We start from the raw sequence: 144,179 nt of genomic DNA, 5'->3' as shown, positions 1-144,179 counted from the left end.
TCTCTCTCTCTCTCTCTCTCTCTCTTTAACGTTTAGTTCCTTATTTTGTTGTTGTTTGATCATTTTTGTTGCATTAATGAATAGCTCTTTAGGTTTACGGGTCAGTTCAGGGCGGTCTTTTATTATCGTCGGTGTCTTGTAAATTTACCATGTAGAAAGTGTCCGACTAAAGTTTGTTTAACAAAATTATTTTTGAGTGTTTTAATATCTGTTACATATATACTTAAACAACCACAACAACAACAACAACAACAACACTGCGACTAAATTACCTAAGCTTTCTTATGTTCAAGGTCATTTTGACATCTATACTTACATATTTACAAGACTGCATACTTGTGTACAGATGATTAGTAGGTCACCCACAACAAAGCGTCATTTGAACTTTTTCTTCTTCTCAGGTCCCACCCCTTTCAATGCTGGAAGTAGTGCAAGACCAGTGGGAACGAGTGGTAGTCTCAGTGTCTGAGAGTAGTGAGGTCACAGTATACCACAACAACACACGCGCGGTTACCTTTGACCTTCCTCGTGCCCTGACGTCAGTGGCTGGTGACGTGGAATCGCTCATTTTGAGAGGAAAAGGTAGCGTAAGGGCCTTATTACATCAAATAATAAATATCGACCTAATCTGTGTTTACTTTCGATTTTTCAGGGATACAGATTGGTAGAATGTTAATATTGCTTCAAGTGACTTGCTCTTCATTGGTTTGCATTTTTTTAATAATTTGATTTGTAGCCGGGGTGCGTGCGTCCTTTAAAAGTTGCATTCGGCCATATGTAAACTATGGAACCATTTACATAACGTTCAATACTGTCATTCAACTCACACTGTAGTTATTTTCACATTGAATTATTTTTATCGAAAAATAGAACGACTCTAAAGTGCGATGGGATTTAACCATGTTAACATGTAGCACACATACTACCGTAGAGGTGCTCGTGAACGTTTTAAATGTAAAAAGAACAAGAAAAGACTTCGATATTCAGTTATGTTGTTTTAGTGGTGTGTGTGTTTGTGGCTAACATGTCCGTGTTTACTTATATATTGATTTATATCTCAATCACACAGGAGCCATTTCTGGCGTTCGCGCTGAAGCAAGGGCAATGAGTCAAGGGGAGGTAACTACGTCATTTTCGTCTTGCACGGGAAATGACTCCAGCAACATCCTGACTGTGAGACCACGCCCAAGCTCTGTGCATCTTCCCAGCATTTGTGATGGTAAGGGGGGGGGGGGGGTTGTAGGGAACCAGCGGTGTTTCTTTTTATGCGAGGCGAATCACACAGTATGATTATGCAGTTATACTTTCTGCACTTTTTAAAGCGATGAAAATCTTTCGCGGATTGGTCACTGCTGCAATTCAATCTAAATTTCATTTTCCAGCCGTTGTGAGGGTATAGGGCAGGGGCGGATCCAGGGGGGATTTCCGGGGTTTCCGCCCCCCTAGCCTAAAAAAAAAAAAATTGAAAAAAGAAAAACAAAATTAAACGTGAAAATGAAGAGAAACTGATAGCTCAGATTGCACCAGATTGCTCCATTTTCCTTGATTTGTATCGAAGGCGGAGCCGGTTTTTGTCTTCTAAGTAACGGTTTTGGAAAGTAGTTGGGTAAATTGTTGGCTCAGGTTGCTCCAGATCGGTCAATTGTCCATGTTTAGATCCAAATGTGTCTTCTTAAACCTACTTTTTGGAAGGTGTATTAGGGAAAGTTTCTTGCATCTGATTGCACCAGATTGCTCCATTTTCCTTGTTTTTATTAACATTTTCCCGGATCCCACTTGAAAGTTCAAACGCTTCGCGCCCTCAACCAACGTTTCGCGTCGTCGAATTGTACTTTAAAAAAAATTGAAACCCCCTTAGAAATTATGTGATCCGCGCCTGAATGGGGATGATTTGTAGTCAGTGAAACATGGGTGCTACATTGTATGCGAGGAAAACCAAACAGTCACACCATATGCAGTGACGCTTTCTGGCTCAAAAGGCAAGAAACGTTTCGTAATAAGCATGCAGTTACACAGTCACTGAAAAAGTCGATTCTTCGACATTATCTCCTCAGCTGTCGACGACTGCCAGTCTTCACCATGCAGCAGTCACGGGGTGTGCGAGAACCAGGTGGATGGCTTCAGGTGTCAGTGTGAAGACGGGTGGACGGGTACCACGTGTGAAGTGCCACCCGACGTCTGCTACCAGAACCAGTGCCAGAATAGTGCCACGTGCGTACCATCGGGGGACAATTATACTTGTAGCTGTGGCGAGCAACACTCCGGGGATCGCTGTCAGTTTGAAAAAGGTTGGCTTCTTTATTCGCAGGTGTTTTTTTGTCCTTCAAAATGTTTTATTCTGGTGAAGTTTTTGCCTGTTTGCCTCTGTTTCTCTGTGTGACCACGTGACAATCACTGAGGCCCGGGGAATGTGAGGATTCACGTTAAACAAAAGTACAACCTCGTTTTCTCAGACGTTTACTTCACAGTGTCACTGAATTTACCTCCCCCTTACGACTCCCTCTCTTTTAAGACCAACGAGTACATTAACTACAGGGGAATATCGGTACCTCTCAGTCTCTTTAAATCTTCATTTTAAAACTGAGGATGAGAATTCACAATGAATTATACAGACATTATTAAGATGTCGGGTATTTCGATGACAGTGCACGGTGAGTGGGGAGACTGGGCGTCGTGGTCCCAGTGTTCAGCGACGTGTGGCGGTGTGCATGAACGCCAGCGACTCTGCAACAACCCATCCCCTCTCCATGGCGGTACGGAATGCACGGGGCAAGGAAACCAAACGCAAAGCTGTGGAGAATCCGTCTGCAAAGGTTTGTGATCAAGTGACCTGGGGAAATAAAGGACTGTGTCGATCTGTCTCAATTCAAAAGCCATTGCCAAATAGCTAAATATTTCTTTCTGTTTATAAAGAGATTATCCTCACTTACAAAGAGATTATCCTTACTTACAAAGAGATTATCCTTACTTACAAAGAGATTATCCTTACTTACTATTCTTATTGAAAATATTAGCTGACATGATGCAAACTTTTAACTTCCGTTGAACTAAAAAGTTTACTTTGTCAAACACAAATTAAACCATGACGACCTTGAGCCACCCTATGCTTTATGTCTCAAATCCTTTTTTTTTTTTTTACAGCACAATTTGGCGGACATGATGCTGACTTTTGCCGTTTGAAGGGAATTTTGACTTTGTCATTCAAAATTATGACGGCTTCCGATCCAGCCTATATGTTATGCCTGTAAGCCTTTTTGAAAATATTGAATAATGTGTTGCAAATATTACTGCAGTCGATGGCGGATGGGGAAACTGGACGGACTGGACAGGCTGCAGCGGCACCTGTGGAGGAGGGAAGACAACTCGTACCCGCCAATGCAACAATCCCACACCACAAAATGGCGGCGCTCTATGTGAAGGGGAGGACACGGACGAGGAATCGTGCGGCACAGTTGTCTGCCCAGGTAGCTGAAATAAAACCAACAAGTGTGTGTGCTTTTAATACAAGCACGCCTGTTAACTGACTGTGTCAAAAGGACATGATGGTTTATAGTGGGAGACATTGAGATTATTCATTTGCTGCGTAATGACAGAATCCTTTCACCACAAAATGTTAGCTGTTATGGTCGGACGTATTTTGTTGTTGGTTTTATTATGTTTTGGTTTTCCCCCTCCATTGAACAAACTGACAAGGAAGGCTCTGTGTTTTGAAATATCCAGTTCCATATTTGGTGTCTGCATGGATGTTTTGAAATATCCAGTTCCACATTGATTTCCGTGTATGGATGTTTTGAAATATCCAGGTCCACATTGATTTCTGTATGGATGTTAGTGATGCCTTTGACATACCTGTGTTTATGTCTGTTGATGTACGTATCAGTAAGTGTCGAAATTGTACGTTCATCAGTTGCGTTATTGTCCACCTTCTCAGTTCACGGAGGTTTCGGCAACTGGTCACAATGGACTTCGTGTTCTACGACCTGCGGCGATGGGATACAGTCACGTGAGCGGTTATGTGACAATCCTGTTCCAGCCAACGGTGGAGATCCTTGCAGCGGTCAAACCAATCAAACGCTCAGATGTAACCTCGCAACTTGTCCAGGTAATACGCATATGCACATTTAATATATTTCGGTTGAACATGATAGATTTCCCTTATTTGAGCCAGGTGAACGTCGAAGCCAAACAAAAACTTTCTACGAAGGCAGATGACCTTGACGAGCGTTCAATTGTAACAAAAATAAATAATAAATAGAAATACAAAATTTAAAACATCAACAGAATTGGAACGACTGATGTATAAAATTATTCCGAGCCATGAATCTTGAGTATTGAACATGCTGACAAGCCAACTTATTGTAGTGTACCCTTTTTCGAAATGCAGAAATGGATACAGAGACCAGGTGAGGCATTCTAAAAACATGTCTTAATACACGTTTTGTCGCGAGCTTGCACCAGCATGAATGTGCGCATATATTATTAATTTTGTCTTCAGAGTGTACATTGCTCCCGAGATCGGAAGGAACCGACTTCAACTGTACGCTTTCCACGGACCCAGACCGCTGGAGCTGCAAGCTGGTTTGCGCGCTTGGTTATTCCAGCCCTTTACGACACGCCGAGTACACGTGTGGCCAGGAAACAGAGTACATGTGGAACTTTGAAAGAAACGGCACCTTGACCACCAAATACGACATTCCCATCTGCACCAGTGAGTTACTGGGATTGAGACCATCGTTTCTTATATGTTATTTAAAGACCGATTGGTCTTTCCTTGTGTCAGTGGAACCCGAGGCCCTTTTAAATGTGTAAAAGTTTTCGTTTCGTGGCATCGTGGTTACAGAATATAATGCACGATAAAACTTCAGCTTTAACACGAACCAAATGTCAACAGCAAAAAAAAAAAAAAAAAAAAAAAGCCTAGCTTCTTTCTGTGTTTATAGGATGGGACATTTTTGTTGACTCAGGCTACGCTAATTTCGTTACTGTAATCTGTGTCCACACGCACACTCAACACGCGCAATTAATTTAGAAAAACAAACCTTCCCACTCTGCGCAGAACGCAGTCAGACTGATGATTTGTGTATGTGTTCAAGTGGAAGGATGCTGCCAGTCGTATAAATATCGTTTTAGTTAGTTGACATGACCGTTCAAGGGGAAAGAAAGTTTGTTTAAGAAATGTTTCACTCTGACAGGAATGAAGACGGCGACATCAGTAACGTCCACCACGACAGTCCCGTACAGCAACACAGACTGCAGCCAGAGGAACGAGGTAGCCAATGCAGTGCAACAAAATCTACAGCAGCTTCCCTGTCTACAGGACAACATCTGCGTCGTTGACGTCAAGGGCGAGTGCGTCACTGGTGACGACAGCAATGGGTCCGGTCGAAGGAAGAGAAGCGGAGGCTCAACGGCGGTGGTTGTCAAAATGGATGCTGACTTTGGCAACAGTGTCAGGTGGGATCCAAGTGAGTGATTCGCCATTGTGTATGGCGTATTATTTTGGCCGTGTGTTCTTTTGTATGGTGATCTGTGTAAAAGACTCCCCCACCCCCTCTCCCCCACCCCACTCCTTTTTTTAAGACAATGACAAATATGAAGAAAAATCAGATCTCAAAATGAGATCATTTAGTTACGTTTTCGTTTTTCAGGCAAACATATTTTATATCGCTTCACGCGACTTGTTTTGCTAACTTTTATCAATCTTGGCAATCGACTCAGTTGAGCACAGTTAGTGCGTTTTATCGAGCACTCGCTCACCATTGAATAATAGACCACGACATTTGTTATTATTATGTTCCTACAACTATTTGCTCTTCGATTTTGACATCAACTGTCACAAAATTGGAAGTTTTTTTCCTTTCTTCGTTCATGGGCTTAGACTCCCACGTTCACTCATGTTTTTAGCACGAGTGGATTTTTACGTGTATGACCGTTTTTACCCCGCCATTTAGGCAGCATACGCCGATTTCGGGGGAATCAAAATTGGAAGTAATAAATTATATTATTTTGTGTCTTGTTTTGTTTTGTTTTGATTCGTTCAGACGACAACTCATCTATAATAGACTATGCAAGAAAGTTTGCATCAGTGGACCAGTCAGCCGCTCAGGTGGCCATCAACGACACGGAGACTCTCTTCACCGTCACTTCGAATAACGCCGTCATCAGCCCTGACGTCACAGAAGCGTCATACTCCGCTTTCGTCGCCTGTCCTCCTGGATCGTCGGCAGTTGATGGTGGCTGCGGTAAATATAAAAACGTGAATCATCGTTTTAGAAAAGGAATGATGTGTCAAGGCCTCGACTGCCCGTGGAGTGACTGTTGCATATTTGATCAATCCATACATACAAAGAAAAACAAAATATCTCACATAAAAGCCTTGCCAGATTTGAGACTCACCGAACTAGTGCAACTGTTTTACAAAGAGTGTGAACAACTGATGATTTTTGTTTCCACTATCTTGTGTGTTTTATTTCGTTTGTTTGTCGTTCTGGTCTGTTCTGATTTTCTGTTTTTGTTTTAAATCATAAGAACATTTCTATTGTTGTTCTGTGGTGTTCTTATGACTGTTTTTTCAAAAATTAATAAGAACAAAGTACAGTCAATTTTATCTTATGACGACCTACCACGCGCCAACCAAAGGTAGTCGTTACAGATATATAGGTGGTCGCTCTGTTAAGGCGAATCGTATAAGGAAAATCTCACCAGGGATCCATCGGGTTGGGCGTTGTGGGTAGTTGGTCGTTATCAAGAGGTGTTCGTCACGACAGGTTCGACTAATATGATATCTTAATTGCTTTTTCTCCGTCGGCAGTGGACTGCCCGCCAGGGTTCTACGAGGAGAGCGGTCAGTGTGTGCTGTGTCCGCTGGGTCAGTACCAGGACCAGCCTACATCCACCACCTGTAAACCCTGTCCTGATGACCTCAGCTGGGACGTCATGGGCGCTAATGACGTCACACAGTGTCGATGTGAGTTGTCATTGTCAGTGTCTATAATTGTTAGCAGCGAGAAAGAGAGGGAGCGATCCTAAAGCAACTGAGTTGTGTGTGTGTGTTTGTCTGTCTGTCTGCCTTTCTGTCTGTCTGTCTGTCTCACTCTGTATCTCTGTCTGTCTCTCTCTCTGTTTCTCTATATTCTCTCTCTCTCTCTCTCTCTCTCTCTAAAGATTTTAGTCAAGCAGTATGTAAGAAATGTTTAGTCCTTTGTACTGGAAACTTGCATTCTCCCAGTAAGGTCATATATTGTACTACGTTGCAAGCCCCTGGAGCAATTTTTTGATTAGTGCTTTTGTGAACAAGAAACACTTAACAAGTGGCTCTATCCCATCTCCCCCCTTTCCCCTATCCCATCTCCCCCTTTCCCTCGTCGCGATATAACCTTCGTGGTTGAAAACGACGTTAAACACCAAATAAAGAAAGAACAAGTCGCGTAAGGCGAAAATACAATATTTAGTCAAGTAGCTGTCGAACTCACAGAATGAAACTGAACGCAATGCAACGCAGCAAGACCGTATACTCGTAGTCCACCGCTCACGGCATAGGCAGTGAAATTGACAAGAAGAGCGGGGTAGTAGTTGCGCTAAGAAGGATAGCACGCTTTTCTGTACCTCTCTTTGTTTTAACTTTCTGAGCGTGTTTTTAATCCAAACATATCATATCTATATGTTTTTGGAATCAGGAACCGACAAGGAATAGATGAAAGTGTTTTTAAATTGATTTCGACAATTTAATTTTGATAATAATTTTTATATATTTAATTTTCAGAGCTTGTTTTTAATCCAAATATAACATATTTATATGTTTTTGGAATCAGAAAATAATGGAGAATAAGATGAACGTAAATTTGGATCGTTTTATAAATTTTTATTTTTTTTTTACAATTTTCAGATTTTTAATGACCAAAGTCATTAATTAATTTTTAAGCCACCAAGCTGAAATGCAATACCGAAGTCCGGGCTTCGTCGAAGATTGCTTGACCAAAATTTCAATCAATTTGGTTGAAAAATGAGGGCGTGACAGTGCCGCCTCAACTTTCACGAAAAGCCGGATATGACGTCATCAAAGACATTTATCAAAAAAATGAAAAAAACGTATGGGGATTTCATACCCAGGAACTCTCATGTCAAATTTCATAAAGATCGATCCAGTAGTTTAGTCTGAATCGCTCTACACACACACACACACACACACACGCACAGACAGACAGACACACATACACCACGACCCTCGTCTCGATTCCCCCCTCGATGTTAAAATATTTAGTCAAAACTTGACTAAATATAACAAGTCGCGTAAGGCGAAAATACAATATTTAGTCAAGTAGCTGTCGAACTCACAGAATGAAACTGAACGCAACGCAACGCAGCAAGACCGTATACTCGTAGCATCGTCACTCCACCGCCCGTGGCAAAGGCAGTGCCCGTGGAATTATTATTATTATTATTATGAACATTTGTGCGCCTAATCTAAATATAGCCCTAGGCGCTTACAAAATATAAAATACATAGTGAACATTATACGAAACACAAATCGACAAGGACTCATACACTCGCAGACAGGCGCACAGCGAGAACGCGACGCACTCACTCATACCAACTACAGGCACATGCATTCTAGACGGAAAAACAGTCGTAATTGACAAGAAGAGCGGGGTATTCGTTGCGCTAAGAAGAATAGCACGCTTTTCTGTACCTCTCTTCGTTTTAACTTTCTGAGCGTGTTTTTAATCCAAACATATCATATCTATATATTTTTGGAATCAGGAACCGACAAGGAATAAGATGAAAGTGTTTTTGAATTGATTTCGAAAAAAAAAATTTGATAATAATTTTTATATATTTAATTTTCAGAGCTTGTTTTTAATCCGAATATAACATATTTATATGTTTTTGGAATCAGCAAATGATGGAGAATAAGATAAACGTAAATTTGGATCGTTTTATAAATTTTTATTTTTTTTTACAATTTTCAGATTTTTAATGACCAAAGTCATTAATTAATTTTTAAGCCACCAAGCTGAAATGCAATACCGAACCCCGGGCTTCGTCGAAGATTACTTGACCAAAATTTCAACCAATTTGGTTGAAAAATGAGGGCGTGACAGTGCCGCCTCAACTTTCACGAAAAGCCGGATATGACGTCATCAAAGACATTTATCAAAAAAATGAAAAAAAAGTTCGGGGATTTCATACCCAGGAACTCTCATGTCAAATTTCATAAAGATCGGTCCAGTAGTTTAGTCTGAATCGCTCTACACACACACACACACACACACACACACGCACAGACAGACAGACAGACAGACACACATACACCATACCCTCGTTTCGATTCCCCCTCGATGTTAAAATATTTAGTCAAAACTTGACTAAATATAAAAAGATCTCTCTCTCTCTCTCTCTCTCTCTCTCTCTCTCTCTCTCTCTCTCTCTCTCTCTCTCTCTCTCTCTCTCTCTCTCTCTCTCTTCGTGTTACAGCATGAGAGAGAGAGAGAGAGCCTGTGTTTGCGAAGGATGTTATTAATCGTGCATAAACATACCCTTTCGTTTCAAAACACATGATTGCCCTGTAGTCGAGAGAACGAGTACCAGTCACACAAATAAACTCTCATTCTTTCAGACCCGAGACGAGACATTGAGAGCACAGACAATGGGCCAAATTCTGACGGAACAACTCCAAACTCCATTGCCCCTGTCCCCGCCTCAAACAATAAAGGACTTCTTATTGGGGGAATCGTTGGCGGTTTCATCGTCATTGCTGCAGTGATTGGCGTTGTCACCTTTTTCGTGATGAAAAGCAAAAAAGCTTCGAGGATCAGGTAAGTCTTCTTCTTCTTCTTCTTCTTCTTCTTCTTACGTGTATGACCGTTTTTACCCCGCCATTCAGGCAGCCATATACCACTTTCGGGGAATCAGGTAAGTGTGAGATGTTTATATTTTTGTTGTAGTTAAACTTAATTGTGTTTTTTTTCTTCTCCAGGGCTCCCCCAAACCGTGCTATGCGTACTAGAAGGCGAAAATAACAGGTTCCATTCTGGACTTACATGTTCGCTGGTTTTGTGGAAGTTTCGTTGCCTTTGTTGGCTTAAGAAATGTCCACGTATTACATGTTTTCTCCCATTTATGTGCCGTGGTGTTTTTTTTAAATTTTATTATCTCTGTACGTATCTGGGAGATGTCTGTGTTTGTGTGGGTAAAACGCAGTTTACCAGTTTTGTTAGTGGTGGGTTTTTTTTTGAGGGGGGGAGTTAGATACTAATTAACATATTTCCTTTGCTTTGCCGTTGTTTTTGCATTCATTATCTGTTCTTATTGTCAGTATTCTTGTTTGTCCGTCCACTCAAAAGACGACTGGGTCGACGTACAAGTGAATGCTTCGTTTTATATATGATTCAATGGTTCCTATATTGAACCTTTCTTGGATTGTTTTTTTTTTCATTCATGTTTCTCAATTTGTTGTTGTTATCTTTAGTGACATCTACTCAACACAACGACCAGCTAGTTCCTATGACAACGACGCGTATGAAGGAACAAATTTGCCACCCAGTTCAACACACCTTGGACAACGAGCATAGTAAATGCGATATGTTCTGTACAGCCTTCACCTGTTTTGAAATGAGAACTGCCCTTTTCTGCAACCAGTTTTTGTTTTGTTATTGTTTGATTGTTTGACTAATTTCGCAGGATTTGTTGCCCGTTTGTTTTGTACACAAAGCTAAACTCGTGCCAAAAAGTTGAGCAACTCTGATATAAAATCTGAAGCGCAATGTTTAAAGATTCATCACAATTTATTGAACTGCTACAATGACTTTATTTATGTTTTAACTAATCAGGCATTGTCCCATGTTAGTAACCTAACTTTGTTTTAGAACACGATCTTAGAACAAAGTGTTATCTTATGAAAACCGGTCCCAAATGAGGACATTAAGGTTTAAGAAAAAAGTTTCAAAATAAAGCGACACAGAACCCAAACGGCAAGGCGCAACTAATCGGTTTTTGGAAAGCATAAAGAATATTCATGTCTTTTGTTTTGATGAGCAGTGTGTCTCCCCAGGTGCTCCGCTTACTGTTAGCAGTGGGTGTTATCTCCCCTTGATGTAATTGTCTCACTGTATTTCTTGTGAAGGCTGCGCTGTAGCCGTTCGATGTGTTTTCTCCAAAATCGGTTCCATTGTTTTCGGTCAGCCATAGAGAGTGTGACTGCATGGTCTGTTTGGATCTGGTTGTCTCACATCGTATAATAATAATAATAATAATAATAATAATAATAATAATAATAATAATAATAATGGACATTTGATATAGCGCATAATCATATATATATGCTCAATGCGCTTTACATATTAATTTACGTATGTCCTCTGAGGCATACACCCGGTGAGCTTGATAACAGATTTGACCTACTCGCTCGTCCATGACGAGGTCTAGTTTTAGGACAAAACGATTCCTGCATGATCTTTTTGGACGTCATTGACCTCAAGTGTAAAGTCCCAGGCAGAGCAGCCTTCGTCGAAAGGCATAATGACCTCGCGCGGAACTCTATCCCTACACTTGCTGACTTTAAAGTTAGGCCTTAAACAATCAATGAGGTGGGTTTTTGGGCGTAAACTAAACCTTCTCACACACTGAATAATTTGTCAACTATCGACGTCACTATTTTCAGATTTGTTTCTTTAGATTTTTGAAAATCCGTACTAACCAAGCAGCCGAATAACGGTACAGTTATTTATGAAGATACACCTTTTTGTAACTGCCTTAAAATCGGCCACCTCAATGAATCAGTTTTTGCCATACCGTGCCATTTCTAACTTGTAGAGGAAGTGACAAAAATTAATCAACAAAACGTGTATTTGGCCGTAGTGACCACCTGACCCCCTGTTCACGTCACGTTTTACACGTGGAGATCGTGAATATGTTCTCACAGGGAAGACAGATAGACACGCTTTGAATGCATGCTATTTATACAGCTTATTCGTTAAACAAAGTTAATAAATGTTAAACAAATAAAAGTTGATTGACATTAGAGCTTGAGTTCATTTACTGTTGATATTGTTTGCAGTAACTGTATTGGCTGTCCTGGGAGCATTTCTACGTCGTATCTAGAGTTTCTTTGGGGTGGTGTATTTTTGGTATGAATGTAAGCCTAGTTTTCTGTGCTTTAGTCTTATTATTTATGCCTTCTTCTTCACATCAATTTTTGAAGATCTCTCTAACTTTCTATGAAAAATTTGTTTTTGATGTTAGGAAATAATTTGTTAAAGTGGACTTTAATTGTACATTGCATAGACCTATAGACAGTGTCGTGTTTGTATGTGCCTCTGTGAGTCTCCTGAAGTTTGGAGTGCATCTGCCATTATATAGGAGTTGTGAAGTTTATACTCGTATTCTCTTCTTGTGAAATTATAATGTTGTCTTTGTTTATACAGTTATAACCATGTTGGCACGTCATCTGAACGCGATTCTGCTCGTCTGTATGCGCGTTCGACTTTCTTACACTTTATAATGTAAGACATAAGATTTTATCATAACCACGTGGAGTACACAGGAATGTTGCTTGGCTCGAGTACATTCAATACATAATACATTCAAACATAACAACAAAACAGAGTACTCAACGATATGTGTGTGTGTGTGTGTGTGTGTGTGTGTGTGTGTGTGTGTGTGTGTGTGTGTGTGTGTGAGTGTGTGTGTGTGTGTGTGTGCGTGTGTGTATGTGTGTGTGTGTGTTTGTGTGTGTATAGCATGCATAACTCGATATGTCTGTTTATCGATAAATTATATTCAAAGATTAAAGTTAACGCTTGCATGCAGTGGGTCTAGGGGGTTGAATTCATAACAAAGTATGTAACATGCATTATTTGTCAAGCACCATTTCCTTCTCACACCTTGGCTTTCAGCTCTTAAAATCAAAGAAAACATTTGTGATTTAATATCAACATTTAAAACTATGGCAGCATTTTCATTTGTCGTTCCTTGTTTGCAGTAACATAGTTATACTCGCATTTTTCCCCCTTTGCCTTATAGCCAAGATCGCATGTACGGTGTCAAAGCACCACAAAATAAAAATAAAAATAGTTCAATACTTCACTGTGTTGCTGGCGTTATCGATTTGTGTTTTCTGTGGAAATGCGAGATAACTCAAACTATTCACAAAACCGGCAAGATTAGTAATGTGTCTTGCGTCTCCTTTGGGGTGAGATGGACTATAATGTTTGACTGGCTTTAGGTGCCTCTAGTGTTTACTATGTAGGTTAATCTTAGGGATTTCAATTTCAAACTCTATCACCAGCAGTGTTTCTGAAGAGTAATCACAGACCTTACCTTCAACGAAGCGCTGATGATCTAATGAAATGAAATTAGATGAAAACACACAAAGAGAGAAAGAAACACAACAAGCTTTCGTCAAACACACACACGCGCGCGAGCATGCGCGCACACAACACACACACACACACACACACACACACACGCACACACACACAATTGAACATCTGTGATTGATACGATCCCAAGAGGGGGAACCTGTACAAAAATAACTAGACTTAGGTACACGTGGTTATGTGTGTGTGCGCTTTTTTGCCTGACTACGTGCGTGAGGGAGAGAACATCCTAGCTTGTGTGTGTGTGTGTCCCTGTGTGTGTGTGTGTGTGTGTGTGTGTGTTTGTCTGTGTCTGTGTGATTGCCGCTGTGCGTACATGCTAGCGTGTATGTTGTGGAAATGTTACGCTTGTATATCTTGAAATTGATATTTTGGATCACTCTCGCTTCATGTTGTGCCTGTCTGTCCCCAGGGTAGTTTCAATGTCACTTTTACCGTGTTCCACAGTCTTACACACACATATCCGCCTCCCCCCCCCCCCCCCATCAAGTCCCTCGAGACCACATTCCTCTGTCATACCCTGACCGTTAACTGTTTTCTCGTGGGACGTGAAATTCATACCTATTGTACACCTGAATGAGTGAAGTTATTGTTCTCTTTCTACGAAGCTTCAGACTTGGCTTCCTTTAAATATATTTTGTTCAGTAAATACACTGGTATTTACTTACAGCAGTCTCATAGGACCACGTATCAATCTATGCTTTTATATTAATTGCCGTCTTGAACAGGAATATATGAAATCGAACGGAGAAGAAGAAGAAAGGAATATATATATATATAACTTAATAGCCAGGCCTCTTTCGCCCTTGGGACTTGTACAGAAGGCGTGGTACTTTCATCCACACACACACACCCACACACACACACACACACACACACACACACACACACACACACACACACACACACACACACACACACACACACACACACACAAACACGCGCGCACACAAACATGCAAGGAATCTCTCTCCATCACGCACGTACAGATATGCAGACACGCGCGCGTGTGTGTGTGTGTGTGTGTGTGTGTGTGTGTGTGTGTGTGTGTGTGTGTGTGTGTGTGTGTTGGTGGTATATGTGTGTGCTAACTTGTATGCGTTTGTATATAAGCCTCTACCACGCTCTTGATTACCGGCTTCTGGCTATGTATTGTGAAGATTATGCCTGCATTTACGTTTGATATATAGTATTGTCAGTTTGGTTTCTAAGCCCTTGTGGTCAACATCTGAACAAAATATATAAATATAATTAAATCAGATTTGAATAAAATAAAACAAGATAAACTAAAATTAACTTAACTAAACGAAACGAAACGAAACGAAACGAAACTATAAACTAAACTAAACTAAATTAAACTATAAACTAAACTAAACTAAACTAAACTAAACTAAACTAAACTTAAACTAAACAAAACTCAAGAAGGTTTACTTATTGGAACCTTTAAAGGCACAGTAAGCCTCCAGTAAACCATCACAGATACTGTCAGGCTTTTACACACAGTACAAACACCCTTTCATTTAAACACTCACCGCTTGAGAACATCCTAGGTGCCCTCCGTAAAGAGCGAACCATTTTCAAAGAATTTATTTTTGCGTAGTTTATCTTACCCCTGAGCCATCGTGAACCCGTGTGATCCAGTTTCCCTTTTTCACAATGTAGTCGTCAGTTAGTAATTTGAATGCGACTCGATGTGAGCTTATCTGCAATAGCACGTTAATATGTACCTCTCACTATGCACGAAACAAACGGCTGTGGTTCACAAGAACTCTAGTGATGGCTTTTGACTGTTGAGAGGAACTGGCGATATGCATAAACCGTCGTCTGCTACGATAACCACTACCTTGCGTGACCCTGCTTCCGGGCTTTTCTTTTTTCAAACTTTCAAAACTTCGAATTGTACTGATCTTGTCTTGATGAAAAAAGAATTATTTTATGATTTAAGAATGTTTGTGTAACAAGCTGTCAATTTATTATTTAGATTTTAAAAGTTAGGTCTAGCGCCAAAACGCACCACGGTCCAAAAACGTGTCAGAGACAATCCGCAAAATAAATTCTTTAAAAATTGCTCGCTCTTTACGTAGGGCACCTAGGATGTTCCCGTTTGGTGAGCGTTCAAATGGAAGGGTGTTTGTACTGTGTGTAATAGCCTGACAGTATCTGTGATGGTTTACGGGAGGCTTACTGTGCCTTTAATCACAGACAAAACGAAATATTCACTAGTATGTGGGGGACGGACAATAAAGATTATAATAAGACAATCGACAGAAACAACGATAGTTTAGCTAAGATAACCACTTTGTCTTCGATCTCAAACTATCTTGGTTTTTGTTTTGTTTGTTTTTGTTTGTTGTTGTTGTCCTTTGTGTTTTTTTGTTTGTTTTGTTTATTTTGATATGTCGATGTTACCATTCTAATCTATTATTCCAGAAACTCGCCCCGTGTAGCCAGGGTTCACAGCATAAAACAGGGAGGGCCAAATCTCAAAATGTTAACTCGCAAGCCGGGCGAGTAACTTCAGGAAAGTCACTTGCCCGCCAGAAATGTCGCTGCCCCGGTACATACGACACAACAAATTATGAGTGTTACTGTTAGATTTCTTGACACAATTAAAACAGCGGTGACATGCACAGGATCCTTGTTTTTGTTTCACTAGAACATGGCGATGATTTTGCAGAGGACAGAAGTTCCTGCATCTGCAGTGTTTATATGATAATATGGCTTTAAAACTCGATAGTACACCCAGCAATTTTGAATTTGACCAGAATTTTCACTGGCCAGCCGGGCGAGCTGCCAGGCGGTTTCTACTAGCCCGGCGGATTTCTTACTCGCCCCTGGCGATCGGGCGGACGATTTGGCCATCCCCGTAAAGCCAAGTATAGAGTGCCGATCCTTTCTCTCGAGTTGATTACCGGTCGTGCTGCGTTCTGTGCAGAGCGGGAATTGGTATCATGAACGGGCGGGGATGTAGCTCAGTCAGGGCGGGGATGTAGCTCAGTCGGTAGCGCGCTGGATTTGTATCCAGTTGGCCGCTGTCAGCGTGAGTTCGTCCCCACGTTCGACGAGAGATTTATTTCTCAGAGTCAACTTTGTGTGCAGAGGCTCTCCTCGGTGTCCGAACACCCCCCCCCCCCCCCCCCCCCCGTGTGTACACGCAAGCACAAGACCAAGTGCGCACGAAAAAGATCCTGTAATCCATGTCAGAGTTCGGTGGGTTATAGAAACACGAAAATACCCAGCATGCTTCCTCCGAAAACGGCGTATGGCTGCCTAAATGGCGGGGTAAAAAAACGGTCATACACGTAAAATTCCACTCGTGCAAAAAACACGAGTGTACGTGGGAGTTTCAGCCCACGAACGCAGAAGAAGAAGAAGAAGGTATCATGAATTGATTTTTTGAATGACACCTATGTCAATCTGTGAAATGAATTCAACAAAATATTCCGGCTCTACAGAGGGATCAGCCAGGCTGACGATTTCTGATGTGAATCGACGCTCTCATCCCGTATAAAATCCCGGACAGAGCTGTGCAGGTTCAGATTGTCAGGTGTACACGGTACTTCGCACGAGAAGGAATGTATCTTTAATACTCGGTAAAACTCAGGTCTCATTTTGTGTCAGGTGTTTCGTCTCTGATTTTAATCAATGCGAACAGAGCTGCAAGGGAGAGAACACGCGCCGAATAATACAGTCGAACCTGCCCTGGCGACCACCTCTCGATAACGACTACCTGCCTACAACGACCACCCCAAACGATCTCCAACGAGTGTGTTCTATTCACCTTTTGCATAGTGACCACCAGTCTATCACGAACTCTTTTGATAAGTCCCCGAGGTGGTCGTTAAAGACAGGTTTGACTGTATTCGTATATGAGGCCCCATAGGAAGTATTATTCAAAACATGCTGTATCATGTTCTGCAGATTTTTGATAGTTGGTGAGATTCTCCAGCACTTCGAACAAGAACACTATGAGTGAAGTAGCAATAGAAGAACAAGATGAGTGAAGGACTAGTCCTCGTTTTAATCTTCTGGGTCTTCCAGCTTACTGCTCTGTTGGCCAGGGGTCAGTTTACATCTCAAACTGTCCATGTCTCCAAAAGCACTCTATCCGAACGTCCACCCACACTCTTCGGTGAGACCCCGAGCGCGTCAGACCAGCAAGCGCCGGTCACTCTGCAGGACCGTGTGGGCCACTTGAAGACTTCTCTGGCACACAGAAATTCCAACAGTTCTCTTCGTAAGTCCGAGTTTGAGAGTCTGCTGAAAACCGACGGTGGTGTTGTCGAGACAAACACCAACGTCACCAACACTCTTGCATGTCGTCATCCCCTTTGCCGGCTTACATCATCTCAGGCATACGAAACATCTGAACACTTCACGAAAACAACTTTGTCTGGTTATGATAACACAGCCCGACAAGCCGACACTGCGACTGTGGCTGCTAATACCAAGGACAAACCTGTCGTTGCACCGGACTCTCCACGTGTGGTCCCGTTTAATCCAAACTTTGTCAAGGACTATCTTCTGTTCAACAAAACCTGCAACGTCAGAGTCTGGCCAGTAAACGTCACGCTTGCCAGTGACGCCAGCTGTAGGTGCTGCCCCTTAGTTTGCACACTGCGGTTTCAGTTCATACCACTGCCGCCGGATAACTACTGTCTGACTGTGACGAGGTATGACGTCTTCGCGGACGACGTCACTCCTTGGCAGAATTGTTGGGATGGAAAATACGGGCGCATGATGCGGGGAGCTGAGGAAGTGATGGAGGTGGTCATAACGGCAACACGCATGGATGGCATCCGTTTTACGGCACAGTGGCTCAACCCCTATCAACGGCGACTGCAAGTCACATACATGTCACATCGTATGGGTATGGTTTCAAAGGCAAAATCCTTCCCATGAAGGCGGTCCTTTAATTGAGCCCGAAGTCGACTTCTCGAAGACTTCGCGAAGTCTTTTTTTTAAAAATTTGTTACCTTAGACTCAGTGCTAGAGCTCCGTGTGGCCATATTCGCAAAACATAGGCCTACTTCTCGTAGTCGACTTCGCCCAATTAATGACTGGCTTGAAAACAGTTCTGCCCACCGTCTCAGATCTGATCAGGCTTTTACACGGGATGAGGTCGTCCCTTCTCTTGGACACATATATATGTCGTGCCGAATTCCCGTAATTGCCGATTCCGCGTAATGGGCAACGTTTTTGCCCATTTCGCGTAATCGGCAAAACGCTGCCCAATAGGGGCCTACGTGAAATCGGCAGCGTTTTGCCGAAATCGCGTAAAGGCTTCTAAAATTTGCCCATTTTGCGAAATCGGCAGCCACTTTTTGGCTCACGTAAGTGTAGCCTATGCGATGCTAACTTTTGTCTGTCTGTGCGTGCGTGCGTGCGTGCGTGCGTGCGTATGTATGTATGTATGTATGTATGTATGTATGTATGTATGTATGTATGTATGTATGTATGTATGTATGTATGTATGTATGTCTGTGGTAGAAACTTTAACATTTGACTGAACACCGAAATACTAATTTTCCCTGGTTATTATTTAAGCAACAGCTTCAAAGTATTGAAGCAATGATCAATATTTCGTCAGCACGTATGTAGTTAAAGTGTGTATCCAAAGAAAACGGGTGGTGGGTTTTTTTTTTTTTTTGGGGGGGGGGGGTAAAAACAGGTGACTGGTTTGTGTCGTGTGTGGTATGTAGACCAGGTCAGGGGTCAAGGTTAGGTCAGATCGCGTGAAGGATTGTGGTATAGATACAGTTATCACCGAGCTGCAGTTCGCCGATTCGGAGAAGACGATTTTACATTGTTCGGTTTCGTAGCTCCAGAAAAATAGATAAAGAAGATACCAAAGGAGATTTCCTACAGGTTAATCTGCACAGCGTGTTTCCAGTGTCTGCGCGAGGAAGCGCAGCGCTGTCGAAAGCGCAGTGTCGATCTGGCCATCTCAGGCAGGTGTCCCCGTAAGTAGGCTACAGACAGACAGATCTAGATCTAGTGTCTCGCACTCTTGCACCGGTTACATCACGAAGCGTCCCGGTACCGAAGCGTCCCGGTACCGAAGCGTCCCGGTGCCGAAGCGTCCCGGTACCGTAGCGTCCCACTATAACGCGTCACAGGGGTACCGGGACGCTTTGGTACCGGGACGCTTCGGGTTGCTCCCGCGCAGTGGGGCACGTAGCGTCCCGGTACCGAAGCGTCCCGGTGCTGAAGCGTCCCGGTACCAGTCACCACGCACATCCTCGGCTCGCATGCCAATGTATTATATAGCAAAGGGAATGCCTGTAATTCACACAGAGCAATCACTTGGTCTTAAACGTGCACAAGACAAAAACTTTCATACTGGGGGAGCGAGCCAGTCTGAAGAGTACTCGGGTCCAGCGCGAGCGTTCTTTATTACCCAAATGAACCCAAACAAACCCAAATTAACCCAAATGATACAATTTAAAAGTCGGAGGCAGAACTGAAAAGACTTTTTCCGACGCTCACGCTTAGTGAAGCCAGAAAGCGTGTGTGATAACAGACATATCCCTCTTGTGAACGGAAGCCTACGGACTTTTCCCCCGAACTTGTCCACACGGGTACAGTATTTCCAAATTGGTGTGTTGTGAGTACAGATCTAAAGTAAAGTTGGGGAAAAGTTGGACAAAAAGTTTGTTTTTTTTTACCGAAAGCAAATCAAGGTCTGTGCAAAATTAAAAAAATCAGTGAAGTCAAGGTCAAATCAAGGTCAATATTAAATTTAAAAAAAAAATATGGTTAGTCAAGTCAAGGTCAAATCAAGGTCACTCAAGGTTTAAAAAAAAAAAGCCTAAGTCCTGTGACGCGTTATAGTGGGACGCTTCGGTACCGGGACGCTTTGGTACCGGGACGCTTCGGTACCGGGACGCTTTGGTACCGGGACGCTTCGGGGTGTCCCCCTTGCACCGTGTCACCTATGCTTACTGTGTGTGTGTATGTGTGACGGAGTGATTGAGTTTGTGTTACTGTTTGTTGATTTCTTACGTGAGCCTTGAAGGCTTCGCCTCTTGTTGGTTTTAAAGTTCTCAAATGCCTGGGATATCATCACACTTAGACGACTATATACTCCAATGGATAGATATCGCAATAATCGATAAGTTATGGCAAGTTATTGCAGGAAGTGTAGTTTTCGTGCATTTCCGGAGTTATGCTCGACACAGACCAAAATAGACCATACAAAACATAGTAGGGAGGTAAAGCAATGTTAATGCAATGTTCTGGGGTGTTATGTATGAGTGACGTCGAAAGTACACGCCGACTTCAGCGAAGTCATGACTTGAAAGTCGCCGTCTACCGCAGGCGCTCAGTCGGTATGCACGGGTGACGACTTGACCGCCGACTTTCAAGTTGCCGTGTAAAGCAAGGTCACCAGTCAATCTATTTTTATAACGAGGAATTCCTTCCTTTGCGCATGCGCTAGGGTCATTCGATAACATCCTCCCGCTTCCTCGCACGGGGAGTTAGACTATTCAGGGACGGAGAGCGTGGAGAAATGGAGGCGCAAAAGATGAAACGAGCAAGAGGGTGCCTGTCGCGTAAAAGCTGAGAGTCAAAAACGGCACCAGTGAAATATGGGTCAGTGCTACTTTGCTCTGAAACGAATCAAAGATGTCTTCGCTAATCTTATCGGTGTTGGTTCTAAAATAATATGACAAGGGAAGTGAATCTCGCAACAAACAAAAATTTTTTTAGTCCAGCACTTCCAACTATTGGGTTCTGTCTAAAAACGATTACGGCGAAAAAATTCGTCGACTTTGATGACAGAAAACCATGAAAATGGCCATTCTGTTCACTGAAGTCGGCGTGTAAACCATTTAGACGACCTCCGGAGCACGTCTAAATTTAGTCGCCAGTTTCGATGGTACAAGCGTGTAGTCGCCACCCGTGCATACCGTGTACCTCGCGGTTGGCGGCACTCGCTGTTTGCACGCCGCCTAAACGTTTAGACGTCACTCATGCATAACTCCCCTGGTGACACAAAAAGTAACAGACTGGCTGTCGCTTTTGCAGAATGGGCAAATTTTAGAAACCTTTCCGCATTTTCGGCAAAACGCTGCCAATTTCACGAAATAGGCAGCGTTTTGCCGATTACGCGAAATGGTTATTATTTTTTTTGGCTCACGTAACTTTGTCTGTCTGTGCGTTTGTGCGTGTGTGTTTGTGCGTGTGTATGTCTGTGGTAGAAACTTTAACATTTCGTCATTTGAAGACGTCACATTATGGCGTAAGACGGTTAGACGTCAGGCGTCTCGGTCATTGTTATTTTGAGCGGGCCGAGACTGGTTGGCAGTCGTGTCCCTGTAAGTACATGCAGACAGACAGATCTAGATCTAGTGCAGGGCCGGACCAAATGAGTTGTAAGGGGGGGGTTCCTCCTTTTTTGGGGGGGCAAATCAGTGAAGTGGCGAAGCCACAAGCGCGCGCTTGCAAAGCAGGCGCGCGAACTAGGGGGGTCCGGGGGCATGCTCCCCCGGACAATTTTTGAACAACGGTTAAAATCTGTGCAATCTGGTGCATGCATTCTGGGCCTTGTTTTGAGGGTTAAGAGCAGCATTGTTTTGGTGGGGGGGGGGGGGGGGGTACCTTTTTCTCATCGGATTTCACATTGAATAAAATTTGTTAGAGACACACAAAATTTATTTAAAAAAAACAAAAAAACAAACAAACACCCAAAGCAAGGTACATGCTTTTTCCAGGGGTGGGGTTCCGGAACCCCTGGAACCCCCCCCCCCCTGGGTCCGGCCCTGTAGTGTGTCGCTTTCTTGCACAGTTTCACCTATGCTTACTCTGTGTGTGTGTGTGTGTGTGTGTGTGTGTGTGTGTGAGTGTGTGTGTGTATGTGTGTGTGTATGTGTGTGTGTATGTGTGTGTGTGTGTATGACGGGGTGATTGAGTTTGTGTTACTGTTTGTCGATTTCTTACGTGAGCCTTGAAGGCTTCGCCTCTTGTTTAAATTGACAAGCGTCAATCTGCGAAATTATTTCATAAACAAATGTCCCTCTGCACAGGAAAGAGGTAGGCTGACACTTTGGTGTATGTATCCATGTGGATTGATGGTCTTATCTCGTGGAAAAGCCTGGGTAGATATGAGTTAGTGATAGTGATGCTGTGTGTGTGTGTGTGTGTGTGTGTGTGTGTGTGTGTGTGTGTGTGAGAGAGTGTGTGTGTCTATGAGTGTGTTTGTGTGTGAGTGTGTGTGTGTATGTGCGCATGCGTGCGTGTATGTGTGTGTGTTTGTGTGTGCGTGTGTGGGTGTGTGTGGGGGGGTATGTGCGTGCGCGCGTGCATGCGTGCATGTGTGAAATCGGTGGGAATTCGGGCTAATGGGGCCGTGTGCACGAGCTAGTCCCAAACTTGTAACTCCAGCACTAGGTTAAAATTATTGACATCTCTGGTGTGGATAGCATAGGGCGAGTGTTAGGGCTTGGAACAAATTGATGGAACAACCTGATTGTCAGCCATTTAGATACAGCAGGGAACACTGTTAGAGTTCTTTTTATGGATTTTTCATCAGCTTTCAACACGATTCAGCCCCATATACTTATCCAGAGATTAGTCCAGTTAGACGTGAACAATAATTTGATTTTCTGGATCAGGGAGTTCCTATGCGATCGGTCACAACGCGTCAGCCTCAGCACTCGTTTGTTTGGTCATTCTGTGCTATCAGACAAAATTGTTTTAAACACCGGGGCCCCTCAAGGTTGTGTTCTCTCTCCTGTACTTGTTTTTATTTACACAAACAACATGTTTCTAAATGATCCAGTTCTAGCCCTTATTAAATATGCAGACGACATGGCCCTCGTTGGGCGTCTGAAGAACGAAGAAACACTGTCAAAGTATTTTACCCAAGTTGATTTTCTGAATGAATGGTTCAAGTCCAGTTTCTTGCAGTTGAATGTAGGCAAAACCAAAGAAATGATTTTTGGAGGAAAGAGTGATGGTTGTTGTCCAAAAAAAAGTGAGAATATGCGACAAGGAAGTTAAACTTGTGGAAACCTTCAAATATCTTGGGGTTTCAATTGACAATAAGCTGACTTTTGGTGATCATGTTCATGCTGTCTATAAGAAAGCTCAGCAGCGACTTTTTCTTCTCAGGAAGCTTAAATAGTTTAATGTCGATCAAAGTGTTATGGAACTTGTGTACCGCAGTTTGATTGAAAGCATTCTTAATTTTAACATTGTGACATGGTATGGTAGCATAAATGTAAAAAAACAAAAACAAGGCTAAACTGCACCGCATTGTTGCGACGGCCAGCAAACTTGTATGGCAACCTCAACGTCAGCTGACCAGTCTCTACCAAGCTGCCATTAAGCGGAAAGCTATCAAAATTGTCCGTGATCTGATCCATCCTCTCAACCCTTGTTTTGACATTCTTCCTTCAGGTAAACGTTATAAGGTCCCTTTGGCACGCAAAAACCAGTATAAAAAGTCCTTCCTTCCTTCCGCAGTCACCATTTTAAAATTCTTCTCGCATCACGTAGAGGCTGGTCAGCAGGGGGGAAAATGTGTGAAGGTGTGTGTGTGTGTGTGTGTGTGTGTGTGTGTGTGTGTGTGTGTGTGTGTGTGTGTGTGTGTGTGTGTGTGTGTGTGTGTGTGTGTGTGTGTGTGTGTGATTGCGTCTATGAGCAGTGTACATTATTGCTCGAGTGAGGTTTTTTTGCAGTTTACAAATCCTAATCTGTGATATTCGTGATGTGATTGCTATGCTGTGAAACCCAACTCCTGTGATATGAGAGGGTAAATTTACATAGTGCAATATTATATTTGATTGTGACATTTATTGAATTTAAAGATGACACGGACAGCACTTTAGGTCAGTGTTAAAGGAAATATGATAGGCGTGCTTGTTATTACATACGTGAACCTATGTTTTATGTTTCCTATACAATTGTTGTTATAATCGTTTACATGCAGGCAGGGTGTGCCGAACAAAATTTTCCATTTTTATGTTATATTTTAATGGACAATAAAGTGCTGTTATTGTTATTCGGTTATTGTTATTATATAACCTCGCAAGGGTCTGAGTGTAGTGTATTTCTTCCCTTCTGAAGGGTATGCCCAGAACGCAGAATGGCCCAGCTACTTTCCACTTCCCGAGAAAGAAGAAGCCTACGACTCGTTCATCATCTACGTTCCACCGCAGCACGTGATAATGGTGACCTTCTCGGAAGCCTTGCACCAGACACAGTGCGTGTTAGGCGGCGGCACTTTTGACTTGCCGTGGATAGTAGAGGGAAGCTCGACCTTCTGCTCGGCCCCCTTGCATCAGGTTTACCCGCAGTCTTCGCTGCTCATCAGAGTTCGCCAAATTGCCATAGGGTATTCAACGCGCGCTCGCTTCAAATTTCTGTTCACTTTTCATCGCAAAAATAAGAAACCCCAGAAAGCAGAGGGCCGAGACAAGTGGAACTGTTCCGTCGACAATTACCAGGTAATTGAGAATACCACTATGACGAGGGGGGGGGGGGTCGAGGTTGGGGGGGGGGTCGAGGTTGGGAGGGGGAGAGTTAAGACAGAAGCGGTATGAATATAACAAACACAAGAGAGAGAGAGAAAGAGAGAGAGAGAGAGAGAGAGAGAGAGAGAGAGAGAGAGAGAGAGAGAGACTGGTCTATTTCATGTTTGCCTAAAAGTAGAAGAAGGTGAAAGAAAAACAAAAGAAAACAATGTTTAAGGTTCGTGGGCAATTAGAAACTCTACGATCTTAAATCAACCAAACATGTTAATGCTGGTCTGATTTCCCTGAAAGGAGGTGCATGTACCATAATTCTTCCAGAAGACTGTTCTGGAACAATATCAATGTTCGTGCCTTTACTTTTTCTTTCTGTCTCTGTCAGAGACACCATGCACACACACACACACACACACACACACACACACACACACACACACACACACACGCACACACACTGACATACACACGCACGCACACAGGCCCATCTTGTTTCCTTGTCTTTAGGACTTCTCCCATCATTTTTCGTGCGACCACCACCCGGACTGCCTGCATGGTCAAGATGAAAAGGACTGTCCCCTGACCTCCCTTGACCTTTGCGATCAAGGTCGTTTCTATGCCGACGGCCGTTGCTACAGCGTTGTTGCTCAGCAATGGCAGGGGAGTTTTGACTCGGCCAAGACGCTGTGCGCAGAGCACCAGGGTACACTGCCGATGCCGAAAACTATGACCAACTGGACCAAGCTGATGATCCCATTCATGGAACCAATCCTGTATTTTGGCGCTTACCTCGGCTTGATCACACCCCTTCTCCCTGAAATGTAGGTGGATGTAAATGTGGAACGCGACGGGGAAGGGGCGGGAAGGGGCGTCTGAGTGTGTGTGTGTGTGTCCTCGAGACATGCTCTCTCTCCCCCCCCCCCCCCCCATCTCTCTCTCTCTTTATTATGTAGCCGTTGTAGATAAGTCCCTCTTTAAGCGAGGGCCAGATGTAAAAAAAGCAAATTCAAGAAGACAAGCAGCTCGTAAAATGTTATATTTTCAACTATTTTATCTTGAGATTCCAAAGGGTGAAAGCTTTTTTCCCGCGAGCGATGTTAAACCCCAGTGACACATAAACGCCGCTTCTTTTACAGTGGAAAAATGTCCGAGAGTGTGGCCAATCGTGGGCCAAACGTGGGAGGATCTCCATGAGCGTGGTTTGGTCGGGGTGGGATCTGCTAGGTCGGGAAGCTTGCACGCTCTCCCCACGCTTATTTTGAAATGCACAAAACAAGCGTAGCCGGGTCGTGGCGCAGTACAGTCGTGATGTAGTTGCTTTTTTGTATTTGCCATGTGCTGGATTTTGACGGCGATATGCCCCAATTCGATAACTTTTTTCAAATCGGAGTGATCGGCATGGTCGTCGTAAGGACGTAGAGCTGTGTGCCTTAGCAGTCAAAGTGAAAATGAAACGATTCAACATGCTGAAAATGTGTGGAACTGTAACTCTTTCCAAAACCCGAGAGAGGCAGCGCCCTGAAGTGCATTTGCTCACTTTGATTTCATTATAATTACCATACTTTAACTTATGTTGCGTTTTCGATCAACTCTTGTCACGTGCGTCTAGATAAAGGTACAGTGGATTCCCCACATTCTCTACTTTCGTCAAATTCGCCAAAAACTCCCAAACGGTGACATCAATAATATCCCTTAAAAATGGGTCTTTCGAGGGGAATCACATAACAAAAGATTCTTTGTTTCAGTTCTGTTGTCAGGTAAGGCTGATGACCGTATCGACTTGACAAGGTTCGCTGAAAACGTGGAGAGAAAGCATGAAACGTGCAATTCCCGCAAACACTGTCTTAACTACGAACTTCGGGTCTGCTTGCCAACACTTCTCGTTTTCTATTCTTTTCACACAAGCGGAGATTAGACGTTCTGGCACGCAAATTCACCATTATCGCCACAGGTTCAACCTACATAAGTAAGGCCCAAGGCCGCGGACCTGTACAGTGTCAGCGGCACAGACGACACACTGCAGATTAGTGTGGTTATGATGCATGCGTGCTACGTGTACCTGAGTTCGCACACACAGCGTCAATGCCGCAGGTGTCATTGCTATTGTAGCGAGAAAAAACAGAGGAGGGAGTCCTGATTTGGCCTATATGGTCCGCTGGACCCAAAAAGCAACAACAACTAACTATCTAAACAGAGGAGCTTAATTTCGAGTAGACATTGAAATGTGCAAGTTCTCTCCCTTATATAGTGCGCTATACGAAAAAATATAATTTATTTTTTATTTTTAATGAAGTTAAATTGAGCATTACCACCAAGCATTTTGAAATAAATCGGATTTTTGTTCTATAAAAAAAGTGATTGCAATTCACAGCCAGCAACACGTTGCGTGAAAAAAACCAGGCCAAGTACTCGTCATAATCCCCATCGCAGCATGTAATGTAGCATCGACTGCGCAGGTATAACTTGGCCTAAAGCAGCGCCCTCTGTCCGCCTCTGCCAGATGGTTGTCTGCTCAAACTATATCCCCTGAAAGCGACGTATTGCTGCCTGAATGGCGGGGTAAAAATGGTCATACTCGTAAAAACCCACGAATGCGAAAACATGAGTTGACGTGGGAGTTTCAGCCCATGAACAAAGAAGAAGAAGAAGAAGAAGAAGAAGCTCAAACTCTAGGCTAACCCATTGGCGGCACACGATTGACATTTGAACCAAAGTTTGCCGTAATTGAGCTATACCTTAGCCGCTTGGAGACCTGTATGAGGCCATTTGTTTCTTCCGGTATTGGGCGTATTTAAGCTCTGTGTGTGTGTGTGTGTGTGTGTGTTTGTGTGTGTGTGTGTGTGTGTGTGTGAGAGAGAAAGAGAAAGAGAAAGAGAGAGAGAGATACAGAGAGAGATAGAGTGTGTGAGAGAGAGATACAGAGAGAGACAGAGAGAAACTCCCTTGTATTTCAACGCAATACATGTGTTGTATATAATTTCTGCTGTGTTATGCTTTAGCATGTTGGGGGCTACGAGTACTAGTGCTTACCCCGGGTCTTCCCTGATAGAGAGAATCTCAGGTAGCTGACAAGCATTCCTTTAGTACAAAAAATAAAGTAATAAACATTAACTTCTTTGTGTGTTCGCTGCTTTGCGTGACAGGTACCTCCTCTCGTGGCAATGGATTGACGGTACAATTGCCCACCTGTACAACGTGGATAAGCCCCCAAGCTTCCTTACACAATTGAAACAAGGACAGTCCTGCATGACTCTCTACCTTGAACCTTTACCCCAAGAATGTGATAACCCTATGCATCCTGCACCTGTTGTCTGCGAATTTCCTGCCAAGTCCCCCAAAACGCCGACAAGGCCGAAACGTGTGCAAACCGCATACAACTGGAAGGGGAGGAAAGCCAAAGTCAAAGTCCGAAAATGCCCCTCAGATCATGTGACGCACGACTTCCTGTCATGTGACATGCGTAGCGATTGTTGGCAGTTCGACGTCACTTCCACTCCTTCCTGCAAAACTCCTTTGGCTGCCGGTGTCCCTGAACCCCCGATGTTCCCCTGCGAGGACGGCCTGAGCTGGGTGCCTTACACCCTGGTGTGTGACCATCGCCACGACTGTGCTGACTCAAGCGACGAGTCCTTCTGCCACTTTCCCGAATGTCAAGGTGTTGACAGGTTCTCCTGCGGGCACGGACAGGTCAGTATTGGGTATGTGGGTGGGTGGGAAGTTGGGGGATGCTCCTAGGCAAAAACTCTTCTCCGTGCTGTTCTGTTCGCCGCCGTCGACGGGAGGTCAGGAAAGCTCAACCTTTTGATCTTGTCGCACCAGCACTAATTCGTTGTCGCCTGCGTGTGCGTCCACCTCTAACGGTGCCGTGTTGGGTAAAGGGGGGTAATTCGGGCACCCTAAGAACAAGACGCAGTGGTTGGTCCATAGAAGTCGGCAAGCAAAGGCTGTGGGGTTATGTCTCAAGATTGGGGTGATACCTACACTTTCTTTCTTTTCTTTTCTTTATTTGGTGTTTAACGTCGTTTTCAACCACGAAGGTTATATCGCGACGGGGAAAGGGGGGAGATGGGATAGAGCCACTTGTCAATTGTTTCTTGTTCACAAAAGCACTAATCAAAAGTTTTCTCCAGGGGCTTGCAACGTAGCACAATATATTACTTTACTGGGAGAATGCAAGTTTCCAGTACAAAGGACTTAACATTTCTTACATACTGCTTGACTAAAATCTTTACAAACATTGACTATATTCTATACAAGAAACACTTAACAAGGGTAAAAGGAGAAACAGAATCCGTTAGTCGCCTCTTACGACATGCTGGGGAGCATCGGGTAAATTCTCCCCCCTAACCCGTGGGGGGGGGGGATCTTTCTGAAGTAAGTGACAACTATAAGGCGCACTTATATTCACAATTAGGACAAAACAGACATGGGTGCGTCTCAGAAACTGAACCTTTTGTGTGTGCCATAATCAAATTAGCCCACAATTGAAACATACTGAATTTTAAATCATGATATTGGTATTTTTGAGAAGTAAAATGAATAAAGAAATAGTACAAACAAAACTGAGTATTTTGCATGATTATTATGAAGGTTGTTTTGCGAAAGAAATGATTGGATGCGTGAAAAACGGAGGTCTGATCTGTGACATGAACCATCAACTAGTTTTGCACCTCACTACAAGAATCGTTTAGAATGTCCAAGGACTGCTATTCTTGTTATGTGTGTTTGGTTTAAGTGTACTTGACAGTTGAAATGTTATTTTGTCCACAGAATTGTTTTTTTAAACGAAATTAATCTCTTGAAAGTTTACCATCACTGTCGTAACATAGGTTTCCACACGCGTGCAACAGCAACAAGTCCTAAATTTGAACTTTAGAATTTGCATATTCATCTTCAACACGATCTTGACATGAAAGGGCATAGAAAATCGCTAAGCTAAATGTTATTTAAGTATTATTTTCTCAAAATTGCATCTGCAAACTAAGTTGAAAGTTGCGCAATATGACATGCTTCTTCAAAATTCAGTTACGATGGTGAACGGTTTTGCAAATAACGTTCAGAGTTTTGAAGAAAGATTAGAACTATTTTGCGCGTAGTGACTTAGAGGTGCGGGTGACTACGCATGCGCAGTTACAGAGAGAAATAGTTCAGCTTCCAGCAGCGAAGAAAGATTTCGAGAATGTTTCCGAAGTCTGTGATTTTGTTACGACATGACAGTGATCAACACCCAAGGTTCTTGAGAAAAGGTGAGTTTTTGCTGCTATGATATTCTATGAAGTGAAAAATTAGGCTAAACATTTGTTAATAATAGTTTTTCTTTCGATTTCACCTAGTCAAAACCTGACTAAATGTTTTAACATAGAGGGGGAATCGAAACGAGGGTCGTGGTGTATGTGTGTGTGTGTGTCTGTCTGTCTGTGCGTGTGTGTGTGTAGAGCGATTCAGACTAAACTACTTGACCGATTTTTATGAAATTTGACATGAGAGTTCCTGGGTATGATATCCCCGGACGTTTTGTTTTCTTTTTTTCGACAAATACTTTTGATGACGTCATATCCGGCTTTTTGTAAAAGTTGAGGCGGCACTGTCACACCCTCATTTTTCAATTAAATTGATTGAAATTTTGGCAAAGCAATCTTCGACGAAGGCCGGACTTCGGTATTGCATTTCAGCTTGGTGTCTTAAAAATTAATTAATGACTTTGGCCATTAAAAATCTGAAAATTGTAATAATTTTTTTTTTTTTATATAAAACGATCCACATTTACGTTCATCTTATTTTACATCATTTCCTGATTCCAAAAACATATAAATATGTTATATTTGGATTAAAAACAAGCTCTGAAAATTAAAAATATAAAAAATTATGATCAAAATTAAATTTCCGAAATCCATTTAAAGGAACGGTAAGTGTCAATGTTTTCTTTAATTGTAAAAGTTGTATGTTCAATGGAATGATAAGTCTGAACAAAATAATTACTTTATTTTGTTTTTAGCCAGTGAATGTGGATGCATCAAAATCTTGATAGACATTAAACAAATTCATGTTAGTGAAACTAGTACACATACTGTGTGAATGCCCCTGCTAAGGAGCCTTCTGTGTATTTAGATTCTTTTTGTTTTGCTTGTGTTTTTTAGTCATGCTTCTAGCTTGACTCGCATGCGACTTTCCGTGGTGGTGGCTTCCCCTCTCTTTTCTTTCACTTTTCTTTCCTTATCTCACTTTTGTCCCTATTTGTTCCCATTTTGCAGCCACCTCTGTAGGTTCGCGTGCGGGTCTAGCTCGCTCTTTATCTTTTATTTTTCTTTATTAAGTATGAGCGTCCTGGTACGAACTTTGTTTTGTTTTAATGACGTTAAATATTGTAACGAACTAATTTATAAACAAGGTAGTGTGGCCGGCGTTTTTCTGATATTGTTTTCATGTGCCTGTATGGCTCACGCTGGACAGCCTATGGAGTTTTTCCCCGGAGAGCACGGGACGCATGTTTTGCAACAGTAATATTGTAGTAACGCGCAGTATTTTTAGTTCACCTCTGTGGTGGATAGCCTGTATTCGTCGTCACTTACTGGGAAGCCGTTCACGGAACAAGATGTTTTAGGATAGATAGATTTTTTTGCTCTGTTCCGGGGCCCAGTGTTTTCTGCCAGCCTCCAGTTTTGTTTTTAAGTTATTTTGTAGTTCAGGTTCAGTTGCTCGCCTTGAGTCTGTTTTTAGATTATTGATGCTGTCAAAGGCGAGTATCCATTTCTGACTATGTTTCTTTTATTTACCGAATTCGTGTAATTTTCGTTTTGAATCTTTGTCTTCTGTCCGTTTCTGTGTCTTCTGTCCGTTTCTTTGTCTTCTGTCCGTTTCTGTGTCTTCTGTCCGTTTCTGTGTCTTCTGTCCGTTTCTTTGTCTTCTGTCCGTTTCTGTGTCTTCTTTCCGTCTCTGTGTCTTCTGTCCGTTTCTTTGTCTTCTTTCCGTCTCTGTGTCTTCTGTCCGTTTCTTTGTCTTCTTTCCGTTTCTGTGTCCTACGTTTATTCTATGTAGGGTTTTTCTAACATATTTTTGTCTTGGTGATTTTTTATTGATTTGCCGCCATCTTGTTTCGGCCGCCATTTTGTCGTCCATCTTTGATGTTTATGTTTTTAGGACACCTTTGATGTTTATGTTTTTAGGACACCTTTGATGTTTAGTTTGATGTTTCGAATTCTAAGTTTAGTTTTTTCTTTTCTATCAGTTTCCACCGCTCCGCGCTTCTCGCTCCGCGCTTCTCGCTCACCGCTCCGCGCTTCTCGCTCCATGCTCCACGCTTCACACTCTACTGTTCTGCACTCTCACTCAAACTAGTCCTTTCTACTTCACATTTTAGCTTTAATTCACTTTCTAAACTTAGATTAGTTTTTCCGCCACGCTCCGATATAGGTTACTTAGCCTCTCCATAGATTTATGTTTAGCCTTTTATATATTGATATTATGAGCTGATTCCGAATTACTATGACATCGACAAGTATGACCATATTCACAATAAACTTTAATTAATTTTCCAATTCTAGTGTTCGTTTTGTTTTGTGAGCGCGTCGGTTCTTTATAGCACCAAAATTACATCCTCCAGAATTTATATAAGCCATCACAGAATCTTACAGCTACTCAAGGGCAAGCACATATTGCATCAATCTCTAGTTGAAATCGCAGGTACTTGCATGTTTCAGGTGCAAGAGATTTGACCTGATGAACTGATGGTAACGTTCCTTCGAAGGAAACCGGAGGGGAACTACTATTGCTTTCCAGGGATTGATGATATTTCCTTAGTCCCCACATCTGATGCAACCATGAGTCGTGACCCCACCTTCAATGCCAGGAGGCATTATTTCTTTTAAAATAAATTAATTAACTGCAAGTGGCAACTGTTCTATATGTAACCGATGCCTTTGGTTTATTGTCTTAACAATTGAATGAACCACTTTTGAACATTTGCATTCTTCATGTCAAACCTTATAATACATGTCTGGTTGTTCGTTTCCGAGTTACGTCGGTGATGAACTTTTCATTAATGTTTCTCTTTTTTGGGGCAAAATTTGCTTGATTGTGTGCAGCTTTTTATATTTAGTCAAGTTTTGACTAAATATTTTAACATCGAGGGGGAATCGAAACGAGGGTCGAGGTGTATGTGCGTGTGTGTGTGTGTGCGTGCGTGTGTGCGTGTGTGTGTGTGTGTGTAGAGCGATTCAGACTAAACTACTGGACCGATCTTTATGAAATTTGACATGAGAGTTCCTGGGTATGAAATCCCCGAACGTTTTTTTCATTTTTTTGATAAAAGTCTTTGATGACGTCATATCCGGCTTTTCGTGAAAGTTGAGGCGGCACTGTCACGCCCTCATTTCTCAACCAAATTGGTTGAAATTTTGGTCAAGTAATCTTCGACGAAGCCCGGGGTTCGGTATTGCATTTCAGCTTGGTGGCTTAAAAATTAATTTATGACTTTGGTCATTAAAAATCTGAAAATTGTAAAAAAAAAATAAGAATTTATAAAACGATCCAAATTTACGTTTATCTTATTCTCCATCATTTGCTGATTCCAAAAACATATACATATGTTATATTCGGATTAAAAACAAGCTCTGAAAGTTAAATATATAAACATTATTATCAAATTTTTTTTTCGAAATCAATTTAAAAACACTTTCATCTTATTCCTTGTCGGTTCCTGATTCCAAAAATATATAGATATGATGATATGTTTGGATTAAAAACACGCTCAGAAAGTTAAAACGAAGAGAGGTACAGAAAAGCGTGCTATCCTTCTCAGCGCAACGAATACCCCGCTCTTCTTGTCAATTCCACGGGCACTGCCTTTGCCACGGGCGGTGGAGTGACGATGCTACGAGTATAGTCTTGCTGCGTTGCGTTGCGTTCAGTTTCATTCTGTGAGTTCGACAGCTACTTGACTAAATATTGTATTTTCGCCTTACGCGACTTGTTTTCTTTCTGTTCCTGTTTTAATGTTTGGCATTTTACCTAAGAAGAATCTGGTTGCAAAATCAGCTTCATTTAGTAAAGTTTGTGGGAAAAAGCATAACCGTTTCTTTGTTACAAAAGTGATGTTTCCATGTACATCGGTGACCATTTTGCATTCTTTTGGGATAACTTTCTAACATTTTGTCTTAGAGCAACAAATCTTTGTATATATGCTATTGTGAAGGTTAAATGTCAATAAGACTGAATGAATGCCATGTATCAACATGTTCTGATCAGGATATCATTAATTAATTTTCATTTTTGTATTGAAATTTTGACGAATGCATGGAACTTTGAAAAAAACATTATTTTGTTGTTTGCGTGTAGTCATTTCATATTGAACTCTATAATGGCTTGTGATTCAACAATAATAACTGAATAAAAGTCGTTTTCAGCCTTATAAATGCAGTTTTTTTGTCTTTTATTCTTTCCATGTTACACGGGTGATTTTGCACACATGGTCCAAATAAGTAGAGGTTACATGCCGAGTCTCACTGATTATTAAAAATAATGGTCGAAGTTAGCGGATCATGAAAAATGCGAGCTTCAGCGAGCTTTTTCATGACCGCGAACTGAGACCATTATTTTTAATAATCACTGAGACGAGGTGTGTAACCTCTTTATTCCTCCTTTCTTCAGTTATTCAAAGAAAACAGGAGTTTTTGTGCGAAAGTTTGATCGAATCCGAATCACTCAACCAGTCAACCTGCGCAGGCGATCGACTAATGCGCGGTTGTATAGTTCCGTGCAAATCATTCCATTCTGTTTACACTTCTTGTCAGTTTCCCTGTTTTGGACTAAAATCAAGTACACAGATATGCTGTTATTCTGCTGTGGCAGTAAAGGCAGATATTGTGTGTTCTTTTTATGTTTTAGTATCGCTTAAGATAATGTTCTTTCGTCAAATGGGACTAGCAGACGAACATTTGCACCCGTGTTCCAACGTTAATTACTGTATGAAGTTAAGTTTTCTGGGGAAAATAGTGTATGAAACCGCTTTATTTTGTTTAAATTGATGAGATGTGTGCATTTGGTTGCGTGTGATCTGTTTATAAAATGAAATATTGTTAAAAACTGACCGTCGGATTGCAGTCAGTACTAGAGACATCCAGATTTGCCTTCGTCAAAAGTTCGTGAGTTCCGATGTTCGCGCGTTTGTTGAAGTGGTGACGTCACATCCCGTCACGGTCACCACCTTCTAATTTCGGTCCAGATCTACGCGAAGTTCTTCGTGCGTTCGTCTGTTTTTCGAAACAGTGATGACGAGTTGTGTTATATATGACGAGTCTTTTTTATCGAAATATTCCAGACATCTGAATATGCTGGGTACACAAGCAACACTGAATTTTTTTTCGATTTTAAGATTCATTCCTGTAAAATCTCCCAACTCTAAAACAAATAGGTCTAGTGGAAACAAGTGTCTTGTGCAAGAGAGATCAAGGGAGATAATTGGCAGGATATGTCGCCCGTCGACTCAAGTTCTGAGTTTTGTGTGGGTATCCGTGTTCATGCACTACGCCTCCAAAATGAACAGTTTACAGATGCACAGTCCACAGAAGCGTCGTAAAGATATTAAACTTTAACACTGCGCACATAAAACATATTTTTAACATTATGAAAAGGACTAAAAGTACTCACGAAGATTGCTGATTGAGGTTCGTCAAACATGCCTTTTTCACCACGCAGATCCCGATCTTCGGCAAGCAGTGGTGAGCGCCAAAAACCAAGCGCATGCGCATTGAGGCACAAAGTTAAAAATAGAGAGGAAATCCCCACCACCGACGAATGTTCGTCTGACCGGATATCTATGGTCTGAAGGTTGAATCTGGATGTCCCTAGTGTTGTCGAAGAAACTGCGTTAAAAGAAGGGGAACTACTCTTGTCGCTAGAGTATGAGTTACTTGCCTTGGGAATTTGCTTGTGATGAACGGTTTGTGCACGGCAGATCTAGATTCAGAAAACAACCGAACTCATGGATTTTATATGGAGATTCATGTGTTCAGGCCTGTAGTTGTTAATTTAAATGCGGTATGTTTGTATCGTTTGCTCCAGAAATGTATACTTCGTACATTAGAGCGTTCGGAACTTTTCAGTCGCAAAAGTAGTACCGAAACAGAACAGCTTCTCAACCCATTGCACTATCGAGGATTCAGGCTGTTGCTGGCTCGTTATTTGTTTGGTTGCTGGGTCATTATCGAAAAATAACTAGCTCTACAAGTTTACAGAGGTAAAGAAGCAGAGGGGGGAATAATGCTCAATATATGGCAAACCAAAGGCAATGTTATATTTTTTCTTGTTTAAACTGAAAAGGTACACCCTGAGAAGTGTGTAAATAGTATTATCAAAGTTTTCTGGGAAGATTTTACTTTTGGTGATAATGTCACAAACAGAGGACGAGATTCTGAGACGCACCCACATACATAAACAACATAACATTCACCTAGAAGTTATAACGTCACATACCACCCGCCGATTACAGTACTGATAGAGAGACAGAGAGAGAGGGGGGTGAGAGAGAGAGAGAGAAAGAGAGAGAGAGAGAGAGAGAGGTGGGGGCAGGGGGGTGATGATGGTGGAGGTAACATTTACAATTTTTTTAATTATTTTCTTTTATTAAATATTTGTTTAGGAACTTTTTAATCAAAAATAATATTTCTGATCTGCAGTTGCTTTTCGAATATAACAAAAAGAGGCATTGAAGCCTTGGTTTTCTTATAAATACCTATGCACATTTTAGCAACCAAAATTATACAATTTAATTCTGTCAACAGAGTTGCATGCATTTTTCGGTTTTTACTCTAAACATGATTTCGTGCAGTGTTAACTTTATCTGTTTATCCAAATGTACCCAAATATAAAATTCAATTTGTTTCCAAAACTCAAGCACCACTGGGCAAAAGAAAAAAAGTGTTCTATATAATCAACGCAATTACTACAGTGTGAACAAATATTGTCCTCCACAACTTTCATTTTACATAACATAATATTTGTGGGGTTAATATTGTGAAGTAATTTCCATTGTAATACTCGTAACCTTGTCTCTTTAACCGATTCAAAACTCATCAGCCAATCTTTCTTGTCAATTTCATAATTAAATTTCCTCCTCCAAAAGCCAATTTGCACACGGTTCAACACGTATCATGCTTACTAATTCTGTTGTGCGTTGTGTACTTTCTTACCACGATATGAGGGGACATCCATGAAATCAATTTCTTCCTTTCCGTGCATCATCTTATTCATAACATTTACAACAACAGCACGAACCATGGTATATTCCAAAATTCTCTGTGGGGATTTTCTTAAAACATCACAAATAAACTGATAGGAAACAAACTCTATTCTATACTGTTCAAAAAAAGAAACGCATAGTTGCTACTTGCCAAATTTGTTTTATTTTTCGAAAAAATTAACAGAAAATCCAATATTTAGATTATTTGTTTGAAATTTGGTATGGACACAGTTGAATGCACACACAGTTCATTTGCATCTTCAAATCAATCAGTCAATCAATACGATTGGGTGCCGAGGCTGTCAAGTCAGTAGGGGGTGTGACTGCCTTGAGCAGCAACAACTGCCCGGCACCTTCTGGGCATGGACTGGATCAGATGCCGGATATCTTGCTGTGGGATGGTGTCCCACTCCTCCTGAAGTGCCTGCAATAGATCGCGGTGATTTGCCGGCGCTTCTTCTCGCCTGCGCACACGTCTGTCCAATTCATCCCAGAGGTGTTCTATCGGGTTCATGTCTGGCGACATGGATGGCCAGGGAAGCACCTGGACATGGTGGTCGGTGATGAACTGGGTGGTGAGTCGTGCTGTGTGCGGGTGAGCGTTGTCCTGCTGGAATATGGCATCCTGGTCAGCCAGAAGAGGAAGGGCGTGTGGGCGCAGAATTTCCTCCACGTATCGCTGGGCAGTTATGCGCCCTTGGACGTGCACCAGGGTGCTCTTTCCAGCGGTATTGATCGCCCCCCACACCATGACGCCTCCACCACCATGAACGGGTGCCTCATCCACACAGTTGGGCGCGTAACGTTCGTTTACTCTCCGGTAGACCCTCCTCCGACCATCATGTCGCTGGAGCAGGAAGTAGGACTCGTCGCTGAACCACACGTGTCTCCAGTGATTCCGGACGGTCCAGCGAAGGTGCTGGTTGCCCCACTGCACTCGGTTCTGGCGATGGCGGCGGGTGAGGACAGCTCCTCTGTGAGGTCTGCGAGCTCTCAAACCAGCTTCATGCAGGCGGTTCCGCACGGTCTGGTCCGATAATCGGTGTGGCCCGGGGAGAGCCTGGACAGAAGATGAGGCCGACAGGAAACGATTCCGGAGGTGGCGGAGCCGTATGAAGCGGTCGTGAGCAGCAGTTGTCGCCCTTGGTCTTCCCGCTCGTGGCAAGTCAGCAACGGAGCCAGTGGCTTGAAACCTGACCCACAGTCTACTGATGGTGCTCTGGGACACGTGGAAGTGCCTGGCGATTGCACTTTGACTTTGGCCTGCTTGTAAACGACCCAATGCAATTTGGCGGTCTTCTCTGCTCAATCAGGCCATCTTTCGTCGCTGAATTGTCGTCTGATTTCTTTGTGGCGAACAATCCGCTTTTATGGGTTTTGGAAGACATGGTGAGAGCTCAATATTCCCCGAGTTTCACGAGATTACACTGAAGCATGACGAGTGGTCATGCCAAATGAGCAATTTTGACATTGTAGCCACTGATAACGCATGCGTCACGTGCAGAGCTCACTTGTGGCAATGGACGAAAGGTCGACGACCAGATAAACATTTTCTGCAGTTTGGTGGATATCCTTGTAGCCATATAACTAAATTAACCAAATATTACAAGCTATGCGTTTCTTTTTTTGAACAGTATATATAAAACATCATATACGCTAACAAGACCCATTCTTGCCCAATCTTCAAAATACAGTACATTTTCAGCATAAACAAAATATTGGTTATTCCATAAAAGCGGATTAAATAAATTATTATCAAAACATACATTGTTATCAAGCCAGGTTTTCAAGACAGTTTTCCAAAATTTGGATTTGACAAGTTCACTCCCTTTTAATCTTCGAAAATGAAGATTTGAATAAAAACATTCACAATTTGAGCCGTACATTGAAAACACTGACTTTGGCACACATTTCCACTTATCTGTGACTTCGCGGGATGTCAGTCTGACAGCCCATTGTAATAAAAAGGATGACTGCATGTGTTTCAAAACAATCATATTTAAACCACCATTTTCTATATCACTACACAATATTATCCTCTTAACCTTTTCAAATGCTTTTTTAAAATTATTTTCTTTCTTTTTCCATACAAATCTAAACAACAATCTATTAACTTCTGCTAATACTTTATCAGGGATTACAAATGCCTGCATATAATAAACAAATTGGGAAATCAAAAACGTTTTAATTACAATAATTTTACCCATAATACCCAAATTTCTTTTCTCCCATGCCGAAATCAAGCGCTTAACAGACGTAATTCGCTCTGTCCAAAGTTTCCTCAACATCAGAGGCTGATCTGTGATTACAAAAATAAATTCCCCAAATCTTTAATTTTTTCTTCCATTCAAAATTATAAAAGGTGTCTTGACAATGTTTCTGACTTCCTAACCACATGGCTTTGCATTTCGACAAATTCAACTTTAATCCAGAAACGTAATAAAAAGAATCAAAAATCAATAAGGCATGTTTTAAATCCGTTTTACTTTTCAAAAATAACGTAACATCGTCAACATACAAAGCAATTTTTAACATATCATCCAAAACCTATCATTAAAACAATTCAAATTCGAAATACCTTTAAAGGCACAGTAAGCCTCCCGTAAACCATCACAGATACGGTCAGGCTTTTACACACAGTACAAACACCCTTTCATTTAAACACTCACCGATTGAGAACATCCTAGGTGCCCTCCGTAAAGAGCGAACAATTTACAAAGAATTTATTTTTGCGTGGTTTATCTTACCCCTGAGCCATCGTGAACCCGTGTGATCCAGTTTCCCTTTTTCACAATGTAGTCGTCAGTTAGTGATTTGAATGCGACTCGATGTCAGCTTATCTACAATAGCACGTTTTTATGCACGAAACAAACGGCTGTGGTTCACAAGAACTCTAGCGATGGCTTTTGACTGTTGAGAGGAACGGCGATATGCATAAACCGTCGTCTGCTACGACCCTTGCGTGACCCTGCTTCCGGGCTTTTCTTTTTTCAAACTTTCACAACTTCGAATTGTACTGATCTTGTCCTAATGAAAAAAGAATTCTTTTGTAGGAATGTTTGTGTAACAAGCTGTCAATTTATTATTTAGGTTTTAAAAGTTAGGTCCAGCGCAAAAACGCACCACGGTCCAAAAACATTCTGATAATCATCGATCCACGGCTATGGCCAGTTTACATCGATAGAATGAGACCCGAAGGGAAGTAACTCATTTTTGACCTGAGTTCAGGATGGGTCCAAAAAGTGTTCGAGACAATCTGCAAAATTAATTCTTTAAAAATTGCTCGCTCTTTACGTAGGGCACCTAGGATGTTCCCGTTTGGTGAGCGTTCAAATGGAAGGGTGTTTGTACTGTGTGTAAAAGCCTGACAGTATCTGTGATGGTTTACGGGAGGCTTACTGTCCGGGCGTGATTTCCGGTATTGAATATTCATAACAGCCGTCCAGCACCAAAACGAGGCGCCATTGTTGTAGAGGGCCAAGTCCACAAAAATAAATTCTTTGGAAATTTCTCACGCTCGACTGAAAGCAGCCAGGATGTTCCCGTTCGGTGAGCGTTCAAATGGAAGTATGCTTGTACTGTATGTAGACGCTCGGGGAGCTCTGTGATGGTTTACGGGAGGCTTACTGTGCCTTTAACATTCTTACTCTGCCTAATCTTAATGGCTAATAACTCAATTGCCAAAACAAAGGCTAAAGGCGAGAACGGACATCCCTGACGGATTCCAGACTCCACTAGAAAATAATCGGACAACCAGCCTGCATCTTTCTTTCTTTTTTTGGTGTTTAACGTCGTTTTCAACCATTCAAGGTTATATCGCGACGGAACCAGCCTGCATAACTAACAGAGCTCTTGGCATCTTTCCATCAAAACTTCGACCCAAGTTACAAACTCCGGGCCAAACCCAGTATTCCTCGTCACGAGTTACAGCCGTAGTGGGGACAGCATCACGGGTGTCGCTTTGACTTGTTTGCTTAACAACACAGCAGTACGGCAGCACGCCTAGATGTGCTCTTGCATCTTTTTTGATTCAAGCAGAACATCAGTAAAGGTATAAGGAATAGCTGCTACATAGGAAGGAGCTACATTTTATTTCCTTTTCCTTTTTTGCACAACCTTTCTGACCCCAGTCAGCAAAATAATGCACTGACTCTGAAAACACCAAGCATTATCAGGGCGGGGATGTAGCTCAGTCGGTAGCGCGCTGGATTTGTATCCAGTTGGCCGCTGTCAGCGTGAGTTCGTCCCCACGTTCGGCGAGAGATTTATTTCTCAGTCAACTTTGTGTGCAGACTCTCCTCGGTGTCCGAAGACCCGCGTGTGTACACGCAAGCACAAGACCAAGTACGCACGGAAAAGATCCTGTAATCCATGTCAGAGTTCGGTGGGTTATAGAAACACGAAAATACCCAGCATGCTTCCTCCGAAAGCGGCGTATGGCTGCCTAAATGGCGGGGTAAAAACGGTCATACACGTAAAAGCCGTGGGAGTTTCAGCCCATGAACGAACACACACACACCAAGCATTATCCCACATAAATTAAAACGAAAACGACTTAACTTGAGCAAACACACTGCAGCTTAATTTGATAAGGCGCAGACGACAATGCTCTCATCTGGCCAATCAAACACTTTATCTCGCGACAAACCGTTCGATATCTCATTAGAACTTTTAACATTGAAATTCCTAACCTGGTTTAAAAGTTTATTGAAAAAATAACTCTGATAATGAGACAGAAAACCAGAATTTCTTGTACAGTACATTCTTTAGCACATTGTAAGAAAGTGTTGACAAAAAGGGTCGAACGACTTTTAATTCGATTACTTGAGTATATCTTGCGAAGAAACTCGCATGAAAATGTGTGATGCTTGTGCATAAAGTAATTCAAGCAACTTGCATAGAACAAGTCGTATATGAGGACGTTTCTTGACACTTTTTTCAGTGCGTTGCACGTGCCGTGAAGTGTGACAGAATCTCCCACTGTGTCAATGGCGCGGATGAACAGGGCTGTAATCCCTGGATTCCTCCCCCGTTGCCCACAACCCTGGTGCCCAAGGCACAATACAAGGTGGACTATATTCCTGGCAACGGATTCAACCTTAGCTCCACTCCAAGAAACGCTTCCGCTGGCACGACTGGTCCCTGGCGTTGTTCTGACGAATACTTCGAGTGTAGCTGGGCAAAATTGTGCGTAGCAGTGTACCTGCGGTGCAACGGTCTCTCCGACTGTCCCGACCAGGACGATGAAGCCGAGTGTGACAGTTACTCATGTCCAGGTTACTACCGCTGTCGGGGTTCACGAATCTGTCTGCACGAGCACCACATGTGTGACGGCGTGTTCCAGTGTCCCCAGCACGATGACGAGCTGTTCTGTCACCTGCACTGTCCGGACCAATGCACGTGCTACGGACATTCCTTTTTTTGCCAGGAGCCGGCCAACTTCAGCCGATTTTCTCAGCTTCGTTTTCTCGGCGCTAACGACACCACGGTGCGTCCTGCACAGCTGACGAACAACAGCATGCTTATTCGTCTTGACCTGCCCAAATGCAGACTTGACAAGTTGGATATGCCTGTCCTGCCTAGCCTGAGAGTTCTGGACGTTTCTTTTAATCGGCTTATTTTTTTGTTCGGGCAGGACATTTCCAGCCTTCCGCGGCTGAAGACGCTGATTGTGCGTGGGAACCCTCTAATATCATACGTGGTTCAAGACACAAGTGTAACCGTCTTCCCGTCCATAGCAAAACTTGACTTTTCAGAAGTACAAATGCCAATTATTGACCTATCAGCTTTCAGCATCTTCCCCAATTTACAGCATTTGAATCTGTCCTATAATAGCGCAAGAGAGTTTGTGAGCAGAAACTTTACCCTTCCCTCAAAACTGCGTGTGTTGGATATACGCAGCTGCTCTTTAATTACATTTCCTTTCCCTATACCTGGACACCTACAGAGCCTTGAAAGGATTTACTCAGACGAATTCAAAATGTGTTGTCCTCAGATGCTGCCCACCGGATTCAATATTTTACAGTGTCAGTCTCCTGATGATCCGGTGTCATCCTGCGAAAACTTAATTGGATCAAACTTTCACCGAGCTGTGGTTTTTCTCGTGGCACTCACGGCTCTACTGGGCAACGGTTTCAGTTTGGTCATTCAGACTTTGACCAAGCAGAATGATTTCGTCTACGAGGGGAACTGCTTCCTCAAGAATCTTTGTGCAGCAGACTTTTTCATGGGCATCTACCTGGCAATGATTGGCGCTGCCGACAGGATCTATGCAGACAGCTACGTGTGGCATGAGCTCAGATGGAGAAAAAGCGTTACGTGTCAGACTGCCGGCTTTCTCTCTATTCTCTCCAGCGAGGTGTCTATTTTCACAGTTTGTCTCATAACATTTGAACGCTTTCTTCTGGAATACGATCATATCAATATCATGCACTTTCACAAAAACACAATGTACGCTGCCTGTGTTTTGGCGTGGGTGGTAGGAATTGTTATTGCAGCTGTTCCGTTATTTCCAGTCTCTCCGCAGTGGGAGTTCTTCGGTCAAACAGCCATTTGCCTTCCCATCCACATGGCGAGTAGAGACAAGTCTCGTGGCAGACACATTTTTGTCGTTGCGCTGACTGGTCTAAACACAGTTTTGTGTGGTTTGACAGTATGTGTTCAGATTTTTCTGCATCGCAGAGTTTTGCAGACAAACTTTTTGTCACATTCTAAAACGCAGTTGTGTCAGTCAAGCATAACGCGTCGTTTTGTCAGCGTTACCTTGATCAGCGCGATGGCTTGGATTGTTCAGGGCTCGATCACCTTTCTCACCTTTTCTTCAGTGGTAGTAACGGATGAGGTCACGAGTGCCATGACGATGATTGTGATTCCGTTCACCGCAGCCGTCAAACCTCTTTTGTACAGCCTGAACGTCATTTTAGAGAGACGACGCTTTGCTCGAGAAGAGAGGTTGTTGAGAATCATCACGTCTCGTGCAAGGTTGAAACAGGCAAAGGACATGAAGCAAAAAACGTGTAATGCCATAGAAATACCAAAGAATACCAACATTACCGAGGGAAATGGTGCAACATCAGACAACGCTGAAGCTTCACGTGAAAACAACATAACTCCCTTGGACAACACTACAACACTATTCGACAACGAAACGTCGTCAGTGGAGGGCAGTCCCACAACGTCGCTGACCACCTTGGCAGAATCACAGATCACCAGGACAACTGCAGGAGAAAATATGAGTGGCCACACGTCTACAATGTCAACAGAGAACGTTCATACAGCTGAGTGTACAAACAGCCAAGGAGAGGACACTCGCAGTGATTTGTGCACGTCTTACACCAGTGACGAATCCCTCTGGTTCATTAAGCGATGGCTCAACGAGGGTCTGTTGTCAGAGAGTTTCCTTGCTCAGACCTCTTCGCCACGTTAGTGAAAGTACAAGTCTACAACTCCGGAACCCCACCGTGGGACAGGGATACTGCACTGCAGCCCACGCCATGTCAGTTTTGCACCAGCATAGAAAACTTTGACTTAAATTTTGATGATTATATCTTTTAATTGTGCAATCGAAATACAACAACAGGAGAACATCACGTTTTTCCTGTATTTTTATTTTTAGTATTAGTAATCAAAATACAGAGAATTACGTCGAAACGTGTTCCAAACACTTGACAACATGTAGTAAGCGTGTTGGTTATCAGTACATGTCGTATGTGTAGCCGAGTGGCGATTTGACGTACTGTTGTTCATTTCTCTCGTTACCTACACCAATTATTCCCCTTGACCATGCGTGTATGTGTTTGTTCCGCGGTGTCGTGTAGGTCGTTGTTCCGTGATGCGTGTATGTCTTTGTGCGTAGACGCTGCGTTTTAATTGGTTAATCCCTTAACGGATGCGTACACATTCACCCCCGACAGTGCGAGTTCGATCAGTCTGACCGGTGATTTCGAAGTGTGAAGACGTGTCAGTGCGCTTTAGCCTTGAGACCGGTGTTCTATTTGAAACAGTTCTTTGTGTTGGTGTGACATCTTTTAAAATACAGATAGCCTATGCTGGATTGTAAGTATCATCTTTGACCTGTGGTTTAATAGCTGATTTACCATCAGCGAGGTGAGTGATTCAGACCGGCGTAACTTCGTGTGTGTTTTGTTCTTCACTGAGGAGTGAACTGTAAGTAGATGCTGTTTCTTTTGTTTACAAGTATATTGAATTTTGCTTGCCTATGATATGTTCTGAGCGTATGAATGATGCTATGGTGTGCACGTATGTATGTAGCTATTTTATCCTAGTGGCGTTATAGCGTCAGTGTCGTTGTTTCGCCGTTGAGACCCAGTTTTCCCGCGCTAGCCTAGTTCTTTGTCTTGTAATAGCGTGTCCTGTGTTGCGGGCGCGTCACATCCTGTGTGACGTTATAGATAGCGTAGCGCCCCCTGTAGTAACCTTGTGAAGTTATCGGTCCTTGTCAGTGTGTCACGCTCCGATGGTTAAAGATCGTAAGGCGTGAAGCGTATCCTCAGTTACCTATTGTGTAGGGAGTTAGTCCCGTCTCTCCCATTATTTCTGGTGTACGTTAAATAAAAGTCACGTTATCGCAACCTCTGTCTTGGCGTCTCATTTATGCTTCCTGGCCTATTTTCCCCCTTCCACTCCACCCTATCACATCTGGCGCATGCGTAGCAGGATTCAGGAAGTAGAGACGCCGTAGTTTAACATCAGTAGGCAGATTAGGAGGTACTCGGTGTATCCAAGATGGCGATCGACGGGGTTCCTAGACCCCAGTGGCAGATGTTCCCCCCCTCCCAGGCTTCCTGTTTTCACTGGTGGTGACGATGGCTGTCAGCTCGACGATTTCAGCACTGAGGCAGGGCGCATCATTTCCCATTTCAACATGGCGGCACTTGGAGGCGAGGGAGCAGAGTGGCTGATCCAGTCCCTCGCTGGGGCTGCCAAAAAGGAGATCAACCTGCACCCCCCTCAGGCGACTGCCACGGCTGACCTTGTCTTGACCATCCTGCAGGACACGTTTGGAGACCACGCCAGCATTTCTTCACTGCTTTCATCGTTCTACAACATCTGCCAGAGCCAAGAGGAGGGCATTCTCTCATATGCCCACAAGTTGCAGGCTCTGCAGGTGAAGATGAATGTTGTTGTTGCCGGTACGGTTTCTGATGCTGCGCTTCGTGATCGATTCATGCACGGACTGTTTTTGCCTGCAATGAGACGGGACCTAATGCGCTTTGCGAGAGGGCGTGAGGCTGTCACTTTTGCGGCAGTCCGTGTAGAAGTTATCAGGTGGATGAGAGAAGATTTCGAGGTGGTGGTGACGAAGCAACAACAACAAGCAACAGAGAGCAGCACTGAGGTACGCAGCTGGCCTGCAATTACAAGTCAGCGAACTCGCCATCAAGTCAGCAGAGCTTCGAGCTGCCCTGCACCAACGCCCGCCGGTTGCCTCTCGTCAACAGCAACCGTCCGCGAAGCCACGTTGTTGGCTTTGCAATCACCACGGGCACCTACAGAGCAGGTGCCCTACCAAGCGTCATAGGAGTCAACCAACGTTGTCATGGAGACAGCCCAGTGAGTCACGTGTGGACCAGCAGTCAACAGCCATCAAGCAACCGTCCCGTGAGCAGAGCAGTCAGACAGAGGAGGTTTTGACTGCACATGAACAGCTGACGTCGAAGCACGAGGCCTCCATTGACAGATTAGAGACCCGACTGAAGAAGGAACTGGAGGCCAAGCAACAGTTACAGGATGAACGCTTCCAGAAGGACTTAGAAATACGCCAACTTAGAGAGCGGTTAGTTTTCAAGTGTGAAGAGGTGTCAATTGAGCGGAAAGCAGCAGGACACATTCGCAAAGACCTGGAAGCGTTGTTGCAACGGCAGCTCACAAAGAAAGAGCATCGGCTTGCGACAGCCCCAGCCCCCGTAGAGCTTCACGATGCTGACCAGATACCATTGTGGGATTATGTGCTCAATGTGTCCTGCCCCTTTACTCCAAGTCCCAGCTAAACCACCCCCTCGTAAAATCATTAAAACTCTTCTGTCCTACATGTGGCGTAACTCTGCCTTGATTGCCTGTTGTATTTTGTCTTGCATTAATGGGTTAGGTGACTGCGCGTGTCATCCGTGACTGTTTCTGATTTTATTAATTTGTTGTTTCACTTGGATGAACTTGTATTTGTTTTTTTGTGTGTTTGATTAATAAACGTCATTTTCAGCTAATCCCTAGGCGTTGTACCTGCGAGGACGCAGTTGGTATAGAGCTGGGGGGATGTAGCCGTGTGGCGAGTTGACGTTCTGTTGTTCATTTCTCTCGTTCCCTACCCCAATTATTCCCCTTGACCATGCGTGTATGTGTTTGTTCCGTGGTGTCGTGTATGTCGTTGTTCCGTGATGTCGTGTATGTCTTTGTGCGTAGACGCTGCGTTTTAATTGGTTAATCCCTTAACGGATGCGTACACATTCACCCCCGACAGTGCGAGTTCGGTCAATCTGACCGGTGATTTCGAAGTGTGAAGACGTGTCAGTGCGCTTAAGCCTTGAGACCGGTGTTCTATTTGAAACAGTTCTTTGTGTTGGTGTGACATCTTTTAAAATATAGATAGCCTATGCTGGATTGTGAGTATCATCTTTGACCTGTGGTTTAATAGCTGATTTATCATCAGCGAGGTGAGTGATTCAGACCGGCGTAACTTCGTGTGTGTTTTGTTCTTCACTGAGGAGTGAACTGTAAGTAGATGCTGTTTCTTTTGTTTACAAGTATATTGAATTTTGCTTGCCTATGATATGTTCTGAGCGTATGAATGATGCTATGGTGTGCACGTATGTATGTAGCTATTTTATCCTAGTGGCGTTATAGCGTCAGTGTCGTTGTTTCGCCGTTGAGACCCAGTTTTCCCGCGCTAGCCTAGTTCTTTGTCTTGTAATAGCGTGTCCTGTGTTGCGGGCGCGTCACATCCTGTGTGACGTTATAGATAGCGTAGCGCCCCCTGTAGTAACCTTGTGAAGTTATCGGTCCTTGTCAGTGTGTCACGCTCCGATGGTTAAAGATCGTAAGGCGTGAAGCGTATCCTCAGTTACCTATTGTGTAGGGAGTTAGTCCCGTCTCTCCCATTATTTCTGGTGTACGTTAAATAAAAGTCACGTTATCGCAACCTCTGTCTTGGCGTCTCATTTATGCTTCCTGGTCTATTTTCCCCCTTCCACTCCACCCTATCACATATGCATAGAAAAGGAGGCACTGCCCAACCAGTTCTCTTGAAACAAAGATTGAAGATGCAGCCATCTTTCCACTTGAATATTTTTTTAGTCTTCATGCCGTTATAAACTGTGTTCAGGAAAACTAGAGTCTTCCGTTGATTCGCTCAGTCGGTGTTTCGGGTGTCTGTAGTTTGCAAGGTTGACTCAGTAAGTTTCTGAACACGAAATAACCGAGATAGTCACGCATGTATCAAGAGTTAAAAAACCAACAACTGAAGATTGTATAGATAAATAACAATAGATATAGATACAGAAATGAGTTAATAATGATAAATCACTGAGCAGAAGGTTTATACTTGAATCTGCAGCTGAGTTTTATTGGTATGTGAATGGAAGTTAAAATGTTAGAATCATACAGTACGGGGCAGGTTGGGCCGGGGTAGGTTGGGCCACTTTGAGCAGTCTCTTTAACCATCAATTACCAGTAAATACTTGCTAATTTTAATTATTTTCTGGTTTTCTATTATTTCAGATTATATAAGCATTTGTTTCAAATCATTTTATGTGCTATTTGTACGATCATACTGGAGTGAGAGCAAGAATGGAAAAAAGTGTCCCAACCTGCCCCGGTCTCCCCTATAAAAACCAACATATCAAAAGAAGTTATCACATACTGCAGTGTATTCAGGAAACCAGTCTGTGTCAAAAGCTGCCGCCTGAAGTTTGGTACAAAGAATTTCGCTGAGAGTCCGGAGTGAGGTTGCGGAATTGGGACTTGAAGGACCGAGACTGTTGTGGCTGTTCTACATGTATACGTAGCTAGTACCCAACAAAGCCTGTCAATGATTAAATCGTATACAAGAAATAAGCCATGAATCAACGTGAACACAATAATAATAATAATAATAATAATAATAATAATAATAATAATTCGAGAATTTGCAACGTGCACATATCTCACCTCAAGGCACAATAGAAAACTCAGGGAGCCATACGTGCAGACGTGTTACCATTCATGAAAAGTCTCAACCAGTACCGTAAATAAGTTCAAAGAGAACTTAAGCACAACATATCTTTCTTCCAACATCTAAATGTATTCATTTGATTCGGTTCCACTACAGAGCAAAGGAGCCCTGATTAGCGTGTCATTTTTTCTGCCCCCGGTTTTTTGAGCTTAGCAATCCGGCTGTCCATCAGCTCAATGCCACCTAGAATTTACGTCTTCTTCCTGGTATTACTAGATATAAAACAGCTGCTGCTGCACTGCTTTGAATTATTCAGTGGAAAGTGATTTAAACCTTGCATTTCTGAGTTCCATCACTCTGGTCCCTTTGAATCCAAACCCAGATCTCGATAGACTGCCAAAGTTCCAAAATTCAGAATGAAAAAAACAAGTTCTTTTTTGTTACCCTGTTTTTTTTCTGTCCAAACCAACAGTATATATATAAAACTAGATGATTACCCGCTTCGCCGGGTGGATCGCGAGACGGAGTATGCAGCGTGGCGGTTCGCCGGCTTAGAGCACGTGTTGACGCCACACGAAGGAAGGGAGATAAACGCGCAAAACACTGGAGAAGATAAGGAAGAGTTACTGGGAATGGATCTACAGAAAAACCAAATTCGGTTCACCGCGCCGCGCTTAGAGCACGTGTTGAAAATTTTCATCGACCAGATTGTGTCCGGGGTCTACCTGAATATGCCCACCAAATTTGAAGCAGATCCATCGAGAACTTTGGCCGTGCATCGCGAAGTGACAGACAGACATACACAAGCCGTATATAGATATAGATGAAGAGTTTATAAAATCGTGAGAATTGACCAGATTATGCAAATTGCCTAATAAACCAGATATCTGTCAATGTGGTCATGTGCCTTGGTTCACTGGTCTGAAAGAATGCGCAATACGTACGCTGAGATGGTATACTTACAATAAATAGACTTGCCAAAGCGTCCGTAGCTTGCCCAAGATGTACTTACAGAAACTGACACCGAGTCATTCTTTTGTGAAGAAAATATCTTGTTCATGATGCCCAGTGTATTTACGCTGCCTGGATTTCTTTTTAAAACACCTTAATCTTTAAACTTATGATGCCACGCTCATACATAGAAAAAGTGTATGGCATCGTCGTCTGGACATATCATATGCTCTGCTCATGTCATAGAACGTAGGATACATCTGAAGATGTCGACGCTCGAGGGAAATTTAAAACGTAACTTACAACGAAATGAAAAGTATAATTTGTCGTCGACGACTACAAATACCAATTACAATGCAGTCCATTTGGACGCTATGAAGATGTCATCAAACAGCAAACATTTGGTCCACACCATACTCTATTCAACGAGGTCCAAGACACCATTCTTCGCAAACAATTCAGCAAACACCACGGCAAATACGATAAACTCCAATGATTGGAATGCCTCAACAGAAAACTCAGACAAAACTGTTACGAAGATATCATTGGAAAATGTTGACAAAAAACACGCTCCAGTGAACGTTACAAACGCAAAAGACCACGAAGCGGTCCGGACAACCGCGCAGACTTTGCAGACCTATGGCTTCGTGGCGATGAATTCAAGCGATATCCTCAAGTGCATTGAAAAGAGCGAAGCCCCTTGGTTGAAAACTCGAGTTGCAACATTCGACTTCGTTCACAACACAACCCGGCCCTGCAAAATGTGCCAGTGCACAGTTCGTTTTACAGCCCCGCCTGGGATGGCCTTGCGAGTGACGTCCCAGTACATATCCGAGTCGTGTGGTGTCGCTTTCTACATGTACACCTACTTCGGGCATACTCTTGGCAAGTGCCAGGGATTTCCTGGTGTCACTGACAGAACAGATGTTATGTTTGCTGCCAACGAAGTGTGGATTCTGATGTTAGCCTCGAGCAGGATACAACAAGCGTCGTTTCACATGCGCCTTACTGCACTCCCGTCATCTTCGCTGCCTGCATTGACAGTCACAAGTGTAACCGCTAAATCAGGTGAGTCAGACGAAGAATTCTCCGCGATTTGTACAGACAATACAATAATACTTTATTATCTCGAAAGAGAAATTATAATGTGGCTGAAGAAACACACAATAACATTAAAACACATCAATATAAGCAACAATTACACACACACACACACACACACACACACGCGCGCGCGCACAAACACACACACACACACACACGTATACACACACACGCATTAGTTAATGATATTAATGATATTCTAACCTGAAATCTTTTTACTTGCCTTTACAAGTAAGCGGAAGCTTTAGGGAATACTAATAATCAGAGAGTTTTGGGGGAGTTTCTGGCGAATTTGACGAATCTGAAGAATCTGTGGAATCTATTCTACCTTTATGTAGACTAACACGGCATGATTTGTTTTAAAACCCACCACAAGTATATGGTTATTAATTAAATCAAAGTGAGTGAAAGCGCTATAAAGCGCTGCTTCTCTCTGGTGTTGGAAACAAAGAAGCCCCCACCCCCACCCCCACCCCACCAAGGCAGTAATAGAACGTTATGCAAATGCGTCAACTGTTATATAGGACCATTTTCGACACAAGTGCCGATGAAAATGCGGTTTAGTTACATTATTGTCTAAAACAAGCATGCACGTATGATATTATATTTTGGTTTTCTGAAAATTGCAATGTTTAAGTTATGTTCAGTACAAAGGTACATTGGTTCTTCATAAACATTCAGTAATATTCGTAATACAGTTCATTAACTTTAATATCATATGCCAGAACAAATACAAATATCTGAACTTTAATTACTCTCTCTCTCTCTCTCTCTCTCTGTCTGTTCACAGGACTTATTCAGACAGTACGAAAAATCCCCACCGCATCTTTCATGAGCTGTGTGAACGTGACAGCTCCATTGAATCACGTGACCAGACTAACCATCGTCACAGAAGACCTTGCAGAAGTGGCCAGGGCTTACAATGAGAAGAACTACATCCAATCGACGACAGGAACAGTGGTGTTCGTCTACTTCAACACTGACTGCTCCGACACCAAGATCTGGTCTGGGGTCACGAAACACGGCTCCTTGGCTGCAAGGCCCGACGATCATGTCATCTACAACATCACCAGCCTGACAGTAATCGTTATCAAGAAGACATTTTCTCGGCCAAACCCGACCTTCTCTCTAGCGTTCTCCTTTCACCAGCCCGATACGGTCCTGCCGACCCGCATAGACGACGGAGTATGGAACTGTTCAGGAGTTGTGAACTGGACAGAAGTTCAGGTCCATTATCCGTGTGACGTCAGGCGTGATTGTCTCGGGGGAGAGGACGAGGCCCGTTGTCCGTACAACAACACTGAAGTCTGTGGAACGGAAGGTCTTCTGGTCAGTGGGCGCTGCTACTTCTTCCTACCCTACCGCGATATGTCAGACGACAGCCAGTGGCTCGAAGTCAATGATATGTGTTTGTTACGTGGCATGCGATTGGCTAGCTTTGAAACGCCACAAAAGTGGCAGGCTCTTCTGCGATTGTTGCGCATTTTCTCTCTCCCAGATGTCGGATTCGGACTGTTTATTGGGCTTTCCACGGTGGGTTATAGCAGCAACGAAATGTGAGTATACAGACACAGAAATGCGTCTAACTGGAGAGAGAGAGAGAGAGAGAGAGAGAGAGAGAGAGAGAGAGAGAGAGAGAGAGAGAGAGACGCAGACGCAGACGCAGACGCAGATAATTTATTCAATAGGCCATAGCCCCTTATGAAGGATCGGAGTGTGAACAAATGATTAACGTTGCAAATACTTTAACTCATCAGGTGCAAAAAAGGTACAACATAACAATTTGTTTGTTTGTTTATTTGTTGCTTAACGTCCAGCCGACTACGCAGAGCCATATCAGGACGAGGAAGGGGGGGGATGAAGGGGGCCACTTGTCAAGCGATTCCTGTTTACAAATGCACTAACCCATTACTTGTGTCCCAGCAGGCTTTAGTAAAACTAAATTAATACCTACTGGAAGATTACCAGTTTCCAGTATGTTAAAATAGGCTTAACCTATCTACTGCTGGACTTACATCAGAACACTAACAGATTAAACTATACATGAATCGCGAGACAAGCGGCAAGAGAAGAGATTTTTGGAAAAAATACAGGTGAATGAGCAAGAAGGCAGAAAAAAGAAAAGAATTCATGAAGAAAAAGAGAGCATGACAGGAAAGAGGAACCAAAAATCTACCTAACAGCAAACTAGAAAGCTCCTGCGGTTCCAAAAACAGGAGGGGCCTTTAATTTCATAACCGCAATGCCCCACTGCGGGAAACATAACAATCGCACAACACTACGGATTAAAACATACAATACACGTTATTTAACTAAGAGGTTAAAACATCTCTTAATTTAAAGGATTTATACAAATACAAGGATACATTTCTAACAACAGTTTCTTGAGGGGCAGCCAGGAGCAAGCTGAGTCTAAAAGTGCTTGGGTTTTTATAATATTTAAATGGGATAAATTTGTCTCTTAATCTGTTTAAGTATGGACAACACAAAACAAAATGGACTTCATCATCTTGCTTTACTTTACAAAGGGTCACATTAACTGATCGGCATCATGCTGTTTATATCGGTTAGCATGCACATTTATTTCTGAAATACCGAATCGAAACCTAGTCATAATAAACTTTAGATGTCTGTCCACATTCAACAAAAGGTAGGGTTTAATGTCATGTACAGTACAAAATGTCCGATAAACAGCAAATCTATCACTATTTTGAATATGATAATCCCACTCTTGCCATCTGCAATCGACCAACCTTTCCCTAAAAACACGCAAAAACTCATTTTCATTAACAACGCTCTGGTTCAACCACACAAAACCAAAACCGTACTCATACAATTTACAACGGACACTTGAGGCCCAGTTCTTTTTACCACTCTCATCCATTTTATACAACATATCATATGATTTACGAGGAAGTCTGTGCGCCTCCATCTTTAACAATTTCATCCAGTAGCTAACGCATCTTAAAATAGAATTCAAATATATCGGATATCTGTTTGTCTCACCATATACCAGGTCATTAGGTGTTCGCATACGAACTCCTAAGAACTTCTTCAATGCAAATAAATGGACTTTTTCACACTGCAGAGCAGCTTTATCCAATCCCCATATCTCAGCACCATACTGTACTATTGGTTGTACTTGGGAATCAAACAACTTCAAAAAGACATGCAAACTATTATTATTGAGCACAGATAATCTTTGTATAATACACATCAGAGCATTTTTGGCCTGGCTTGAGAGATCACTACAGGCAGCAGTGAAACTGAGTCGAGTTGAAAACAATATTCCTAAATACTTATACACGTTTACAACAGGTAAAATATCAACTCCATATGTCCATCTTTCCCTTGCACTCAAATATCCACCTTTCATAAACACAATAATGTTACTTTTACTCATGTTTACCTTTAAATGAAGAGAGGACACTGCCCTGCGTAAATTATTTAACTGAGTCTGTAGACCCACAACCGTCTCTGATAACAACAATAAATCATCAGCAAGCAAAAGAATAAACAATTCCAAATAATCATCAGTAAATGTGGCACCATGTCTTCCATTCTCAATTACCTCAAGTGCTAACTCATTGATAAAGAGAGAAAATAAAACTGGGCTACATACATCGCCCTGTTTAACACCAAATGTACAATTAATATAATCCGTAAACTTTGCTCCACATCTCACTTTTATTTTTACATTATCATACATACTCTTCACACACCTAAAGAGTTTCCCTTTTATACCATTTTTTAACAGAATTGGCCAGAGCAAAGCTCTGTTGATGGAATCAAACGCCTTCTCAAAATCTATAAAGGCAACATACAGTTTACGATTCAAAGAAAATTGTTTCTGTACAAAGGCCAACAGTGTAAACATATGATCAATAGTGGAATAATTCTTTTTAAAACCAGCTTGATATTCACCCGTACTGTTATTACATTCAATCCATTCTTGCAACCTGTTATTAATCACAGTACTATAGACCTTGCTACTAACATTACACAGTGAAATTCCACGATAATTATTTGGATCATTCACATCGCCTTTCTTAAACAAAGGGATAACAATGGACTCTGTACAACTTTCTGGAAATACACCCTTGGAAAACAAAAAATTAAACAGGTGTACCAAAAAGTCAATCCCTGGAGAAAAAACATTTTTCAAAAGTTCTCCTATTATTCCATCAGGCCCAGCAGACTTTTGAGGTTTTAACTTTCTCATTGCAATCAACACTTCTTCTTTTGAAATAGGACGATTCAAAATACCTTCATCGTCTTCATATTCAATTTCTTCAGCCTCAATTACATCTTTTTCCAGTAATACTTTGAAATGCTGAAACCAGGTATCAACTGGTATGTTGTTCTTTATTTGTTTTCGTTTTGAGGATAATTTATGCATTATATTCCAAAATTCTTGTTGATCATTAACAGATTCAATAAGTTTTTGTAATGTCAAATCATTATACAATCTTTTCTTTCTTTCTAACATGTTTTTATATTCCCGTCTGGCTAAACAATAAACATTGCGAGCGTGAATGTCTTCAGGCTGATTACATCTGCTTAACAACCTCCACACATTTTTTCGGGTTATTCTACACTCTTGATCGAACCAATCATCCGATTGATTATTTGACTTCAAATAAATTCTTTTCTTCATGCAGTCAGATGAGAGAGAGAGAAAGCGCGCGAGAGAGAGAGAGAGAGAGAGAGAGAGAGAGAGAGAGAGAGAGAGAGAGAGAGAGAGAGAGAGAGAGAGAGAGAGAGAGAGAGTGAGAGTGTGTGTGTGTGGGGGACAAAATCCACTTTAAGAAGTCAAATCCTAACACCAGTTCAACACGACGGTTGCAAGAAATATGGTCCACAACGAATGACATCAACATAATTTATGTAGACTTTTTAATCCATTCATTCCGTTTTTGACAGGTACCGGAATACGTTTCGCTGGCAGAAAGAAACTGTAGCATATTACTATCACGTAAACACCGGTTACTTGGAAGATTCCCGACGTTGTGTCGAATACAACCTGTATTCGTTTATGTTCAACAAATGCCTCGTGCACAGACTGTGGAAACCAATCTTCCTGTGTGAACGCCATGAAACAGACAAACGCAGTTCCAACGGTTACCAACACATCACCAATGCCTCAGCTGTCGATGGAACCTCAAAATCAGCGGAGGCGATTGTTGTCATGCAACTGACAGTTGTCAAGACTTGGACTACCTTGCCATTTGCAGTTGTAGAATGCCCTTTGGGACACGTGACACACGCCTTCCTGTCATGTGATCCACGCAGCGCATGCTGGGAGTTTGACGTCAGGTCAGTTACTCCCTGTCAGTCGCCTGCGTTGCACCCTGCACCCCCCATGTACCAGTGTGACGACGGGGTGGGGTGGGTACCCTACACCCTGGTGTGTGACCATCGCCATGACTGTGGAGACTGGAGTGACGAGTCATTTTGTCGATTTCCCCAGTGCCGCCCTGAACACTTCAAATGCACCAACTCTGAGGTACACACTTCTCCATTTTTATATTTAGTCAAGTTTTGACTAAATGTTTTAACGTAGAGGGGGGAATCGAGACGAGGGTCGTGGTGTATGTGTGTGTGTGTGTGTGTGTGTGTGTAGAGCGATTCAGAAAAAAACTACTGGACCGATCTTCATCAAACTTGACATGAGAGATCCTGAGTATGGTATCTCCAGACGTTTTTTTCTTTTTTTTTGATAAATGTCTTTGATGACGTCATATCCGGCTTTTCGTGAAAGTTGAGGCGGCACTGTCACGCTCTCATTTTTCAACCAAATTGGTTGAAATTTTGGTCAAGTAATCTTCGACGAAGCCCGGACTTTGGTATTGCATTTCAGCTTGGAGGCTTAAAATTTAATTAATGAGTTTGCTCATTAAAGTTGTCATTAAAATCGATTTTTCGCAAACAGATTTAAAATTGATTGCATCGTATTCTTCATCACATTCTGAATCTAAAAATATATACATATGTCATGTTTACTCTTAAAATGTGATCACAATAATTAACGAAAATAGATTAATTAGTCTGACGATTAAAATTTAAGAAATCGATCCAAAAATGATTTCATCTTATTCTTTATCATTTCCTGATTCCAAAAACATATAGATATGATAGGTTGTATTCAAAACAAGCTCAGAAAGTTAACAAGAATACAGAAAAGCGCGCTTTCCTGCTTAGCACAATACGCTACCGCGCTAATCTGGCGTGTCAATATCACTACGTTTTGCACGTGGGAGGTGAGCGATTTCTACGAAGCTGTACTGTCTTGGTAAAAAATACAGTGCGTTCAGTTTCATCCCGTGAGTTCGACAGCTTGACTAAATGTAGTAATTTCGCCTTACGCGACTTGTTACATTTAGTCAAGTTTTGACTAAATGTTTTAACATAGAGGGGGAATCGAGACGAGGGTCGTGGTGTATGTGTGTGTGTGTGTCTGTCTGTCTGTCTGTCTGTCTGTCTGTCTGTGTGTGTGTGTAGAGCGATTCAGAGTAAACTACTGGACCGATCTTTATGAAATTTTACATGAGAGTTCCTGCGAATGATATCCCCGGACGTTTTTTTTTCATTTTTTCGATAAATGTCTTTGATGAAGTCATATCCGGCTTTTTGTAAAAGTTGAGGCGGCACTGTCACACCCTCATTTTTCAATCAAATTGATTGAAATTTTGGCCAAGCAATCTTCGACGAAGGCCGGACTTCGGTATTGCATTTCAGCTTGGTGGCTTAAAAAGTAATTAATGACTTTGGTCATTGAAATTCTGAAAATTGTAAAAAAAAATTAACAAATTATAAAACGATCCAAATTTACGTTCATCTTATTCTTCATCATTTTCTGATTCCAAAAACATATAAATATGTTATATTCGGATTAAAAACAAGCTCTGAAAAAAAAAATATTAGGATCAAAATTAAATTTCCGAAATCGATTTCAAAACAGTTTCATCTTATTCCTTGTCGGTTCCTGATTCCAAAAACATATAGATATGATATGTTTGGATTAAAAACACGCTCAGAAAGTTAAAACGAAGAGAGGTACAGAAAAGCATGCTATGCAGCACAGCGATCCCACTACCGCGCTAAACAGGCTCGTCAGTTTCACTGCGTTTTGCACGAGCGGGGACTACGGTCATTGTTAAAAAATGCAGTGCGTTCAGTTTCATTCTGTGAATTCCACAGCTTGACTAAATGTAGTAATTTCGCCTTACGCGACTTGTTATTTATGTGTTTGAAATGGAAAGGGTTAAATACATTTGTCTATTCCGATTTTACCGTTGGGGACATGTGTTTAAGAGGGGTGAAGAGGTAATTTTCCACTCTGGTTAAAACAAAGGGAAAACAGAACAATCAAAGACAACCAGTGATGGCGCAGGTGGCCGAGACTGTGAAACTTTTCAGTATTCTTTGCATTGGAATCAAATATAAACATACTTTTTATTTTACTAAACAGTACCATTTCATATAAAACATGATCTAAGTGGGTTATCATTTCCCCTGTCTCAATCAAATATGTCCAATTAAAAAAAATCCTCATTTGTCAAATCTCATGGGTTCTTTGCATCTGAAGAGATGCCTCTGATTCCCCACATAACGGAGTTAACTTGCTAGTTAGCAGGTCCAGAAAAGATCCCTGTGGCAAATAGGAAGTACATAGATCTGTCCTTTTCTGGGAGTTGGAGCCTGATTGGTAATATATATTCCTCAGTTAACAAGTGATGTCTTACCAAAGTGGAACGAGGATTTGTTGCTGTTGCTGTTGTGTCATATTCACTTGTTTTTTTTCAACCTGCGAGTTAAAAATAAAAACAACACAAAAACAAGAAAACATGAGGCATGTTTGGTACACTTCATGACCATGTGCATCTTCTTTTGTCTGCAGTGCATCCCCAGGTCAGCCAAGTGCGACCAGAGATTTCAGTGCACGGACAACACAGACGAGTCGCTGTGCCCATCGCACATATCAAAATTTCAGAATTCTATTCAGACGGTGTTACCTCCTGCCAGGGTCGACTTTCTGGACAATGGTACTTTCACTGTGCGGCCCCTGGCAGCCACATCTTTAGCATCGTGTCCAGAGACCCACTACCATTGTTTGATGGAGGGCTTTTACTGCCTGCCTGTGTACACGCGCTGTAACGGTGTCAACGACTGCCCGGGCGGTGAAGATGAGGAGGCCTGCGACAGCTACACATGTCCCGGTCACTACCGTTGCCGTGGGTCTACAATCTGTCTGCATCCAGATCACATGTGCGATGGAGTCTCCCAGTGTCCTCAAAGAGAGGATGAATCTCTGTGTGACGCTGTGTTGACCTCAGTCTGTCCCAAAGACTGCACGTGCTACGGCTGGTCATTCTTCTGCACGCGGTCTCAGAAAGTAGGTCACATCCCAAAGCTGCGCTTTTTGCACGCTGAGGCTACTGGCACTGCGCCTGCTGACCTGGCCTCGAATAGCATGCTGATTTATCTCAACTTGGCCAGGTGCCAGATTCTCAGCCTTGAATTGCTAGAATTGGACAACCTGCGTGAGCTTGACGTCAGTCGGAACAGGTTGACCAAGATCAATGGTGATGACTTTGGCCGTCTTCCTAAGCTCAGATATCTATCCCTCAGTCATAATCCCTTGGTGTCAGACTTTGTGACAGCAAATAATTTCAGCGTGAGGTTCACATCAGTGGTGTACCTTGATATTTCCAACACAGCCTTGAGATCCGTTGACCTCAGTGTGCTGGCTGGCTTTCCCAACCTGCAGCGCATCAACATGTCTGGAGCCGGTGTTCACACGGTAACCGGAGGGTTTGTTGAGTTCTGTCCCAAACTGCGTTTTCTGGACCTGCGTGGCTGTCCTGTCACCATTTTTCTTCCAGACCTGCTGAGGGGACTGTCCCAACTGGACGAAATCCACTCGGACGATTTCAAGTTCTGTTGTCGTCAGCTTCTTCCGGAAGACTTTAACAAATTCAATTGTTACGCTCCTGCCAATGAACTATCTTCATGTGACGCTCTTCTGGGCTCTGACGTGTACCGAGTTTCACTTTGTGCCTTCGCCATCCTCATTTTGATGGGAAACTTCGGAACACTTGTGTACCGCTTAGTGGTCACAAAGCAGGGCTCACATCAGAGCTTTGGGCAGTTTGTAACCCACCTGGGCATCGCAGACTGTTTGATGGGCATGTACCTGGCCACAATAGGCGTGGCTGACAGGATATACGCGGGAACCTACCTCTGGGAAGAGGTCGTATGGAAGAAAAGCATAGCTTGTCAGACAGCAGGGTTTCTGTCCCTGCTGTCCAGCGAAGTGTCTGCCTTCCTCGTCCTACTCATTACACTGGACCGCTTCCTGGTGCTCCGTTTCCCCTTCAGCACTCTGCACTTCAAGAAAAGGTCAGCACTTGCCGCTTGTGGTGTGGCCTGGACGGCGGGTGTGGTACTTACCTCCGTGCCTCTGCTTCCTGCCACGTCCCACTGGGAGTTTTACAGCCAGACTGGGATCTGTATCCCGCTTCCAACGTCCACCAAGGACTTTGCTGGCCGTGACTACTCCTTCTCTGTCCTGGTGGTCCTGAACCTGGTGCTGTTTGTGTTGATCGCCTTGGGACAGCTCGTCATCTACTGGTCCATTCGTTCAAACAGTATCGCTGCTTCCGACCCGTCCAAACAGTCCAAGGACGTGACCATCGCTCGTCGGCTGATCAGCGTGGCTCTGTCTGACTTTCTGTGCTGGTTTCCTATCGGAGTGATGGGCTTGGTGGCCTGGCTAGGTACTCCTATCTCAGATGAGATAAACGTGGCCCTCGCCGTGTTCTGTGTGCCCTTCAACTCAGTTCTCAACCCCTTCCTCTACACGTTGAATGTTCTGCTGGAGAAACGAAGACGACTTAAGGAGGACAAGCTACATGCAGCGATTTTAGCACAGCTGGAAGCAAAGCCTCGCAATATGGAAAGAGGCTCTTGTTACATTTCTGAGAGGCGAGATGAACAACAAAACAGGATCCACCGGGAACCGGGAAGACCGCCGCTTGCTTCAGGCTCTAAGAAGGAGATGGTTTCAGGGAAGCAGGGTAGGCAACAGAGCAAGGGTCCCCAGGAATGTCCAAGGCGGCCGCTTACTTCAGACGCTAAGAAGGAGATGGTTTCAGGGAAACGGGACGGGCAACAAATCAGGGGCCACCAGGAACAGGGAAGACCGTCGCTGTCTTCTGGCGGTGAGAACGAGATGGTAAGCACGAGACTGCATCAAGCAAGACACGCACAACATCCAAAGCGATGTACAGAGAATGGCTTACAACACCAGATGAATTGGGTTAGCACAGTGGGAGAAGCTGAGAGAATTGTTACCAACTGGTTGGGTGAAGGCGTTGTGACGATGGATCAAATCCAGGCTCGTTGTCTGTCGTCACACTGAAACGATTAAGACATGCAGTCCAACCTGCCTGTGGAAATGAAGAGCGGGGGATTATTTTGTTTCATATATCCGGCATTTCTCCTGTCTGAGACCTTGGATTATAAAGAAGGTTGATTCAACTTAAGTTTAGCTGGTTTCTGTGATCTTCCTCTTTTCCATAATCCTCAAATTTCTTTTCCTGTTTGTTTCCAGCCTAACTTTTACGGAAATGCTTTGAAGTATAGGATTCATCTAGGACAAACAATTCCCCCCGCGGGTTAGGGGGAAGAATTTACCCGATGCTCCCCAGCATGTCGTAAGAGGCGACTAACGGATTCTGTTTCTCCTTTTACCCTTGTTAAGTGTTTCTTGTATAGAATATAGTCAATGTTTGTAAAGATTTTAGTCAAGCAGTATTTAAGAAATGTTAAGTCCTTTGTACTGGAAACTTGCATTCTCCCAGTAAGGTAATATATTGTACTACGTTGCAAGCCCCTGGAGCAAATTTTTCTTTCTTTATTTCTTTCTTTATTTGGTGTTTAACATCGTTTTCAACCACGAAGGTTATATCGCGACGGGGAAAGGGGGGGAGATGGGATAGAGCCACTTGTCAATTGTTTCTTGTTCACAAAAGCACTAATCAAAAATTTGCTCCAGGGGCTTGCAACGTAGTACAATATATTACCTTACTGGGAGAATTCAAGTTTCCAGTACAAAGGACTTAACATTTCTTACATACTGCTTGACTAAAATCTTTACAAAAATTGACTATATTCTATACAAGAAACACTTAACAAGGGTAAAAGGAGAAACAGAATCCGTTAGTCGCCTCTTACGACATGGCTTAGGAGCATCGGGTAAATTCTTCCCCCTAACCCGCGGGGGGTGCTATGTATGCCTCATGACACTGATACGCATCAAGACAGAATAGAGACATCATCATTGTCATCATCATCATCATCTCTCTCTCTTTCAATCAATCAATCAATATGAGGCTTATATCGCGCGTATTCCGTGGGTACAGTTCTAAGCGCAGGGATTTATTTTTTATTTTTATTTTTATGCAATTTATATCGCGCACATATTCAAGGCGCAGGGATTTATTTATGCCGTGTGAGATGGAATTTTTTTTACACAATACATCACGCATTCACATCGGCCAGCAGATCGCAGCCATTTCGGCGCATATCCTACTTTTCACGGCCTATTATTCCAAGTCACACGGGTATTTTGGTGGACATTTTTATCTACGCCTATACAATTTTGCTTGGAAAGACCCTTTTGTCAATCGTGGGATCTTTCACGTGCACACCCCAATGTAGTGTACACGAAGGGACCTCGGTTTTTTGTCTCATCCGAAAGACTCTTTCTCTCTCTGAAAAACAAAAATAACTTGCAGCGGTCTTGAATAGCATTGACTGAAGAGACTATAAACAATAATAACCAACCAACCTCTCTCTCTTTTTCTGCATGTCAGATCACACTTATATAACGAACGATACAATACAAGAAATGCACCGTATAAAACTGCACAGAGTAGAAAGAGAAATAAACTTGGCCAAAAACTTATTGCAATAAATTTCGCACCCGAATTAAAGGATTTATTCCCGTGAAATTTCATTGAAGGTTAAAGGCCGTTCACTTGACTATCAGGATAACTCTTTGGATTAAAGATATCTTTTACAGCGCTTTTTGTTATGACACTAAATAATGACTCAAAAAGTCCCGTTTTTGACCGCTCTTGCGATCGACACCTGCATCAGTAGGAATAGCATAACACACGACATACGCAAGCTACCTAAACAAATCAACCTGTTTAGGGTAGATAATTGATTTGTCTTTATTCTCGTATGTAAACGTTTCAAAGTTTTGCCTATTGTGATTTTTTGTCGACTTTTAACTGGGCCCTTCCGTTATTGTCTGGTCGATTTTGAGGGTACCCTTACTTGAGCGGCGGTCACGTGATCCCTGTTAAAGATATCATTAATCCAAAACGTGATCCTGATAGTCAAGTGAACGGCCTTAACTGCCATTTTAAGTTTTAATAAAATTACACGGGAATTAATGCTTTAATTTGGGTGCGAAGTTTGTTGCAATTAGTTTTTGGCCAAGTTTAGTTCGAGCTACATCCTAATGTTGGGTGTTTTATTCTTCTCTTTTTTTTAACAGCTTGTTCTTCGTTGGTCTTTTGTCTGCTTCATGTGTACAATTGTGGAATATTGTTTGTCAAGTAATTCAAAATTGAAAAATCAGTTTTCACTTTCGTTTGCACAAAACGTCATCATTGACATTTAATCATCTTGTTTTTAAATCACAATGAAATATACGTGCTATCAGTGAAGCTCGGATGTACTCAAGACAAACTTGATAAGTGTTCTAGAGTATGCCATATATGTATAGCGTTCTCGCCTTAACGTAATTAGATGGACAGATAGATTATGTGATATTTGATTGACATTCTTGGTCATATATTTTCATATTTTTATATTTAGTCAAGTTTTGACTAAATATTTTAACATGGAGGGGGAATCGAAACGAGGGTCGTGGTGTATGTGCGTGTGTGTGTGCGTGTGTGTGTGTGTGTGTAGAGCGATTCAGACTAAACTACTGGACCGATCTTTATGAAATTTGACATGAGAGTTCCTGGGTATGAAATCCCCATACGTTTTTTTCATTTTTTTGATAAATGTCTTTGATGACGTCATATCCGGCTTTTCGTGAAAGTTGAGGCGGCACTGTCACGCCCTCATTTTTCAACCAAATTGGTTGAAATTTTGGTCAAGTAATCTTCGACGAAGCCCGGGGTTCGGTATTGCATTTCAGCTTGGTGGCTTAAAAATTAATTAATGACTTTGGTCATTAAAAATCGGAAAATTGTAAAAAAAAATAAAAATTTATAAAACGATCCAAATTTACGTTTATCTTATTCTCCATCATTTGCTGATTCCAAAAACATATAAATATGTTATATTCGGATTAAAAACAAGCTCTGAAAATTAAATATATAAAAATTATTATCAAAATTAAATTGTCCAAATCAATTTAAAAACACTTTCATCTTATTCCTTGTCGGTTCCTGATTCCAAAAACATATAGATATGATATGTTTGGATTAAAAACACGCTCAGAAAGTTAAAACAAAGAGAGGTACAGAAAAGCGTGCTATCCTTCTTAGCGCAACTACTACCCCGCTCTTCTTGTCAATTTCACTGCCTTTGCCATGAGCGGTGGACTGACGATGCTACGAGTATACGGTCTTGCTGAAAAATGGCAGCTACTTGACTAAATATTGTATTTTCGCCTTACGCGACTTGTTGATGTATGTGGTGCCACTAGAAATTGTCATGACAACAGTTAAGATGCCTAGCATGGTATACTTTACACAAAAATCTAAAATCAATTATTTTATTATGTGGTGGTTGTTTCTCTCGATGTGTTTATTTCTATTACAAAAATAATTGTCGGTTCAAACCTTTTTTTTTAATCCATAAAGAGCTTGATTTTTTGAGTATTTTTGGGAAAGATTTGATAGAGTTTGAAAGTGCATTGTTCAATGTTGCACAATGGCAAAGCACAGCAGGCACACACACACACACACACAGTGGCTAGACACTTTTGTTTCAATTTGTCAGCTTTATTTGTTTGACCTGAGAGATTCTACACAAGTCGGTCTCATCAGTGTCATCAGCCAGTGGAGAGTTCAACAGAGGACATACTTATTTTGAAGGGGGTAACAGAACGCAGCCTTGTTACATACACTCAATGCATTTCGGGGCAGTGACAGTTCTAAACACATGGGGGTAACTGTCATGAGTGGATACCCCAGGAAGCAGCTAGAGTCTCTCATCAATGCAGGTTGAAGTTTTAAGAACAGAGGAAATGTATATGTCCTTTCTCGGCAGGTGTCCTCTCATCAGAAGGGCCGCAAACAACAAGTTGCAGTGTACTGTCTGCCATTCACAGCTACAGCAGTACATACAATGTGAAACCCATCTGATCAGTGCATGTCCTTTCCTGTCAGGTGTCCTCTAATCAGAAGGTTTCATACAAGATTGTCCCTCGCATTGAGCTACTGTAGCACAGGCAGTCAGACGCCCTCGAGATCATTGTATGTCCTTCATTTGCAGGTGTCCTCTTTTTAAAGAGCCAGCATATAATTTATTTCAATATACTGCAAATCACACTGAGCTACAGGGGTTCAGGCAATGTAAAAAAAACCTCTGAGGAGTGCATGTCCTTTCCTGGGAGGTGTCCTCTTATCACAAGGAACACTTAACAGTTTTCAATACATGTACTATCGCATTGAGCTACGGTGGTACCAGCAATACAAAATCCCTCTGTTAAGAGGGCGCCTCAAAATACAGGACACCTGGTGTCCATTGTTCTTTCCATGTATGGACGTGTGCAATGAAAGGACTCATGGTGCAAGGCCCTATGGTATCTTCTCCTGACAGGTACCAGCATAGATCTATCTTGTATCCGAAACTTAATATGTCCTTACAAAGAGACACTGGGATAAGGAAAAAACCCACTGCATTTTTATTTTTAGATACATCACATGACCGTTGTACTTAGTAAAACAGCATGGGTGAAAGCTATGAAAATCAAATTGACTGAAATTTTTTTGAGGCAGGGGTCCAGGGGCCGCCCAGGCCCTGGCGGGGTACGGGGCAGGGCCCCGTTAGGGGGTCCAGGGGGGCAACGCCCCCCGGCCGAAAACGAATTTTTGCATTATACATTGTGATTTTGTGGCCTTTCCTGGCAAAAAAATACATTTTTTGTCACTATCATGCAGGTCAAAAAAATACCTTCAGATTCTAATGATATGGTAAAAAGGGTAAACAAAATCAAAACAATTCACAGAAGTAATCATTTTTCTTTTGTATCTTTTCACACTTGCATCTTCCAACACGACACAATTGATAACAATTAACATTGACAACAGCCAATTACTAAATGAAATAGAAACTGAACAACTGAACAACTGAAATAAAAGTTCGAAATATTTAATTATAAGAAGCAAACATTGCCAGACAGGCATTGAAATAAATGATGAAACAGAATGTCACACATGCAAACAGCATGATGTAGCGCTGCACAAAGTAGCAACTAAGCAGTAGCATCTCTTATACTTATAGGGCAAAGTTCTCAAAGAAAAGCACTTGAGTTTCAAGCACCAAACTTATCACACACAGTTTTAGTTTCATGAACTCCAACCAGTCCCATCGCCATTTGTTGGCTAGACCAGCATCAATAAGATCTGTCCATGCGTTTTCCGTCAAAACCGGTATCTTTGTCGCAGAAATCGTGTCACCACTTCATAATGCCTGCCAAAACGCGAGAACTTTTTTTTTATCGTGATGCAGAGCGAATCCGAAAGCGAAGAAACCTCACCTACGGGGTTTACCGCATAGCAGTTCAAAAACGCGTTCCGCTTAAAAATTAAAAAAAAAAAAATAAAAAAAATTTTTTTTTTTTTTGTTTTTTTAATAAAAATTGCGGATTGACGGAATTTCCGTCAGACTTATTTTCAGATTGACGGATTTCAGTCAATTGACGGGCTACTTTCACCCATGAAACAGTAACCTATTCCAATGGAAAACTCTGACTAGTCCCACACTGAGAAAATAGAAAAGGTTATAAATAACGAGCTTTGAACATCATTTGCATGAATATAATAGAGGTGACTACATTTTCTTCAGTGTCTTTCTATACACATATTTAAATGTCGGGCAAGTTCGGACTTCACCCTAAATCAATCCAAAGACAACATTTGTGTAAAAATGAAGAACATCTACTTCCAGAAATGTCTTATGCTACTTTTCTGTTTGTTTTCAAGCACAAAATAACGAACTATCAAATGCTTTATGAAAAAAAGAAGAAGAAAAAACCCACAACAATGGATAATGTCACATGTAGTAATAGCTAATGAAAGAAGTTATGATGAGAATGCACTGTTCAATACGTCTAACACAAGCAATAATTGCACACCACCATTTGTGCAAAGTTGACTGTGGAGCTTGAAGATCACAACCATATGTGGCAATTACACTGAAAGTTTGATGTTATACACACACACATATCTGCCATAGGGCATCTCTTTACAATTAATGTTTTACAGTGGCAGTTGTCACTAACATTTCCTTTAGGATGATGCTGTTCCGTGCGAGATTCAATATCCCTAGGATTGAAAATGTTTGTTGTACCATCACAAGAAGTCGGAATAAGCTTTAAAACAGAAACATGAAATAAAACTTTGCTGAGTAAACTCTCTGCTGAAACACATACACATCAGCGCACACTTTATCCATTATGCTAGCCCGAGTCAATTGTCTTTTAATGGGTAGCAATTATGATAGTCTACAGTTTTACCCCAAACAGCTCAACTACAAAGTTACAGAATTAGCTCACACAGACAGAATTAAAGTTGCCAACACAAACCCACAAATCCTGACTTCTGCTAATGTTATGTGAGATTCTTCCATCACAGAGTATACATAAACATGACCATGTCATTTCTGGCAAAATGGATGATTTCACTTTACATTCTCAATGAAGGGGGTTGGTGTATGACAAACATTGTGGTACAGAGGTGCAGCTGTATAATTTGTTCAGGAGTGCTTGATGAGATGATACCGAAAATGCATTAATTAGAGGTAATTAACCAGCATTACTTGCAGTCGACCTGCAGTGATACAAGCACCCATTTGGGCTTTAAACAATTCTGGGAAGCCGTTCACTGGAAGTACTCAATAATCATGCAACCCTTTGATTAATTTGATCTTCTATACAGCACTCAAAAGCTTCTATACAGCACTCAAATGAAGAAAACAGATCATTAAAATACAAGAAGTAAGAGTTCGAAGAAAAAACAAATTCGAAAATTAAAATAAAGTTAAACAAGAAGGGCAAAGCCCATACGACTCACATGCTTTACACATTTTTCCTACCAAAATACATGTGACCTTGACCCAAGGTCAAGGTCATCCAAGGTCATGCAACACAAAGCTGTTAATTCAAGACATAGGAAGTACAATGGTGCTTATTGGCTCTTTCTACCATGAGATATGGTCACTTTTAGTGGTTCACTACCTTATTTTGGTCACATTTCATAAGGGTCAAAGTGACCTTGACCTTGATCATATGTGACCGAATGTGTCTCATGATGAAAGCATAACATGTGCCCCACATAATTTTTAAGTTTGAAACAGTTATCTTCCATAGTTCAGGGTCAAGGTCACTTCAAAATATGTATACAATCCAACTTTGAAGAGCTCCTGTGACCTTGACCTTGAAGCAAGGTAAACCAAACTGGTATCAAAAGATGGGGCTTACTTTGCCCTATATATCATATATAGGTGAGGTATTGAATCTCAAAAACTTCAGAGAAAATGGGAAAAATATGAAAAATAGCTGTTTTTTAGGCAACATTTATGGCCCCTGCGACCTTGACCTTGAAGCAAGGTCAAGATGCTATGTATGTTTTTTGGGGCCTTGTCATCATACACCATCTTGCCAAATTTGGTACTGATAGACTGAATAGTGTCCAAGAAATATCCAACGTTAAAGTTTTCCGGACGGACGGACGGACGGACGACTCGGGTGAGTACATGGACTCACTTTTGCTTCGCATGTGAGTCAAAAAGGGTTTTGCTTGCTGTATTTGAAACTGATCTAACATATTGACAGTCACCTCTACACACTGTCTCTTGGGCTAAATAAAGAAATTTTGACTTCAAGAGTAACTCGTGAGTTCTTGAGGACGCAGATCAGTTATCGACTCCTTGTTTTCCGAGTCTGTCCATTCATGTTTGTGTGCTGTACGCTCTATCGATCTCACTGTTCAAGGTAAGTTAAAGGCACAGTAAGCCTCCCGTAAACCATCACAGGGCTCCCCGAGCGTCTACATACAGTACAAGCATACTTCCATTTGAACGCTCACCGAACGGGAACATCCTGGCTGCTTTCTGTCGAGCGTGAGAAATTTTCAAAGAATTTATTTTCGTGGACTTGGTCCTCAAAAACAATGGCGCCTCGTTTTGGTGCTGGACGGCTGTTATGAATATTCCCAGACAGTAAGCCTCCCGTAAACCATCACAGATACTGTCAGGCTTCTACACACAGTTCAAACACCCTTCCATTTGAACGCTCACCAAACGGGAACATACTAGGTGCCCTACGTAAAGAGCGAGCAATTTTTAAAGAATTAATTTTGCAGATTGTCTTGAACACTTGTTGGACCCATCCTGAACTCAGGTCAAAAATGAGTTACTTCCCTTCGGGTCTCATTCTATCGATGTAAACTGGCGATAGCCGTGGATCGATGATTATCAGAATGTTTTTGGACCGTGGTGCGTTTTTGCGCTAGACCTAACTTTTAAAATCTAAATAATAAATTGACAGCTTGTTACACAAACATTCTTTAATCATAAAAGATTTTTTTTTTCATCAAGACAAGATCAGTACAATTCGAAGTTGTGAATGTTTGAAAAAAGAAAAGCCCGGAAGCAGGGTCACGCAAGGGTCGTAGCAGACGACGGTTTATCAGTGCATATCACCGTTCCTCTCAACAGTCAAAAGCCATCGCTAGAGTTCTTGTGAACCACAGCCGTTTGTTTCGTGCATAAAAACGTGCTATTGTAGATAAGCTCACATCGAGTCGCATTCAAATCACTAACTGACGACTACGTTGTGAAAAAAGGAAACTGGATCACACGGGTTCACGATGGCTCAGAGGTAAGATAAACCACGCAAAAATAAATTCTTTGAAAATTGTTCGCTCTTTACGGAGGACACCTGGGATGTTCTCAATCGGTGAGTGTTTAAATGAAAGGGTGTTTGTACTGTGTGTAAAAGCCTGACCGTATCTGTGATGGTTTACGGGAGGCTTACTGTGCCTTTAACTTGATAACTGACCTTATTCACCTGTTCATTTCATATCAGTTTGAAAAGCAAAAGAAGTAGCATTTACATCAAGTGTGACCAATATTATGTTGGCACTGCAGCACCAAAATGCATTGACCAATCGCCTATGGGTTTTGACGTCATTTAACATACAGTCTTCCCTACCCGGAATTTCAAACTGGTTGGGAGAATTTGAAGATTTATTTTTGTACAATGATGCCCTATGCCCAGTTTATTATACAGCGGAAAGCAAGCGGTTAAAAAAGGGCGCTGACAGAGACAATGAAAGGGGGAAACTATCTTGTAAGATCATATACCTATGATCAAACTTATTCAAAAATGAAAGATGCCAACATCCAACAAGAACATAAAAACATAAATACAGAAAATAATCATACAGACTCTTCTTCACATTGCTCTTACAGTTGACTAGAGTGTTCTTTGCCCTAACAAAGTTCATCATATACGATGAAGCAAACTTTGTGCACAGCAAAGGACGAAATCGAAAGTAAGCAAAATACTGAAAGAGCTGGAAGATTTGTGCATAAAAACCAACACCAAGTATAATAAAAGAAAACATGGGAAGAAAAACGCTACCATGCATAAAAGTATGACAAAATCTGTAATAATATAAACTGATTTACAATTAACAATCAAGATTTAAGAACCATTCAAGTTAAAAAATAAATACATTTTTTAAACAAAAAAGAGACACGCAAAAACAAAATATGCCGTTATCACGCCCCTTTATACAAATCAGAAGTCAGTATCGAATGGTTTACAACTTCATTGACTTCACACAGTTCTGTTAAATACAAGTGAAAGTTTTCTCTCCATTCCCATAAGGAACTACAGTGGTACCTGTGATGTGAGGCCCCTCTGATGAGAGGACACCTCCCATGAAAGGACACTTTCTGGGGGCCCTTTGTCTATTATCTCTACCAAAATCTACCTGTCATGACAGGCCACCTGCAATGAAGGGACACTTTTGGCTGGTCCCAAGGGCGTCCTTTCATCGCAGGTACCACCGTATTCCTCCCATAAGGAACTAATCCTATTTCATAACCACACAGCTTTTCAGCAGTGTGAGTTTGCAGAAAGCACTCAACCTAGTTTGAACTTTACTTCTGCAACAAAACGAATAAATATAGTGCTACTGCTGGTCAGTGCGGGGCTACTTTTATTGCTGTGCTGTGTCTACAAGTCCACAAACCCAGTCTCTGCTGTTTCATTGCACTTTTCTCAAGCTAATATACAATCATGACTAACTCGTGGTTAACAACTTGATCGTGAATGCATATTTGGCCTACACACCCAATAAATATTGAAATAATTTTGTTGTACTAATGGTGAAGTGCCCAGTGCCTCAACAAACATTTCTAGCTCTGCATTGAAATCTCTGTGTGATTTTATCTACTTCACAAATGCATGTGAAACACTGTGCTGTGCATTAAATCACACAAAGCAAGCTGTAAATATGGATCAGCCTGTAGGACTTAAAACCATACAATTATTGTGTATGTCAAACAGCTAGTGCATGATAATGGCATATTTTGGCGAGTTTTTTCTTGACATTGGTATGCAGTAACAATTACAGTAGAACTAACCAACTTTACAAAACGAATCTTCGGAACAACTTGTGCATAGGGAAAAACACTGACTTACAGAAGCCTGTCAAATTAAAAAAAGCACCAACTTTCCTTTTTAATACATGTACATTAGTTTAATCAATCAAACCAAAGTTACAACCGTATTTTCCATAAAAAATATGCCCAAAAGATTACATTATAAATAACAATGTTATGAGCAGAGCATGTCAACAAGAACTAATGATCCTCAATATATCTTCTGCACATATTTCCATGACAGGGCAGAAGTGTACAGCAAAGCAGAAATAAAAGTTGTGGTTTTCATAAACAAATCTCATATAAAAAAAAGTCTGTACAATATCATTATCAGGCAACTTGACAAATTGCTCTGAAAAACAAACAAATCTGAGACAATAACACACAACACATAAACCAGTTGCACAAAAACGGTGAAAATTAAAAATAAAGTCAGCAGTCTAAGGGTAAAACCAGGGATGGTTCAAAATTTCTCCGCACACAAATTTGATCAATAAAAATCAACCAGATTCCATCACTTTGAACACCAGCGCTCTTTTTAGATGCCTACTTACAAGGCAAAAATCCACATACTCGATCAACGAATTGCATCAACTAACAGACATCCATGTAAAAGGTTTAAAAGAAAGTACAGTAAGCATTTGCTCATATTTAAACAAAACACTCAACACTGGAATAGTCTATCACAGACAAGCAAAACTGATGTTATGCTGAAGTTTGGTTATTTGGTGAGAAATGACGCAGGACAAAGCAGGTATTCAATACTACCCCACACAGTAAATTTGACATTAATTAACACACTTATGCTGAAGATCCCACTTTGAAAACACCAATCAAGCAATTCTGAAGGAATACCTGAACAGACTCACTTGTCAACTGTTGTGTAAATCTCCAAAATTTCATATTTTAATGGGGTTCATACACCAATGGTGAGAAAAGGATCATTGCATTTACAATGTATGACGTAAGGCCAAAAAAAAAAATAGGTGTGGTTACGGTAACATAGCCAAAAAAAATAGGGTAGGTAGGTAGGCAATCACTTTTTTTTTTTTTTTACTTTTTTTTTGTAATGTGTACAAATTCAACCTACTTGACAGGGAAATAAGTGTGCGACTCGGGCGCTTTCGCTTTAATTGCGTTTTCTGCACTCGTTTTTTTTTTTGTTTGTTTGTTTTTGTTGACAAATGTAATAAAAAGTTATAGGATCGGCCCCTAAAAATAGGGTAGGTCGGGTTACCGTAACCACACCTATTTTTTTTTTAGGCCTAATGAGATTCACTAACACGAGCAGCTTGGAAAATATGCCTAAACTAAAGAACTGTTGCTAAGCAGAATAAGGGTTTCCTGTTGTTGGTTTTCCTCCAGACACAGATCAAGGCATGAGCAGAGAATCATTTTTCAAAAGAAATGAAATGGCACAAAAAAACATTGTTTTAAGACCATTTAAGTAGGTCTGAATCAATTACACAAACAGATTTGGCATGAAACAATGCTATACCAGTAGCAGTGAAGACTGCTTGACAGAATGAGTATCCTATTCCTTTCTTTAACTTTAAATTTTTTTTTTACCTCAAGCAATGTAAACATTTTTTCCAGAAAAATTAAAAAAACAAAACAACTATATAACTTAATTAACTACATTGCATTACCACTACTACTGAAAATAACAGAAAACTCGCCAGTGATTAATCTGACGATAATGCCCCTGAAGACTTGAGTTGGTTTTACATTTAGTCAAGTTTTGACTAAATGTTTTAACATAGAGGGGGAATCGAGACGAGGGTCGTGGTGTATGTGTGTGTGTGTGTGTCTGTCTGTCTGTGCGTATGTATGTGTAGAGCGATTCAGACCAAACTACTGGACCGATCTTTATAAAATTTGACATGAGAGTTCCTGGGAATGATATCCCCGGACGTTGTTTTCATTTTTTCGATAAATACTTTTGATGACGTCATATCCGGCTTTTTGTAAAAGTTGCGGCGGCACTGTCACACCCTCATTTTTCAATCAAATTGATTGAAATTTTTGTAAAGCAATCTTCGACGAAGGCCCGACTTCGGTATTGCATTTCAGCTTGGTGGCTTAAAAATTAATTAATGACTTTGGTCATTAAAAATCAGAAAATTGTAATAATTTTTTTTTTATATAAAACGATCCAAATTTACGTTTATCTTATTCTACATCATTTTCTGATTCCAAAAACATATAAATATGTTATATTTGGATTAAAAACAAGCTCTGAAAATTAAAAATATAAAAATTATGATCAAAATCAAATTTCCGAAATCGATTTAAAAACAATTTCATCTTATTCCTTGTCGGTTCCTGATTCCAAAAACATATAGATATATGTTTGGATTAAAAACACGCTCAGAAAGTTAAAACGAAGAGAGGTACAGAAAAGCGTGCTATGCAGCACAGCGAAACCACTACCGCGCTGAACAGGCTCGTCAGTTTCACTCCGTTTTGCACAAGCGGCGGACTACGGTCATTGTGAAAAAATGCAGTGCGTTCAGTTTCATTCTGTGAGTTCCACAGCTTGACTAAATGTAGTAATTTCGCCTTACGCGACTTGTTTTACACTTCACAACGAAAAGAATATGACCAACTTCACTGTGATAAGAATATAACAAGTATTTTCCCCCTCACTGACTGGGACAGTGGGAGAATAAAATGTTGATACATGTAACAATTGGTCCTCACACTGTTGGTGGTACAGTGGAACCCCCCTTTTAAGACCTCCAAAAATCTAAGAAAATCAGGTCTTAAAAAGCAGGGAGGCTTAAAATGGGGGTACATTTACAGAGGGTATGAATGCAAGGTCTGAGAAAACAGGGTCTCAAAAAGGAGAGAGTCTTAAATTGGGGGGGGGGGGTGAAAAGGGGGGTTCCACTGTTTTAGTAACTATGTTGGCTGGTAGTTAGACCGCATTGTGCCCACTGCTGGAAGACTTCAAGAGATCAGGTCGACTCTGTTTAACATAGGCATTTTCAGGGATGGGAATTGTAGGCTGATCCGCATACATTCGCTTTTTCTGTCCATCTCAGACACATAAAAAAAGAAGATTTATGATGTCCAGAAATGGGAATTAATTGTATGCTGCTTCGCATAAATTCGCCTTTTTTTGTCCATGTCAAACACATAAAAAGAAGATTTAAGATGTCCAGAGTAGAGAAATTTCTTAGCTTCAAGGGACGTTTGAAGAGGGGAGGCCAGCCCCAGTTAACTTTTTCATGTCAACCCCGGCCAGTCCTATCCCTGCACTTTCATCATAAAAATAGAAAATGGCTGCTAATGATTTGCAACTCAGCAAGATGAAGGCACCCTTTCAGCATGTGTGCAAAAATGAAAATGAATACTTGTGACAAAGGAAACTACATATTGTTGATATGTCATCATACACAACTGAAGCAACCATCAATTACCTCCCCTCTCCTATTTCGCACAATGTCCCTGATAATGTCACAATGAAGCTTGAAGTGAAATGAAAAAGAAAATTCTAAAGAAAAGCTATTACAGCAGGGCTGGTAATATTTTCTCTCACTTATATCAGTTTTTATTTTGTTCTTGTTGTTGATGATCTACCTGTACTATACTGAAACCCTTGCTGACTTAATCAATCAATCAATCAATGAGGCTTATATCGCGCATATTCCGTGGGTACAGTTCTAGGCGCTCTGCAGTGATGCCGTGTGAGATGAAATTTTATACGGCCAGTAAATTGCAGCCATGTCGGCGCATATTTACCTTTCACGGCCTTATTCCAAGTCACACGGGTATGGTAGACAATTATTAACTGTGCCTAAGCAATTTTGCCAGGAAAGACCCTTTTGTCAATCGTGGGATCTTTAACGTGCACACCCAATGTAGTATACACGGGGGGTGGTTCGGACACCGAAGAGAGTCTGCACACAAAGTTGACTCTGTGAAATAAATTTCCGCCGAACCTGGGATCGAACTCGCGCTGACAGCGGCCAACTGAATACAAATCCAGCGCGCTACCAACTGAGCTATATTCCCGCCCCGCTGCAAACCTGTCAAGCAAATCCTTCTCTGTACTCCCCAAGTCATGCCAAAGTTAAACAGAGTCGACCATTTTGACTCTCCGAGAAGTGACACTGACAGACACAACTTGTTTGACATGACAGACATGGTGACATATGACACTGCCACAGAACTGACAGACCTGGGCATTGTGCCGCTACAGCCACTCACAATACAATGAACACTGTAGGTTTGCACAGAGCCATGTCAGTTCACTGCCTCTCACTCTATGCTCTCTACTTTCACATCACACTCTAATGTACAGCAAACCAGGGCAGTCTTTTGTCCAAGCAGAAATAAACTGACAGGAAATTTAACTGAATGAAAAAAATATCCAAAATTTGTAAAGAAAAAATATTTAAAGTAACAAACAAACAAACAGACAAACACAGGTCTATTTGGCAGTTGATTATGAACACGTTCTGCCCAAGCTTTCTAAGAATCAAACGCTAACACTACGACATACAGCAGTGATAGAATATATTCTCAACCTTGGCAACTCTGTAGTACTGAAGGCAGAGAGTGTCCTGCCCTTTGCCTTTGCACTTTCACCGTTTGATTTTCATTTTTAAGAGAGTAACGTCCAACACCGGCTCTCAACCACGTAGCTTCCTACTACAAAGCACCATCACCGAATTGTGAACACCATCATGCTTGGACCTATTAGAATATGCGCACAAGCTGAGAGCTGTACAGAAATTCACAGCAACCAACAATCTGCAATCACCATTTCTATCAGATGTATCCAGTTATCATCATGCAGATTTTTCAGTTCACTGGTTCCAACATCTTTTTGCAGGTATCATAAATGCATTAATGATCATACCTGAAAACAATGACTTGTCATCAGAGTCAGATTTGAATTCGACTGATTGTGCTCACAACTGACTGCATGGAGAAACGTCTCTTACTGGGGTCTTTACCATCTGATCACATGTTTAAACTTCACATAGAGAATGAGTGACTGTCAGTGTCACCACAGGCTTTTCAGGCTAAACACAAAGAACTCTATTAGTTTTGTGCTTTTGAATACTCCAAGAGCATTCAGCTTTAAATACCTGGACTTTTTACACCCTCAAGAATATTCACATTCATGTATCGAGCACACTCAAAATGTTCGCTGTTACAAAAAACAAAAAAAAGAGATCTTGGGGTGTGATTGGTGTGCATGACTATTGTTGTATTTCTCTGAGTTTTTCCTTCCCACTGTAGGGGCTAAAAGCACACCATGCAGATAAGACTGGCGTACGTTCTATCACAGCCGTTACGCTTGCTAGCTGGCTTGCAGGTAACAATGACGCACACAAGCACACAGAAGGTGGAGGACACACTCTCATGCAACAGGCACGTTGTAGTGGCGATCATCTTCTGCCAGCAGACAGGCTGACGGCCAGTCTTCCGGGGCCTCGTCGGGGAAGGTGCAGTCAAATTCCTGCTGTCCGTGATGGTCCAGTCGAGCGACGCGTATTTTGACTCCAAGGCAGTGCCCCAGTAGACACATCTCCACCTGTGTAAAAAAAAAATCAAAACTTGTTATTGCAACTTCTTCATTCAGTCTCATGAAAGAACAGTATTCACATATGTACATGCTATGATTACACAGTAGCTATCTCTACAAAAGAAAAAGGTAAGTTTAAACACAACAGTAGAAAAAGAAAAGTGTCTACTTCAGCTTGGTCATTAAACTTTACATTGAAACTTTACTGTTAAGACAAACGGTGTAAACCTCATTTCGCTATCACCGTTAACAGAATCTTGACATATTTTGTAACATATCGGAACATGGCTGGTAAAATACTGTTTGGCCGACCTTCCAGAAAATGTGCCCCCCCCAGATTAACCTTTTTTTTTTTTTTTTTAAGCCCACCACTTTCACAAAAAGCGAAGACCCTAAAAATCCGCACTGCTTTACCTGGTCTATACCAGCCGAGTCCCCAACACAGTTAAGGTGGTTCTTCACGAAGCTGACGACGTCAGGCGAGGTGTCTCGGGCGAACATCAACCAGGCGAAGGTTGGCACATCAGCCTCCTCCTTCATGTCACGCTGAAGGTCGTTGGCTCGGAACAGCATCATGAGCTTGAGTCCCTCCATCAGCTCGATGTCGAATCGCTGACTGGTGTTCAGCAGGCTGAGCGTCCTCGCCAAGCGCTCTTCTTCTGATGGTAGTGCGCACATCTCCTCTATCTGTTGGAGGGATGGGCAAAGTGATGTGGTAATTTAAAAATCAAACAAAGGCTTTGTACAAAAACAAATCTACATGAATTCCTAACTATGTAACTTGAGTTCTATTTACTAAAAAATGTTCATATAAAAATGATTCTCTGTAATAGGAAGGTTTCCGCCAGTTATCTCTTTGAGGTTTTGGGTGCTTACAGAGTACCATGCCCCTTGCGGGGGCATCAAACATCGAGGTCACAAGCAGGGTCAAGAGGAAGGTCGGCTGGGCGGACAGGAGACTACAATAGGAAGGTTTCCGCCAGTTATCTCTCTTTGAGGTTTTGGGTGCTTAGAGAGTACCGTGCCCCTTGCGGGGGCATCAAACATCGAGGTCAAAAGCAGGGTCAAGGGGAAGGTCGGCTGGGCGGACAGGAGACTATTGGTATAAAGTCAACGAAGAATGACAGCATCATTTTAAACAGATTGTAGGTCTGAGTGACTTTTTTGTTTTTGTTTTTGTGTACACTATTCATCATCTTCAGCACGTACAAAAATGGCTTTGAAATTACTCTGCGTGATTTAATTTGAAGCCAGAGCAGAGTTTAAACACTGTATATATATCTGACTCACTCTCCAAGAAAAACATCTGGACTACGTGACGGACAGGAGTACTGATTTGATACTTGATCTATCCATGGGAAAAAACAGCCAAAGGTTGACAGAGACTTAAAGACAGAAACGGAGGCCGACACTTTCTCTAACAAATCACTGACACAACAACACCAGGGGTGTTGCTAGACATTTTCATGTTGGGACATTTGTCCGAAACTGTCAGAAAGCTTTAGGACATCTTGGAAAATGTTCGGCTATTATTTTGGCTCACACAAAGTCACCGCAACATTGAAGCACAAGACTCAAGAGGGGAACACCAATACATACAATCATTGTCTTAGGAACACAGATTACAGGGTTGGAGCAGTTAAGCCAGAGGAGGGGGGGGGGTGCAAACTGGGGTCCAGGGTCCCGTTGGATGGTCTGGGGGGCAAAGCCCCCCTGAAGCTGAAGAATTTTAGCTATTTTATATTCAATTTGTGGCTTATCCTTGATTTTAACCATGATCAACTGATGTCAGCAGCCACTCATTATTTCTTTTAACGTTAGTAACCCCTGTAACACCCCCTCTAATCCGCCCCTGGATTATATGTTGCGTAAGTACTGCAACTGAAACAATCAGCTTTGCTGATTTAACTAAATCAGACACCAGTTCTCTGAAACTTTTTCAAACCTTTAACTTTAATTTCTTGAAAGTAAAACTCTTCCAATCTTGTGCTAATCTTGACAAGCCTTGGGAAACATGACTGGTAAACCTAAACACCAATAAAAACAAGAAGAGCAAACGCTCGATCGAGTCACTTTCGCAGTTCTGAATATTATATGAGGCATCAGATGGACAGGAAGAAATTGCTATTCACAACACAATACAGATGTAAATAATTTCATGTAAAGAATAATCCTATAAAGTTTGAATCAAATCCGATGAATAGTTTCAGAGATATGATATTTCAATTTTTTTCCTTCAAGACATACCTGTGACCTTGAAAAAGGTCAAAGGTCACCAAAGCAGACGTCAAAGTGTAGAGGTCACTGGGAGTCACGTTCACATAAAATTTGAGCCCGGTCACTTTTATAGTTTCCGAGAAAAGCCCAACGTTAAGTTGTGTGTTGCCGAACAGAAAAGGCTAGTTATCTCCCTTGTTTTTCTGATAACGTTCGTAAAAGGCTACAGATGTAAATACTTTGATGTAAAGAATAATCCTACAAAGTTTCAATCACATCCGATGAACTTTGTCAAAGATATAAAATGTCTAATTTTTCCTTTGACGCTGACCTGTGACCTTGAAAAAGGTCAAAGGTCAACGAAACCATCGTTAAAGTGTAGAGGTCATTGGAGGTCACGACTAAACAAAATATGAGCCGGATCGCTTTGATAGTTTCCGAGAAAAGTCCAACGTTAAGGTGGTGTCTACGGACGGCCGGCCGGCCGGACGGCCGGCCGGACGGCCGGCCGGACAGACTAACACTGACCGATTACATAGAGTCACTTTTTCTCAAGTGACTCAAAAAACGTGTAGGGTGAGCCATTTTGCTTGGAAACCACGATTTGGAGGATGCTTTTCATTCTCTGGCTCAGCAGATTTCGATTCGCGGTGACTATCGTCTGCTATGTCGTCTGCTTCGATCGACTCGACAACACTACTACCACTCACACTGACACTGTCCACATTTGCGGTGTTCCTGTCATTTTGTCCGGAATCACTTACCTTGGCGAAGGGTAGCAAACCTTGGCCATTTTAGTTTTTTTCTTTTTGGTTGCGACATGATGTTCAAATCCAAATCGAAAGCACTGACTGACTGATAAACTATCGCGAATGCAAACGATGAGAGTGTGGTTTCCCTTGTCCAAGGGAAACCACTCTGGCATCTATATTTTTTGGCAATGGCTTCCATTCAAAACAATGATCAGGGCCTCACATCCACGTCGGACATCGGACATATGAGGATATTTTTTCCAAATGTCCTATACATTTTTCATGCAGGAGGACAAATGTCCTATTGTTTTTGTCACAAAGTGGTCAATGTCCGATTATTCTATCATTTGATCCGGACATCGTCAGTACTTCTTAATTTACAGTAGTTTGAATGCTATGTTATCGATGTATTGCGAAGCGATGTGTAGCAGACGAAATTAGATACTTTGTGCCTCTAGTACCAAAGAGTTTCCAAGGCTCGCAACTCGGAATGCTTGAAGCCAGTTGAGAGTTGCCTCCCTTCGCGCTTTTCCCGAAAATAACAAACGAAAACCGCGATCCCAGAAAAGGGACAGAAGAAATTACACTTCAAGTCCCTTCCCTCATCATCTGTCAGTAGCACGGAAACTGAGCTTCCTCCAGCCCCAGAGCAGTTAGAGCCCGATCGCCCAGGTGAGAATGTCGATCGCGATAGTCAAACATCAGAGCCGAAGAAAGACACTACCCCCTCCCTCACCCCCACGCGTAACTTCGTCTCAGTCAAGCTGGGCGACATCATTCCCGTGGATGTCGCATGACCCAGAGAGGAAACTTATGTTTTGCTGTTCCAACCGTTCGCAAATCGGCCCTTACCGATCATCAAGAAACCAAAGACCATGCTGTTAGTGTGCTTGTGCCATCTCTCCAGAGAGACAAGGAGATACAGTAAAACCTGTCAAATAAGGACACCCTTGGGACCAGACAAAAGTGTCCTTATTCTGCAGGTGTCCTTATTAGACAGGTGCAAGTAAACGCGACAAAGTCAAGTTGAGAGAGAGAGAGAGAGTACTGCACATGTACATGTACATTTATAAGAAAAACAGAAGCTGTTTAGATTAAATAGAGAAACATTTAATATTGACTGTTGTAAAACAAGTTTCAGGCATGGTACTCTCAAAAACGAAAATCCGAAAAAAAAACAAAAACAATCTGCTGATTGACTTGAGATTATTATTTTTTCTTACTCAAGCCTTGTTATCTTTCACTTATATCCCTCTCAGCTTCAAGGAGAGGGCACTAAACACATTTGAATTAGTAAAAAGTCGCCTGAGCGGCCCCCTGGACCCCCGGCTTTATTTCAGCTGAAACTGCCATTCCTTCAGTACCATGCCTGAGTTTAAAAACTTGTGATAATGCATGTTTCAGCTACTAGGTACTGCCCTGCCTTTGATCTGGCCGCACACACAGATTTCCACTCTGTTAAACTCGGTCACTGACCGGTCACTGACCCCCATGCAGGAAGTGTTTCCTCTCTCAGATATGACAGGGGAACCACCTCTCATGGCAAAAACTGGGTCATTGACCCCTGGGAAGAAGGTCGTGTCTTTTAACAAGGCCACCCAGCTATCACAATGCCTTTGATCTGGCCGCACACACTTATTATGGACCCAAAATACGTGTCCGCGTCCGTAATGCCGAGGTGGCCGTAACGTACAGGTGTTTTACAGTGTAAAGCAGTCCGTGCCGAGACTGACTGTCCGTATTCTGCGAGTGTCCGCTAAGTCCAGTGACCGTATTTGACAGTTTTCACTGTAGTTGAAACCCGACAGCTGACAAAACAAGAAAAGGGGGCAGCTGTGGCAGTCAAAGCTGCTCACTTTTTGCCAAGAAAAGTATTTTTGTTCTTTTACCCTCGTGCCAAGAAACTAGTCAAGTTTAATCATATTTACGTTTTGTTACGGGAAAAAAATGTCCTATTGATTTGTTTTTGTTCAGGACAAATGTCCTATCACTTTTACATTGGCCAGGACATTTGTCTTATGCTACCTCTCATGGATGTGAGGCCCTGAATGATGTTTCGTTTTTGGTATTCGCGAAGGAAATAAACGTCAGTCAGTTGACTAAGTACATCGGCAGCAGTTTTAGCAATCAAAGCCTGACCAATACAAAAAAAATGGACAAACTTTGGTCGATTTAGGCGAATACTCTTCGGACATTTGGCAGATAAGGACATGAAAGTTTCGGCCAAAGTAAAAAAAAATCGGCGATTGGCCGAAGGGCCGACCCAAACGACACCCCTGCAACACACAGAGACAAAGGCACTACTGCACACACTGAATAATACAAACACTCACTGTGGCATACAGGGACAGCACACAGTGTGTGATTTTGCTGAACTTGTCATCCTCTCCTTCCCAAGCCACACGTCCAGCAAAATTCCATTCTTGGAGCCCTGAGGTACTGTCAGCGTTCAGCTCGTGCAGTCGGTCCACTATGGAAATAAGCCCTGGCCATCGTCGCGTGACCCTGTGGCCTCCTACCAGGATCTGAAAGAGTGTGCTCCGTAGGGCGCAGTAGTTGTCTCCCCTCACCTGCCGCAGACCCTGGCAGTGGAACAGCTCAGGTATGGAGAAGTAGCCCTGAAAAATAATGAATAAACAGTCAATGGTTTGTAAATTCCTGCTTTGCTTCACAATCTTCATTATATCAAGGTAGTAACGAAAATTCCTATTGGAGGGAGGGCTAAGGTTGGGGGGCCCCTCCGGAACTGAGAAATTTTTATAATTTGGATATGAAAAACGGGCCATTTTATGTGTTTAGATTGACAGAAAAAAAGTATATTTAATGCAGATCCGCATAGAAATACGGTCCTAGCATTACGCACAGAGGCAGAAGATGAAGATTGAGGAACAAGCTTCAAAACCAACAATTTCTCACAACTTTCAGTTTCACAACGAAGAACTATACTCCCGACTTTCAAAGCAATAATTATGACTATTGTCAAGATTTCTTCCAGGTGAACTAAAAGAAAGACATATATGAGATTATGACATTTACCATTAGGTGCACATCCAAACTTGTCATTTGGGGCAATATAAGAAAACTGAAATCAATGTTTTATATAAGTATTCTGGCAATTCAAACCACTTCTTGATTAGTATTACACCCACAACTTCAACTAGACAAAAAGAATTCATCACACAAAACCGGCATCTGTCAGTAGTTGTCTCCCCTAACCTACCGCAGTTTCTTTAGCTAAGATTTAAAAGTTAAAACAGAGTAAAATACTGAACATATCCTTTGCAAACGTTTACCTGCTTGATGGTTTTGGCCTTTGGTGGTGTCATTAGTTGTCTCCCCTTATCTATAGCAGCTTCATTAGCTAAGATTTAAAAGTTAAAACAGAGAGTAAAATACTGAACATATCCTTTGCAAACGTTTACCTGCTTGATGGTTTTGGCCTTTGGTGTGTCCCCTTTCCATTCACTCTCTGCATAGTCAGTGATGGAAAAAGCCTCCCCTATGTTGTTAACTTTACATGAACATTCTTCTGCACATGAAAAGGGAAAGCGTGTTTAGGATTAGTTCTGAAAACAAATATATATTTATCAGCATACTACAGCATAAATGACACCATAGTAGCAAAAATTTCATTTTAACAGATTTTCTTGCATTGAACCCTAACCGTTAAGATTTCACAATTTATGAGCTGGAAATGTTCAGTGCATTCCAAGGGTCATATTTCCAGCACAATTCTGGCAAAATGAAATGAAGACACTATCTATTGAAAAGAGACGATTCATCCCATCTTTACAAACACATTCAAGTGAGCCCAACATCAATGACTACTGTCTTTAGATTTCCTTGCAGGCATATATGACTCAATAGTCACCCGTACATTGAGTCAAGTGAAAAGACACTCACACAATGACACTGACAATAACACACACACACACACGTATACATAGCTAGAAGTTTAAAACACATGCACACATTTGCACACAAACACAGATACACGCACACTCAATCTTCAGCTCAGGACTCACCCTCTCCTCCAACCAACTCTGCATCTACCTCCAGCGACAGATCCCCAGAGTCTCCGCCCGGCCCCACAACTCCTTGCGATGATTCAGCGGCCGACACTTCCCTGGTGCCCACCACTTCCCCCCCTGCACCCACCTCCCCGCAGTCCCACGAGAACTCCACGCTGCTCGCTCGGGAGCTGCGACTGGAGTCCGAACGCGACAGACTGGGCATGCGTTCCCACTTAGTCCTTGGGCGATGGTGAGGGGAGGTGTGGGTGTTCCCGCTAAGTCTACTTGTCCGATGAGGGGGGTGGTGTAGATGAGAGGGGCTGGACTTTGCAGGCGATTGTTGCTGAGGTCCGTCCTCTTTCGTTCCACGTTCTATAAGCTCGTGCAGCTTGGAGGTTATGGACTCAAACTCGCCCTGAATGTCGTGAAACTCTGTCTCTAGACACTCCAGGTTCTTGATGGTGCAGTCCTCCCCCTGTATGGGCTCTGAGGAGGACATGTCCACTTCCGGCATCATTGCCGGCTCACCGATGTGACGATCCAAACTGTGGCTGCGTCGCATGTACCGCGGCTGTGGTGACGCACATTCTGGCGTCGGGGACCGTGACTTCCCATATTCCTCAGCAAACATGGACCACTCTCGTATTCTCTGCATGAGCGACTGCCGGAATTGGCTGTCCGTCATAGCACTGTTGGAGGGAGGGAAGGGGTACACATCCTTTTCTTCTTCCTCCCCGCTCCACTCCTCCCCACTGCTGTTGAAGCTCCGAATCGACTCTGAGTACTCCAGGGAAGGATCGTAATCGTAATCCTCACTGTTGGAGTAACTGTGGAACTTTTTGGCAGAGAGCAGATGTGCGTCTGGTATTCGGACTCCTTTGTGTGCAGGGGAAGACTTGGACGAGGAAACCAGCTCCGTCCTAACAGCAGGCAAATCTGAAGCAGTGGTGTTATCATCATTACATGATATGGACACTTCCACCACTGTTTTACCCGCTGACGGACTGGAGCTCGTGTGCTCCTCCGCGCTGGAAGATGAGAAGTAGCGGTCGTTCCTATCCTTCAGCGATGACATCGAGTAATTCTCCTTGAGGGACAGGCTCACCTCCCTCTTCTCATCTATATCATCGTCGTCTTCCTCATTACATTCTGGCAAGGTTTCGAACCCTGATTCAGCTGTGGAGTAGAAAGAATCCCTGATGTTGGTTTCATACAGCGACGGGCTCAGGTCGGCCCCTCTGTTAGGTTTACTGTCTCTATCAGCCGTGAACTTGCGCACAGGTTTCTGTCGTGTGCCCAGCCTGCGCATGCGGACCTTGTCGGCCACCACATGCATCTGTTGCCGTGGTGACAATCCTTTGCCGCCGAGCGCCACCCCGTACTGCGGGGAGTAGTAAACAGCGGGGGTTGGTCCGCTGGAGTTGTTGCCCATGGCTCCATCAACACCACTGTCAGAGGAATCCTGTGAACATATGAAGGAAGGATTGTTAAACATCTTTGACTATGTAAGTTGTAACTGTCACTGCATTTATGAGTGTGTGTTTGTGTGTGTGTGTGTGTGTGTGTGTGTATGTGTCACTGTGTGTGTGTGTGTTCTTGTGTGTGTGTGCGCGTGCATGTTGTGCACGCATGTGAGTGAACATGCGTGTGCGTATGCATGGTACATGTATACACACAGGAGAAGCCCGCACAGACCCAAGCACACAACACAGAATGGAAAAATTCCGAAATTATACTTGTGCATCACAATAACATTTGATGAAATGACAAACTCCCCAGTAATAGACGCACTTTTGTCCTTCAAACACTCCCAGTGTCTTACAACAACAAAAGCAAACTTTGAGTCTCATCCTATCCCTGATATCATTCTATCAGTGAGCACACCATTTACTGGAGGACCAAGTCCGATGGTTCATGGGGGGGATGTTCCTGAAATGTTTGCAGGCACAATGTCTTACAATAACTTTAAGTAGACCACAGACTTTTTAAAAGGACTTTTTTAGAACCACAGATGTGAAACCTCAGTACAGTGGAACCCCCTTTTACGACCTTCAAAAATATAAGAAAATTGGGTCTTAAAAAGGAGGGAGTCTTAAAATGGGGGTACATTTACAGAGGTTAGGAACAGAACATCTGTGAAAACAGGGTCTTAAAAAGAAGGGAGTCTTAAAGGCTGACATAGTCCTATTTAATCATTTTACTTACTTCCAGGGCTGTTCCCATCGTTGCGGGGATGTATAAATTAAGCTTCCTGCAAAGTTTTAGGTTTGAAGTCCTTAACCAATTACGAGAAATAATTAATTCTTTATAAAGTTTATTGCTATGTTTAGCAACAGTTCTCCAGGACTTGGGCTATTTTTAGACCGTCAACACAGACAGTACAGCTTCGTCAATCCCCGCGTGAAGGAAATCGCTCACCTTCCACGTGCAAAACGTAGTGATATTGACACGCCAGATTAGCGCGGTAGCGTATTGTGCTAAGCAGGAAAGCGCGCTTTTCTGTATTCTTGTTAACTTCGCAATTTCCGGAAAACATCCACTTTCACTTTGAGACTGTTCTGTTTACATTCGACACTATCAACACCACTTTGCAATACTGAAATCATTTTTCCTGTGTTCGAAAGCTACAGCCAATCGTTATTATATCCCCTTAGGTACAGTTTTATAACATTATTGGCACATGTAAACAATAGGAATTGATTAATGAACGCTACGAAAAGGGCAGCCTTTAAACTGGGGGATCTTCAATCAATCAATCAATGAGGGTTATATCGCGCATATTCCGTGGGTACAGTTCTAGGCGCTCTGCAGTGATGCCGTGTGAGATGAAATTTTATACGGCCAGTAATTGCAGCCATTTCGGCGCATATTTACCTTTCACGGCCTATTATTCCAAGTCACACGGGTATAGGTAGACAATTATTAACTGTGCCTAAGCAATTTTGCCAGGAAAGACCCTTTTGTCAATCGTGGGATCTTTAACGTGCACACCCAATGTAGTGTACACGGGGGGAGAGTTCGGACACCGAAGAGAGTCTGCACACAAAGTTGACTCTGAAATAAATTTCCGCCGAACCTGGGATCGAACTCACGCTGACAGCGGCCATCTGAATACAAATCCAGCGCGCTACCAACTGAGCTACATCACCGCCCATCTTAAAAGCGGGGTTTCACTGTATCATCACAACAAATTGAAAAGTATGCTGACCTTCTTGAGTAATTCGTCCATCCTGACCAAGATATTGTTAAAAGTCTGAGACCAAGCACAACCAATTTGCAAAGAGTCAAACGAACACAGACTGGACTAATCCACTGACTCAGCTAATCTGCTGAGAAATTGAAGACCCGAAAAGTAGAACCTACAGTTCAGTATCAATGTACTCAGACTGAAGAACCAGACTGCTGTAGTTATCACATTCAACTTGCTTTCAGTGTCAATGTCCTCAAACTGCTAGTGCACCATTGTGTGTGTGTGTCTGTATATATAAATAATTGTGGCAGGTGAGCTATGCACCGACAATAGATTATAAAAATGCAGTCAACACTTAAGTCACTGCTAGCTGATAACAAAAGGGCACACAGTAACTTATGACCTGGTACATGTGGTGATATCTGCTCACTAGTCATGGTTATCCATATTGCCTGGCCACACAGCCAGCCTCAGCTTTGCCCTGCCTCTGGGGCAGTCTGCATTTCAGCTATATTGCTATTTCATATGTTACATGGATTTCCATTGGTCAATTGGGCAAAACTGAGCTCAGTGCAAAAGTGATATCGACGACATTTCCGTCGATATCAGTTTTGATATCGACGACCTCTTTATTGCTTCCCCACTTCAAAAACAAAAACACCTAAATTTAAAAACAAACAAATATATATGAAAATGTAATTATCCCAGAATTTAGTTGAGCAAGTGACTAAAGACTTTTTGAAAGGAAAGACATTTTAAAATACTGAAAAGTACAAGAAAAGAGTGAACAAAAAGAAATAATAATCAGAGGGAGGGATATGGAACAGCCAAAACTGAGACAAATACTTTTGTAATTTCTTTACAGTAAATACAAAATGTCCAGAGAATTAGCAATATATCTAACATTGACTGACTGTGTGATGATATCTTCTGCTATTGGTCTGTCTCGACAGACCATAGCAGAAGATATCATCACACAGTCCGTCAATATTGGGTAATCACAGTGAGCAGTCTATTGCTTCAGTACTCTCTACTTTGTGCTTGTGTTTAACCTTACCTTTTAATCAAGTATAATCATTTGTAAACACGCCTCCACAGTGTTGTCTGTGTGTGAGTGTCAAACTACACATACATCATCATTCTGATAATCCTCGCTCCACGGCTATCGCCTCATTTTGACCTGAGGTCAGGATGATACATCATATCATTACACCACAGTACATTGTTTTACAAAACAATGATCTTAGATTAGGATTCACTGGCTCATTAATCATGTGACAGTTAAGCTTAACAAAGAAAATCTCTGACAAGGAAACAGATGTGCGCACATACATGCATGTCAACACAAAGACAACGACATATCACCAACCGGACATCTACTTGGCTACGGCTTAACAATAAGCAGTGCCGGTACATGTACTTGACCAAATACAACATTTAAATTTCTGAAACTTCTTCTGGTTTTTCTGCAAAAAAGGGACTGTATTAGTTTCGCAATGACAAATCACCTTCAAGAATAGTCAGCAATAATAAAAAAAACGCTTGCGCTGGACCCGAGTACTCTTCAGACTGGCTCGCTCCCCCAGTATGAAAGTTTTTGTCTTGTGCACGTTTAAGACCAACTGATTGCTCTGTGTGAATTACAGGCATTCCCTTTGCTATATAAATACATTGCATGCGAGGATGTGCGTGGTGACTGGCCTTTCTCTTTTATTTGATCACAGTGAAAATGCACACACACATTCACACACACACACTCTCTCTCCCTCTCTCTCTCTCCCTCTCTCTCTCTCCCTCTCTCTCTCCCTCTCTCTCTCTCCCTTTCTCTCTCTCCCTCTCTCTCTCTCTCTCCTCTCTCTCTCTCTCTCCCCTCTCTCTCTCCCTCCCTCTCTCTCCCTCTCCTTCTCTCTCTCTCTCACACACACACACACTCATGCACACGCACGCGCACACACACACACACGCACGCACACACACACACACACACACACACAAACAGTAACACTAACACATGTGCACAAAATGAACACACACACACACACCGCCAGGCATGGGAATTGAATAATGTAAAAAAGGCGGAAAATTTATAACTGAAGACGCGAAGCGTCAAGTCGACGGCGCGAAGCGCTTAGCCTTACTAGGGGGGTCCGGGGGCATGCCCCCCCGGAAAAATTTTTTCTCCAAAGAACCCAGATGGTGCAATCTGGTGTCATCTGAGCTCCAAGTTTGCCATTAAATTCTGTTTTTAGAATCAGAGTTTTTAGTACAAAAATGTACCAATTTTTGCTTTTTTGAAGAAAAAATTATATACATGTATTATATGGTTTAAATTTGTAAAAAAATTGATCTGTTGAGACAAACAGGAAAATGTTACTTGTAACACAATCTGTGCAATCTGGTTTACTTTCAAACATAAAAGTTCAATAACTGAGGCGGGCGGTAGCAGTGCGTGAACAAAGTACGGAAAGTTTTCGCGGGATTTTGCGCAAAGGCCAAAGTAACCGGTGCTTTTTTTGTGTGCCTCCCCCCCTTTATTTTTTCAGCGGACACTTTTGCATTTTCGGCAGAACAAAAAAAAAAATTCGGCGGAAATCCGCCGTTCGGCGGACAATTCCCATGCCTGACCGCGCGAGAGAAAAAGACTACAGGGATGATGCATTAATTGACGTCAAAGACTTTCGACCGTGACATAATCTTTTTATGACGCTATATTTCTCGTCACTGTGGGACGCGTTCGGCTGTTCTATCAGACTGCCTGGCTGGATGTGGCTCCGCAAATTCCTCCCACCGCCAAGTCGTTTTTTTGTGGTTTATTTCGCATTTAGATCCCAGGTAACATTATGAAGTTTTAATACGATCAATCGGACCTATTATCAAGTTAGTGTGTCAACTTTTGAACGAACTGCGCCCAGTAGTTTCCAAGCAATAAGCTGTTAAGTCGAGACACACACACACACAGACAGACAATTAAAGTCTGCTGGACCCTAGTACTAGCGTACTCGGGGACAAAAACATTTTAAAACAAAAATTACCACCCACTGCTGCCAACACCAGTGACAAAGAAACTGCAGACAAACAAAACAAACATAAACTAAGAGTAAAACATTTTAGCCACACACACACACAAAACTAAGATGACTATTCTAAATTGCACTTTAAATCTGAATTTTGGTTGTCAGTACTTTTTGTTGTTGTTTTTGTTGCATAAAGGATCTGAGCTGTTTTTCCTCATTCAATAATTTCTTACAGATCTGTATGAATCATGAACGAAAAAATGTTTTACTACCTTATGCGGAGAAAATCCTCGAAAAGAGAATTGAAAAGTGTACGTCTTCTTTTCAACTCGCCGCATGCTGGACAACACTTTCTCTCTGGTATATCCAATCCACTGGTTCATGATTAACAGCAGTATTATACCATGAAATTCACTTCAAACTTTACTTCAATAACTCTTTGTCTGGGTAATGAGAATAACAGTCAATGTTAATCTTTTGTTACAACATCTCGCACTATCCTCGGAGTATGTCGTTTTTTATGGTTTCTCTCTTGCTGAATCACAGTGTGTTGGTGAAAATAAAACAACCGAACATGCTTACAACAGCCATGAAAGTAGAAGTATACGTGACTTGTTTCACAACAGCAGGAACAAGAACAAGCTGTGGCTTTCAATAATGCACCAGCTAGCTATGAACTGAAAGTGGAAGGTATGTTACTAGTTTAAATAGCAGAAGGAACAGAAAACAACTGTGTCTTTCCAAGGTGATGTCATATATATGCCAGTGACAGAGGAAAACCTAGCCAATCACACACACAGCAGGAAGATTTCACTCAGCAAAAAGCAAGCAATTGGTAGCAACATGGTAATTCTCAGCCCACAGTTTGTGTGCGAGAAGATAGTATACATGTGTGAACACCATGGGGTTTCGCCCAGCCCAAGGAAACTCCTGACTGTGACAGCTGTCTATAAATAGAGTTGGTTTCACAAACACGATCGCCTTCGTTGTTGGTCGAGTGTTTCAGGTGTGTAATCGTACCACACATTTTAACTAGGTTATATACAGTGTTGAAGAATATTGATTGCATGTTACCTATCAACTGTAGTTTAGTTTAGTGTGTGTGTGTGTGTGTGTGTGTGTGTGTGTGTGTGTGTGTGTGCGTGTGAGTGTGTGCGTGTGACTGTGTCTGTGTGTGTGTGCGTGTTGTTGATCACCGTGACCTCGCATGAGAAGGGGCAATTAATAAGTTCATTAGTGATAATAAATTAAAGACAGCCTCTCAAGAGTCTTCCCATTTTATGTAGCAAAGCTGAATAGTGTAACAAAGCCTTTAGGCAGGTATAAGCTGAAGCATTACCTGCATGACCTATTCTTTCCTTACAGGAGTGACGGCGATGACGGCTGTGTCAGTGTGACTGTGACTCAGTGATTTCCATTAAAGTCAAACCAACTTCATCAGTGTCACATGGGTTCGTATCACCCACAGGCACATGACATTGCCATTGGTTTGGAGGGGAAAGAGGGGTGGGGCTGCGTTCCCACCCCAAACCAGTTTCACATACCTGTGGTATCATCTGCTCTGGCCTTTCCGATTACAGGAACAGAATGAGAAACTAAACCTTATATTCATGACACCATTTTAAAACATTCCTGGTGCCTGTGCTGCACTAAGTTTTAACTGCCATAAGTGCGTAGAACATGGTAAATCTGCTTGTTTGCGAACAGCTGGCCTTGGAACGTAAGAATATCGAGACAAATAAGGCAATGCAATAGGTCGATATGCTTGACCCAGTATGACCCAGTGCAAGTCAAAACAGTACGTTCGTGTGTTTTTGCCTTTAATCCACAAGCGTACGTCCAGTACTTATGTACTACTACTACTTTAACCAGAGACTGTGGAGTGTGTACCAGAGACTATAGAGTATACAGTCTCTGCTTTAACTGCACGGGGTGGTTCCGCTTTTCTCTCCAGGAAAAATCCCCGAGATTGCCACCTTGAAGGAAGGAAAATCACAGTAAACGCAGGTGATTTTTTTAACGTGTGCTCCAAAACCGGCGGGGAGCCCGCCGGGGGTACAACACCTAGCTTGTAGGTCAGTGAAGGGGATCCCTGTCTTATCGGGCTACCCCACACAACTACCCCCCCCCCCCCCCCAAGTAATTTAGGAACAATCTTTGTAATTCTGGTAAAATGATTGTAATACGTTCTGGGTCCATAGTACAATGGAACCCCCATCCTTAAGACCTTGCTTTTTCGTTTTGTTCATAATGTCTCTAAAATAACCCCCACCCCCATTTTAAAACTTACTTCATTTTAAGTCCCAATTTTCTCAAATTTGTGGAGGTTTTCAAAAAAAATCAAAAATAATTAAATATTAGAAACAAGAATCGTAATAATAATAATAATAATAACTGGACATTTTTAAGTGCCTAACCTATGGCTCTAGGCCCTTTACAAAAGAAATAGAAGAAATAAAGAAAGCTTTTAATAAAACGTTCGGGGGGGGGGGGGGGGGGGGGGGGGGAGTTGATTCGTTTTATTAAAAGCTTTCTTTATTTCTTCTATTTCTTTTGTAAAGGGCCTAGAGCCATAGGTTAGGCACTTAAAAATGTCCAGTTATTATTATTATTATTACGATTCTTGTTTCTAATATTTATTTATTTTTGAATTTGTTAGTGGATAGATTTTGTTTCTCTCTTCACGTGTAGCACCTGAAGACGACAACCTCAATTTGCTAAACGTTGGGTCCGCTTTTGACAGCGGACGTGACTGAACCCGAGTTGGCTAACAAACTGCACATCGTTCAAACAAACTCCAAGCCCGAAGGGTCATTTGTGAAATCAGCACCACACACAGGCATGAGAACAAACAGCATCTGAAAGTGTGCGATGGAAAGGTGTTGAATTCCACCCCCACTCTCCGCTCAAGCAGGTTTGACGAATTTGTTATTCACACAAATTCTAAAAATCACTGAGAGAAAACATGCAGGTATTCTTAGAAAATTGGTTTTGGGGTAACCCTCAAGTCAATGTGACTTGGGGGGGCACTTACTTTGTTTTCCCTCTAGTAAGAATTGTACACACAACTGAACTTCGCCTCCCCACTTGCAGACCCTCCCTAATCTTTTCGAGGGCGTCCCATCTTTTAAAGGAAACCCGGTGCTCACGATGACAGTCTCGAACTGTTATAAATCTATAGCTTCCAAAGCATTCAGTCCCCAAAAGGACACAGAACAAGGTATGTATTCTCTAAAAACAGAACTCAACTTTCCAAGAGAGAGGTAAAAATAAATCAGTGTGGAGATGAGCGTAATAACGCAAACAGCACTCTGTAACTCAACGGTTTGTCCTCGCCGAGTTTCGAAGTTATTATTACTACACTTAAAGGTGCTTGAACCACTTGACGTTTCATTGAAGCAGGAAGAGGATTCTTTACCTATCCATTTCGAGTCTGTTGCTGAATACACACAACTGATGACACAGCAGAATAGTGGACTGGGTAATATCACAGCGCTGAACTATTTCAACTTGCTTCCGAGTTAAAAGAAAAAGAAGAAACAATGAAGAATCATGAATGACTTAAGAGATCGATCCAAAAGAAACGAATTAATCAAAAAGTTCCAACGCTTTAAATAATTGATAACATCTACATTGTAACACTCACCTTCGATTTTTCAATACCCGGCTACCGGGAAACACCCACTAACACAGCGCACAAGACCGCGCACTTGTTAGCACAATAGTAATGGCAAAGCACCTTTCCTTTCAAGCTCCTCTTGGATATTGTCGTCTGCAGACGGAGCTTTAAGGCTGTAACTGGAGATTTCTGACAGCATACCTTCGCCATTTCTGTCAACTAATGCAAGCAAACGCCAAGTTCGTTGAGAAATCAATACAAGCTTACAACACTGCCACTGGCAGCACTGAAGATTGCACAGAGACCGGCAACATCTTGAGGTTTAGCCTCCACAACAAAAATCCTAAACACGAAAACAAACCTGAGAACACATCAGGTGACAGCCACAAAACAATGTCACCCAGGCCCAGAAACACAACTGTACGTAATACGTTCAAGGTCGCAGTGTAGGCTTGTTATGATTACCACGAATACGCTTTCTTAAAAATGCTGAGCGGGGGTGTTTTTTCTTCCAGTTCCGTATCCAGATGACACAAGATTAAACTGGTGGTAACTAGCTCTGACCACAGAATTAATGCAGCTGCTGCAGTCATTACAGTCACACACAAAACAAGCATATCGATGATGCCAAGAGATAAAGATCCGGAGACATACACTCCGCATGTCACACACTTACACTGCTCCCGGGCGTAAACACAAGAATAATGTGCTTATGTCGTAACTCAATTAAAACAAAAGCCTCTTGACAATCGTTGCTTCGCCCCTGGCTTTGAAAGAGAATGCCGCATTTCCCAAATATACTACAGAGTGACGAACACAGCAACAAACACTGCAGACTCAAAAGAACATGGTACGAAGCTTTTAGATGATTTCGCCGACATTATCTCAGCGAGTACGAACAGTGCAAAACAGTTCTAGAACTGTACAGGTCTTGTCGGTAGCACACCGACTGAGGCAGCGACGGAGACTGACTAAATTCACTTCGCGATTGACTGAAGAGACTTTCTATAATAAGACTCCTGCTATTTACCACTTTTCCATGACAACCGAGCAGCTCCCTTTATCAACATTATCACTCTCGCGGGCTGCTTGAATAGAAGTAATGATTTGGTACTAGAGTGGTTGTGTACATCGTTAAATAACTTGACTCGTGTTCGCATGGGATCACATTTCGAAATCTTTTACATTATACTGTATACGAGAAAACAACAAGTCGCGTAAGGCGAAAATACAATATTTAGTCAAGTAGCTGTCGAACTCACAGAATGAAACTGAACGCAACGCAACGCAGCAAGACCGTATACTCGTAGCATCGTCACTCCACCGCCCGTGGCAAAGGCAGTGCTTGTGGAATTGACAAGAAGAGCGGGGTATTCGTTGCGCTAAGAAGGATAGCACGCTTTTCTGTACCTCTCTTCGTTTTAACTTTCTGAGCGTGTTTTTAATCCAAACATATCATATCTATATATTTTTGGAATCAGGAACCGACAAGGAATAAGATGAAAGTGTTTTTGAATTGATTTCGAAAAAAAAATTTTGATAATAATTTTTATATATTTAATTTTCAGAGCTTGTTTTTAATCCGAATATAACATATTTATATGTTTTTGGAATCAGCAAATGATGCAGAATAAGATAAACGTAAATTTGGATCGTTTTATAAATTTTTATTTTTTTTTACAATTTTCAGATTTTTAATGACCAAAGTTATTAATTAATTTTTAAGCCACCAAGCTGAAATGCAATACCGAACCCCGGGCTTCGTCGAAGATTACTTGACCAAAATTTGAACCAATTTGGTTGAAAAATGAGGGCGTGACAGTGCCGCCTCAACTTTCACGAAAAGCCGGATATGACGTCATCAAAGACATTTATCAAAAAAATGAAAAAAACGTTCGGGGATTTCATACCCAGGAACTCTCATGTCAAATTTCATAAAGATCGGTCCAGTAGTTTAGTCTGAATCGCTCTACACACACACACACACACACAGACAGACAGACGCACATACACCACGACCCTCGTTTCGATTCCCCCTCGATGTTAAAATATTTAGTCAAAACTTGACTAAATATAAAAACAAAACTGGTTAAACTGCGAAACTCATTATCAGGGGAAAAACAGACACTGCTCAGTGTTAGTGCGTGCGTGTGTGTGCGTGTGTGCGCGCGCGCGTGTGTGTGTGTGTCCGTGCGTGCGTGCATGCGCTTGCAAGTATGCGCGTGTCCGATGATGACAGGACGTATCGGGCGCAAGAAAATGTAATTCCATACCAAAACCTGAAATTCAAACATGATACCCTTTTTAAATCGGCTTATCGAACGCCGCAGCAAGTGAAACTGGTGACTATCTTCTCTGTTCCCTTGCACCTTCTTTCCTCAAAGCAAACGAAATCGAAACAGAAACAAGTCGCGTAAGGCGAAAATACAATATTTAGTCAAGTAGCTGTCGAACTCACAGAATGAAACTGAACGCAATGCAACGCAGCAAGACCGTATACTCGTGGTCCACCGCTCACGGCATAGGCAGTGAAATTGACAAGAAGAGCGGGGTAGTGGTTACGCTATGCTGCATAGCACGCTTTTCTGTACCTCTCTTCGTTTTAACTTTCTGAGCGTGTTTTTAATCCAAACATATCATATCTATATATTTTTGGAATCAGGAACCGACAAGGAATAAGATGAAAGTGTTTTTAAATTGATTTCGAAAAAAAAAATTTGATAATAATTTTTATATATTTAATTTTCAGAGCTTGTTTTTAATCCGAATATAACATATTTATATGTTTTTGGAATCAGCAAATGATGGAGAATAAGATAAACGTAAATTTGGATCGTTTTATAATTTTTTATTTTTTTTTACAATTTTCAGATTTTTAATGACCAAAGTCATTAATTAATTTTTAAGCCACCAAGCTGAAATGCAATACCGAACCCCGGGCTTCGTCGAAGATTACTTGACCAAAATTTCAACCAATTTGGTTGAAAAATGAGGGCGTGACAGTGCCGCCTCAACTTTCACGAAAAGCCGGATATGACGTCATCAAAGACATTTATCAAAAAAATGAAAAAAACGTTCCGAGATTTCATACCCAGGAACTCTCATGTCAAATTTCATAAAGATCGGTCCTGTAGTTTAGTCTGAATCGCTCTACACACACACACACACACACACACGCACGCACACACACACATACGCACATACACCACGACCCTCGTTTCGATTCCCCCTCGATGTTAAAATATTTAGTCAAAACTTGACTAAATATAAAAACACACACGGCTGTTCGCAATTTGATCACCTCCTTGCAGAATACATGCACAACTGCATTTTCTCGGTTCGATCGTATTGCAAATGGCTGAACAGCAGGTGATATTTCAATCCAAAAAGGGCTACATGGAGAACATGCCATATGCGTCACTACAATATGCAATGCACACTAACTTTTATGAGGAAAGAATTATTTGATTTAGAACCGATAAAGCCATAGACATGACAAGCGAGTGTGTGTGTGTGTGTGTGTGTGTGTGTGTGTGTGTGTGTGAAAGAGAGAGAGAGAGAGAGAGAGAGAGAGAGAGAGAGAGGGTGTTGTTCGTTCCATGCTGCTTTGGCAGATGTTGCTTTTATACTTATATTTTTGTTGCTGGTTTTTTTCCCCCTCTTTTTTATATTTAGTCAAGTTTTGACTAAATATTTTAACATCGAGGGGGAATCGAAACGAGGGTCGTGGTGTATGTGTGTGTGTGTGTGTGTCTGTGTGTGTGTGTAGAGCGATTCAGACTAAACTACTGGACCGTTCTTTATGAAATTTGACATGAGAGTTCCTGGGTATGAAATCCCCATACGTTTTTTTCATTTTTTTGATAAATGTCTTTGATGACGTCATATCCGGCTTTTCGTGAAAGTTGAGGCGGCACTGTCACGCCCTCATTTTTCAACCAAATTGGTTGAAATTTTGGTCAAGTAATCTTCGACGAAGCCCGGACTTCGGTATTGCATTTCAGCTTGGTGGCTTAAAAATTAATTAATGACTTTGGTCATTAAAAATCTGAAAATTGTAAAAAAAAAATAAAAATTTATAAAACGATCCAAATTTACGTTTATCTTATTCTCCATCATTTGCTGATTCCAAAAACATATAAATATGTTATATTCGGATTAAAAACAAGCTCTGAAAATTAAATATATAAAAATTATTATCAAAATTAAATTGTCCAAATCAATTTAAAAACACTTTCATCTTATTCCTTGTCGGTTCCTGATTCCAAAAACATATAGATATGATATGTTTGGATTAAAAACACGCTCAGAAAGTTAAAACAAAGAGAGGTACAGAAAAGCGTGCTATCCTTCTTAGCGCAACTACTACCCCGCTCTTCTTGTCAATTTCACTGCCTTTGCCATGAGCGGTGGACTGACGATGCTACGAGTATACGGTCTTGCTGAAAAATGGCATTGCGTTCAGTTTCATTCTGTGAGTTCGACAGCTACTTGACTAAATATTGTATTTTCGCCTTACGCGACTTGTTGCCTTTTACAAATCCCTTTACTCTCTGGACGTACGTTGTATTAGTCCGCCGAATCCGTTGTGGCCAATTGATCCAAATGATTGGATGCGGTGGTTTTTGTTTTTATCTATAATTATTTGAATTTAGCATTGTTTAAACGAAGTAATCAGTGATCAATGACTGACCATTACCAAATGCCGTCCATGCTTACCCATGCTGTAGTGTATATAAATCGTACTGAATGAAATTATTCCCCCGAAATCGAAATGCTGACTGAATGGCGAGGTAAAAACGGTACCGTTATACAAGTAAACATTAACTCGTGCAAAAACATGAGTGGACGTGGGAGTTTCAGCCCAAGAACGAAGATGAAGATGAAGAATGAAATTATGGCATTCCGAGGTACACCACTCCTAAACTTTAGAGCGGTCAGGCCAGTCTTTTCAAGCTCAAAATCCATCACTCTCAACTTCTATCAGATCGCCACAAACTACAGACAATCAGGATCTGGATGGAAAGTCATTGCCCCGAGTATGCTAATGCGCTCATCTACAAGTCCAGACGACCACTTCGCACCCGCTCTACAATTCGGTCAGGCTCAGAAACGACGGACACTAACGAGCTATACACCTTCCTGCTACTCGTGTGTGAAGATCGTTAGAACCGAGCAGTAAAACGGAGAGTATGGACAGTGGTGTAAATGCCAAGGACACTATGCTCTCTACAAAATAACGACTTTTGTTTATTTATAATACTGCAGTTAGGCGTAACAGCATACCATATGCGTACATACTGTTGGTCAAACTGGATTTCAAATTTCCAAAAAAATAATTATATTATCATCACCCGTCGAGCAGACTTGCCTATTGATGTGCTGGCACGAAAATGTGGAAACTCTCCAATAAATGAACAATTAAGAAATAAAAAGACACAGAAGATTCCGAGACGTCAACAACTATCGTTCTAATCGCATGACGAAACAAAATCACTAAATTCCTCAAATAGTGTAATAAAAACCTCTTCCTTGTTCCATTCATACAGGGCAGGTGCCTTCAGAACACAGATGAGTCGTGGACATTTGATCTACAACAGCCCTATCGGGTTATTTTGGACTCAATTAGCGGGTTTTCAACGGGGTGTTTGACTGTTAACCTTTGTCCTTCTGCACGTCGACAGCAATCAAGTACACGGAATCGGCTTCGTGCTCGTTTGCAGTAGTTTTCAGAATGTATTAATAATTTATAAATGACAAAGCCAGCGTGAATCACCTAAGTTCAAACCCCTGCTGTGTTCCGTTACAGTACAGGCGTAGATGTGCGGACGTGTATGCCTGCACGCGAGAGCGTTTCGTTGCCTCTATCAACCTAAACCAGAGTTCTTCAACGGAAACAGTATTGTTTGTTACGTGAATGGTTTATTAGTCCCATGCGTGTCAATGTGTGTGTGGAACAAGTTACGCCCATTATGTGTGGCGAGTCTTCGTTCGCGTATCATGTGCCTAAAGAAATCAAGACCAGGAACCATCATAATTCATTGTCGCTTGGGAAAAAACATGTTTTCGAGAGCTTAATTTTAACCGCAATTCTGTAAACGCAAAGATGTTCATAATGTGGAGTTCTTAGTGAAACAGTTGTACCCGCAAAATATGCCGTAAGATGTCGGCCAATTAATTTCGGTAAATAAATTAATATTTCAAAGGTGATAAATTCCATAAAACCACAGTTCTCCCTAGTTGTCAACTGCGTGGCACTAGCGTTGTAGCAGACGACTGAAATGCGACCCTCTAATAAACATCAACAAAGGCTAGCTGACACCACTCTGACGACAGACAAGCACACGCATCAGAACGCTTAGCTGGCAAAAAGCGAAGAAAAAGTCGATAATCGCTAACAACCAACCTCCCTCCATCCCCCCCCCCCCCCTCCTCCCCGCCCCCAATCTCCGGCATCCACACACTCTCAGTCCTCCTCAGGACATCAATAGTTGACCGAGTGGTGTACTCCCGGTTGGCCGTATCTCGGTTGGCCGTATCTCGTTTGACCGTATGCATTCATTGGAACGGACTCGCAGTCTCGTTTGACCGTATTTGCTCATGTTTGGTTGTTTTTCATTTGTGCACACACACACACACACACACACACACACACACAAACAAGCAAACAAACAAACAAACAAAGATGTCCGACCAATTGCACCTACCTTCTCCATCAGTGTTGTGTCCCGGTCAGTAACGCATCTTTTTGTTTCGATCGTCTCCATGACTGTTCGTTTGAAAATGAATTGACTCACAGCAAACTGTCCGCGATCTTTACATTGTGAGTACAAATCGCAAACATATGCTCCATGTGTCTCACGTGAGAGACAGAGAGAGAAAAAAACACATACCATTGCTGTATACACTCACAACCGTATTTTGTTTTTAAAAATCACGTGAATTGAAAGAGCATGCTACTGGTTAAAAAAAAAAAAATCTGTTTTGTTTTGCCAGTGACTGATCGCACACACACACACACACACACACACACACATACCCGGCACACGCACGATCAGGTAAAATCATACGGTCAAACGAGACTGTTTAATACGGTCAACCGCTACAACGCTTCGGTTACTGTCACGGTTAACTGGGCGGCGGCTACATCAATCCCTATTTGGTCTATGATCAATCATACGGTCAAACGAGATACGGCCAACCGGACCCTAACCGACCGAGGACACAATCTCTCTCTCTCTCTCTCTCTCTCTCTCTCTCTCTCCTCTCTCTCTCTCTCTCTCTCTCTCTCTCTCTCTCTCTCTCTCTCTCTCTCTCTCTCTCTCTCTCTCTCTCTCTCTCTCTCTCTCTCTCTCTCTCTCTCTCTCTCTCTCTCTCTCTCTCTCTCTCTCTCTCTCTCTCTCTCTCTCTCTCTCTCTCTCTCTCTCTCTCTCTCTCTCTCTCTCTCTCTCTCTCTCTCTCTCTCTCTCTCTCTCTCTCTCTCTCTCTCTCTCTCTCTCTCTCTCTCTCTCTCTCTCTCTCTCTCTCTCTCTCTCTCTCTCTCTCTCTCTCTCTCTCTCTCTCTCTCTCTCTCTCTCTCTCTCTCTCTCTCTCTCTCTCTCTCTCTCTCTCTCTCTCTCTCTCTCTCTCTCTCTCTCTCTCTCTCTCTCTCTCTCTCCTCTACCCCCTTCTCTGCTTATATGTAGCTCGTTGTTAGCCAATTATTGATTGCTCAAGTGGCTGAGAGGAACAAGATGCAAGGGCCGTTGTTTTTGCCTCAGAGGAACTCCTATACCCTGACGCGCGTATGTCACAAATATTTGCAACTCAGAGAACAGCGACTTTCTCCTGCACATCTATCAAAAGAACAAAGAGAAAACCTAGTCTACCTGTGCACACACAACCTGTCTTGTCCGTGCTTTGTGTCAGAGGTATAAACGAGAACAAGCATCACCCCTTCCGAGCACAAACTCTTTATCACTGGGCACCATTCATGAACACAAAAAAATGAAAACTGTTTCAGATGTGGCCAAGCTTTAACATAGAATATAAGACCATCCCTCCACTTGGTCACTTACCAAAAATCAACACCCCAACTATTTGCTGTGTTGAGTTGGATTTTTTTTTTAAGACCAATCGAGTGCCTTTTACGATTTTTTTTTTTAATACCACAGTGCACAGAGAGCACGCAAGCTGTTCATGTTTGGTATGTGACCAAGTGGAGGGATCGTCTTATCCCACCAAAAAGCCTGACCAGATCTGATGCGGAGTCAGTGGGCCTTTCAGCAGAAAACGGGAGCTCTGTCAGGACAGACCGCCCTCGTTTTTCAAATGTTGTTTTTAGGGTGTGTGTGTTTGGGTATGTCTGTGTTGTTGTTGTGATGGCGGTGGTGTACCCAACTACTCTATAACTCAATGCCGCCATATCCCGAAAGCAAGCCTATGTGGCAAACTTGATTCCATCAGCATCAAGTTGTGTTGCTGTCAGGCGACGAAAATGTAGGGCATCATTCCAAGCTGGCAGGATGCATTCCTGTGACACCTTATTCCCAAGAGTCCTGTTATGCTGCCCGCGTTACAAGTTTTATTTCATTGTATTGAAGCAAGGACCCAATTTACGCTGCTGGATACATGTTCTGCGTTATCAGCCGAGGGCTGAATCTAGAACGTTACCCTTTTGTTTCATGCATCAGACAGGCCATTTTCTCATCTGATGGTATTTTCTGCTGCAATTTGGGGGGCGGGGGGAGGCGGGTGTCACTGCGTGTGTGAGTGATAATAGAGCGCGTGTCTTGTACGGAATCGACCGCGACAGAGAGAGGGGGGGGGGGTGGGGGGTGTCCATGCTTTACACGTACTCTGTGTGTGTGTGTGTGTGTGTGAGTGTGCGTGCGTGCGTGCGTGCGTGCAACAGTATGCGCGCATATTGCCAAGAACATTCTCCCTTTAAATTGTTAATATCACGTGCATGTATTTTACAACTAGTCGAATGCTTCTGTCTATTCATTCCGCTACTGGTTTCGCCTTATTGCCAATCCTTTTACTACTGGCTACACCAGACCTTTCATCAGGTCATTCCTTGTCTAATATGCTTTCGTCAATTATTTTGCAGCTGGTAATACGTTTTTCACCATTATTTTGCTGCTGGTAGTGACTTTGTTAATCATGTTGCTACAGGTAATTCGTTCTTGCTAATCTTTCGGCTGCTGGTTGTACCCTATTGCCCATCATATCTTGCTGCTCTCTTTACCCAAGCCGTCCCAAAGAGAAACTCACGGAAAAATTAAAACAGCTCATAGAAATATACTGTACGTTCCCAAAAGTTTTGACACCATGATAATGAAAGTCATCAGAAATAACAAAATAACGCACACTCACAGCAACATACAACCGGTGTTGCACGATCAAACACAGTATCTGAGCACCAAATGCAGCTGATCAGTAGTCTCAGCTAAAACAGGCAGAATGACCTTCCACACCGGGGGAACACATCTCGTGTCTGTTATACCCACCCGACGAAACTCTCCCAGGTCTTCCGGGTACAGTGTTTTGGTAGCACCCAGAAAAATGATTGAGCAAGCGCTGGGGTAGAGGATACGGGGAGGAAGAAAGACTACGCAGAACGAGGAGAGGAGTCTCGGCTCGCAGCCAAAGGGCGATGCTGTGAATCGTTCGTCAGCATTAGACCGTTTGTTTCTTTCTCTCACTTTCTCCATCTCTCTCTCTCTCTCTTTCTCACACACACACACACACACACACACACACACACACAGTCTGAGTGCATAAGACCAGCATGAAAACGGCTAACTTCCTCTTTTAGCGCGCTCTCTCTCTACCTCTCTCCGGCTTAGCATCAGACAAGAATGAAAACCTCTCTCTCTCCGGTGCTTTTGCCTCCAGCCGAAGATCTTCTAGGCTAAAATATACTTTGCTCCAGCTATGGGTTATTTGGACCAGTGGCAATGCATGTTTTCTCGCCTGAAGAGAGGCATTTGCGTAGATCCTGAAGAACATGATTGTTTTATTGTGTCATTTTCTTTTCCTGCATTGTAAATTGGTTGCATATTATATGATTGGTGTGTTGTTTGGTGTAATTCGTGTGATGTGATGAATTAATGCGTGAGATTTATTGTGTTCATTTACGTATATTCTCAACATAAATACATCAACAACTTGGAAGGGCCAAGCTAAAACTTTGAACAAGGAATGTGAAGGGAAAATAGGAAGTATGACTGAAAAAGGACTGGGTGTACAGCTGTTACCTTTCAAACATATTTGAATTTCACCCATGGACTAGATATATTAATAACGCTCGTCTCCTAGACATGTACAGTCTGAATATATAGTATATACACATCAAAAGATTACTCACTATACAGGGAGAATATTTGAGGGAATATTTAAGCCAACATACCAAACATGCCGCACTGTAGAAATGATCTCATTCTGACTCAAGCTTGTCTCAGGGTTCCTAACTAAAGTTCAATTTGCTAATGAAAAACAGCACTTACCACCAAAAGACTACAATCGTTCGCTGGGGAGTTTTCTGGATCTGTGCACTGGTCGTCTAAGAAAGGTCTGATGTACTGATTGTAGAGTCTGTAGATAAACAAGGTTCCTAGACCAACACCAAGACCTAGAATGCACACCACCCCTGCCGCCTTCACTGTAACATAAAGCATAGGAGAAAACTGTCAGAGAAATGTATACTGCGTGTATATCAAACATTATGATGTTGACAATGACATGTACTGATGTAGCATAAAACCCTCTTTTTCTCCAACACACATATATATATATATCTACAAACATGTCTGAAAGCATGTGTGATTTATGATATCATATGAAAATAAAGATTTATAACTTTCAACTACAATAGTTCACTTGAAAAAAATATCTAAATGTATTTATAGCGTCTGAGAAAATAATAAAAAATAATAAGTGCAAAGGACAAAAAGGGTGTGCTAAATAATATAAGCAGTCATACAAAGATGTGCTAAATCATAAAGTGTAAGCTTTATTTCATGATGCTACACTCTAAAAGGAGGTAAGCCACAAGGCTGCATGTGTTATACCAATAAGAGATAAGCACACGCAAAACAGGCCATAAGCAAAGGGTAAAACTCTCTACTTATATCACAAACCAACCGTGTTCATCTGCTACATATTTGTAAAGTGCAAAACATGTATTAACAACCAGACAATGCACGAATAGTCTTCTATTCAACTGCAAAAAAAGGTAGGCACGAGTAATTTACTACATTTGAGCTGTAGAGCTCTAATCATTGACAATAAAACATATGACTCAAATCTGACTTAAGTGGTGCTGACAAGAAAAAATGTACTGCAAGTGCAACAAAAGGTTTATTTGGTCACAAAAAATGAGAAAACGTACGCTGTTACTGGGTCACTAAAACTTCACACTGACTTTGTGTGATCACGACTTCAAATTTGTTTTGCCAGTTGAAAAGCAGAGCCAGTGTTCAGTCAGCAAAATGCAAACAAAAAGGACACAGCTGTGTAAACCTAGCACTAAAACAACAATCATGAGCCAGCTTGACCCTATAGCCAACTCTGTTCAAGCCAACACTGTGAATTTCAAACGCCATTTCAGCTTGATAATGTGTACGTGACATGGACAAAAGCTGTTAAAGTAAACGTGACATGGACAAAAGCCGTTAAGTATTTTACCCACCCGGAGACATTTTGTCTACAGTCTGGACCACCACATTAGTTTTACTGGCCTTACAACACACTCTTGTGATTTTTAGAGTCACTATCTTGATAAGGTGGTGCAGTCTCAGCCATTGGCAAAGAGATCTACCTGCGAGATCTGCCCATGTTACAGTTACCACAGTTAAATGTCCAAAATTACCCCAATTAGCTGAGAATGTACATATTTATTTTAAATCTGTTAGCAGGAAAAGGGGGGAGGGGTGGGGGGAGAGTGGATGCATACATCCTGATACAAATTAAATCAGAGTCTATAACATGTGCACGACTATCGATCCTGTATCCAGGGCATTATGTGAGACATTGCTGGCCCCAGGGGAGCACTGAACAGGAAGATTAATAGATGGAAGTTATTACATCATGTGAGGCTCATCAATATCCCACTGGTGTACTTTACACAAGGCGAGCCACCTCGGGGAGTTCAACTTGTAATGCTTCTGGGACACATACCAACGCAAGCATTTTATAGCCTCCAGGTAAAACTGTACAGTGAATGTCAGTTCAATTCATTCTTTCCCAAGGTGTATGTACAGTATTTGATTTAACAGCAAGTCTCTTAATAGTAATTATCCAAAGAAAACGTTTGCTTCATTATTTCAATTGCATACCATTAATGATAATAAAAAAAAACACCACACGCACACACACACACGTGACACACACACTTGCCTGGGTATATGTTTTACTCACTTGCTTTGTTTCTGTCCAATTGTCCACCTTAACCTTTTTTCTTGCATTCGATTTCGACTGTCCACATTATATAACCTTTCTTGTTACTTGATTCTTTACAAATCAACTAACACTGCAATACAGGCGTTCCGATGATTCTGCCTTCCACCCCCCTACCTGAACGTCATTCTAACAAATGCAACAACTACACAAATAGTTATTGACCCCCCCCCCCCCCCCCCACCCCACCCCCACCTCAATATCCGGCTTACAAGATAACCAGTACAGTCAGAAGCTAGTCATGTGTAAAATGACCACAAATTGAACAAAGGATTGAAGCTTTTTGTAGCACGTCGTTCTTGCAAGATGACAGTGAGTGAGTGACAGCTACACCGCAAGATAAGAAGATGAGAAGACAAGACAAGACGGCATGCACTCTGCAGCTTTGGTTTGGGGTGGGGTGGGGGGGGGGGGGGGGGGGCATAACACAGGCACAGTTGTATCGATCCTCCCAAGGACCTGGAGGGCAAGAAGCGATCATTGACCTCCTCCGATCATTGACCCCCCTCTGGCAAATCAGCAAAACGGGGTCGGTTACAGCACCAATCCTGATTTGCCTGTGTTTTCCTCCGAGGGACGTCTCATCAGTTGGGCTTTAAGATTCATGCCGGCCTCGCATGAATAAACATGTAAATAACAATATTGGCAGGGGAGGGAGGAGGGTGGTGTAAGAAGCAACCTAGCTAGTTGTTGCTGTACTACATTCATACTGATCTCTGTTACTGTTTGTGTTACGTACATACTCTGAATTCATGTATGTAAACAAATCTATGTCACATCTTACAAAGATGCACACAAATGTACAGCCATGTGTATCATTTCATGCTAATACTGTACATGTATATATTTATCATCACAATTCAGTCCAGTCATTAAAGTTAAAGGTAATTTTAAACCAAAGCTTTTACTAGATGAGTTATTCAGCATTACAGATGAATAAAACTTCAAACGAATGTATCAGACATATTTTACTACGCAGAACTTGCTTTTCATGTGATTTAAATCAGAATTACTGTGCATGTTTGCACTCATTGGCATTATTCAGCAGGGAGCAGATCGAGTATATCCACTTCTAGATTATACACAAACACACACACACTGAATGACTGATCAGTGATCTGTTCAGCCCAGGAACAAACTTCCATAATTTATTTTTGTGGATCAGCTGGGAGAATTGTCAGTTTATTTAAAGGTACTGGACATCCAAATTTTGAATGCTACAGCACAACTAGGGTTGTGTTGACACTTTCCGCGCGGTCGAGTTATTCAGAGCTGCATAATAAAATTACAAAACTTCATCATGTCAAGAGACTATGCATATTTTAATTAAGTTCCATGCAAGGGAATAAGGCTAGTCAACTGTGGGAAGCACTGCCCCTTTAAACAAAGGAAATACATACACCAGCAGGCGGAATGTTAGTAACACAGACTGTCCATGAATGTTGGCTCAAGTACATATTGTAGATCTATAGAATAAAGCTTAACATAAATCTCCACACAGATACAGTGACACGTACAACATAATAGGTTCGATTGTCTCTGACAGAGACATAGCTGTGTACTCTTTCTGAGTCTTATTCCTGGATAAACTGCATATTTTGCATATATATATATATATATATATGTATACCTGCCAGTACAATGTACCACATCCACCCTTTAATAACAAGCTCATCAAAGGTAAACTGCTCTCTGTTGACAAATGAAAATATTGCTCATTTAGCACATTTAAAACAACAGGGCTGTTTAATTTGCACACAGGTATTACTTGACATTCTGTCAAAGATTATAGCTTGCAGCCAAGTTTAATCCAATTTGTCAAAGACTGTGATACCTGTACAGTGGTGTTCCCGAACTAAGAGTAAGACAGTAGGCCAGTTGGACTTCAACTAAATAATATGACTGTAAATAGGTCCAAATGTCCTGGCTACAAGAACAAAATAATGCCCAGTAAGAAGAGCTCCTACATGTATGTCGAAACTATCCGACAGTCCACCAGCAAGGGGTAACAATAATGTGTCAGATTCAAAAGGTATGCACCAATGACCAAAGACAGAGGTCTGGGAACAACATTTTAATGCCTGTAGAGTCTGTAACTCGTAACAGGACAATGTTGAGACCAATCAAAATTGTCTATTTGAGTGTTTCACTGCAGATGTCCTGGGCCTATGTGACCAGTACACTTCAGTAAAGCTGACGAACAAGTGATCAACAAGCGGAACACCTTACTGAGACTGTGACTCAGTCGAGTCAGTGTGAGAGAGTTTTGCTTGGGGAAGAGGCCCCACATTACTCATTAGTTATTACTAATACAATGTACCCCCCCCCCCTCCCTTTTAAGACCATACTGTCTATGATTTGTGTTCATAGTGTCTGTAAATTTACCTCCATTTTGAGACTTTCTCTGTCTTTAGACTCGATTCGACTTAGTTCAAAGTGGTCTCGATAGGAGGGGTTCCACTATTACTCTACTTGAGTTAAGTTCAAGTAAGTAGTTGATTTGGTACACTCCTTTATAAATCCAAAATCATGACACACTCTCACTGACTCCGTTACTGTTAACTTACATTCAAAGAACAACACCCGTGCACATCAAACACTGTGCCAGGCACAATATAAGCACACAACACTGCACACATTAACTCACACCATGGGACATTTATAATACACACCCACAGAGGTACTGTGTGTTGTGTAATTCTCACCAGTAATCAAAATAGATCTGCACAAGGGTTAAGCAAAAAGGGCACGTGAACAGAATGGTGTGTGGAACCGGGTACCCTATCTACCCATGGACTTCTTCTACCGGTTCTACAGTACACACTGACACCACCAACATACGCCCACTTTCATGCCAGCATTATGTTTAGCAGTAGTTATGTAGCCTACACAACTCTACCAGTACCAAAACAGTGTTGAAAATCACTGACCAATGCAAAATCATGCAAGACTAAGTGAAGGTCTGTATTGTCAGTGACAATGATGGTGCAAAATGAAAATAAAAACAGATGGGTAAACCATCTACAGGAGCGAAAAGCTTGCTACTGTTGGCAAAGGCTAAAAATAGACTAGAAGCTGTCTGCTATGACATTCACAGAGGAGAGAGGCTGGGAAAGGCAACTTACCATCTCCCAAGTCAAGCTTGACGGTAGTACCTCGGTAGGCAAAGTACAGCACCAGACGCTTGCTGTAGGGAGACTTGCTGACCAATTTCAGCACCTGATTATAGATGTACGAAATTGTGTCCCACGAAGGCGGTAGAAGGCTCAGTGTCCCAGCACAGTGTAATGGTTTCCTCTGACATTGCTGCCATCCATGGAGCTCCATGTTGGACCAGTCTCTCACTCTCTCTTCTCTATTGATCCCCAGTGAGGAGAGCCCCACTGCTGGCTCAGTCCATTTCTAGCAAAGGGGTGGTGGCTCCACACTTGGCACCGGCCTGCAGTTTTGCATGGCCAAGCAGACAGAGAGAAAGGAAGAGCCCATCACCAAAACCATAATGTGGACCCAACACAAAACACCCACACAAATTAAAAGCATCATAACGACAAACAAAAATTGGCAAAAAAATCCCATGTTTCAACAAAAGATATATATATGATATATCCACCTTGAAGGAGAAATTCTCCTAACTCTGACTGGCTTACTTTGAGATGCATGAGAATTAGAGGACTGCATGGTGTGACTCAGTCCCTGCAAATCAGAGATCATGTTCCTTTTATCAACACAGCAGCTTCTACAACCTTCCCCTCCTCCCTTCTGAAGTAAACATTTTCTCATAGATCTACCTGATGCAGCACAATATTGGGCTATAACAGTATAAGTATAGAAAGACTGGTTTTGTTTTGTTGTCATTTTCTCAATTTCTGTTGAAAAATTATGAGAATTGCTTCTAAGGCCTAAAAAAAAAATAGGTGTGGTTACGGTAACCCGACCTACCCTATTTTTTGGGGCCGACCCTATAACTTTTTATTACATTTGTCAAAAAAATACCCAAAAAAACAAGTAATCGAGTGCAGAAAACGCAATGAAAGCGAAAGCGCCCGAGTCGCACACCTATTTCCCTGTCAAGTAGGTTTAATTTGTACACATTAGAAAAAAAAGTAAAAACAAAAAAAAAAGTGATTGCCTACCTACCTACCCTATTTTTTTTGGATATGTTACCGTAACCACACCTATTATTTTTTTTGGCCTAACAATCAAACATAAAACAACTCATCACCTTCACCCCCAACCCCCCACACAAAAAAACCACCCATGCCGCATGCATTATTACAAAGGAATGAGTCACTGAACATTTTCAGAAGTTTTAGTGCATAACTGCATGATTGTGCTCTGAAGACTAATTTCTTAGCTGAAGTTTAAATTAATAGTGTCTTTCACTCCAGAACATTTAGTCTATAAGCATCGGTACTGCAAGTGAATATATATCTATAAATAGGCCTATCTAAAAACTAATTCTGGTTGAAGTTTGATCTAGATCTTGTCCTGTTTGCAGCCCTAGCCTACTTGCTCTCCCCAAGAAAATACTCATTTTTATGTATGCTTGCCAGCTAATAATAATGATAGTTTAATGGATGTAATAATAATAATAATAATAATAAAAATTATAAAATAAATATTTTCTTTGTTTTTCATGACAAATTATCTTCTCCATCCAGCAAATTTGTACATCTGGAGTATAAAATTGGACATTCTAAATTTTTCGTTTAGCCTGCTGAATTTCATTTGTGATTTTACTATTTTGTAGCACTACTTGGTTTTCCTTAAATTAAAAAGAGCTATATATATAATATTGTATGTTCTCTTAATACTGTATTTTTACTTCCTCACAACAATCATTAAAAAGTCATGAATGTTACATTGAAGGCATTGCAAAATTGTGTGGTTTTAGCCTGGACCTCCATGTCTAGAAGATAAAACTGTTCAAATAATCATTTAAAGTAAAACAGTTTGATCTTTTATTATTTAAAGAAAGGACTGAATATAATCAGAGATCTGTAGATCTCTGAAATAACCCAGTCATAGCATGCATCTTTCATAAGCAAAATATGCTTTCAAATCTTGACAAAGCTGACAAAATAACGCTGCTCTGCTCTTTCGTGATAAATGAACAAACACATTACACGTTCTGCTGTATGAAAAGGTTACGAACTGAGGGATAATCAGTTTCGGTCACTTGCCAGCAATGATTCACGCAATCAATAATCTCGATCGCGATGGCCAAAATGAGATGATAGCATTGTTAAAGCATTCGATCATGCATTTGAACTAAACGATTGGTGGTGGAAAGAACACAAACTTAATACACTCAGTGCTGAAGCAGAACATTTCTGTCCCGGACTGCACAGCCGATCGCATTGTGAGGTCAACTGTGCATCGCGACGCAGACGACAAAACGCACCTGCTTACCAATCCCCAGTGAATCATTCTTTGATTTCACACATTTTACGAGAAAAATCAAGTCTTTCAAGCACTTAGCAACTCACCGTAAGGCAAAACTCCCATGGTGTTGTAAGATCTCATGCACAAAAAATATTTTGTAGCAAAACACTCAGTGAATAAATTTTGTGCCGCGTTACACAATGTGTACTGAACGCGAGGATGAATTTGATTGGCCAACTGTGAAACGGAGAGAGCCACATGATGCCTTACATTTATTAAGAGCAGCGAACGCCAAGTTTGCGTAGCGGTCCCATGGTGTAATGGTTAGCACTCTGGACTTTGAATCCAGCGATCCGAGTTCAAATCTCGGTGGGACCTCGTTTTTATTGTTTCCAATTAGAATATATATATATTTTTTTGGGGAATAATTCCTACTTTATCCATGATCACTTTCTTGTGGAAAATACTATGGGTGCTGGTTTTAACAAATATATGTTTTATAAACAATGCCCACTACTTGACATGAGTGAAACAAGAATTTCCTTACATAAGCTGCTCATTAGATTGGTTTAATATATTTAAGTATAACAGTGAATCCATTCAAGGAAGAATGAGTATCAAGGAAATAAATAACGCGGGGGATCCAGGTAGGTCCCGTGGCTGGGTTCAGAGCCCCTGGAGCTTGAAGCATGTTTGTATAGATATGAATGGAATCCCCACAGGTGAAAGATATTGTGCATGTAAAGAAGGACACTGTTTTGTCCCTCTCACCTGGGTTAAACTATCATTTTTCATGTGTAGTATTTAAAAAAAAAGATTTGTTCTTGCTTTCGCGGAAATCCGCAAAATAGCGGAGATTTAGTTTTCTTGATACAAGTTATAACGTAACAATATAATAAAATTGTATTGCAATATTGAGTGATTGTACTTGTCCATCAACTTTTCAACATTGAGATTCTGATGATCGTTTCCATTTTGTCAATAAAACACTCCATTGGCATTATGTTATCAATCTTGTTTATTTTTGTTATCAGTCTCCCCACAGACACTCCACTTACAGGGTTGCAGGATCCACAGCTTTAATGGGTTTTTTTCAATTTCATTTTTTACAATTGAATTTCCAATTTCTCCAGATCTATCAAGTACCTATAGTAACACACTCCCCTATTCTTCTTCTACAGTGGAACCCCCCTTTTAAGACCTCAAAAAATCTGAGAAAATTAGGTCTTAAAAAGGAGGGGTCTTAAAATGGGGGTAAATTTACAGAGGTTATACTCAGAAAACAGTGTCTTAAAAGGAAGTCTTAAATTAGGTCTTAAAAAGGGTGTTCCACTGTAATGTCAAATTTTACATTTATGACAAAATATTAAAAGATAGAAGTATAATTATGGACGCATTGTTATTTCTCAGCCGCCGGAAGCAGGCTACGGCAATAACCATTGTCAAGTTCACCCTGTTGAATTTCAATAGAAAGCTTATGCCATTTGGAAGTAATACATTCTGTCAGATGTATTTTGTTGAAATTCAATTGAAATCTGCATATATGGACGTAGTATATTCTCTATCGTTAAAACAGTTCGTGCTGAAGTACAGGTGAAACCTTATGACATTTTCGGTAACTGTTAAGAATGCGCTATATTCTAATTTTGTGGCCGTCAATACGGGGTCGGCCCGCTATTGCGCGAATCTTTAGGGATAGGGATAGGGTTAGGGTTAGGGTTAGATTCGCGCAATAGCGGCCCAGCCCCGTCAATACGTATTGAGTTCATGATGTTTGATGTTGGTCCTTGACTTGTGTAGTGTATACATTTTTTTATATTTACTTCTTTTCTCAGGTAGGCAGTCATCTGAAACATGAATCTGGAGCTTCATGCTGTTGTTCCTGGGACATCCGGTCCCGGACATCCACTTTGGAGAAAATGGTGTGACATTTGGCTGAATGGAAGCAGGAGTTTTATTTCTCTTTGCGATTTTCCACGCTCAGGACTTCAGTAGAGTGTTTGATTGACCGATAGATTTATTTAAGCTTACTTTACTGTTAAGTGTATGTGAAGCTTTCTTCCCTCCGTGTTGTTGAATGGAGGAGGGTTGTGGACGGGGGTAGATTTTCCTAAATCTTGTAAGGGAAATTTCTTACCAGACTTCACATTAGAAACTCCAGATTTGCTTGTATGGTAATCAGGAAAGCATGTTAACCAATTACTCATCTGTATAGTTACTTGTGGTGATATCCCATCCTATATTATATATATAGCCCAAAATTATTTTTCGTTTTGCTGTTGCATTTTTTATTAGATCTTGCTGTCATTCTGACCCCCAAATGCATGCACACACATAATTTCTACAGTGGAACCTCCTTTTAAAGACCTAAACAAATCTTGGAAAGTCAGGTCTTAAAAGGGAGGGAGTCTTGAAGTGGGGGGTCTTAATCGGGGGTTCCACTGTATCAAGACAGTTTTGATGTACTATACTTGTACAAGGTTAACCCCCAAAACTGTGTGTAGTGTACAGAAAGCACAAGACTAAGTGTGCACGGAAAAGATCTTGTAATACATGTCGGAGTTCAGTGGGTTATAGAAACACGCAAATACCCTGCATGCTTCCTCCGAAAGCAGGGTATGACTGCCTAAATGGCGGGGTCAATACGCTCATACAGTACATGTATAACCCACTCGTGCAAAAGCATGAGTGCATGTGGGAGTTTCAATCCAGACAGATGAAAAAGATCTACAAACTTGCAAGTTTGTTATCGTCAACTGATCATACGAAAGTCCTTCATTCAACACATTTAGAAGTTAATATTGGCAATTTTATGGGTAGCATACTTTGAGTGTCACCCTGTATACACTAGTTTCAAAACGCTCACACATTCATGCGCACAACAGAAACCGAAGGCATTTGTCTTCGATACATATTCTATGAGTACTGTCGCCATTTGTTGTATGGGATCTGAATGGGTCCCTGTTCTTTAGAACATTGATTCCTCCTCACATGCTTGTTCAGACTTTGAGAGCTGTCTTCTGCTTTGAATTTCTCTGCTGTCGACTAAACAATTGAGCAAATAGAAATCATGACAATTTTGGTACTCATTACTGCATGAACGTGAAAAATAATTATCATGGTTGCATCATCACTTTAACAAATAATGTAGCAGTGGTTTTATTTTCATAAAAATATCAAACCAGGCAGTGCTCAGGATTTTTGTTCCTGATATCCAAACGTTCTGTCAATCATCCAATAGTTTTAACATGCAAGTCTTCTGACTAAATAATTCTTTAGTGACCATGACATGCGACCCATACTGATATTCAATCCCGGCAGCGCCGACCTAAAATTGTACTCCCATTCTGGAAACAACCCTGAAAAGCACTTCCGGAAATTCAGTCAACACAAACACTGACACGCGCAAGCTCAAAACACACCACATGGAAGACAAAACAGACACAACACAGCCAGTTCTTAGACTAAACACTTTATTTTTTAACAGAAGATCAACGCTTTCGCCTGAGGCTGAGCGAATTATTTTTCTTCCAGTTAGCGCGACGTGAACCACCAGTGGTCTTGTTGTAGCCATGACCTTTGCCAAGACCACGAGAACTTTTGCCAGCAGAGGTGAGACCACGCATCTCACGATGCTTGTGCACCGCATTACAGATCCAGTTGGCCTTGGGGTCGCGGCGGATGGCATTGTGGAAGGGGTCGATCAGGATGACCTCAAAGAACTTGTAGGTTGAGTCCTCACACACCCAGTAGGAGTTCAGAACACGGAGACCACCGCAACGACGCCCGACACGTTCCTGGTGCACAGAAAAACCGTGCGCATCAGTTTTATTCAATGCTAAAAGTTAATATCTATTTTTAAGTTTATCCTGTATGTATTTCTATATTTGAACAATGTAGCATGTTTGTTTTATCTTCACTACACTTCCGAAATCTTGTTATCCAAACAGACCTCTTCTTGGATCGATAGCAATAGGTGGCGTGAGAATTTTTCTCTCAGAAAACATAACTGTAATAGCTTGAATGACTTCCTAGTAAGAGCGATTTCAAAAGGTGAGCACAATGTTTTGTGTTCTTTTAGATTAGCAATGCTGGACTTTAGAATTTTTAGTAAAACACACATAGAACAGGAGACAATTTTTTGTGATACAAATCAGCAGCAATAACAGCTTGCAAAGGAGGTAAATAATGGCATAAAAATCAAGTGCATAAAGCATGTACCCTGACTTTGCATCCAATACTCTCTTCATATCACTTATTCTATTTCTAGTCTTGTTCATGACTTTATGTACATGGGTGGGACCAAAAAATGTCAAGAATCCTGAAGACGAATAAACCTTAACCAAACCGCACACAAAAAAAGGCCATAATCGAATCCAGATTTCCGGCATATACTGGAAGAATCCCACCCATGTATGTAACCTAAGTTTACATTGTTGGAATTCTTAAAAGTTTGTTAGATAACAGGCAACAGGCAAACAAATATTTTGGGCCCTGCTTCTGCTAGTTCAACTCTGAATTTGACAAGCGTATAAACAGTGTGCTGACACCACCCTTACCCTCCCTGTGTCAATCCAGACTTGACGCAAAGTCAGCGTCGGAATTTTGACTCGGGCATCTCTCAGATAAAAAAAGCCGCAACGTTTGTTTCATTACAATCAAACGGTAATTCCAGTTATCATCACAGAGATCCAAAACTTGTTTACGTGCAGACTCCAATATGGTATCTAATGTCCCATTTTTGCATCACCACCTGGACTAAAGTTACAGTCTAATCACCTCGGCAACACTGCGAAGACTGCACATGAACACATTAAAATAACTTAATGGCTAGCCATGCACCCGGACTAAAGTTACAGTCTAATCACCTCGGCAACACTGCGAAGACTGCGCTGGAACTTGAGCTGGTTGACTCCGTGTGTGACAGGCTTGCCATAAGTGCAGCCCTTGGGGACGGGGCGTTTGCGACCTCCACGGCGGACACGCACACGGTAGATGCAGAAACCTGTCAAAGAAAGAAAAAAGTGCTTATGAACAAACAGAACAGAAAATATGAATTGGAGCTCACTTGGCATAGCACTGGTTTTGTGATCCGCAGGTAACATGTTCGAATCCAGACTGGGAAGGACACGGGTCAACTTTTTCACTTTTCTTCTTTGTTTCACTTGTTTATTCTCGGAGCCGATTTCGCTAAATACCGTTCTTTCGTTTGCCTGGTTGTTTTGATTGATTGACACGATCCGATTATATTTTTTTCGACGGCGGCTAATATAGTGACGTAATCATGTGCCAAAATACTGAATCGGCTTCAGGATGGGCTTGTGAAGAAAAGTAGTCTAGGAATTTTTCTCGTCGTATTTTTTTTCCCACTGACCGTACCTTGTTTGTTTGTTTGTTTGTTTATTTGTTGCTTAACGTCCAGCCGACTACGCAGAGCCATATCAGGACGAGGAAGGGGGGGATGAAGGGGGCCACTTGTCAAGCGATTCCTGTTTACAAATGCACTAACCCATTACTTGTGTCCCAGCAGGCTTTAGTAAAACTAAATTAATACCTACTGGAAGATTACCAGTTTCCAGTATGTTAAAATAGGCTTAACCTATCTACTGCTGGACTTACATCAGAACACTAACAGATTAAACTATACATGAATCGCGAGACAAGCGGCAAGAGAAGAGATTTTTGGAAAAAATACAGGTGAATGAGCAAGAAGGCAGAAAAAAGAAAAGAATTCATGAAGAAAAAGAGAGCATGACAGGAAAGAGGAACCAAAAATCTACCTAACAGCAAACTAGAAAGCTCCTGCGGTTCCAAAAACAGGAGGGGCCTTTAATTTCATAACCGCAGTGCCCCACTGCGGGAGAGCGTATTCTCGACAATCATGCGTACAAAATACGGCGAAATCGTATGGGTTCCCAGGTCTGAACCACCCTTTCCCTTCCTATGTCAATCAAGACTTGACGCAAAGTAAACGTTGGAATTTTGACTCGGGCATCTCTCAGATAAAAAAGCCGCAACGTTTGTTTCATTACAATCAAACGGTAATTCCAGTTATCATCACAGAGATTCCGAGAACCAAAACTTTCGTGTTAAAATTGTGACAGGAGCCCTGAAAACTCGAGCCTTTGACTACTGCTGAGGCCACAAAAAAAAAAGAGGTGTGGTTAAGGTAACATAGCCAAATAAAATAGGGTAGGAAGGTAGGCAATCACTTTTTTTTCTTAACTTTTTTTTCTAATGTGTACAAATTAAACCTACTTGACAGGGAAATAAGTGTGCGACTCGGGCGCTTTCGCTTGCATTGCGTTTTTTGCACTCGTTGGCTCACGTAAGTGTAGCCTATGCGATCGTAACTTTGTCTGTCTGTGCGTTTGTGCGTGTGTTTGTGCGTGCGTGTGTTTGTGCGTGTGTATGTCTGTGGTAGAAACTTTAACATTTCGTCATTTGAAGACGTCACATTATGGCGTAAGAGGGTTAGACGTCACGCGAAGGAATTACTGAAAGTCTCGGTCATTATTATTTTGAGCGGGCCGAGACTAGTTGGCAGTCGTGTCTGTGAGTAGGCTACATGCAGACAGACAGATCTAGATCTAGTGTCTCGCTTTCTTGCACAGTGTCACCTATGCTTACTGTGTGTGTGTGTATGTGTGACGGAGTGATTGAGTTTGTGTTACTGTTTGTCGATTTCTTACGTGAGCCTTGAAGGCTTCGCCTCTTGTCTTGTGTGTTTTTTTGGTTTTTTGACAAATGTAATAAAAAGTTATAGGGTCGGCCCCTAAAAATAGGGTAGATTGGGTTACCGTAACCACACCTATTGGTTTTTTTAGGCCTAATGTAGTGCTATAAAAACGTCAACCGCTATTATGTCAGACTAAGATTATGCACCAATACAAACAAGATTTCAAACAAGAAGCACTGAATTTGAAAGCTCGTTTGAAAATGGCGACCAGATAGTGTGCTTGCCCAATATTTTGTTTCACGTTTTAGTACTTTCACTCACTTTAAAACACCTTGCCACTTTCAACAATAACAATAACAACACTTTATTGTCCATTAAAATGGAAATTTTTCTTCGGCACACCCTGCCTGTCTGTAAACGATTATAACAACAATTGTATAGGACGACACACATAAAACATAGAAGGGATACAATCAAATATGATATTGCACTATGTAAATTTACCCTCTCATATCACAGGAGTTGGGTTTCACAGCCGAGTAATCACATTACAAATATTTCCCAGAGTAACCGAGATGCATACCATAAAAACAAGGAGGGTCAAGAAGATGTAACAAAATGTCTCTGTGCATCAGCCTGTACCCTGTAACTTTAAAGATGAAGGATACCCAGTGCCACATTATGAAATTTAATCAAGCTCTGTGAATTAGTCCCAACGAAGCGAAGTCTTGTGCGAAGTTCCAAATTTCTTGCAGCTTGATGCCCTCGAGAATGCAATACATTTGTATTTATAAATTAAAACCCTCTGTACATGTGTGATTGTTGATTAAGGACTTCTTAAAAAGGTAACAGACGCAGACTTGACCGACTGTTTATTTGTTAATGTTGGTCCATGACAGAATGCTGTCAGATAACGCTTACCCTGCTGTCAAAAAAAAGATGGAGGAATTTAAAGCTGTTAAATAATGTTTCATTTGATAGGGGTTTGTACTTAACCAAGGGGAAACAGACACAGGCGTCAAAGCCGCAAGAAAAGTTTCATTAGAACCAAACGGTAATTCCAATTTTCATCATGGAGACGCCAGAGTGCAGAAAATGTGCAAAAATAAGAAATGAAACTGCAAAAAGTCATAATCATCGCCTAGAAATGAGCAGAGCGAGTGATGAGAGAACAACGATGTCATCTCCATCAGTATTGCCTACTGCACAAAAATAATTATATTATGTTATATATTGTTGCTATAGGCTTGTGAACAGTTGTGCTGCTGTCAAACAAATGACAAAGGCACTTCAAGGCATGTGGCCAACCCTTGGGCCAACCACACTTTTAATATTTTTTTCCAGGCTCTCTGGCATTCCTTCTGTACCGTTCCGGCCTCCAGAATTCATGCACCTAGTAATTCAGCTGCAGCTCCTATTTTGTGAAACCTTTCATGTGGCGTCTCTCAGATTAAAAAAAAAGCCGCAAGGAAAGTTTCATTAGAATCAAACGGTAATTCCAATTTTCATCATGGAGACGCCAGAGTGCAGAACCTTGAGAAAGTGAGCAAAAAGAAATAAAACTGCAAACAGACATAATCACTCAGAAATGACCAGGCAAAGTCAGTGATGAGAAAACAACGATGTCATCATCTCTATCACTATTGCCTGCACAAGATTTATCGAAAGTTTACCACTGGCAATTACAGACTTTTGATATTTTCATTTAATTTTGTTCTCATGTGTGAAACACCTTTCAAAAGAATATTAAGGACCATGTAGAGGTACGCAATCTAGGACCTTAAAGTCTAACAAAGGAGCCATCACTACTTAAACCAGATTGACGGTTCATCTTCCTTTTTCATCTGTGACACCGACAGAAAGCTTATGTTATATTATACGCTCACACTGAGGCCCTTCAAACAGTCTTGACACGTTTTAATCTGCAACTGAAAGGAGCTTGAAGTACAAAAATAAAATAAATAAAACAGGTGAATAAACTATCACAGGCATCTCTCAGAGTAAAATAGCCGCTCGGTTAGTTTCATTAGAATCAAACGGTAATTCCAGTTTTCCTCACCGAGATACCTGAGAGTTCGGGAGCAGAAAGCAAAAAAAAGGACAAGACGACAAAAAACTGCACAGAAATAATTGTATTATGTCACATTGTAGTTGTAGGCTAGTGCTATTGTCAAACAAATATGACCGACGTCAAGATATTAAAAAGCTTTAATCTAATTGTGGCCGACAACATTGTTATGATTGTAAGTATCTTTTTTCAGGGTCTTTGGTATACCTTCTGTACCGTTCCACCCTCCAGTATTTATGCACCTAGTAATTCAGCTGCATCTCCTATTTTGTGAACCTTTCATGTGGCGTCTCTCAGAGTAAAATAAAGCCGCAAGGAAAGTTTCATTAGAATCAAACGGTAATTCCAATTTTCATCATGGAGACGCCAGAGTGCAGAACCATGAGAAAGTGAGCAAAAAGAAATAAAACTGCAAGTGCAACCAGACATAATCATCACTCAGAAATGACCAAAATCAGTGATGAGAAAACAACGATATCATCTCTATCACTATTGCCAACACAAATTTATCGAAAGTTCACCACTGGCAATTACAGACTTGTGATATTTTCATTTAGTTTTGTTCTCATGTGTGAAACACCTTTCAAAAGAATATTAAAGGCACAGTGCAGCTCACAGCCTTCGTTTTGCGTTTTTGTTGCAGCTGAGTGCATTTACAGTTCAAAAATCCTCCTATGGTAGTAAAACAAACCCAAAACTACCCAACGACGACATCTGTGAAGCTCGACAGTTTCTTGTTCACGCGAGTGCATAAATTAACCTAGTTATTACGTGGTGTTTAGTCGGAGTTCAATTCAACTGAGTGATTCCGGCCTCCATTTTGTTTTAAACAAACTCATGATGATGCCTGACATAGTTTGCTTGTGACGTGTCCTTTTGTGCATGATATGGTGATCTACCTGATCTAAATTTAGATCCAAAAATAGGCCAAGACCAGCCGGGTCCGAGTACGAAATTAATTCGTAAAAAAATCGCAGTTCTTGACTCTTTGGGTGCAAGTCAATGAAACTTGGTAGTTCTTCTAACGGATAGCTGCCTGAGGTATGACTAAAAGCCCCAGGGGCTCCGTGCACTTGGATTTGACAAGTTCAGTACCTTTAAGGACCATGTAGAGGTACGCAATTTAGGACCTTAAAGTCCAACAAAGGAGCCATCACTACTTAAACCAGATTGACGGTTCATCTTCCTTTTTCATCTGTGACACCGACAGAAAGCTTATGTTATATTATACGCTCACACCGAGGCCCTTCAAACAGTCTTGACATGTTTTAATCTGCAACTGAAAGCGGCTTGAAGTACAAAAATAAAATAAATAAAACAGGTGAATAAACTATCACAGGCATCTCTCAGAGTAAAATAGCCGCTCGGTTAGTTTCATTAGAATCAAACGGTAATTCCAGTTTTCATCACCGAGATACCTGAGAGTTCGGGAGCAGAAAGCAAACAAGTCGCGTAAGGCGAAAATACAACATTTAGTCAAGTAGCTGTCGAACTCACAGAATGAAACTGAACGCAATGCCATTTTACAGCAAGACCGTATACTCGTGGCATCGTCAGTCCACCGCTCATGGCAAAGGCAGTGAAATTGACAAGAAGAGCGGGGTAGTAGTTGCGCTAAGAAGGATAGCACGCTTTTCTGTACCTCTCTTTGTTTTAACTTTCTGAGCGTGTTTTTAATCCAAACATATCATATCTATATGTTTTTGGAATCAGGAACCGACAAGGAATAAGATAAAAGTGTTTTTAAATTGATTTCGACAATTTAATTTTGATAATAATTTTTATATATTTAATTTTCAGAGCTTGTTTTTAATCCAAATATAACATATTTATATGTTTTTGGAATCAGAATATGATGGAGAATAAGATGAACGTAAATTTGGATCGTTTTATAAATTTTATTTTTTTTTTACAATTTTCAGATTTTTAATGACCAAAGTCATCAATTAATTTTTAAGCCACCAAGCTGAAATGCAATACCGAAGTCCGGGCTTCGTCGAAGATTACTTGACCAAAATTTCAACCAATTTGGTTGAAAAATGAGGGCGTGACAGTGCCGCCTCAACTTTCACGAAAAGCCGGATATGACGTCATCAAAGACATTTATCAAAAAAATTAAAAAAACGTTCGGGGATTTCATACCCAGGAACTCTCATGTCAAATTTCATAAAGATCGGTCCAGTAGTTTAGTCTGAATCGCTCTACACACACACACACACAGACAGACACACGCACATACACCACGACCCTCGTCTCGATTCCCCCCTCGATGTTAAAACATTTAGTCATAACTTGACTAAATGTAAAAAAAAAAAGGACAAGACGACAAAAAACTGCACAGAAATAATTGTATTATGTCACATTGTAGTTGTAGGCTAGTGCTATTGTCAAACAAATATGACCGACGTCAAGATATTAAAAAGCTTTAATCTAATTGTGGCCGACAACATTGTTATGATTGTAAGTATCTTTTTTCAGGGTCTTTGGTATACCTTCTGTACCGTTGCAGCCTCCAATATTTATGCACCTAGTAATTCAGCTGCATCTCCTATTTTGTGAACCTTTCATGTGGCGTCTCTCAGAGTAAAATAAAGCCGCAAGGAAAGTTTCATTAGAATCAAACGGTAATTCCAATTTTCATCATGGAGACGCCAGAGTACAGAACCATGAGAAAGTGAGCAAAAAGAACTAAAACTGCAACCAGACATAATCATCACTCAGAAATGACCAAAATCAGTGATGAGAAAACAACGATATCATCTCTATCACTATTGCCAACACAAATTTATCGAAAGTTTACCACTGGCAATTACAGACTTGTGATATTTTCATTTAGTTTTGTTCTCATGTGTGAAACACCTTTCAAAAGAATATTAAGGACCATGTAGAGGTACGCAATTTAGGACCTTAAAGTCCAACAAAGGAGCCATCACTACTTAAACCAGATTGACGGTTCATCTTCCTTTTTCATCTGTGACACCGACAGAAAGCTTATGTTATATTATACGCTCACACCGAGGCCCTTCAAACAGTCTTGACACCTTTTAATCTGCAACTGAAAGCAGCTTGAAGTACAAAAATAAAATAAAACAGGTGAATAAACTATCACAGGTATCTCTCAGAGTAAAATAGCCGCTCGGTTAGTTTCATTAGAATCAAACGGTAATTCCAGTTTTCATCACTGAGATACCTGGGAGCAAAAAGAAGGACAAGCCAAAAAAATCTGCACAAAAACAATTGTGTTTTGTGACATTGTAGTTGTAGACTAGTGCTGCTGTCAAACAAATATGACAGACTTTAAGACATTAAAATGCTTTAAAGTTTAATCTAATTGTGGCCAACCACATTTTAAGTATCTTTTTTCAGGGTCTTTGGCATTCCTTCTGTACCATTCCGGCCTCCAGTATTTATGCACCTAGTAATTGAAAAATTTTAATGTCTAATGTAAAGCGGGATGAGACTGCCATCCGGCGGTGAACAGCGCTATAAAAGAATGTTTTATTATTATTATTAATTCAGCTGCATCTCCTATTTTGTGAACCTTTCATGTGGCAGGGTTCCACATCACGTAGAATTAAGGGTATAATACCCTTTGACCCTCCATATCACGTACGAGATGCTCTATAAAGAGGTATAAATACGTAACTGTTTTCTTCCAAAGAGGTAAAAAAAAAACGTACGAGTCAAACGCTGAAAGGGTATAAGCCTTTGCTAGTTTACAAGCAACAGCACGTAGGCCGCCTGCTCTACTGAGACCACTAAAGTACACGCCGTGTTCGTGCCACTCCTCTGTCGTCACTGACACGCCGTGAAGCAGAGGTTGCCTCCCTTGTCCTCAAACTGCGATATCTTTAAACTGATCATCTCGATGGCACTGTTCGCTTTAGCCTGTCCGGTGCTGTCGCCTGCTAAAAAAAATGCCTCGCAAAACGAAAGAACAACAAGAAGAGCAAACGCTCGATCGAGTCACTTTCGCAGTTCTGAATATTATATGAGGCATCAGATGGACAGGAAGAAATTGCTATTCACAACACAATGAGTCACGTTCACATAAAATTTGAGCCCGGTCACTTTCATAGTTTCCGAGAAAAGCCCAACGTTAAGTTGTGTGTTGCCGAACAGAAAAGGCTAGTTATCTCCCTTGTTTTTCTGATAACGTTCGTAAAAGGCTACAGATGTAAATACTTTGATGTAAAGAATAATCCTACAAAGTTTCAATCACATCCGATGAACTTTGTCAAAGATATAAAATGTCTAATTTTTCCTTTGACGCTGACCTGTGACCTTGAAAAAGGTCAAAGGTCAACGAAACCATCGTTAAAGTGTAGAGGTCATTGGAGGTCACGACTAAACAAAATATGAGCCCGATCGCTTTGATAGTTTCCGAGAAAAGATATAAAATGTCTAATTTTTCCTTTGACGCTGACCTGTGACCTTGAAAAAGGTCAAAGGTCAACGAAACCATCGTTAAAGTGTAGAGGTCATTGGAGGTCACGACTAAACAAAATATGAGCCCGATCGCTTTGATAGTTTCCGAGAAAAGTCCAACGTTAAGGTGGTGTCTACGGACGGCCGGCCGGACAGACTAACACTGACCGATTACATAGTCACTTTTTCTCAAGTGACTCAAAAACCCGACCCCAAACAGACAAAATTGTCGTTTGCAGCCAGAGCAGCAATGAGTCAGTATCAGTCAGTATCATTATGGGTTGCAGCAAGAGCAGTGCTCAGTGAGTCAGGGAAAGACAAGGTGTTCCAGCAAAAATGGATGAGTTTCCGTGGCTTGAAAGGACCGAATGCATCGATAACACTATGATATACATGTATTGTCACAACATCAAAGGTGATAACTACCAGACAGGCAATCATATGGGAAAAAAATGACATTTCATGGATACACCGATTGTCACACATACCCTGTGAAAAATCTGGAAGGGGTATAAAAACCCTTTACTTTTTTCCTGAAAGGGTATGAATACCCTTGACTTTTGGGGTTGTGTGAAACCCTGATGTGGCGTCTCTCAGAGTAAAATAAAGCCGCAAGGAAAGTTTCATTAGAATCAAACGGTAATTCCAATTTTCATCACCGAGACGCCAGATTGCAGAAAGTGAGCAAAAGGACGAATATGACCGACTTCAAGGCATTCACAAATAATTAATCTAATTATGGTCAACCACATTTTAAGTATCTTTTTTCCGGCTCATTCTGTACTGTTCCGGCCTCTAATATTCATGCACCTAGTATTTCAGCTACAGCGCCTATTTTGTGTGAACCCTTCTTGTTTCATGGAAATAGAGGCTGCGTGTGGACTGAAGTCTAGAATATGCCATTAAGTTTAACTTACCTAAGCTAGAACCTATTGGAACGGGACTAATCTACTTATGAACACTCACGCCATCTCCAACCAGAGGTTTTCTCAAATCACCATATTTTCTTCAATATTCGACTGGAAATTACATAAAAATGTCATGTGTACAAAATTTAACAAAAACGTGCAACACCATCCGTCTCTCACTTTCATTTCCAGCCACAGGTTGACTAAATGATTTGATATCCCTTCACACAACTTGTTTACTATTGAGAAGCTTGCAGTTAAAACTAAAGAACACTGTGTCAAAAGCATCTCTCAGAATAAATATGCCGCTCGTGTAGTTTCATTAGAATCAAACGGTAATTCCAGTTTTCATCACAGAGACACCTTAAAATGACACCGACTTACCTAAAGTAGAACCCATTGGAACTGGACTAATTTACTTATGGATACTCGCGCTATCTCCAACCAGAAATTTTCTTAAATCACCAGGTTTTCCTTATTTTATCTTCAAATATTTTACTAAAAAATGTCCATGCAAACTAAGAATGGAGACGAGATCATCAGGGTGTATGTACATGTGCACAGCGGTTCACAGAAATCTATTCGACAGATGTTTATCATCAAAAATACTTTGCATGTGAATTCTTCCTGACATATTTTGATTAATTTCTTTGACAAAATCTATATATTCAGTCCAAAAAAAGGTAAAAAAGTTATGGCGGATTTGTGTAAACTTAATTTTTCAATCAATTTGAATGAAAGTTTGTTCACTTTCAGTTTCACGCCCACAGATAGACTAAATGTTTCGATATCCTTTCACACCATTACTAATGAGAAGCTCGCAGTTAAAAACAAAGGAACAAAGCGTCACAGGCATCTCTCAGAATAAAAATGCCGCTCGGGTAGTTTCATTAGAATCAAACGGTAATTCCAGTTTTCATCACAGAGATACCAGGATGCAGAAAGCAACAACAAGGACAAGACAAAAAGAAAATGCACAAAAGTAATTGCATTATGTCATGATCATTTGTATGCTTGTGCTGCTGTCAAACAAATATGACAGGCACTTTGAATTGTTTAGTGTGGACAATGTTCTATCACACAAATTCTGACCCCTCATGAAGTGGAAATCAGAATTGAGTACAAGGACTGACAAAAGGAGCAAACTGTTGTATGCTTGGGATTTTTTGTTTGAACGTAATTCTGAGCTTGGTGTAACAGCATGGCAATTTGTCTTAAAAGTAGCTTGTTACACCATAAGCGCAACAGTTGGCAAACTTGACTCAATCAGCCAATGTAAAAATAATTTAATTGTATGCTTTATTTACTGAACCCCCACCCCCAAAAATAGTCATGATTGATACTAATTACTATTATTTTACTACCTAATTTGTATAGTTTCTTGGCAAAAATGTATTCAATTCAACAGCTATCAAAAATATGTAACTTTGTTTAAAGCAACTCATTCTTTGACAAAAAGTAGCCATAAATTCATTAAGAGTGTCAAAAAACTGCATCTCAGAAAAATAAGCCGCATGAGTAGTTTCATAACTAATTCAAACAGTAATTCCAGGTATCCTCATCGAGATGTCGCGTGTTTTGTTTCTTACCTTGGGACTAAAAAACAAATTAATACAAGTTGCAAACATTGATGATAAAAAAATGAATCACAAAACTGTCACTGTGAGCAAGGGAATTCCTCATACAGTTCCATCTGAACGGTCTGAAATCACAAGTTCAACTTGACTTCTGCCTTCAGACCGTCCTAGTTCAGACTGTAAACCTCATGAAAACGATATGACAGGTGTCAGCAGATCAGTACGTGGATTGATTACACTGGATTTTTAACCTTAGTATTGATTATAAATTGGTTACATGGGGCTAATGCTGGAGTGTGCGTTTGCTTTAACTTTTGCTTTTAAGGAATTTAGGATCACAAACAAGGCCTGTATCCACACTAAATATTCACCTTGCTTGGCTCTGTAGCCCAGACGACGAGCTTTGTCGGGGCGGGTTGGCCTGGGAGTGCGGTGCACCGAGGAAAGCTGACGATACTGCCAGCAGCGCACTCGCAGCAAGAAGCGCATCACGTCGCTCTGCTTCTTGCGCCACATTTCTTGCATATATTTGTAGGCCCCCATGATGACGGTTTGGCCTGAAAAACGAAATATAGTACAGGGTGAAATATAACATTCAACTCTTCAAACACATAGGCTACAATTTACATAAGGCCAAGGTGAGGAACTGACTGGATAGCATTAGCAAATGGGCTTGTTCAGCCTTGTCTCTCGGCCAATGAAGTGCTATGATAAAACTACTGGTGCATACAACAGAATTGAAACAATAAAACACACATGCAAAACGGTGATAACGGACCCTTACTTTGTGACTACCACTGTGAACCCTACAACTACCAGAGGCAAGGCCACACGGATGCCTGTCTGAAAGTGAAACCAGAAAATGCACGGGAATGAAACTACCGTTTTTAACAGTTGGCAAAAGTTCATTAGAAAAATAATCCGGACCACACTGTATTGTCCCTTTATTGCTTAGCATGATAAACATAGAACTCACTTAGTTCTAACTTTCATCGTACAAAAGCGCCATTCGTTCAATTCTTCGTCCCTGATACACGCATTACTTTTCACTCAAATCCATGTCAACAGTATTGAAATGTCATCAAATACTACCGCAGAATGATTGTAAATTGAACGTTTAACATATACTCAGACCCACAAGGCAAGATGTTCAGATACTTGTACGTATTGACTAGATTTTAAAGTATGATATTCTTCCCAGTCACCATACCTTTTCGGCAACACGAGTAGAAAGAAAGATAACTCGTTTCCGGTTAGATTGACTAACCTCCCTTACCACTGTTCTCTTCACTGATCAATCTCCAGCTCTCTTAAGCGGGGCTCACACACAGGTGGAGCAAGCGGAGCAAGGGTGGAGTAGGCTGCACCAGGCGGAGAGATGACGCTACTTCCGTTGCAGGAGTGGAGAAAGTTGTGTGTGCGGTGCGGAGCAAGGAATAGGACACGTTTCTATTTTTTGGCTCCGGTGCAGCGGTGCAGCCAATCAGCGCACTCATCACTTTCTCCGGAAATAGTAGTGTGACACTAGGTGGCATCCCAAATAACGACGGCCGCCTTTTTCGAAAGAACTTTTTCATGGATTTTACACAAGAATGCCGAAACGGAAAGATAAAATGTGGTTTCCGCTAGATTTCAAGTCACGCTTTTCACTTTTCCGAGGAAGCCAACAGCTGAGTGTGAAGAAACGCTGCTGTTCAACTTCGAAATCTCCAGTCGCAGACGACCTTCGCTTTCGCAGTGCACATCAATGCAGGTGCGATGTTACTCATTTCGATCAGCTCGTTTTCGTATATATGTTTTTGCATTAAGATCATATACAATGATTGGAATCAAAGGAGGATTGACTTCGGCATGCAAATGCGTTGGTTTGGCCGAAATCAATACAGCAGTAATTAAGCTAGGTTCTTTCTCGTCAGTTTGTTTTTGCGACTGAAGTTTGTCTTCTGAATGTACCACTTGCTTGATTTTGATTGTTTGTTCAGCTCCTCGGCACAAAATTCATCATGCAAGATATCAATTTGTTGAATGAAAAGGGGATAAGTGAAGTTCAAACATTTATCTGCTTGCAAAAACAATCGCAGGGACAGATCTATCTGCTTCATTGACTGACAGATTGTCATTGAATTTCCAACGTAAAATGACTCGTTTGCAGACTCTCTAATTAGATCCATCGAGTGTTTGTGTTCTTAGATCCATTGGCTATGCAGGCTTTTTGCGATCATAACATTGTTTAGGTTTGTGCTGGTGTAATCTGCAGATCAGAGGAGATTGACCGCAGGGTGACGCAGTGTCAGTGATCAATGCAACTTGTGTTCGACACTCAATATTGCCTTCTACCAAACTCAAGGGCAAAACAAAAGGTACATGCTTGTGAATTCATATTATGTAATGTCTGTGAAGATTAACACCGTTTTTAGCTCTAGTCATAGCACTGCTATTCAGATACTACAGTCCAACAACCAACCCTCTAAAAGACGGTCCCCCCCCCCCCCCCCCCCACTCTCGGTGTAACATCTGTTGCTATCTGCACCTTTGTGTGGTAATGGGGAACTCTTGCTCAAATAGTTTCAGAACTGTTGATATTATAAGAGTTTTATTTACCAATGGTTCTCCCCTCCCTCCTTCATATTACACCGACACTCTCTATGCCCACCCCCCACCCCCTTCCCCCATCCCTTCCCTCTACAGGCACGTCTACTAAAGTCTGAGTCGTGATAGGATCAAGAGGATGCCACAATGATCCAGGTAACTTTGCAAATAATCATACTGATATAACAGAAGAAAGTTATTCCACAGTCATTTCTGCTTTATATACATTACAGTGTTTCACAATGCACAACAGGAATTTGTGCTAAGTTATAATCTACAAACAACAAAGACCCTCCAGCCACCACCACCCCCCCCCCCCCCCTCCTCACCTGCAACATATACATGTTCATGTCCAACTTTCCCAGTGGCTCTTAATCTTATGCCTATGACTGTTGATATTGAAGAGTAGAAAGTGTTTAGTTTTCAATGACTAAATTTTCCCTCACACACACACACACATACACACACACACACGCACAAACACACACGCACATGCACATAATGCACATAGCTGTTGTCTCCTTCTCAATCTCTCTATGTCTCTCTGTTTAATTAACATATTTGGATCACTAACTCTTCACTGAGATTCAGTGTTATGTGTTATGTGGAGTAAGATTAGTGAATGTTGCTGCTGATTCTGTTGTTCTTGCTGTTCTTCCTCCCTGCATAATCTTTTTACTCCTTAAACAGTTTTTTCTTATTACTACAGTGCGTCTATGGAGTGTACATCAGAGATGTGATGGGACCAAAAGCATTCCAAAATGAAACAGGTAACTTTTTAAACTGGTCTTCATTTGGTTTATTGAGAAGTTGGTTCACATGATACATTTCAGAGTCGTCCTTTTAAATTCGTTAAATATTGCACCAGTCACTACATCTATAGATGACCATGCTGATTAGTTTCAAACTGTGTACATAGCCAGCGTATCCCCACCCGTACTTCCCTCAGTTCCCAAACTACCCTTCTACAGCCCCCACCCTTCCCATCTCCCCAAACTCATTAGATCACTGACATGACACTGATCTTTATTTTATGATTAAATGTTTTTTGAGTAAAATCATATAGACTGTTGGTGCTGCTAATGTTGTTGTGACTATTCTTCCTCTGTGTATTCTTTCTTAATCTTTTCTTCAGATTGCAGTTCTCCCATGCACCACATCGTCTATCAATGGAGTCTACAACATTGTCTGAGATGTGATTTGAGTACGAGAATGTCAAAATGATGAAGGTAAACTTTTAAACACATAGAGCTGAACAAACTGCTGAATTCAAACAAAATCTTAACACTAAATGTCAGGGTATTTATCTCCATGCAGATTGTGAGGTTAAATTGCAGAGAGTTATTATGCAATGTGTGACTTGCATCGAGTTGTGTCGCTATGCAGAGTGTGACTTTTCTTGTCTAATTGCCGTACAATTCAATGGAAGATACTCAGATTAAAGAAAGTCTTACATTGGGAGGTAGGAATGTGCTTTTGCATGGTTTGTGACAAGACAAACTTTCCTTATAAGAGCTTAAAGATACATTCCATGACGTTTGAACCAAAATGTCAGCTATCATAGATCTCTCGAACTAAACAAAATGAGGGTAACCTTCTACCGGAACGCATACCAAAAGCTCTTTAGCTTGGTTACCACCCTTTCGAGGGCAGGTAATTTGAGTAGTTTTTTTGACATCTAGCATATATGAGATCTTAGTCAATGCATCCCTCAGACAACCAGTGACACCGTTAATGACACATGAAGCAATAAGGTAACTATCAGATAACACTTGTATACACAAAATCCACTCGGACAAGATCAACAAAATCTTACGATCTTGTTAACTCATTGGAGACGTAATGTTTTAATCCTTTTTTGTTGTTGTTGAAAATGTGCTGAAAAAAGAAGATTACAGCTAGATCAAAACTCAAAAGTGTTCCAAATTACCCCTCCATTTGACCTGTGAACTCGCCACTGTGTTGACCTTTGTCATGCATAAGATATAGTTAATAATCACCAAATATTAACTAACTAGGTCAACAGGTCAAGAAATATTAAGCATTTTTGTGGGCTGCATTTGTTTCATTTGTGTCACCTTTTATGTTTATACTTTTGCAGGCTGGTGTGGAGTTCTGATGTTGCCAGGGCGATGGAAGACACATACATAAGACATATAAACAAGCTTCCCTGTGAAGTGTTTTGATCACAAATCACCATTATTTTACACATTTATGCATATCTATGCTCAGCTCAGACTTGTGCTTTGAAATTTGATGTTTAAGTACTAGCTAAAACCCTGAATAAAGTCTTCGCAGTACATGGAATGGGATCAAAAGTGTGTGTGTGTGTGTGTGTGTGTGTGTGTGTGTGTGTGTGTGTGTGTGTGAAAACAACATTCAAAAATGTGACCCTCCACCACGGAATGAGTCGCATGTCACCTCGCGCGGTTTTGCGCTAGGCTTAATATAAGTCTGGGGGGTGTCTGGTAACTGTCTGAGGGTCACCTTAGTCACAGGCTTATAACTCGAAAGGTTTTCGCTCTTTTCTAAAACGGTTTTCACCACTGGATAGAGCATTCAAAACTCTTTAGGAAAATGTAAAAATATAAAAATCATGCTAAGATGACATGCGACTCATTCCGTGGTGGAGGGTCACAAATGAGGGTGAGATAAAACATAAACAAGAAGGGCAAAGCCCATACGACTCACATGCTTGACCTTGACCTTCAAATAACTAAACCTAGCAAGGTCATCCAAGGTCATGCAACACAAAGCTGTTAATTCAAGACATAGGAAGTACAATGGTGCTTATTGGCTCTTTCTACCATGAGATATGGTCACTTTTAGTGGTTCACTACCTTATTTTGGTCACATTTCATAAGGGTCAAAGTGACCTTGACCTTGATCATATGTGACCAAATGTGTCTCATGATGAAAGCATAACATGTGCCCCACATAATTTTTAAGTTTGAAACAGTTATCTTCCATAGTTCAGGGTCAAGGTCACTTCAAAATATGTATACAATCCAACTTTGAAGAGCTCCTGTGACCTTGACCTTGAAGCAAGGTAAACCAAACTGGTATCAAAAGATGGGGCTTACTTTGCCCTATATATCATATATAGGTGAGGTATTCAATCTCAAAAACTTCAGAGAAAATGGGAAAAATGGGAAAAATAGCTGTTTTTAGGCAACATTTATGGCCCCTGCGACCTTGACCTTGAAGCAAGGTCAAGATGCTATGTATGTTTTTTGGGGCCTTGTCATCATACATCATCTTGCCAAATTTGGTACTGATAGACTGAATAGTGTCCAAGAAATATCCAACGTTAAAGTTTTCCGGACGGACGGACGGACGACTCGGGTGAGTACATAGACTCACTTTTGCTTCGCATGTGAGTCAAAAAAGCTACAGCACAGATACTTTTTTGTTTTTTGTCTAGCGTCAAGGACGGATCCAGGGGGGGGGGGGGGTTCCTGTCACCCCCCCCCCCCCCCCCCCCCCGGCCTGAACATGTATCTCCTCCAAGGGTGAAAATGAAATAAAAATCAACAAATCATGACAAATATTCGGAGAACGCGCCAGCTAGATTCCACATATTCTCATCTACATTTCAAAACGTCCAGACCCTAGCGCCCTCAACTAATGAACCCCTAACACAATTGGGAACCTGATACGGTCCGGCCATGAGCGTTCTATATCGTCCTCTTTAGAAACTTGTTGCGCTGTTGACACACGTACGTTTCTATTTGCAAACATCCATAAAGTAATATTTTGTTAATCATGTTTAAAACATTTCTTCTGAGTAGAATGAAGCTAAATGAAACCACACACAAAATGAAAAAAATTAAATCTAAATCAAAGCCATATTGCGCGTAACATAAAGCAACAGTCTAACAGTCTGCAAGAGAGATTGTTAGTAGTAGATCTAAAAGAAAAGAATGGATTCCATGGAAGCTAGTGTAACTATGCACATTGAACATCTTTGAAGCTTCGGATATAACTCGATAAAACAAAAAAGAACCAAAACTTAAAACATGTCCCAACAGTTGTTAGTCCACCTCTCTCTTCACCCGACCCCCACACTCACATATTTTGTGTCTGAAAAGCTCTAAAACGCACTGGCACACACACACACACACACACACTGACTTATACAGAGTCCATTTAGAAATATGTTCAGTAATTGCGTTAAAAGACAAGACTTTTGTCTCCTTTGGTAAACATCACGGTGTTTTTTCCCGCCACTGCTTATCCACGTGTAACAATAGTTCCCATCAGACAGCGCGGGCGGAGAAACTACGTCATATCATAGGGGAATCCCCTACCGGAGCAGGATCGGAGCAGCCTGCTCCGGAACCGGAGCTTGTGTGTGAGAGGGCAGGTGGAGAGCGGAGCAGGATCGGAGCAGCCTGCTCCGCTTGCTCCGCCTGTGTGGGGCTCACACACAGGCGGAGCAAGCGGAGCAGGCTGCTCCGATCCTGCTCCGCTCTCCACCTGCCCTCTCACACACAAGCTCCGGTTCCGGAGCAGGCTGCTCCGATCCTGCTCCGGTAGGGGATTCCCCTATGATATGACGTAGTTTCTCCACCCGCGCTGTCTGATGGGAACTATTGTTACACGTGGGTAAGCAGTGGCGGGAAAAAAACACCGTGATGTTTACCAAAGGAGACAAAAGTCTTGTCTTTTATCGCAATTACTGAACATATTTCTAAATGGACTCTGTATAAGTCAGTGTGTGTGTGTGTGTGTGTGCCAGTGCGTTTTAGAGCTTTTCAGACACAAAATATGTGAGTGTGGGGGTCGGGTGAAGAGAGAGGTGGACTAACAACTGTTGGGACATGTTTTAAGTTTTGGTTCTTTTTTGTTTTATCGAGTTATATCCGAAGCTTCAAAGATGTTCAATGTGCATAGTTACACTAGCTTCCATGGAATCCATTCTTTTCTTTTAAATCTACTACTAACAATCTCTCTTGCAGACGGTTAGACTGTTGCTTTATGTTACGCGCAATATGGCTTTGATTTAGATTTAGTTTTTTTCATTTTGTGTGTGGTTTCATTTAGCTTCATTCTACTCAGAAGAAATGTTTTAAACATGATTAACAAAATATTACTTTATGGATGTTTGCAAATAGAAACGTACGTGTGTCAACAGCGCAACAAGTTTCTAAAGAGGACGAAAAAGAACGCTCATGGCCGGACCGTATCAGGTTGGGGGGGGGGGGGGGGGGGGGGGGGGCCCAATTGTGTTAGGGGTTCATTAGTTGAGGGCGCTAGGGTCTGGACGTTTTGAAATGTAGATGAGAATATGTGGAATCTAGCTCGCGCGTTCTCCGAATATTTGTCATGATTTGTTGATTTTTATTTCATTTTCACCCTTGGAGGAGATACATGTTCAGGCCGGGGGGGGGGGGGGGGGGAGATACAGGTGACAGGAAACCCCCCCCCCCCTGGATCCGTCCTTGACGCTAGACAAAAAACAAAAAAGTATCTGTGCTGTAGCTTTTTTTATGTTTTATCTCACCCTCATTTGTGACCCTCCACCACGGAATGAGTCGCATGTCATCTTAGCATGATTTTTATATTTTTACATTTTCCTAAAGAGTTTTGAATGCTCTATCCAGTGGTGAAAACCGTTTTAGAAAAGAGCGAAAACCTTTCGAGTTATAAGCCTGTGACTAAGGTGACCCTCAGACAGTTACCAGACACCCCCCAGACTTATATTAAGCCTAGCGCAAAACCGCGCGAGGTGACATGCGACTCATTCCGTGGTGGAGGGTCACATTTTTGAATGTTGTTTTCACACACACACACACACACACACACACACACACACACACACACACACACACACACACACACACACACACACACACACACACACACACTTTTAATCCCATTCCATGTACTGCGAAGACTTTATTCAGGGTTTTAGCTAGTACTTAAACATCAAATTTCAAAGCACAAGTCTGAGCTGAGCATAGATATGCATAAATGTGTAAAATAATGGTGATTTGTGATCAAAACACTTCACAGGGAAGCTTGTTTATATGTCTTATGTATGTGTCTTCCATCGCCCTGGCAACATCAGAACTCCACACCAGCCTGCAAAAGTATAAACATAAAAGGTGACACAAATGAAACAAATGCAGCCCACAAAAATGCTTAATATTTCTTGACCTGTTGACCTAGTTAGTTAATATTTGGTGATTATTAACTATATCTTATGCATGACAAAGGTCAACACAGTGGCGAGTTCACAGGTCAAATGGAGGGGTAATTTGGAACACTTTTGAGTTTTGATCTAGCTGTAATCTTCTTTTATCAGCACATTTTCAACAACAACAAAAAAGGATTAAAACATTACGTCTCCAATGAGTTAACAAGATCGTAAGATTTTGTTGATCTTGTCCGAGTGGATTTTGTGTATACAAGTGTTATCTGATAGTTACCTTATTGCTTCATGTGTCATTAACGGTGTCACTGGTTGTCTGAGGGATGCATTGACTAAGATCTCATATATGCTAGATGTCAAAAAACTACTCAAATTACCTGCCCTCGAAAGGGTGGTAACCAAGCTAAAGAGCTTTTGGTATGCGTTCCGGTAGAAGGTTACCCTCATTTTGTTTAGTTCGAGAGATCTATGATAGCTGACATTTTGGTTCAAACGTCATGGAATGTATCTTTAAGCTCTTATAAGGAAAGTTTGTCTTGTCACAAACCCTGCAAAAGCACATTCCTACCTCCCAATGTAAGACTTTCTTTAATCTGAGTATCTTCCATTTAATTGTACGGCAATTAAACAAGAAAAGTCACACTCTGCATAGCGACACAACTCGATGCAAGTCACACATTGCATAATAACTCTCTGCAATTTAACCTCACAATCTGCATGGAGATAAATACCCTGACATTTAGTGTTAAGATTTTGTTTGAATTCAGCAGTTTGTTCAGCTCTATGTGTTTAAAAGTTTACCTTCATCATTTTGACATTCTCGTACTCAAATCACATCTCAGACAATGTTGTAGACTCCATTGATAGACGATGTGGTGCATGGGAGAACTGCAATCTGAAGAAAAGATTAAGAAAGAATACACAGAGGAAGAATAGTCACAACAACATTAGCAGCACCAACAGTCTATATGATTTTACTCAAAAAACATTTAATCATAAAATAAAGATCAGTGTCATGTCAGTGATCTAATGAGTTTGGGGAGATGGGAAGGGTGGGGGCTGTAGAAGGGTAGTTTGGGAACTGAGGGAAGTACGGGTGGGGATAAGCTGGCTATGTACACAGTTTGAAACTAATCAGCATGGTCATCTATAGATGTAGTGACTGGTGCAATATTTAACGAATTTAAAAGGACGACTCTGAAATGTATCATGTGAACCAACTTCTCAATAAACCAAATGAAGACCAGTTTAAAAAGTTACCTGTTTCATTTTGGAATGCTTTTGGTCCCATCACATCTCTGATGTACACTCCATAGACGCACTGTAGTAATAAGAAAAAACTGTTTAAGGAGTAAAAAGATTATGCAGGGAGGAAGAACAGTAAAAACAACAGAATCAGCAGCAACATTCACTAATCTTACTCCACATAACACATAACACTGAATCTCAGTGAAGAGTTAGTGATCCAAATATGTTAATTAAACAGAGAGACATAGAGAGATTGAGAAGGAGACAACAGCTATGTGCATTATGTGCATGTGCGTGTGTGTTTGTGCGTGTGTGTGTGTGTGTGTATGTGTGTGTGTGTGTGAGGGAAAATTTAGTCATTGAAAACTAAACACTTTCTACTCTTCAATATCAACAGTCATAGGCATAAGATTAAGAGCCACTGGGAAAGTTGGACATGTATATGTTGCAGGTGAGGAGGGGGGGGGGGGTGGTGGTGGCTGGAGGGTCTTTGTTGTTTGTAGATTATAACTTAGCACAAATCCCTGTTGTGCAGTGTGAAACACTGTAATGTATAAGCAGAAATGACTGTGGAATAACTTTCTTCTGTTATATCAGTATGATTATTTGCAAAGTTACCTGGATCATTGTGGCATCCTCTTGATCCTATCACGACTCAGACTTTAGTAGACGTGCCTGTAGAGGGAAGGGATGGGGGAAGGGGGTGGGGGGTGGGCATAGAGAGTGTCGGTGTAATATGAAGGAGGGAGGGGAGAACCATTGGTAAATAAAACTCTTATAATATCAACAGTTCTGAAACTATTTGAGCACGAGTTCCCCATTACCACACAAAGGTGCAGATAGCAACAGATGTTACACCGAGAGTGGGGGGGGGGGGGGGGGACTTTTAGAGGGTTGGTTGTTGGACTGTAGTATCTGAATAGCAGTGCTATGGGGTGAGGGTGGTGCTGGGGCGGAGTATGTATCGTACGTAACTTGAATTGGATATTAATAAGCATGGTCACTCAGACTAGAGCTAAAAACGGTGTTAATCTTCACAGACATTACATAATATGAATTCACAAGCATGTACCTTTTGTTTTGCCCTCGAGTTTGGTAGAAGGCAATATTGAGTGTCGAACACAAGTTGCATTGATCACTGACACTGCGTCACCCTGCGGTCAATCTCCTCTGATCTGCAGATTGCACCAGCACAAACCTAAACAATGTTATGATCGCAAAAAGCCTGCATAGCCAATGGATCTAAGAACACAAACACTCGATGGATCTAATTAGAGAGTCTGCAAACGAGTCATTTTACGTTGGAAATTCAATGACAATCTGTCAGTCAATGAAGCAGATAGATCTGTCCCTGCGATTGTTTTTGCAAGCAGATAAATGTTTGAACTTCACTTATCCCCTTATCATTCAACAAATTGATATCTTGCATGATGAATTTTGTGCCGAGGAGCTGAACAAACAATCAAAATCAAGCAAGTGGTAGATATCTACATTCAGAAGACAAACTTAATTCAGTCGCAAAAACAAACTGACGAGAAAGAACCTAGCTTAATTACTGCTGTATTGATTTCGGCCAAACCAACGCATTTGCATGCCGAAGTCAATCCTCCTTTGATTCCAATCATTGTACATGATCTTAATGCAAAAACATATATACGAAAACGAGCTGATCGAAATGAGTAACATCGCACCTGCATTGACTGTACTGCGAAAGCGAAGGTCGTCTGCGACTGGAGATTTCGAAGTTGAACAGCAGCGTTTCTTCACACTCAGCTGTTGGCTTCCTCGGAAAAGTGAAAAGCGTGACTTGAAATCTAGCGGAAACCACATTTTATCTTTCCGTTTCGGCATTCTTGTGTAAAATCCATGAAAAAGTTCTTTCGAAAAAGGCGGCCGTCGTTATTTGGGATGCCACCTAGTGTCACACTACTATTTCCGGAGAAAGTGATGAGTGCGCTGATTGGCTGCACCGCTGCACCGGAGCCAAAAAATAGAAACGTGTCCTATTCCTTGCTCCGCACCGCACACACAACTTTCTCCACTCCTGCAACGGAAGTAGCGTCATCTCTCCGCCTGGTGCAGCCTACTCCACCCTTGCTCCGCTTGCTCCACCTGTGTGTGAGCCCCGCTTTAGAATAATAATAAAGAGACAATCACACATAAACAAATTATCACGAGCTTTCATCTGATTGTTAACACAACACCTTACATACAACGATTCCTATATAAGAATTTACTTGCTTTGCTTTTCCGCTGATGTCTCGCTAATGAAATTGTTTTTTGGAACTCAATAAAATTAGTTGAAGGTACGTAACTCCTTACTGAAAAAGACTGTCACATTATGTACGATTGCTCCCCTTACACAAGAATCTGAAAAAATATGTTACTAGTTTCATGTATAGATTAGTACGCAAAGTAACTGTTTTTTATATTTAGTCAAGTTTTGACTAAATATTTTAACATCGAGGGGGAATCGAAACGAGGGTCGTGGTGTATGTGCGTGTGTGTGTGTGTGTGTCTGTGTGTGTGTGTGTGTGCGTGTGTGTGCGTGTGTGTAGAGCGATTCAGACCAAACTACTAGACCGATCTTTATGAAATTTGACATGAGAGTTTCTGGGAATGATATCCATGAACGTTTTTTTTTCCTTTTTTTGATAAATCCCTTTGATGACGTCATATCCGGCTTTTTGTAAAAGTTGAGGCGGCACTGTCACGCCCTCATTTTTCAATCAAATTGATTGAAATTTTGGCCAAGCAATCTTCGACGAAGCCCGGACTTTGGTATTGCATTTCAGCTTGGTGGCTTAAAAATTAATTAATGACTTTGATCATTAAAAATCTGAAAATTGTAATTTTTTTTATTTTTTTCTAAAACGATCCAAATTTACGTTCATCTTATTCTTCATCATTTTCTAATTCCAAAAACATATAAATATGTTATATTCGGATTAAAAACAAGCTCTGAAAATTAAATATATAAAAATTATTTTCAAAATTAAATTGTCGAAATCAATTTAAAAACACTTTCATCTTATTCCTTGTTGGTTCCTGATTCCAAAAACATATAGATATGATATGTTTGGATTAAAAACACGCTCAGAAAGTTAAAACAAAGAGAGGTACAGAAAAGCGTGCTATCCTTCTTAGCGCAACTACTACCCCGCTCTTCTTGTCAATTTCACTGCCTTTGCCATGAGCGGTGGACTGACGATGCTACGAGTATACGGTCTTGCTGCGTTGCATTGCGTTCCGTTTCATTCTGTGAGTTCGACAGCTACTTGACTAAATATTGTATTTTCGCCTTACGCGACTTGTTGTTTTATATTGTTCCTGACTCACTCATGTTGAGGTGTGATCTTTTGATTGTTGATTTGTTTTCATATCCAAAAACGAATCTTAAAAAGGTCATCCGCAATAGTGGTCTTGTGGTAAAGTCAGATGGGTAAAGTTTTTCGATAAAACTTTCGAACCATACTCGAATTTCTAAGAAATATCTTTGAAATTAGATCGTTAAATAATTTTAGTTGTTATTTTTGACCTCATCACTCCCTGAATTTACAAAAAAGTTAACCAAAAAAAAGTGTATCACTTTTACAAGGGGTAGACTCCAGCTTTAAAAAATACATGTACAATCTAAGTACTGATCAATACTTGAACTATACATCTCGAACTCGACTGAGAAAGCGACAGAACTGCTCGTCGGCGTATTCAGAAAATAAGTGTTACAGTGTTGCTAATAAAAATAATCAGTGTCATCTCATTACGCCTGCCTTGTGCTTTAATTGTTTTGTACCCTCAGGCACAGGGTGCTCATTTTTTCTCCGGTGTGTGTGTGTGTCAGTGTGTGTGTGTGTGTGTGTGTGTGTCAGTGTGTGTGTGTGTGTGTGTGTGTGTGAGTGTGTGTGTGTGTGTATGTGTGTGTGTGTGTATGTGTATATATGTCAGTGTGTGAGTGTATGTGTGTGTGCATAAGTGCGTGTGTTTGTGTGTGTGTGTTTGTGTACGGTGTGTGTGTGTTCGTGTGTGTGTGTGTGTGTGTGTGTGTGTGTGTGTGTGTGTGTGAGTGTGAGTGTATGTGCATAAGTGCGTGCATGTGTGCATGTGTTTGTGTGTTTGTGTGTGTGTGTGTGTGTGTGTGTTTGTGTGCGTGTGTTAGTGTGTGTGTGTGTGTGTTTGTGTGTGTGTGAGAGAGAGACAGTTTGTGTGTGTGTGTGTGAGAGAGAGACAGTTTGTGTGTGTGTGTGTGTGAGTGTGTGTGTGTGTGTGTGTGTGTGTTTGTGTGACGTGTGTGACGTTTGTGTCCCTTTCTGGTTGGCAGTATATGCACGCGCGAGCGAACGTCTGTAATGATGTATGCGTGCTTCTGGGTCAATGCGACAAGCCCTGAGTGTGCATCGCATGGCTAAGCAGATCAAGTTCCCCGTGCCGTTTTATTCTTCAATAAAACTGACGATCACGGGTAGGCTACATACAGACTGGGTTTACCACCCCCGGGCTGATAACGGGATTAGCACGGCGGTGCAGCCATCACGCTTCGAATCGATCGATACTCAGTAAAGGTGAAGGTCGATCGATTGATACACATATTTTGCGTCCCGGGCCCCGCCGGTCGGTTCGCCGGTGTGTCAGTCTTGCAGACTCTAGAAGTTCCTAAGGCCCGGCGCTCACATAGGTAACTTCAGCAGGACACCGTCGGAGACGACGCACTGCAGCTTATCCCAGCCCGCTACACGTTGCGTGAAAGGAAAACAGGCCAAGTACTCGTCGTAATCCCTATCGCAGCATCAATAATATGCAGTGCGTCGTCTGTGCCGCTGAAACTGCGCAGGTATATTCTGCCTTTGACGGGCAGCCACCATCATAATTCAATTTTCATACGGCGATGATAAAGAACATGGCTTTGTCAGTAGCACTGTGGCACCTACAATAACACAATTCTGCCAGCAATGACTACAGGCGGAACCAATACCGTCACGGCTGTGTCACAGTGTGGTATTTATTATTCTCATGTTGACCGGCCGCGCTAACCCGGCGGCAGAGGTTATTATAAATTGATTGGCCTGCAAGGGGTCACTGACTTAGCCGACTGACCCGCGGGCTCCAGCCCAAATGATCGTTCGATCCGTCCAATTCTAATGCATTTTTGACCCGGCGATGACTTACGCCAGGCCGCTTAAACTATGAATTATTATCCATCATAATTGATATTGCCTGCAACAGATACTCAGTCGGCATGTCTGTCGGCAGCCCCACCGTTCGGCCACAGTAGGTTTATAGCTGACCAGCGAATGCTACACCGAAAGAACGATTCTTTACCGGCGTCCTCGCTATGACCTTAAAACTGTTAACTGGCGATTCGCACACACAAAATAAAAATAAATTAAGGTTACCCGATCAAAGGGCGGTATAAACTCAGTTTTAAATACCGGCGTCAATGTTACGTCCCCGGGCATTGCTAAATTGAGTACTCTCAACTGACCCCACACAAAGCTAAAAATTCATCACTTGAAAGATCAATCAGTGTGTCAGTCGAGTCAGTGCCGGGTGACATTGACTTTTTGGCGGGTCGGTCATGCTGAATCACGAGCCTGACTCGATGCCTGTCTGGAAACGATTGCGTAAATGTGACGTAACAGTACTGATCATTGCCGGTAAAACCGTTCACAGAAAAAACCGGGAGCCGGCCGGGTTGGAGAAAACCCTGCAATAAAAAACAACCACTGAACAACACAAAAAAACAAAAGGTTAGGTCTTGGCATCGGTCCTAAAAACGAAATAAATAACTCTGGTTCTAGGAGCAGACGGCACTGAAACTGGGAAGGTAACCACGAAAATTCCGGGCTGCTTGTCTGCATCATAGATTATGTTAACAGACCCTCTCCGGCTGTTTTCCACCGTCTCTCCTTCCCCCCACTCTCCACCACCCCCTGTCGCGGTTTCCCGCCCTCGGTTCACACCCCCCCGTCCCCCCCCCCCCTCCCCCCCTCTTACCACTCTGGAACCGGGGCCCCTGAACATGGATTTTCAGAGCGCGGAAGTTGCTGAAACAAGAGAGAGAGAGAGAGAGGGAAAGAAAACGAGACTTGCTTGGTTTCCATGCTGTCTGTGTGTTGTG

At 41.6% G+C, this 144,179-nt stretch overlaps 4 protein-coding genes, 2 long non-coding RNA genes and 1 other non-coding gene across 9 annotated transcripts in view; 4 read left to right on the top strand and 3 right to left on the bottom strand.

Moving 5' to 3' along the window:
• LOC138971400 (uncharacterized) overlaps positions 1–13,081 on the top strand; it is a 42,058-nt gene extending 28,977 nt beyond the window's left edge. For both annotated transcript variants that reach the window (XM_070344126.1, XM_070344125.1), the window contains exons 22-33: positions 402–582; positions 1,070–1,219; positions 2,055–2,288; positions 2,646–2,813; positions 3,294–3,464; positions 3,932–4,102; positions 4,496–4,708; positions 5,193–5,465; positions 6,042–6,242; positions 6,812–6,967; positions 9,617–9,815; positions 10,469–13,081. In XM_070344126.1, the coding sequence (XP_070200227.1) occupies positions 402–582; positions 1,070–1,219; positions 2,055–2,288; positions 2,646–2,813; positions 3,294–3,464; positions 3,932–4,102; positions 4,496–4,708; positions 5,193–5,465; positions 6,042–6,242; positions 6,812–6,967; positions 9,617–9,815; positions 10,469–10,571 (2,220 nt within the window). In that variant the 3' untranslated portion in view covers positions 10,572–13,081. The remainder of the gene's footprint in view (positions 1–401; positions 583–1,069; positions 1,220–2,054; positions 2,289–2,645; positions 2,814–3,293; positions 3,465–3,931; positions 4,103–4,495; positions 4,709–5,192; positions 5,466–6,041; positions 6,243–6,811; positions 6,968–9,616; positions 9,816–10,468) is intronic.
• Positions 13,082–50,963: 37,882 nt separating this feature from the next.
• Positions 50,964–62,212, top strand: LOC138970190 (relaxin receptor 2-like). The gene is made up of 4 exons (XM_070342685.1): positions 50,964–51,270; positions 52,160–52,676; positions 56,368–56,812; positions 59,207–62,212. Exons 1-4 carry the CDS (start codon positions 50,964–50,966, stop codon positions 61,727–61,729), a joined length of 3,792 nt encoding a protein of 1,263 aa, XP_070198786.1. The 3' UTR covers positions 61,730–62,212.
• A 13,641-nt stretch (positions 62,213–75,853) lies between these two features.
• On the bottom strand, positions 75,854–112,617 carry LOC138971393 (uncharacterized). Of its 2 annotated transcripts, XM_070344120.1 has the most exons (8): positions 112,515–112,617; positions 110,151–110,464; positions 105,075–105,229; positions 84,774–86,223; positions 84,171–84,277; positions 83,082–83,366; positions 78,194–78,466; positions 75,854–77,788 (listed from the first exon to the last, which is right to left on the bottom strand). In XM_070344120.1, exons 2-8 carry the CDS (start codon positions 110,350–110,352, stop codon positions 77,615–77,617), a joined length of 2,646 nt encoding a protein of 881 aa, XP_070200221.1. In that variant the 5' UTR covers positions 110,353–110,464; positions 112,515–112,617; the 3' UTR covers positions 75,854–77,614. The 2 variants fall into 2 exon arrangements, with proteins under 2 accessions (XP_070200221.1, XP_070200222.1); XM_070344121.1 differs by lacking the exons at positions 105,075–105,229; positions 110,151–110,464; positions 112,515–112,617 and adding an exon at positions 94,612–95,508.
• A 99-nt stretch (positions 112,618–112,716) lies between these two features.
• Trnaq-uug (transfer RNA glutamine (anticodon UUG)) lies at positions 112,717–112,788 on the top strand. Its single transcript has one exon. It is a non-coding gene; the product is annotated as a tRNA-Gln (tRNA).
• Positions 112,789–115,866: 3,078 nt separating this feature from the next.
• LOC138971397 (large ribosomal subunit protein eL15-like) lies at positions 115,867–129,356 on the bottom strand. Its single transcript, XM_070344124.1, has 4 exons — positions 129,281–129,356; positions 128,442–128,627; positions 117,279–117,415; positions 115,867–116,207 (listed from the first exon to the last, which is right to left on the bottom strand). The coding sequence occupies exons 2-4, from the start codon at positions 128,611–128,613 to the stop codon at positions 115,902–115,904; spliced, it is 615 nt and encodes a 204-aa protein (XP_070200225.1). The 5' UTR covers positions 128,614–128,627; positions 129,281–129,356; the 3' UTR covers positions 115,867–115,901.
• Positions 129,357–129,382: 26 nt separating this feature from the next.
• LOC138971398 (uncharacterized) lies at positions 129,383–132,966 on the top strand. The gene is made up of 5 exons (XR_011457239.1): positions 129,383–129,823; positions 130,328–130,430; positions 131,369–131,429; positions 131,795–131,888; positions 132,761–132,966. It is a non-coding gene; the product is annotated as an uncharacterized lncRNA (long non-coding RNA).
• A 3,574-nt stretch (positions 132,967–136,540) lies between these two features.
• LOC138971399 (uncharacterized) lies at positions 136,541–140,197 on the bottom strand. Its single transcript, XR_011457240.1, has 5 exons — positions 139,756–140,197; positions 139,137–139,239; positions 138,077–138,137; positions 137,618–137,711; positions 136,541–136,746 (listed from the first exon to the last, which is right to left on the bottom strand). It is a non-coding gene; the product is annotated as an uncharacterized lncRNA (long non-coding RNA).
• Positions 140,198–144,179: the final 3,982 nt, after the last annotated feature.

This window comes from Littorina saxatilis, linkage group LG7 (genome assembly GCF_037325665.1).
Source record: "Littorina saxatilis isolate snail1 linkage group LG7, US_GU_Lsax_2.0, whole genome shotgun sequence".
Lineage (NCBI taxonomy): Eukaryota > Metazoa > Mollusca > Gastropoda > Littorinimorpha > Littorinidae > Littorina > Littorina saxatilis.
This window is presented reverse-complemented; position numbering and strand designations above follow the sequence as displayed.

Bases quoted from the DNA above. Each gene is read 5' to 3' on its own strand.
- LOC138970190 (XM_070342685.1), top strand. From the start codon at position 50,964: ATGTGCCAGTGCACAGTTCGTTTTACAGCCCCGCCTGGGATGGCCTTG. The intron at 52,677-56,367 runs GTCAGACGACAG...CCTCGTGCACAG, and splicing joins TTCCTACCCTACCGCGATAT to ACTGTGGAAACCAATCTTCC. The intron at 56,813-59,206 runs GTACACACTTCT...TTTTGTCTGCAG, and splicing joins TCAAATGCACCAACTCTGAG to TGCATCCCCAGGTCAGCCAA.
- LOC138971393 (XM_070344120.1), bottom strand. From the start codon at position 110,352: ATGGAGCTCCATGGATGGCAGCAATGTCAGAGGAAACCATTACACTGT. The intron at 105,230-110,150 runs GTAAGTTGCCTT...TTTATGTTACAG, and splicing joins CAAGCTTGACTTGGGAGATG to TGAAGGCGGCAGGGGTGGTG. The intron at 84,278-84,773 runs GTGAGTCCTGAG...TTTCATGTGCAG, and splicing joins AGAGTTGGTTGGAGGAGAGG to AAGAATGTTCATGTAAAGTT.
- LOC138971397 (XM_070344124.1), bottom strand. From the start codon at position 128,613: ATGGGGGCCTACAAATATATGCAAGAAATGTGGCGCAAGAAGCAGAGC. The intron at 117,416-128,441 runs GTGAATATTTAG...TTTCTTTGACAG, and splicing joins GGGCTACAGAGCCAAGCAAG to GTTTCTGCATCTACCGTGTG. The intron at 116,208-117,278 runs GTGATTAGACTG...TCTGTGCACCAG, and splicing joins GTCTTCGCAGTGTTGCCGAG to GAACGTGTCGGGCGTCGTTG.